The sequence below is a fragment of the Carassius carassius genome, chromosome 20, assembly GCF_963082965.1.
Source record: "Carassius carassius chromosome 20, fCarCar2.1, whole genome shotgun sequence".
NCBI classification, from domain to species: Eukaryota; Metazoa; Chordata; class Actinopteri; order Cypriniformes; family Cyprinidae; genus Carassius; species Carassius carassius.
The window spans coordinates 5,597,736-5,741,290 of NC_081774.1; the positions used below are offsets into that span (position 1 = coordinate 5,597,736).

Below are 143,555 nucleotides of genomic sequence, written 5' to 3' on the forward strand. Positions count from 1 at the left end.
ATTCTTCCTCCTGTCTGGGGTTCAAACTTAGCCAACCTGATCCCATAATCACCTTCAGGTGACAAAAACTATTTATTTGATTGGTCGGATTAAGTCTTTATTCAGTTCGTATTTGCAACATCACAATGACCACCAGTGACCCTGAGGCCACTCTCAAAATTCCCACTACAAGTCAACCAGAAAAAGTTGTGAAGAACCCAAACAACACATCCTCAGTCAGGACTGAAAATGTTATGGTTTATTTAGGTTAAGACTTCAGCAACTTCCTGATGCTTGAAGTGCAGAAGCAACTTTATGGGAAAGGAAAGTCGTTAAAGTAGACGTCAGCCCAACTGGATTTAATCTCTGACTCTCCTGATGTTCTTCTCAGGAAGCTTTGGATGCTTTGAAGTGCTGGCATACACTTGAAGCAGCAGGATATTTACCCACAACTGATGTGCTGTTTTTGGGAGGGACCATGTTGAAAGAAAACATCTCTCAAAAGGCCTGGGCAACACACCTGCATTTCTCAAAGCCACAGGCGTGCTGCTCCGGTGTTTGGATTTGTGGAGCACTGGCTGGCATTTGCACCCACAGTAAGCTAGTGAAAAGCTGATGCTTAGAAAAAGGATGGTGGATTGGGATGAAATTTACAGGAGTTTTGAAAGCCACAAAATGCAGTGGTCAAACTGACCATTTGGGCCATGGCACAAGTGCTGAAGTGCTTCAAGTGTGCATTCACACAGATCACTCCATATCAGTACAAAGTCAATAATTTAGAGCATAAATGCACACACAACATCTCAAACATAAACTGGTTCATAGAATTCTTGGGTTAGGTACTTGGAGTTGTGTCAAATCAGCAGGAATAGCTTTACCTGGCACTCAGTTGTTTAAACATGGCAGATATATTCCCACCTTGACCTGGCTCTTAAAACATACCAGAAATTCTTGAATCAGACTAGAAAAAACTGAGCAACCACAGACACATGGGTGATAATGTCTAAGTATTTTTTTAATATAAACATTTTGTCCACATTTAATATTTTCAGACTCGACTATTTTGATATTTCTTCAGAACTTTAAAATTCAACCATACATGCATTGCAAGTTTTACTAGCCCCATCACAAAACTATTTTTATATTTAGCAAGGTATTTTCATACATGCTTTTTATGGATGAAATATCGATATTTAAAAACATTTAACTGCAATAAATAAAATACTTAAACTCAAAATATCACATATTAACTCGTTCCCCACCATTGATGGATTTTTACATTATTTATGAGACAATGTTTCAGTGTTTTCATTGTTATACGGTAGAGGGTGCTATTACACATCTTCTGAACGAGTACGGAATGTCTAGTTTAAACACAGGCGAAGAAGCAGAAACAAGAAACAATATGTAAGCAGATGCATATATAAAATAATGTGATTGAAGATTAAACTATTTCTAAGCCAAAACTGCTCAACATTACCGAATGAAATGATGACCCAGGAAGTGCAAGCTTTGGAGCGATTTACTCTATATATGTTTTAATCATTGTTCTGAATCCAATCAGGATGTAGTCTTTGAAAAATTTTGATTTTCTTTGGACATACTACATGTTCAGATATTCATACAAGAAAAATTTAATGAAAGTTTTGTGAAAATGCTGATCTTTTTTATCAAAATTGCTGGTGGCTGACAACTTAAATAAAAAATTGTCGAGGAAAAATTTAAATGTTGAGAAATTAGCAAGATGGAAATTCTATAGTCACAAAGTCCTTGCGAGAAAACATATTTATACAAATCAAAACATTACTGAATGATTTGTAGTTTCCAACATACTTTCAAGACTATTACAACTCATTTCAGAAATTACGCAAACCTCATCTATTTTCACCAACTAGAAATCATGACCTGTCATTTCTGGAAACAAGAAAGTAGAACACATAACAGAAAAACATTTAAAACATTTTAGTTTGCGAAAAAAACAAACACGTTCAGTGAATGTAACCTTTCTAGTGGCAAAGCAGTACTGGCCTGAAACAGTTTCAGACTGGCCCTGGGTCATTCTTGTGATTGAGCCTCTCAGTTAAAGGCACATAACAGTAAAACACCCAGAAGAATGTTTCTGAGAACACAGCTTCATCCGTAGTTTAAAATAAATACACTCAAATGAATATAAGCAGCAACATTTGTAAGTAATATCTGGCTCCTGTGGAGAAGTAAGGGGATATATCAAATCTCTAAAGTGGAGCCTAATTTGAGCTCTCCGCCCAAGTGCTCTGCAAAGCTGTAGATGAAAGAGGAATGAAGGAAATACTAACAAGCTGGCACCTACAATCCAATTAAAGTCTGCGATAGCATGTCAGACACATAAGGAGATCAGGGGGAGACTGAGAATGGTTCTTACCGGGTCTCACAGACAGAACTAGACAGATTGAACCGGTACTGTAAATGAGGGACTTTCTGGAGCAAACAACCCTAGTACTGACTGAATGGAGTCTGGCATTGCTACTCCAACAGTACAACCAAAATTATAAAGCTGTGCAAGGTAAGGCTCAGGTATAAGGTGTATCTGAAGCAACTCAGGGACACAATGGTTGTGGCTCAGCTGTCACAGGGCTTCAACCAACAACATTCCGTTACAAGTTCCAATTATTTTTCACTATATTTGCGATGCAAAAAAGAATATGCTTTGGCATTAATGTACAGGGATCTGGTCGCTCTAGAAAGGTGTTTTGCTTGCAAGTGTTAAAGCCTGAAGAAAAGTAAATATGCAAAGACGTCTGGTCTTTCTTCTAATGCCAAAGATTGGAAGCATGAATGCACAGGTTGTTCTACACCTTTCATCACAGAACAGCGTATACCTCAGGAGACACCATCAAAAAAGCATTTGATGTCCCACACTAAAAAGGAGTAGTGGGGATACTTTATAGTGGGGCCAGTTAAAGCTATGTGGCTTTGCCGTTTACATTCTGGTCATATTATTTGGTGAAGATAATGCAAAATGATATAGAAACACAAATCAAGTATAAAATTAAGAATAAAAATAAAAGCATTAAAAATGATCATCTTCACATTTTTATTTAAACATTACTTTATACATTTTATTACATCATTATCATCTATCTTCTAGTTGAAACACTATTGTTCTTCAGCTTAGATACATAGGCTGAGCAATGTCTGGAACCAAAAAAAGAAAAGGCTGTAATATTGTGTAGCTGTTGCAACCAGGCAGAAGACAGTGGTTCTTACTCAGCAAATAATCCATTCAGCTAATAATAAAACAATGCAGGGGACATGAGGCAATTTAGACTGCTTTAAGTGACGATGGCTCACAGAAAGCAGTGCTGCCATGCAAAGGTAAAAGACCGTAAGTTAGATTTTTGTCAAAACTGAGCTATTGATATTTTTGGGACATGTCATCCTTTATCATGTGTATAGGTATCTTCAGTCAATTTTGTTGCTTTTCCGAGAAAATAATGGGTCGTGTCAACCGTAACTTCAAAAAGCCCCAGAGAAACCAAGACAGAACAGCGTATAACAACAGTTATGGCTCTTTCACTTTGTTTGAAACGCTCAAATTGAGTTATGGCGTTCTGACTTTGTTTAGCCGTGAGTCAATATGAAGTTACGGTGCTGGTTTGGAGCTATACAATGTTCTGCCTATGTTTTACTGTCAATCAAAGTCTGCCGCAGTTAAATTACGGTGTAGACAAACTAATTAGATAGATCGCGATCTACCAAACAGCTCTATATAATAAAGCACTATAAAGAGTAGATACCTTGCCAGCAATAAAGAAGCGTGAATAACCTTAAAGGAAACCTTTTTGTGATGCAGATTATTCACCAGGCTGTAAATTCTAGTTGGATGCATGTGGACTCAAATGTCATAGCTAGCATGATCGATCATAAAATCAGTAGCCTACTAACAGTTCGCAATTAAATCCATATCCTACCTTTTCTTGTAACCCGATAAAATCAATCCATGGTGATGGACGTCATCAGAGAGGTTTAATCCACAAGCATTCTGAGCATTATTTACTTTTTGGCATTCACATCTATCCACAAGTCATTCTTTTAGTTTAGGCTATTTCATAAAAGTCAATATAAAAGTAATTCTGCTATGTCTAGCATTCTTTTACGTAATTGAGCATAGCAAGGTATTCACTCAAGGTATTCACTCATGTTTAACTTTTAGTAAGCTTGTTACAGTCAAAAAATATATATATAAAATATAAAAATATATAATTGATACCGCTACATTACTACCTGTATATGCAATAATCTTTATGAAACAGCCCATGATCACATTAACTTCAAAAAAGAGGTAAAAATCAAGTTTGAGCTCACAATTTTTTTATATAGACGATTTTCATTACTAAAACATCTTATTGTTAAATTTCCAGTGTCCTACCTATAATTAATTTGGCTGGACAAGTAAAAAACTTTGAAGTAATTTTTCTCAGTTTCAAACTCTAGCGAGTTAAGGTCTTTTGCCTTTGTAGTGCAGAGTGGTTGTGTGTCTTTATGAGGAAAACAATATTCACTTTGTGCTGTAACTGACCGTAACCTGTCCACCGCTTCAGCACACAAACCTCCATATGGACGGCCTGACTCCCAGACACAGATAGAGGTCTCTGCGACTTAATTAACTAAATGACTTTTTAACCCAACAGAATGGCTGGAAATCCAATACTGATTAACTAGGTCTGTGATTTAATGGTGTGGAGTGTAGGAGATTCGGACTGTCCTTTAAATATCTGATTGCAATGGTTTCTTCATTACAGTAAATGAGTCATAATTAACCGGTCCTCTTTTTAAAGTCTAGAGAGCATCAAGTAGCATCATGCCTGAGGAGAAAGAGTCATTTTGTTTAATTTTATGGAACACATTCTATCTAATATGTGCTTATGTCAGATGGCCATGGGACATGGATTAAACACAAAAACACAAATGCAATGATTTAAAAATCTATTTTTCAGATATCCATGCTGCTCTGGCCTCACAAAGACTCATGGGATTAGTTATCAACACAGCCTTTTTTGAAGGAGAGCCTGGGTTTCAGAGGTGGAGATTCAGAAGGTTGCTTTACTTGGCATCTGATCTGAGAACAGACAGTCTCATGCCCTTGAATCCTGTCAGCACTTCTGAGGAAAGGAAGCGACCCCAGATTTTAACCCCATGCAACATTAAGACCTCCTCACTAAGCAACAAACAGCTCACTACTGTTGTACGATTAGAAAACTAGGAGAGGAGGGATCTATCTAGAGACAGACAATACATGGACGTTAGATAGATATATCTATCATCCAGGTTAGGGCTTAAAGATAGAACAACAGACAGACAGACAGACATGTGGAAATCTATAGAACAGGCAACAATTAATAAGACATTAAAGGAAGAAAGGATGGATGGATGGATGGATGTTTTTTTTTAGGAGTGGCTTGAGTGGTTACTATTATAAGGGGTCTTGAGTTTCTGCCCATCAGTGATAGTGTTTGGAAACATTCCGACATGTCTGAGATTCCAGACCCTTGCTTAAAGCCTCTTGTTGTCTGTGGCTGCTGTTTCGCATGCAAGCTGACTTTGGGGCTTCTGTCTAATTGCTCAATGGCCATGAGCTGTCACCAAAAGAGGTGGAGAGCTATGTCTGCAGCTAAAGAATGTTCATTGCACACAGTTAGTTCTCTGCTGTTCTGGTGCTGGTGCTCCAACAACTTAATGCTCACCTGATTAAACTATTCTAAAATCAATCCAAAAGGGCACATTTTATCAAGAACACACCCCAAGCCTACCATTTTCAGCTGCTTTTATTTTGGCTGCTTTCTCAGCGTTAATTGTGCCAAGTCTCTGTGGCAAATAAACAGACGTTTAATAAATAAAAATTAAGCAAATAAACTGCGTAGTGCTGCACTTAAATGCTGATACAAGAACAGCTCTCAGTTATCAGGTTTGTGGCTGATTATAATGAACTCATCCTGGAGTTGTGTGAGCATTTTTCCTCAGACCTGGCACAGTCTGATATGCTGCATAATTGCAATAAAAATTTGGTCATAATTTAGTCACCCTCAAGCTGTTCCAAACTTCTGACTGACTTTCTTCCTTCTGTGGAACAAAACAGAAGGTTTTTTTTTTTTTTTTTTTTTTAAATGTCTCTGTTTTTTTCAGTACATACAATGAATGTCAATGGGATCCAATGTTGTTTGGACCCCAGCATTCTTGAAAAGATATCTTGTGTTGCACAAAAAAAGAAAGTAATACAGGTTTGGAATGATACCAATATGAAAGTTTGGTCAGGGTGATACGCTCCTTTTAATATAAATATATATATATATATATTAACACAAACAACTCACAAAGTTTCATCTGAGAGTTCCGAGGTCTTTCTGCAACAAAAGTAATTTAGAACTTTTTTTAATCTTTGGCTTTCTTTAAACCTTTTTTATTTTTATTTTATTTTTTTGCAGACCACAAAAAGGAAATAAGGATTTTAATGATCTTAGGAGGAAGGCAAAACCACACTAACCTGAGATGTATTGTAATTATGGTTTTGCTGTGGTATGGTCTTGGTTCCCAGAGGAACCATTTCTATGCTAAGTCTACATATCTGTATTCAGTCAAATTAACAGGAGAAATTGTACCACAGGGTGTCTAGTGAGAGACCAGGCTCATCAAAACTCTTCTGCATGCTCTGAATTATTCTGCACATGTAGACCTTGCCAAAAAGAGGGTTATAGCACAAAACAAAAACCACCAAAACAACTCAGCATTCAACTTCTAGCTAATAAGCAATGAAAAACATTCCATCCCACTAATGCTCTTCAATTAGCCAAGAAGAGGAACTGGTAACTCAACTAGAAATATAGATCTGTCTCAGCCAAAGAACAGGTGTTTCACACACCTTGTCTGAAAGATGGTGGTTTAGTATGACCACTCAACTTTGCCAGTACAGTAGGTGCTTTGTCCGAATTAAAATTAACTGAAATTCTAATAAAATTAAAATAAAAAAATTAAATGATTACCAGAGTGTGTCATGACAAGTCTTGTCATTTGAAAGTTGAGGAAAAAAGTTTAAGAAGTCTCGAAAAGGACAAAGCGATAGAGAAACAGATAGAACAACAGGACTATATGAAACATCTACAAGTTGAGACGAGACGATAAGATGACAGAACAATAGAGATTAATAGATAAAAATTATAGAATGATGAACCGAATGATAGATAAAACAATGGAAAGAACGATAAAATTATACAACAAAACAATAATTGACAAAGATACAATGATGGATATAGGGATAAAACAAAAGAAAGCTATAGAACAATAAAATGATAAACAATGATAGAACAATCAACATAAACTGACAAGTCAGAATGATAGAATGATGAATGGATAAAATTATAGACTAATTGATTGATAGGTAGATAAAAGGACAGATAGAACAATGTATAGATTGTATAGAATGAAAAAATACAGATACAGAGAATGACAAAATGATAGTGACAGACAGATAGAGCATGATAGAATGATAGATAAATCATTATAAATAAATAGAATGATGGATAAGAACAAATGACAGAACTAACGATCAAACGATAGATACAGTACTCCAGAGACCTGTGCAGAATTCCTACATTCTTTCATGGGAAAGATGGTCTATCGTTACAATATGCAGTCATGACCCACTTACTTGCCATGCGTTTTTGAACGGTTTGAACCAATATCTCCGTCTGAGCTTGAGCTATACACACTCACTGGCCACTTTATTAGGTAAACATTGCTAGTATCAGGTTGGACCCCCTTTTGCCTTCATAACTGCCTTAATCCTTCGTGGCATAGATTGATCAAGGTGTTGGAAACATTCCTCAGAGATTTTTGTTGATGTTATCCCCACCCAGCTTGTTATAGAGGTCCTGGGGACTATCAGCCCTAGTGTATTGGCTATTATAGATAGGGATGCATCAATTAATTCTCAGGATCGGTATCGGCTCCAATATGGCCATTTTCTGCAGATCAGGTATCGGTTAGACGAGACTAATCCAAATCCGATATTGTGCGTATACTATTCTGTGTTATTGTTGAGCCCCACGAAAGGCACAAAAACATAAAACACCAAAACGTTTTTGTGCACTATATTTCAAGTGTTCTGAAGCTGTTCCATAGTTCAATGTGAGATGCAGATTAATATTGAAGTCATTAAATTCAAGTTCACCTAAACTCTTCTTTCTCTAACTCACCCTCCATTTAGCAATCAAACTGCGTGTTGCGTTCGGTTATTACAGTCAAAACGATGAAAATCTCTTCAAGAGCGCATAGTAACTGAGGTTTAAAACTGTTAAAAAAAAAGGCTCATTAAACTAACGCACAGATTTAATATACTACGTTTCAATATCTCTTCCCTTTGTACTATTGATGTCCAGTTCGCGAATTAATTTAACCGAAGCATTAATCCACAAATTATTTTAAGTCAAAATAAACCAATATCGCAGAGTAATTCATTTACTCAAACAGTACACTGACTGAACTGCTGTGAAGAGAGAACTGAAGATGAACACAAGTTGAGCAGCATTTTTGTTGTACTAACTGTTCTATCCAGATTTAAAGGGCTGCGCAGTTAAATCACATCCAGACTTGATTATTTCAATGCACTTTATATGGGTCTCAATCATTCATCACTGAATTGTTTGCAATCGGTCCAGAACGCAGCCGCGAAGCTGATGACTGGTCCTAAGAGGACAGAAATCATTTCTCCAGTCTTAGCATCTCTTCATTGGTTATCGGTGCAGCATAGGTTCCATTTTAAGAATGTATAACTTTTGTATAAAGCGTCAAATGTTCTATTCCATCATACTTGTCGGAACTTCTCAGCTATCAGCAATCCTCAGGGTTTTTTTTTCGCTTTTTCTGTATCCAGCCCTAGACCATGGAACAGCATACCTCTGGACATTAGATCTGTGCCTTCCTTTCCTGTTTTAAATCCTGCCTGAAGACTTATCTTTACTCCTTGGCTTTTGGATAAAATGTATGTTTGTGTATTTTAATGTGTTTTTGTATTGATTATGTGTTTTGTGTGTGTGTGTGTGTGTGTGTGTGTGTGTGTGTGTGTGTGTGTGTGTGTGTGTGTGTGTGTGTGTGTGTGTGTGTGTGTGTGTGTGTGTGTGTGTGTGTGTGTTTTCGTTTTACTCTCTGAATCTCTATATTTACTTTATTTGTATATGTACAGCACTTTGGTATACACAATTGTGGTTTTTACATGTGCTATAGAAATAAACCTTGATAGAATGAACAAACGAATGAACAATCGATCGACAGACAGACAGCTAGACAGCTTGACAGCTAGACAGCTAGACAGCTAGACAGATAGATAGATAGATAGATAGATAGATAGATAGATAGATAGATAGATAGATAGATAGATAGATAGATAGATAGATAGATAGATAGAGCAAATGACTGACTATCGTCAAGCTGGCCTGTGTTTTAGACCCAGTAACCTTTCCAAGTGACCCTAAAGACCTCAACGAACTGGTTCAAGTGTGTATGATTAGTATTTGATTACTAAACTATGCAGGTTGATCTCTAGGAGCAGGATGGACAACCCTGTCATAGGAGAACCGGACCTGGGTGTGAGTTCAAGTACTGTGAGAACTCTAGACCCGCGTGAGCTGGAGCAGTGTCATTCCAGCAGGACTCGCTCCTGTTCGCTGAGTCATGCATCAAAGCAGCTGGCTGAATACATCTGTCAACACTGATTCCCTTAACCTGACACGATCCTTGTCTGAAGTTTACCAAGACATATTATTTAGTGCAGAATCCAGAGCCTTACAGCACACATGGGCATTCAAATAAACTTTGTTGGGTAAAAAAATAAATAAATAAACAAACTTCTAAAACCCATTAAATGTAAGATGATTACATTACATTTTCCTGACAGGAATAAATAAATAAAATATTCTTGAATTCCAATGGTAACTTGATGAAAATATTGGTTATATCATATCATATATATTTAAACAACTGAACTCTTCATACTAATTAGGAATCAATCTAATCATGCTTTGCATATTGGTATGCAACCAGAGATTGTTTAGCATGTATCTTCATTTCAGCTTTCAAAAGTACAGTGCCAAACATGCAGAGACATGAAAACATTTCCTGTAAGTAAATATAGTGAGCAGCTGATGGTTTTTAACAGCGCACTGTGGGAATTTTTAGGATGCAAAAGTAACACTGGAATTCCAGTTACACTGGAACGAATCTGACAGGACTAGAAATGGATGAGTCCCTGGGCAGTGCAGCTAAAATAATGATTCAGACACAACCTTTGAGATATAGTTACCTTGAAAGATTTTCTTTGTGGTTTAATAGCACTTGTTTAAGAAATATTTTTGTGCTCAAAAGAAAGAAAGAAAATTTTCATTTCTAGATGGCTCATATTTTAGCCAGAAGTAATGTTTTGAAGTAAAAAACATGATGGAATATAATGGTCTGGAGTAGTGATGAGTAGTATTGTGATGCTTTATCAGCTGTTTTGACTCTCATTCTGACGGCACCCATTCACTGCAGAGGATCAGTTGGTGAGCAAGTGATGTAATGCTCCATTTCTCCAGATCTGCTCAGATGAAAAAAACAAACTCATCTACATCTTGGAAAATCTTTTTTTTCTAAAGCAGATTTTCGTTTTGGGGTTTTCTATTTCTTTAAATATTGCCTTTCATCATTAAAACGTGCTATGAAACAATATAGGCAACGTGCTATGAAACAGGACCCAAAGCAGCTGGTTGTTGCACCACAATATAAATATTTTCCATAGTGACCACAACCATACAGTTATTTCAGCAAAAACACCTAATTAACTATTAAACTTCAATGAGAAATATTTCAGTCAAACAACAATAGCATTTACAAAAACCGCTCTTCACCAGGATTACAAACGGTTGCACGTGGCGTTTTTACTCACCTGTAGCAGGTGTTTCCGGTACCCATTTCAGCTGACCGATCTGACGCACCTGAAACGCCGTTTTCACCTCGTGACAGCTGTGAGCGTGCGCGGCGGACAGTGTCGCGAGCTCCACCGCGAGCACCGTAATAATCCAGCTGACATTCACGCGGGGCATGACGGCATTTCAGTGAAGAAATCAGTGCGGTGGAATTGCTTAATGATCAGAGACTGTCTGCAAAATGTGTAAAAAGAAAAAAGTCGCCTGTGTTGGACTTTCACATGCTGCACCGGCTGTAGTGAGACCTTCCTTCCCAAACCGAGAAGGGAAAAACGTCGCTGCGTCCCGTTCACTTAGAGTGTCACTGACTTCATTCAGCATGTGGAATCATTCAGAAATCTCTCTCTCTCTCTCTCTCTCTCTCTCTCTCTCTCTCTCTCTCTCTCTCTCTCCCATCCCCCACCCCCGTCAGAGTCAACGCTTTACTTATACTACTGTAAGCATTACATTATTTGCAAAGCGTATAAAGTACTTCATTGACAAAGACAACAATGTAGTTTGATTAAATAAAGATATAAATGTGAAAAAGTTTACATATTACATATTATTACTTGCAAAATAATATGAAAAATTCTACAAATAAAACTTTTAATATTTTATTGTGTGTGTGTGTGTGTGTATATATATATATATATGTATGTGTGTGTATGTATATATATGTGTGTGTGTGTGTGTGTGTGTGTGTGTGTGTGTGTGTGTGTGTGTGTGTGTGTGTGTGTGTGTGTGTGCGTGTATATACACATACATATGCCTGATTGTATATTATATTACTGTATATAATTGCCACTGTAATGTTAGACTGCAAGTTTCAAAGCATACTTAAGTCGCAGATCAACTTCAACTATTCAAATTGCATTAGTAAAAATTTCAAAGTATGATCCATAGCAATTCGGTAATTCTGTAATCTGTGTTCACGGTTTAGCAGTCTATGCTTTCGTGACGATTTGCCTCCCTCTGGTGGACTGTTAGTTTGCTCACGCGAACAGAAAGTTGATTTAGCAATCAATAACGTTTTAAGTTAAACTGAATCAATGCACAACAATAATTCCTCTACGGTACAGTATACAGTGTTTGCTAAGAATGAAGTGATGTTTATGCAAACTCGATTTACATATATTTATGAATTTTCCTTATACTCCACGCAGCAAGGTAGGTATATTTGCCCCTGGTTTCACAGACAGGGCTTAAGACTAGTCCTAGACTAAAATGTAAGTCTGAGCTGTTTCCACTGAAATAAACTTGCACTGACTGATCTTAAAAATATATCAGTGCCTTTTAAGTTTTAAGATGCACATCGGTAATGTTTTTTTCTAAGCATGTTTATAAAAATTACTTAAATGTCCTAATTGATCTATGGTCTAATCCTGGCTTAGTCTAAGCCCTGTCTGTGAAACCGGGCCATAATGTTTTAAACTGTATTTGTATTTTGTATTTTTCTTAATAGTTATTTATATCTTGTGTTGTACTTCCTTTTATATGCTGTATATTCTTTATAGGTATGTTTTAATGTTGGTGCAATGAAGAAGTATAAAATAGTCCATAAATTAAAAGGTCCTATAAACGCAAATAAAACTCCAACTTCAACTTTTTCTTAACCGCTATCACGTCATGTGATCAACTATTTAATTTCTTAAAATTGTATTGTCCCATGCCGTGTCACATGAGAATAAAATGTACCTACCTCTATTAATATGAAATTATGTTCCTTTATCTACCTTTACCTTAATATTTTCCTTTTTCCTTCACCTAAAAATTAGGATGAAACAGAGTTATGGAGGCCAATAGAAAAAGATCCTTAATGACAGCAGAATGGTCATGTTACGGCATCGACCAGTAGGAGTCCTCCAAACTCACCTTGTCTCTCTCTCTCTCTCTCTCTCTCTCTCTCTCATTCTCTCTCTCTCTCTCTCTCTCTCTCTCTCTCTCTCTCTCTCTCTCTCTCTCTCTCTCTCTCTGGTCTTTCAAGACTCGCCCACAAAAGCCCTCTTTGGATTGACATATATTAAAAAAAAAAACAATTACAAATGTACACAGAAATATAAATGGGTATTTTTATATTCTAAAATAATTATATCAATCTATGAAATTCTGAAATTATATTGTACACACACACGTGTGCATATATATATATATATATATATATATATATATATATATATATATATATATATATATATATATATATATATAATTATTATGTATTATGTATTATTATTATTATTATTATTATTGAAATAGCATAGGTCTTCTGAATAAAATGTACGTGTTTTCCTCCTCGATCTCCATATTAGCCATAAGATAAATTAAAAATAAATTACTAATAAATTATTTTAGATTCCATTGCTATAAAAACACGTTATTAATTCACTCAAATAAATAATGTTATAAACTCATTCTGTCTAATTGTAAGCATGATATATTTTGGAAGGGCTTTTATTTTAAAATGTCGTCAGTTGTCAGTTCAATTCAGTTCACACAGCAGCGTTTAAAAAACTACCGCCCCGCAGACACACCGACACCACAGAGGCTCGTCTGAGCGTTCGGGTTCTGCTGCTCCTGAAATCCCATTCGTGGAGTATAGCAGCCATTCTGTCGTCCTATACATATTCGATAAATGGCTTTCATCATGATGAGGAAGAAGAGGTTCAAGTTTAAAGTTGATGTGGAGCTGGAGGAGCTGTCGTCTGTCCCTTACGTTAATGGAGTTCTGTTCTGCAAGGTTCGACTGACGGACGGAGGCTTCACAGATGAGTCTTCGAGGTTACAGCAACTCAATTTATCCAGTATATTATATTCTTTTATTATTTTATTCAAGTGAAAGGTGTGTATGTGTGTATATATTTAAATAAATGTCCAGATGTAACCCTATTTAATATTAATATGAAATAATGTTAAATAATACATGTATTTCTGATGCTGAATATATTTTATGAGTGATCAAGAACATCAAGCCTTTTTAATCTTGAAATAATTGACTTATTTTCATTCGGTTGCCTGATTGATGATGAATGAGTTCGAGATGATCAAAGGTTTTTAATGACAGTTGACAAGCAGTGCTTGTTTTATGTTCACGTGGTGCCTTTCTTTTGGCTCAATTAACGTCGTTAACCTAGACGCGCATAAAACTGACATCGAGACATTTTCTGAAACATTGCAGATGATTTTGTTATAGAGGAACGTGTATTTTGGCAGGAGATGAATGAGAGGGGGGTGTTCTGCTCAACAGGTCGGCAGAAGTGGGCTTTGACTGATTAGCTAATGCTTTCCTTCCTCTAACCGTCGAGGCTGGACTTGTTGTGGCAACAGTACCGTTAGTCTGCATTTTACAAAACGGTTACATTCCATATCTGTCGGAATTCCAGACGTTCCTCCGCATAAACACCACAGCCGAAGTTTTACTTGGCATTAGTGTATCTTTGTTTTCAGGAAAAACACGTACAAAGTCAGTGAAAAACAAATATTATTCAGAAATATTACTTACAGAATGCACAGTATTTCACAATCAGAATAAACATGATGTAACAGACATTGTAACAAAGTAATCCTCTCCCTGTAGACATTTTAATGTGGGTTTTTATTCAGATCTGCCTTGATAAATGCTTTGTCTAAACCACTTTCCCTAATAACAGCGGTAATGATAGAGTTTATAGAGATTTCATTGTTTATTGAGGCAAAGATGGTAAACACTGTATTCAGATTTAATCTATCAGTCTGTCTGTCATTTAATCTTTCAGTCTGTTTCAGTCTTTCTGTCTTCACTATCTACATGATCTTTCCTGTGCTTTCTCCTGCAGAGAGCCAGTTCTGGTGAATTGTGTTAAATGGAAGAAAAGATTCTCCTTCTTATGTAAGATGAGTGCTAATGCAGGGACAGGGGTGTTGGATCCACGTGTTTTTCGGGTGTCTGTAAGAAAGGTATGATTTAGCATCCTCAGTGTTGGGGAAGTAACTTTTAAAAGTAATGCATTACAATATTGAGTTACCCCATAAAAAAAAGTTACTTATGTTACTTAACATTTTATGGAAAGTATGCTACTTTTGAATACATTTTTAAGAGTTGCTTGTTTGTTTTTATTATAAAAAAGTAGTTATTTTACAAATATAAAAGCCATCTCACAATAAAAGTGAAATAAAAATGCCTCAGGCAGAAATAAATGTAAATTCATGTCTGATCAGTAGAGAGCGCAGCTCAAACAAACTGCATGAAGAATATGAATATTCAGCAATAACAAAAATGAAACACAAATGTGTCATTTTTGCTTAGTATGGTTGAATTGGATCATCGAAGCTCAGTTGCAAAGAAAAAAAAGTTAACTCAGATATTTCCTTGCAAATTAAAATGTAATTAATTTACTAGTTACTTAAAAAAGTAATCTGATTACGTAACTCATGTTACTTGTAATGCGTTACCCCCCAACATCGAACATCCTTATTGTAAATTGGGCTCTAAGCTGTTTGTTTCTGTTCAAATGTAGTTGGATTGGGTGAGGTTTTTGATTTTTGTTTTTTCTTTTATGAAGGAGCTTAAAGGTGGGAAGACATTTGCAAAGGTAAGCTTAGTTTATCTGTGGATTATGAAGACTTTTTCTGTCAGATCACTGGCACTGATACAGTGTGTGTGTCACACAGCTTGGGTTTGCTGATTTAAACTTGGCTGAGTTTGCCGGTTCAGGAAGCACCACACGGCACTGCCTGTTGGAGGGATACAACACCAAAAACACACGTCAGGACAACTCTATACTGAAGGTACAAACACACATACATAACAGAAAACTTTATAATGAAGAAGCACAGTTGAGGGGTGAGGGGCGTGTCTCCTCAGATCTGTGTGTGGTGTTGTGTTACTTCATGTGTGGCATGCTTCGGCCTGTGTTGCGCTGTTTTTTCCAATCCACTACCCCCACCTCCGCCTGGAGCTGTTCACAGCGCCCCCAGAATTCCACAGGCCTGTATCCTTCCACCTCCGCCTGGAGCTGATCGCAGGGCACCCAAAATTTCACAGGACTGCACATTTATAGCTGTAGTAGAGAGCCACACACATGAACGGACCATTTTAACTTGCATCACTGCAACCCATTAACATATAGACACACACGTGATGCCATATTTGTACGTTTATTATAGAAATAAGTCATGTTTCGCATTAAAGTTATTTTACACTATATATGGGACTTTATATTATATTATATATATTCACACTTTTCTAACTGATACTTTAATACTGGGTTTGCTGATTATTGGGCCCTTAAAATAGTTAAAGTAAAAAAAATAGTAAAATAGTTATTATTTATAAATTGTTAAGAATATTATTATATAATAATATTCTTAAGAATAACAATATAATAAAATATCTTAACCATATAATAATAAGAATAATAGTAAATAAATATTGTGGAAAAAAAGCATTGTTAATGACTGTTATTATTAATATTAATAATAACTAAATGCATATTATGCTGTATTTTTATTTTTAAAACTATATTTTAAGTTGCCATTGAGTTGAAAAGCTGAAGTGACAATAATAAAAAATTGGTTCTTCTTTTTGAGACTATTAAACATAATAGTATAAGTAAACGTTTTAGATTCTTTAATATGGGGTTTGCTGAGAAATGGCACCAAAAACACTCAACAGTGGTACTCACATCATATGTAATATTAATAATATTAATCATCATTATTATTTCACTATATTAATATATTCAGTATTATATGTTAATAATATAAAATATTAATCAAACTTTTTTCAATCATATTTTAAGTTAAAATAATAGTAAACATCAAATAGAAATCAATTCTGCTTTATGAGACACTTAACATAATAAATAAAAAATAAAAAATGTGTATATGTCCTTAAATTTGAGAAAAAAGCATCAACCTCATGCTATATATTTATTAGAATTGATTAATTTATGTGTATATTGTGCATTTATGGGTATCTTAATGTTTTCAGGGCTATTAAGCAAAAATACAGTCTGCTATATCTCATACTGTACGTTTATGTAACCGCTCACCACCTCTCTCTCTTTGTCTAGGTGATAATCAGTATGCAGTTAATGTCAGGTGATCCTTGCTTTAAAACGTAAGTTGTCCCTTAATTTTGAATAGATTTTAAAAAGTTGATTTTCATATTCAAATCTAAAATCTGCTTCCTTTTGAAAAGACCAGCATATGTTTTGGATGCTGGTCTCCAGTCTAGTTTATTTAAGTTTAACAACAAGTGATACAGAAAGACCACGCTGGTCGAGTAACCCAGCAGCTCAGAATGACCTTGAAACTGTGCAACAATAGCCGACGCAGCTGCCGTCAGTGATGCCTTTGTATTTGTTTTGCGTGTCAATGCATCTGTGCCAGAGTGCTTGTGCCAGTGTTTTTCTGACACCAATGTCTAGGACTGCATGAACACAGGAAGTCCTGTTCAACCACTTCCTGGTGATGTTTAGCTTGAAACCTCTAATTATTAGTTAAGGTGGTACTGTATGTTAACTCAACCTTCTAAAGTAAGCAGTAAGATTTATATTCAAAAGAAATTATACTTTCATTCAATTCAGTTGATCAAAAGTGACAGTAAAGACTACAGAATCCTCAATAAGATGTAGGACTGCCCCCTAATAGTCATTTAACCGTTAGTCGACCAGAAAAGGCTCGGTCGACCAATATTTTATTAGTTGCTTAGTCGCACTCACAATAACAACAAAAAGGCTATGTAGGCAATTAAATGTTCATTATAATGATTTAAATAGTTTATTATTAAACGTACAATTAGTCGACTTATGCTTAAAATGAACGACTACTAGTCACCCAGAAAAATTCTTAGTCGAGGTCAGCATCATGGTTTCCACAAAAATAATAGGAAGCACATTTGTTTTTAACATTAAAAATAATAAATGTTTCTTGAGTAGAAAATCAGCATATTGGGTGTGTTTCTTCTGAATGATAAGTATTAGAAGTAGCACAATAAGGAAAAATGTTACATTATTCAACACCGGTAATAGGAAGGTTGTTGATAATAAAAATAGTAATCACATTTCTGAACAATAATTAACATTAAGTATTTATTTTTGTGAAGAAAAACGAATGTGTTTTCTTTTTTCACTGCCCTCTCACTTTAAGCAGGTCTGATTATATTCAGATGCACTAGTATTTCTAGTATATTGAAATAAGTGTGTGGATGCGTTTGCATGCATGTTGAAATAGTTGACATTTATCCTGACATTTAGAGGGGGTAATATTAATCATTTCACACAGCACTTCAGCATTTCACACAGCAGGAAGGTGTGCTTCCTGTTACGTAAGCAAACTAGCACACAATGTCCCATTAAAACAACACATACAGTGTTGTGACAGTGGATTAGCAACTGAAATGAGTGATAAATAAACCTCCATGAAGAGGTGTGTGTGTGAATCGTGCTCTAATGAGAGTTGTATCATTGCTTCACTGTGAATGGTTGTCAAAAATAGCCATGCGCACTCATAAATCAAAGTGTTTGGTGGTGTTTCCCGGTGAGTGTGTGTTTGTGGATCCTGCAGAAGTGTTATCGGGGTGTTTGTGTGTGTGGGAAAGCTCATACTGCACTTCGAGTGCTTTTAGCTCTGGCTGGTGCATTCTAGTTTTATGTCAGTGTTGCTTTAGAGGCACTAAAACCAAGTGAAATGCCAGATTAGTACTTTATGGATTAATATCCTCTGAAATCTGTGTTTTATAGATTATTCCTTCTCTATGATCTGGCTGGGTTCAGTTTATTAAAAGAATGATTCACACAGAAAATACACATTTCTGTCAGCATTTACTCAACCTTATTTTTTCAGACCTGTATGACTGACTTTCTTCTGTTAAACACTGAATTAGAAATATTTCATGTGTTTTTTTCCCCTCTAAATATTAAGCCTCACAAGTAAAGAATTAGGAGCCTGAATTTGTTTAAATATCTAAATACATTTCTTTAAATAAAAAAAATAATATTTAAGTTACTGTTTAAGTTAAGAAAATATATTATGTGATTTTGTATATGGAGCAATGTTTTATTTTGAACATTTGTTATGTTTTTGTATGTTTATATGTTTTTAATGAAGATATTTTGACTCTTCCAGGCCTCCATCCACTGCAATGACCATTGGTTTTCCAGGAGAAATAGATATATGTCTAGATGAGGACAGAAGAGCAGAGACACAGAGTGCAACTCAAATCTGTACAGGTACCTCCACAATCCTCACACAAAATCACTACCTATACACCGGCCAAGTTTGGAATAATATGCTTTTTTTTGGTTTTTGTCTCTTATGCTCATAAGCAATTTAAATACTTTAAAATGTGATTTATTTATTTTAAAAAATTGAATAATTATTCCAAACTTTTGACTGCATTGGTATATTTCATTTTCTTAAAAACCTAGTAAAGTCCCCTTCGCATTTCAACAATTCCAAATTTCACAATGATGGTAACATTCCACTGATTTTTTAATTTATTTATTTTATTCTAGAAAACCTAAGAAAAAGTTGCTTCAGTCATGGTTCTGTTCCAGATGAAATGGGAAAGTGTAGTCACTCAAGAACAGCCAGTTACGCCAGCCAGCAGTCCAAGTTTTCCGGTCTGTTCATTCACACCAGATGTTTTGCTTTCCTGTTTTTTTTTCTTCTATGACTTTTTGCATTTTATATATATATATATATATATATATATATATATATATATATATATAAATAAATTGATCAGTCTGGACATTCTTGTAGGCTACAGCACGGCTAATTCACGCTCCTCCAGCCTGACGGAGCTCTCTCATAGGAGGAACTTGTCTGTGGGGAGTGCCTCCACTGGGATTGGCAGCCTACCAGAACCCAGTGAGGACAGAGAGTCCCGCACACATGCCTGCACACCTTTACCCCAGCACTTAGCCACACCATCCCACAGTGGGATCACAGCCAACAGGTAAACGTGTGTGCATTAGCTCTTCCTGCAAAATCTAGAAAAATCTTTTAGTAAAGTGTACTTCTTTTGTATGTTTGCATTTCAGGCACCCTGTAAAACAGGACTCGGTTGAGTCTCAGCTAAAACGAGTGGATGCTACCAGAGTGGATGCTGATGATATAATCGAGACAATCCTACAGGGCCAAGACTTCAGCCACAGCATACTGGACTCCAGTAATGAAGGTAGTATTTAGAGAGCACATTGATGCATGTAGCATTTACAGTTCAGATGTTTATAAGCCATATCATGTAAAAATGTATTTTATGTGCTCGCTTGAAATAGCACAGCTGGATGCAATATGAAGATATACACAATTGTTCAAAAGTTTGGGGCTGGCCAGATTTTTTTATATTTTTAAAAGAAGTCTCTAAAGCTCACCATGGCTGCATTTATTAGATCAAAGATACAGTAAAAACAGTGAAGTATTTTTACAATTTAAAATAGCTGTTTTCTGTCTGACCATATTTTTAAAATGCAATTTATTCCTGTGATGGCAATGCTGAATTTTTAGCATCCTTACTTCAGTCTTCATGTCATATGATCTTTCAGAAATCATTCTATTATTTTTTCCTTTAAAAATGTACCAAGACTATATTGCGACTTGCCAAAGAAAATGTACACACACACACACACACACACACACACATCTACGGTAATGACATCTGCTTCTACAAGTGTATTTTGAACAGCAACCTCCCTGATAAAAAGTTTAAATTTAAACATCATCTCCACTTCCAAAACACCAGGCTGTGGTCAACAGCCAAGTAGACACAAATGGGAACGTCATATATGACCAGCTCACACAGACCTTCATATCACAGCACACTGTATTCCACTGTCCCATAGTTGGCGCTCAATGCATTCATAAGACGCAAACTCTGGATAAGGAAATTCTGAGTTGTGTTTTACCACAGATGCTCAGTTGCACTTTAATATGCAACACATTGTGGCTTTGTAAGATGAATGTTTACTATGGTTACTACTACTGTCTCAAACAAACAGATACAGTAGTTAAATTTCCCCTCTTCTCTCTCTCTCTGATTCACTGATAGACCTTAGAGACAGCAACTTTAGTTGCCACAACATCTTTTCCAACATCTTATTAGTTCATGTTTGCTAACGCTTTTACTCTTTAAATGATTAGGGAGGTTTTTGCCCTTTTTATCATTCACCAGTTGATATGAGGGTTTATATTAGTGCTGTCAAACGATTAAACACGATTAATCGCATTCAAAATGAAAGTTTTTGTTTATAGAATATATGTGTATGCACTGTGTATATTTAGTTAATATAAATACACACACAAATACATTTATTATGTCAACAAAAACTTTTATTTAGGATGCGATTAAACGCGATTTATCGTTTGACAGCACTAATTTATGTCTATTATTTGTTTATTTTAACCCCCCCCCCCCCCCAAGCCTTTGTACAAACTGAATGATGTCTAAATATGTATGTGTGTTGCAGAGGAGGGTCTGCGACTATTTGTTGGGCCAGGAGGCAGCACTGCACTGGGCTCTCAGCACACCATGTGAGTTATATTATGTAACTTTCCCAGCCCCAAGGTCGCCGCTGGCAACTTGCATTGTGCGCTTATGCCGTCCTTGTGTGATACATGCTCATTGTGTTTTGCATTATAAGAAGCAGATTACAGAGAGATATTATGTTACATGAGCTCTGACAACATCATAAAATTGCAGACTGTGGTAATGTAATTCTGTAATGTAATATAATGTAATATAATGCCTTCTGTCTCTCTCTTTCAATCATTCAGGGTTGGTGCAGGAGCTTTTGAACAGGTTGTTATAAAACGCTAGACTGAATGTCCGTGGGGTAAGGTGATGTAATATCCTGTGTCAAACCAGAGGACAGCAGTTGTCTTCGATCACAAGTAGCAGTTCTATATTGGTCTCCTGACACATGGGCTCTAGGAATTTGTGCAATCATTGCTCCACCTAGTGGTAAAGCCCTGAAGACAGACAGAAGCTTTGCTTAAGCTCAGAGTAACAGGAAATACTTGGGATTGGTATTCTTTTACCAAAAATGGATAGATATAGTTCTCACAGACACTTTAAAAAAGACTTGGAACAACTGGTGGAACCAAAAAGATGTGTTACAGATTCAGGGCCACTGACACGGACTGATGCACTTCAAAAAATATTTAAAAAGTATACTAATTTACTACTGATTTCAAGTGGACAACTTGAAATCATATATCTGTCTTTTTGTGAGACCATGCATAATGATCAAATTAAAATGTACAGTAAACGGATGACTGCTAAGATGGTCTGTACTGTAAGCGACTCTTGGTTCAACACCCAGTCAAAATGACCCACAAATTAGTCAGTTTCTAAGATCCCATTTTAGTGCTGTCAGCATTTTGTCATCATAAACAAGACTCGAGCACAAGTTGCACGGGGATGGACGTTGCAAATAGTGGACTTTTTGTTGAAATGGCATAATCCATGGCATTCCTTTTCAGCTAAGGAGAGACGTAGAAGACGTATTTAGGATCTATTTAATGTTGTTGTGTTTTTTGAAAGGGGTTTGTAAATGTGGGATATTTTATAGTTTATTACTGCAAAAATGTGTTTAAAAGAATATGCCAATTTTAAAGGGTAATACAAAAGGGCGGTTTATCAGATTTCATATTGTAGATTACAAAACTGTAATACATTTAAGAATGTATACAAGGCAAAAACGTTAATTTAATTTATGTGTTCAGGCTTTCTGATAGCGACAACTGTCAAACTATAGAAAAACTGAAGTCAAAGAAATAAAGATTTATGATATCTGATGTTTCATTTCATCATAAAGGTCAAAATACATAAATGCTTTTAAACAAAATTCAACATGCCATACATGTGCTCCACTGTAATAAGTTCCATTTTAAGAAATATATTATATGCTGGGTAGTTGTCTTTGCACATCTAAAATACATTTTGTTATAATTGAACTGGCGATGCACAGTTTACATGTATATTATTTATTATATTAAGTTAAAATACATGTTCCATAATCAAAATAAACACATCTTAAAAACATGCAGCCTTGGCCTTAAATTTGGAGTGTTACTGCCACACAACACCAAGATCATGGAAAAACATAAGCGCCTTCAACAATATTTATATGGACTATGTAAGACATCTGCTGTCAGGTAACAAGCCATTTGAATCTGGAGGTTAAACGCACGCGGTCTCCAGTGTTCTTGACTTCAGGCATTAGACTGACTTTTCGCGTTTTGGACAGGTGGTGGCAACAGCTGGGTTGATAGTGGAGTACGCATGGTAGGAAACGAAGGTGATTCCGGAAGCGATCCGGAAATGGAGGAGGAAGTGTCAGGCGTGGGAAATGGAGGTAATGAATGGAAGGTAGTTGAAAATCGAAAAAGGAAACCAAACTGGGGACAGAATTCGGATTCTGATAGTGACAAGGGAAGACATCAGTTAAGGAGAAGAAAGGAGGACTATAAGGTAATGATACAATTCGTATCTGAATCTGCAATTAATCCGCTGAAATTAACTAAAGCAATTAATGACGAGATAGGGCCGATTGATAATGCAAAAATGATGAGGGGTGGTAAGTTGTTATTATTTTGTAAAGATAACAAGCAACAGAAAAGGGCATTAGGAATGAAAACGTTGCTGGGGAAAAAAGTGAAAAGTTCAATTCCAGAAGAGAAAAATTGGGTAAGAGGAGTAATAACAGGAATCCCGACTGACATGACAACAGAAAGAATATCTCTGGAGCAGAAGTGAAGGAAGTAAGAAGACTTCAGTATGTCAAAGACAAAGAAAAGAAGGACAGTTTATCTGTGATGATACATTTTGATGAGGATAAATTACCTGAAAGGGTATATTTAGGATACATGAGTTATATGGTTAGACCATATGTACCTCCCCCATTAAGATGTTTTAAATGTCAAAGATTTGGCCATGTTGCGGCAGTTTGTAGAGGGAAACAAAGATGTGCAAGATGCGGAGGAGAGCACGATTACGGTAAATGCGAACAAGGAGTAAATCTCAAATGTTGTAACTGTGGGGGAGATCACAGAGCAGGATATGGAGGATGTGAAGCGAGACAAAAAGTCCTGAAAATTCAAAATGTAAGAGTGGAAGAGGGATTAACATATGCTGAGGCCCTGAAGAAAGTGGAACAGGAAACAGAGACCAAAGAAATTAGGAAAGCTGCACCTCAGGTAATGAACAAAGGCATAGAAGAGAACGAGAAGGATCCAATGAAGATTGATAAAGTGTCTTTTGTAGCATTTATAGTTGAAGTGGTAAATTGCTCCGCGCAAACGGAAAGTCGGACAGAGAGAATTAAAATAATAGTGAGAGCAGCAGAAAAGTATTTGGAGATAGAGGGAATCAATGTGAAGATGATCAATGAAAAACTAAAAATACAGGTAGGAAACACCCAGACAGCATGTAGTGGAGGTTTGTAATGGTTTTAATAATATTACAATGGAACGCAAGAAGTTTGATTGCAAACGGACAGGAATTTAAGAACTTTATATCTAAACAAGAAAGATGCCCAGATATAATATGTATTCAGGAGTCTTGGTTAAAACCATGTCTTAATTTTACACTATTCGGATATATCGCAATACGTAGAGACCGACCGGGTGGAAATGGAGGGGGGATAGTAACTTTCATAAAACAAGATATAGGATACAGAATTTTTGAGATTAATGAGGAACACGAGGTAATAGTAGTTGAAATATGGGAAGGATCAGAAAGTATAAAAATAGTGAATCTTTATAATCCATGTAAGAAACTAAATATAGGAGATTTGGAAAAAATAGATGAGAACGGTAAACAAAAGATGGTATGGTGTGGAGATTTTAATTCTCATAATACTTTGTGGGGGAGTGAAAATACAGATCATAATGGATTGGTAGTGGAAGAAATGTTAGATTTAAGAGGATTAGTGTGTATAAATGATGGGTCGGGCACTAGAATAGATATTGGAAGTGGAAAGATGTCCGCTATAGATTTAACTTTGATGTCAGATAATTTAGCACGGCAAAGTACTTGGAAAGTAATTAATTACAACAATATAGGAAGCGACCATTTTCCAATATTATGTCAAATAGGTATAGATATTCAAAAAGAAAAGGTAGAGAGAATTCAAAGTTGGGCATTTAAAAAGGCAAACTGGGAGCAATTTAAGGAGATTAGTGAAGTGTATTTGGAGGGTTTTCTGGGAGAAATAGATGATGTTGATGAGTTGAATAAGAATATTTGTATAGCAATTCGGAAGGCAGCGGTAGAAGCAGTAGGAAAAAAGAAGTCTGGAAATAGGAAAAAGGTGGTTCCTTGGTGGAATGAGGAATGTAGTGAAGCAGTATATATAAGAAATAAAGCTCTTAGAAAAGTAAGAAAAAGTATTAATTTTAATGATTTAAAAAAACTATAAAAGAGCACAAGCAAAAGTGAGACGTGTAATAAGAATAGCTAAGAGAAAATATTGGAGGGAATTCTGTGAAAGTATTGGTGAAGATATTGAAATTAATAAAATATGGGGAATGATTAGAAAGATGAGTGGAATTCAGAGTTATAGTAGCATTCCAGTTTTAATAGATAAAGAAAAATCAGCAGTTTCAGATAAAGAAAAAGTAGAAGTATTACATTTATGAAGGTGCATAGTAATGAGAATATTTCTGAGGAAATGAGAAGACACAGGAGACAACGCATTAGAGAAAATCCAAATATTTTAGAAAAAAAAGGGCATTCAGGTAGTGTAATAGAGGCAGCGTTTACAATGTATGAAATGAAGAGAGCACTCTCAGGGGTAAGGAAAACTTCTCCAGGAAAGGATGACATTTGTGTAGAATTGATACAAAATTTATCAGAAACATCATTAAATACAATTCTAGGATTGTTTAATAGCGTATGGGAAACAGGGAAACTTCCTTCTGAGTGGAAACATGGGGTCATAGTACCAATCGGCAAGCCAGGGAAAGATAAAGCTCAACCAAGCAGCTATAGGCCAATAGCTCTGACATCTAATCTATGTAAGCTAATGGAGAGAATGGTAATGTCAAGGTTAGTATATTTTATTGAGAAAAAGGGGTTATTTTCACAATACCAGAGTGGTTTTAGGAAGGGGCGTAGCACTATGGATTCAGTAGTTAGTCTGGAGGCAGCAATAAGGAAGGCTCATGTAAATAAAGAGGTAGTAGTTGGAGTGTTCTTCGATATTGAGAAGGCATACGATATGTTATGGAAAGAGGGTTTGTTAATGAAACTTGATAAAATGGGAATTACCGGAAGGATGTATGATTGGATAAAGGATTTCTTATTGAATAGGACAATACAAGTTAGAATCGGGACAACATATTCACAAATATATAAAATAGACAATGGAACTCCCCAAGGTAGCGTGTGTAGTCCAATACTTTTTAACATTATGATTAATGATATATATACACAAATTGACACAGGAATAGGGAGGTCACTGTACGCAGATGATGGTGCACTATGGAAAAAGGGAAGAAATGAAATATTTGTAGTAAAAAGTCTGCAGGGAGCAGTAAATAAGGTAGAAAATTGGGCAAATGAGTGGGGTTTCCGGTTTTCAATTGCAAAAACGCAGGTAATTTGTTTTACAAAAAGGAGGAAAAATAGTAGAATAAGTATAAAAATGTATGGTCATGAATTGGAACAAGTTAAAATGTTAAGATTTTTAGGTATGTGGATGGACTCTAAATTAACATTTGGTATTCACATTCAAAAGCTAATAGATAAATGTAAAAAAGGAATAAATGTAATGAGGTGCTTAGTCGGGGTTGAGTGGGGTGCGAGTAGACAGTCTTTAAGAAGAATATATAGCTCATTAATAAGACCAGCAATAGATTATGGTAGTCTGGTATACAGCTCTGCATCAGAAACATGGCTCAAAAAGATTGAGTTAATTCAGACTCAAGCTCTAAGGATTAGCTGTGGTGCATTTAGAACATCTCCAGTACCATCTATTCAAGTAGAGATGGGAGAAATGCCATTGGAAGTTCGGAGAAGAAAGTTAAGGATGAGATACTGGATCAATATAAAAGGACATGATGAAAGGCATCCAGTTAAAAAGGTACTGGAAAACTGTTGGGAGTATGGGAATATAAAGAGTTTTGGCTGGGTAGCAAATGAGGAGGCACTGGAAACAGGTATAACAGAGATAGAGGTAGCTCCGTCTGTTGCAATTTCATCTATACCCCCATGGTTATTCCCAATGCCAGATATAGATCTATTCATACATAACGAGATGCATAAGAATGAACCAAATTTGCCATCAAAAGTAATCGTTCAACAATATATGATTCAAGCTTATAGCAACATGACTCAAATATTTACAGATGGATCAAAAGATCCGAAAACAGGTAGAGCAGCTGCAGCAATATATATTCCTCAGTACAATATTAAAATATCAAAAAGAGCAACAGATAATATATTTGTTTTTACAACAGAACTGATAGCCATGTTATTGGCTTTACAATGGATAGAAGAAAAGCAGCCTAAGAGTAGTGTGATATGTACAGACTCACTATCAGTTTTGCAGAGTTTAGAAAGTGGAAAATCTTTAGCAAGACAAGATATTTTAATTGAAATATTACAGAAGCTATATAACATAAAGCATTTAGGTATAAAGGTGAGTTTTTTGTGGGTTCCAGCCCATGTCGGAGTAAAGGGAAATGAGGTAGCTGATAAATTGGCAAAGGAGTCGTTGAAAGATCCTGAGATCAACATCAGAGTACAGATGAGTAAAGCGGAAATTAAGGGGCTGATCGGGACTAAAGTGAAAAAGAGGTGGCAGAGGATATGGGATAATGAAATAAGAGGAAGACACATGTATAGTATACAAAGAAATGTGGGGGTGGAAAGAACAACTATAAATAATAGGAAAAATGATGTGATAATAACAAGATTACGTATTGGGCATAGGCCTACTTCATTTAACCAAAGTCTACATAAAATAGGTAAACATGAAACTGGTAATTGTGATAAGTGTGGATATCCTGAAACAGTAAAGCACATATTACTAGATTGTATATAGCATACAATAGAGAAAGACTTGAGTTAGTTCAGTCACTTAAGGATATGGGTGTAACCAATTATTCACTCAAGGAAATATTAGGAGAAGGAACAAAGTATGAAATACACGAGAAAGTATTAAAATTTATAAAGGATACAGAACTGGTAAAAAAGATATAGCCAAATAGATTTTTTTTTTTTTAACCAAGTAGTGCTCCATACTCCAACCCAGTAGGTGGCGGAAATGCACCTTTAGTTGGTTTGCCAACCGCCATATAAAATCAACAGAAGAAGAAGTAACAAGCCATTGTAGTAAACCACGCTGGAGGAGGATTGTGTTGCCAAGTCCTGCGTAAAACATATTCCTAAGCAAAGCAGTTAGCGATTAACTTTTTTCCACTTGTAGACGAACCCCATTGTTTTTATTTTCACACAGAAATACATATATATTTTATTAATGGTTTTTAAAAATCATAACATATTATGTGTTACTCACACTTTCTAAAGCATTTCCTCAGTTTCTTCTTTCTAGAGAGAAAATAAGCATCTTACTGTGACAACTTGGCAACCCCAGCCTTGCGTCCCTTTCCGCCACCCCTCTTCCGTGCGCCATCTTGTCCCCATTACTCGGCGTGACGTTAACTGAACGCTTCGCGTGCGTCTTCTAATCGCTGAGAATACGGTCAAACGATCCAAAATCAAATTCGAATGAATTAAGAGACGTCGGACTGTCACTCGCGCACCTCGTTGAACGCGTTGCCGCCATATTCGTTAGGGGCAACGTTCGTTTTTCTTTCGTTTATTAGTTTAATGGCGTTGTGAAGGAACTGCCATGGCGGTTAGTCAGCAGCAACAACAGCAGCAGGCCGTGAGCAAACCGGCTGGCGGGAAACACGGTAACGTCTTGCCGTTATGGGGCAACGAGAAGACTATGAACCTCAACCCCATGATCCTGACAAACGTCCTGTCGTCGCCATACTTCAAGGTCCAGCTGTACGAGCTCAAGACGTACCACGAGGTGGTGGACGAGATTTACTTCAAGGTGGCGAAATGAACCCGGGCCGACGAGCGTGAAGCCCGCGGTTTTCTTATTTGTGTTACATTGGAGTTTCGAGTATTGCTCATTGGTTGTTATTTTTCTTAGTCGGCTTAAAAAGTTTTTAAATACTTGTCTTTTGTTTTAATGTAGTTTTACGTGAGCTGACCTAGGCCGTGTTAGTCTATGGATGCTAATTGTGCTAACTAGTTCAAAATAACCTATGCCTAACGTTATATGAATGGTTAACGTTAGTTACCTCAAAAACTAAATTTGTCATCATTTAACTCATAACCATTATTAACATATAACCCAAACCAGTGAGATTAAGCTACTTTAGTTAAACAGAATGACAGCTTTCGTCACCATAAGCTTTAATTGTATGGAATATCATTCAATGAAAGTGAATAGTGACTAAGTCCCTAAGATGGAGTAGATGACAGAAAATCACCTTAGCACCCGCAGTTTCTACTATTAAGGACCGTTCACATTAAGAGCAATAACTATAAAGATAATTTTTACATATATTTGTGTTTTTACCAGCGGACATGCTAATATTACGACCGCTATGCAGATATGTCGTGGACACAGTTTAAGTGTTCAGTGTCTTTTTGTCGTTCATAAGCTGGAGAAATATGACTGAACCACAAAACCATATTTTGAGATTTATACATCATCTGAAAGCTGATAAATAAGCTTTCCATTAATGTACAGTTAGTTAGGATGGGACAAAATTTGTCCGAGATGCATCTATCTGAAAATCTGGAATTTGAGGTTGAAAAAAAAATATAAATATTGAGAAAATCACCTTTAAAGTTGTCCAAATGAAGTTCTTAGCCGTGCATATTTCTAATAAAACAAATTAAGTTTTGATTTATTTATGGTAAGAAAATATACAAGATGTTTTTATGGAACATAATACCCTCTGGATTTTTGGCATAAAAGAAAAATCGATAATTTTACACATACAATGTATTGTTGCCTATTGCTACAAATATACCCATGCAACTTATGACTGCTTTTGTGGTTCAGGGTCACAATTAATTGTTCTGAGAGTGATTCCTACGATATCATTCCTCTTTGTTGTTACAGTTGTGGTGTGAACTTACCTATTCTCATAGAATTACAAGGACTAAATTAAACTTTACATTTAATCATTTAGCAGATGCTTTTATCCAGAAGTTATCGTCCTTTGTATGAATGGCCCTTTATTGTTACTATGGAAAATATTGTATATTTCTGTTAGCCTGTACTGTTAATGTAAATAAATAAAATTCAAAATATTGTGAACTTTTTTTTTTTCCCCCACTGTTCTTGATTTTAAAGTGTAAGCTTTAAGTAGCATATTAACAGTAAAGTTGTAGAATCTAGGTTTGAAAAAAGGTTAGATTGAGCTGTATTTTTCCTCTATAATCATCTGATTTCCTTGTCAGGTCAATCATATGGAGCCATGGGAAAAAGGCAGCAGGAAGACCGCGGGGCAGACGGGAATGTGCGGAGGGGTAAGTAGAAGTACGTGCCTTGAGACCTCCTCGACTTCATGCTCCCATCCTCTGTCATTTTAATTAAACAAGGGAGAGGTTCACTTAAAAAGGAAATAAGTCTAGCTGTAAGATTTATGATGTTTGTCTTGCAGGTTCGAGGAGTCGGTACGGGTGGGATTGTGTCCACTGCATTTTGTTTGCTGTATAAGCTGTTTACACTGAAACTGACCCGCAAACAAGTGATGGGTCTCATCACTCACACAGATTCGCCCTATATCAGGTCACTGGGCTTCATGTACATCAGGTATGAGTCCGAACACATAACATTATCTAAATAGTTTTTTGTAACCGTTTCAGAAGTCACTTCATGTTTTGTTTTTTAACACTGCTATAGAGGTTCATGTGGGTGAACTACTTAGAATAATCAAATTTTTACATTGAATTTAGCAAAGGAGTATGAATATGTTGAGCAGATGTACCCAAATTCCTGTATATCTGATGGTATTGGTAATTACTTAAATATTTAGGACGAGCTACATTTGTTTGGATGATGCATATTTTCTGGCTTCCATGAATACACAATTATAATGTCAAATCTCTGTATTGTAGGTATACTCAACCTCCTTCTGACTTGGTGGACTGGTATGATGAGTTCCTTGACGACGAGGAGGTATGTCACCACGGGTAATGCCTTAATCTCTCTCTTATTTCTAATGTACCCGATTGTAACCAGTAAGTTTTAGGCCAAATGCTGATTGTGATGCACATTGCTGTCCTTAAACCTTTGACCTCATTTGCCTTAATGTTCTTCTTGAGATACAGTTACAACTGTGTGTGTGGTGGCAAGTTTACCTAAGACTTTAGATGACTGGTTTCTTATCTCACTGGGTATGCCATGTCTGTTCTGAGATCAGCACAAACTCTTAACAAATGGTAAACCAGATGTGAAGTTCCATGGTTATTCCTCTGTGGTTATATGTGTTAAATAGCATGCAATATTCTCTTAGCCCACATAAGTGTGTATATGGCAGCATGCTTCTGTGATTCATAGAGACATTTATGTTTGACATTAAATATCAGATATCCATTACTGGGTGCTGGCTCGTCTCTTGTGCTCCTGCACGCCCACTCTCACCTGTAAACAAGTTGGTAATATATTATCCATTTTTTTTAAACGTCCAGAAAAGATCTAATTTGCTTTGAGTAGAAATTGCTGCCAGGCTTGGTGGTGGTATTGTGTGTCTCTGGCTGACTGCCCTGTTCTCTCTCCCAGATGGCCCTTGTGATGCGGGTGGATTGGATATAGGGTGTGCTCCACACTCTTGGCTGGCATTCGTGAGTGCAGTTAGACAAGCTCACCCACCCACTCCACCCCTTCACACGCACTTGTACAGCATATATATGTCAGCTGACCTACAACCTCCTCTGCATCGCACCTATTTTGAGTCATTGCATAGTAAGAGACGTTGTGGAAGCTAATTATTTTGAAGCTCAGTCATGCAGTGTTTTGATCAATTGAAAATCTATATAATAAACTGTATTTTCTATAAAAAGTCAAGTAGAAAGCCAGGAAAGATTTCCACTTATGTTAAAGGTGCACTAAAGGTCCATTATAAAATGGCACCTTTTTTAGCTAGTTATCAAGGTATTTAAATGATTTAATTCCTTTTCTATATATGCTGATTATTTGTTACTATAAAATCCAATATTATGGTCAGTGGACAAACAAAATTACATTACTTTGTGCACCTGTAAATACTGAATATTAAGTCAGATGAGAGCAGAGGTGAAGACTCAGTATTTGGTCATCACAAATTAAGCATTTAATTCAGGACAGTGTAAAGTGTAATTATTAGTGTTATCCTGTATACCAGAGGTCATGTGATAAGTGCATGTCTGAGTGTATTCTTTATGTTTGTGATTGTAGTTTTAATGGTTTTGCTCCTCTTTGTTTTTTGTGATTAGGAGTTGGATGTGAAGGCTGGAGGAGGGTGCGTAATGACAATCGGAGAGATGCTCCGCTCCTTTCTGACCAAGCTGGAATGGTTCTCAACGTTGTTCCCACGAATACCTGTTCCTGCGCAGAAAGCAATCGACCAGCACATGAAGAGCCGACCACGTAAACCCCCGCAAAAAGATGAGCAGGATGCAGAGGAGGCAGCCGATTCGGGAAGGCATGGTGATAGGCGCCGTTCCAGGTACATTCTTTGTGTGTGACTGGGATGAGATTATTTGGCTAACCAGATCAGCGGTGATCAGTGTTTGTGGTGTTGTTTGAACGGTAGTGGCAATGTAACAAAGCAACTTCTTCAGCTTTTTTTAACTTCAGCTTATTTAAATGATCAGCCATTTTGAACGAACTATTTAAGACCAACCATAATTACTCAGTAATTAAAACCGATTACTGGCGTATGTTTTACAAGAAAATAACATTTCAGTTTTTCTACTTTAATGTTTAATTCAATGTGGCATTTGCAATTTTCTTGTAATTGTTTGTATATAATGGACACTTTTGAATTTAAACTCAACTAATTTCTTGTGTTGTTGAAGGGGTCATGAATTGTCTTTTTTTTGTTAATTGTGTACTGTTTTCTGTTGTCCAAATATGTTATAAAGATTTTTACATAAACATGGTAATTTAGAAGTAATAGGCTGTTTTCTGTCCTGTTTGACTCCCCTCATCGGCATGGACGATTATATACTTGGAAGTAAATGACCACTGGTATAATTGGCAGTTTTTTGTAGATGGACCCTGCAATGTTTTTGGGTAAAAAAAAAACACAAATACCAAACAATAAATATCAAACAATCTGTAACAAGACAAAACAGTAGTGACCACATAATGAAAAGTTACTCAGACTTGTGTATTGCGACATTAATGTCGTATCAAATATAGTCACACAGCATTATATTTTAGACAATCTTTCTGAAATTCCTGTTGAATTGTGCCTTGTTTGTAAACATATCCAGGGTAAAATGAATTGAAATGCTCTTATTTCTGCTCTGAGTTATGCTTGTCTATATCAGATTCTGACTTGCATTTAATCTGAATGCAGTTAATAGTATTGCTGTTTCACAATGACACTCATTCTCTCCTATTTATCAAAGTGTCCTGTGGGTTCTAGCGTAGTTGTATATGCTGTGTTTAATATTTTTATTTGTGTTCATGTTCAGGACACCTAGGAAAAGTCCCAGTCCCAGGAGTTCCCAAAATCGTTCACGGAGTCGCAGCCGTCACAGAGAAAAACAAAGCGCCAGCTTTGACCGTGAACTGGAGCGAGAACGAGATCGGCAGCGCAAAGAACGGGAGGGAAAGGACCGGGATAGAGACAGAGATAGAGACAGGGAGAGAGACCGAGATAGACGACGCTCCAGAACACCAGACCGGACCAGGGAACGACGCCGGAGTCGCAGCGCCAGTCGAGAGAAGCGGAAAGAGAGGGAGGCAGAGAGTGAGAGGGAGCGTAGTCGCAGGAAAGACAGAGAGCACCATAAAGATCGGGAGAGGTCTAAAGACAAGAGGAGTAAAGGAGAGGGGGAAGAGAGGAGGCACAAGGAAGATAAGGAGGATAGAAAACACAGGGAAGAAAAGAGGAGTAAACGGTCAAGGAGCAGAAGCAGAGACAGGAAACACAAAACCGAAAGATCTAGCAAGAAGCGCTCCCGCTCGGGCAGCAGGAGCAGGCAGGAAGCAGGGGAGGAGAAGAACAGGAAATGGGAACGCAGCCATAGTAAGGAACGCTCACACAAACGCAGTCGCAGCAAAGAGCAATCACACCGACAAGAATCAAGCAATGGACGAGAGCATGTAAAACAAGAGCGTCCCAGTCCTGAAAAAGGAGAAAGAACAAACAGTGTTCAAGTGGGGTCTCCCTGATCCAAGTCTGTCTCTATCTCCCCCTCCTCTCCCCTCTCTCAAATTCCCTCTTTGCCTTTATTCCAGTCCCTCTCTTATTACTTAATGTCTTTATCTTTAATCCTCTTGTGCACAACTTATTGAAGTTAGCATATGGAAAAAGCCTGGATTTTTTTTTTCCTGCACTGTTAATTGCCATTTGTGTAGATATCAAAAAATGTCATTTTCTCTCAGTTGCCCATTACAGTTGTCCAGACTGAAAATGGCATTTTAAAACTTTATTATTATTTTTTTAATTCCCTTTCTCTCCCAATTTGTGTTCTGGATTTTCACAAATGGTTTTGTACATAGAACTCAGAGAATGTTTTAAATTTCAACAGAGCTACCACAGAGTTGAGTTTGGGGCACAGGCTGCTGAAAATGTGCTGACATTATGCTGTTTCATTGCTCTGTTGCATCTCGTTTTCTAATAAAATTCTTGTATGGAACACAATTGCTCAGTTCTATATTTTTGATGTCATTAAGCAAAACTGTTGGGTTCTGTAAGTAGAAGTGTCACATTTTCTTCATAGAGGTTGATAGTTTGTAATGACAAACCTTTCAAGGCAAACCTGCCATGAGATTTTAGTTTATTAACTTAAGACGTGCTTCTGCTGGATAATTTCAACTTTATTTTTGCAGGACAACACTATCTATAATTTTAAAAGAGATCAAGAGTTGCTATTACTGAAGGTGAGAAAAGTAGCGGCTACCCATATGAAGCATTGTGACACAATTTAGTCAGTCCTACTCTCAAATTGTGCAAGTATTACTATTTTAAAGTGATGTTTTGCTTTGAATAGGTCACTGTTCTGCCTTTGACAGTTCCTTCTAAGTACATTCATTTTATAAGAACAGCAGGTGTTTTGTGTATGGTCAATTTATTTTACATGTCATAATTTATAAGACTGCTCACATGGAGAAATGCTCTTTGTATTTAATATAACCACTTGTATACAAAAACAGGAATACATATTTATATAAGACCTTTTTAAAAATATTTGTCATTGCATGAAAGTAAATCCTACAGCCAGAAATAACAGATTTTGAATTTTGTTTTAAAAAGAAATAATGTTAATATTTTACCCAGTCAATCTATTTCACCCTTAAATATTGTTTTAAAAAAGTGAACATTTTAACCAGAATATATGTAACATGCAAAAGTTAAATATCACAGTTTCAAGAATTCTTAGATAAGTGCAGGAATTCTCAGAGGGAAGAGTTTTGAGTGCGATGAGATGCAAGCATTTACTCAGGGTTGGTCAGGCCTGGTGTAGAGAGAGTCAAGGGTTAATACTGGAAACTATTTCAAGGCTTGTAAATATAATTTTTAAGATGTTAAGGAAAGGAGCTGTTGTGGATGAATCTTTAAAAGCAAACATTAGTTGGCATAATTTAACTGCATGTGGAATGATGCTAGGGAGACGGAAGTAGGTATTTTTGGTCCACTGGAGAAGATACAGTATTTTGTACATTTCATCAACACCAATGTTGATCTCAGCTTTTTTTGTGTTCAATAAACCATTTAAACTGTTTATTAGTCTGAAAAAAAGAATCTCATGAATTTTCATAACTGTTGAGCATCAACTCACCTTTCTTACTTTGTGCCAGGTCTCACCTCCTTCTGCGACCTGCTGTCACTGCCAAAGGATGGACAAGATCAAAGGTTACCGGACTTTTACCAAAGCAAGATACACATTAACAAACCTGTTTTCGGAAATTATCACTGATCTGATGTTTGATTCTTGTTCTAAAATCACCTTCTTACCTACAACAGGCACCGAGTCTCCACTCTCCCCAGCAGCATTTTGGGCAGTTACGACAATGTGACCACTGCTGAAATTGTTGACAGAGCAGAGAAGCTCTGAGGTCATGCAGAGTTTCATCCTACCAGAGGAAGTAACCCCATACACAGTGTAGTTTTCAGCAAATAGAGACTCATTCCATGCCACTACCACCAATGATGCAGAGAACGTGACATTTAGAGGGGCACAAGGCACTGGGGGAAGGAAACAAATGAACAGATGAGTTTTGGATGTTTTAGCATTTTAAGCATCTTCATGTCACATTTAAGTATGGTAAGAAGATAGTCCTGTGGTGACTGAACATTGTGCACCTGTGGTTCCAGTGACAGCAGCAGACTTGCCACTTGTGGCGGCAGAGTTCCTTGCACTGATGATTGCGCTGTAGGTGGAGGCACATGGTAAAGGCACTTCGAAGAATGTGCGACTTGTCCAATAGGAGGTGAGGTCAAAGAGTGCTTGGACGTTGCCCTGAATGCTGCCCGTGAGTGCCAGGAGGTATTCAGAATTAGGACAATTCACAGTAGACCAAGACGCCCTCAAGATCTGAGTATCATTTACTACTGTACGAGGGATAACCCTAAATCCAGTTGGAGGACATGGAGCTGAGGGAAAGAGGAGAACAAGACTTAAAACCTATTTTTCCAATGGGGATCCCAAAGCAGCAGAACCAAATTGTCACTTATATTGGTCTTCACAATAAATTTGCCAACACCAAATACCAGGGATGGACAAATCTCACTGTCCAGCCTCAACTCTAATCAAATACACCTAAACCAGCTTATCACTGTCTTCAGGATTACTAGAAATCTACAGGCACTTGTTAGGCTTTCACGGCGGATCTGAAGCAAAGTTTGATTCTCTTCTTCTAGAGGTCCTTTTTCATGTTATATTCGATTCGTAGACACATTCTTAATGCAAGTAACAGCTAACCAAATTGATCCTTGCTTGAAGACCTTTATAAGTAGTGATTCGGATCTGCAAATTGGGTCAAATTTCTTACTAACGGACAACCATACAAGACTGGACTTGTTCCATAGACGTTCATTTTCAAGCAAATTGGAGTGTGGTTCTTTTGGTACAGAAATTGTGGCAATAAACTGAACTAAAATTTAAAGTCCACTCCAAAAGCAGTGGTTTGAAACACCCTTGGTTAGCTTGTGAAATACTAGCAGATAAATTCAAAGAAAGCAGATTATTATGACATGAGGATGACTGTACCTGCTCCCTTAGTTTGTGTTTCACTCAAGGAATTGTTGCAGAAGCCATCCATTGCCTGCACTGTAAAGTTGTACATAGTGCCGCACACTAAGCCCTCCAGAATACAAGACGTGTTTGTGGTTTCACAGTAGGTTGTTGTGCCGTTTTCTGACTGAGCAAGTCCCATGTAGGCCATTGACCCTGTACTGCCCACCCAGGACAAGGAGGCACTACTACTGTTCCCGCACTGTAAGGTTACAGTTAAGTTGGCTGGATCACACGACACTGCAGAATAAACACATGGCAATAATTAATTACACAATGTATAAACTACGCTCACAGAATTAAATGGAAAAGAGTTTGTGTCCTCTTACTCGTTTTGATGGTGATGTTAGCACTGGGCAGACTGGTGCAGTTCTCATTACTGGCTAAAATGGACACTTGATAGATGTTGCTGCACTGCAGATCAGTTAGCGTGCAGTTATTGTCTGAGGTATTGCACGTCTTCAAGTCTCCATTTCTGCCAACTGCAGTAAGCAGGTACGACTGCGCCACGTATGATGGGTTCCATGACACAAACACATCATTTGACTGACAGTCTGTATTGGCCTGTACTGATGAGGGCTGACAGGGTGCTGCAGATGAAATAAGAACAGCTTGAATGTTAATGTAATGAAAGCTAATCTAACATGGATAGAGCTGTAGATCAGGGATATCCAATCCTGCTCCTGGAGGTCTACCTCCCTTTAGAGTTTAGCTCCATCTTATCTCATCAAGGTCTTTGTGATTACCAGGACCTTCCGAGCAGACACTAAACTCCACTGGAAGGTTGCCCTCCATGAGATTATACAACTCATGCATGGTGCATATGCACAAATTGGGCATAGAAATGTGCACACGCTGTTTTCCATTCACATATCTGAATTTATACGGAAAAAAAAGAACGTCTGTCCCTGTTTATGGAGGTCCAGAAAGCTCGCGGATTTCCTAAAAAATATCTTGTGTTCTGAAAACTAACAAAGGTCTTGGAGGTTTGGAACGACATGAGGGTGACTAATTCATGAGAGAATTTTTCAATTTTGGGTGAATTAACCCTTTAACTATAAAAGTCCCACAATGCAGATGTTGTAGTGTATGGCACGGTTGTTAGCATTAGTGTTTCTGGGCGGATGCTCAGTGACTAGAAAAAAGTCAAACAAGCCCATCTTCAGGTGTCAGTGATTTCCCTTCTTAAATGCAAGTGTAAGAGTTTTTTCTTCATCTATTGGGTACAAATTTAAAGTCAGATCACCTAAGAAAGTAATAGCGGACCTCTTTAAAGGCTCAATTCCCAACCCCAAGTCGGAGCAATAAAAATAGTAATGGTTGCTTATAAATAGTTTTTGATTTCTTATGGATTGCTTTCTAAAATAAACATCTATTTTGTAATGGCATAATATTAATGATTGTACCAGTTCTGATCTTGTAGGGTGGGGTGCGGAGGCTGCTGCATTTGTTGGCTGAAGCAGCCACAATGATAGTGTACTCCTTGTCGCACTGCACATTGGTTAGGTTGCAGGAAGATGCGGAGCTATTGCAGGAAAGGATGGAAAGGTCTTGATCCTCTGCTGTGGCAAAGTAGAGAGAATTTCCACTCCGAGCTTTCTGCCACTGTACCATGATAACAGAACTGTGGCATTCAGCCACCACCACGATGGATGACAAGGCACAGGGTGCTGTAGAGAGATATTATACATACTTTGAGGTTGAAATACATTTAGTCTTAAACGGGCTAAACCTGTCTACCGCTGGTGTACTTACCTGTCTCCAGCTGAAAGCTGCTGCTGGGTGGGCTCAGACATGCAGCATTTGAGGCCGTGACGTGAAAGGTGTAGCTCCTTCCACAGCCTAGGTCAGGTGCATTACAGGTGGAGTTTGAGCTGCTACAGGTGGAATTGTTACCATCCTCCCCTACAGCCAGCACTGTGTAAGACTCTGCACCATTAGCTACATCCCATGATACCCATGCAGAGTTAGTGACACAGTCCACAGTACCATTGACCCCCTGTGGAATACATGGAGCTGTAAAGAGAAGAGGTCAGACATAAAGTGCAATATGTAAGTATAGCTACTGAAATCTTTTTTAGAATATAAGCTTGTGTTAGTGTCCAACCTGAGGCGATGGAAAGGTTACTGCTTGGTTGACTTTGACAGCCATCTCTCAGTGACACCACACTGAGGTTGAATCTCTCTCCACAGGGCAGATGGGTGATGGAGCACTGCGTGTTTGTGCTGTTACATGAGGAGATCACACCAGTGCTCTCAGACTCAAGTTCAACTATGAACAGGCTGGTGTCCACTGCTGGGTTCCAACTCACCAGCACAGACCCTGAATCACACTGCACAATGGCAGATACGTTCTGGGGGGGACATGGAGCTGAGAAAAGAGAAAGAAGGAACCAGGATGTTATTGTAGGGTGGGGCTGTACTAACTACATCAGCAGGACACTGTATAAGGTAAGCCAATATAGCAACGATGGTGTGCTTCTTGCCGCAATGCTACATCAAGTTAGCATGCCGCTCATGTCACATGCAAAAAGTTAGTCATAGAAGCCTAAACATATAGTCGCTTGTTTATTTCTAAAGAAGACTGAATCTTACAAAACATTTCCTTTTCATATTTTGCCTCAGAAATAAGAATATAAGAATATATTTTATAAAATGGCATTAAATTCAGAATTTTGCATGGAGGCATTTTAACTAAGGAGAATTTCTATTAAAATTCATGTACAAAAATTATTTACAGCTTATTTTGCTTATTTACAGCTTATTTTGTGATTTCCTTACTATATTATTAAACCTTTTTAATCATATTAAATATTTAAAAATAAAATATAAATACCCATTTAAATAATATATTTATTTGTTATTGATTTATTTATTTATTTGCATTTAAGCAATGATAATTTGGAGATAAAATTTTCTTAATTGTCTTAAATTGTCTTAAACATATTAATGCCAAAAGTAGACTTCACTTAAGCAAAATATATTTTCGTATTTTCTTCTTTGATATTGGTGTGAGAAGTGTTTTGGAAATGATCTTTAAATATTTCATTAGATTTACCTTTAAGTCAGAGGATGCATGAAAAATTATCAAATTAAATTTCAACTGCTGTTGGTGACAGAAACCTTCAGTGAAATATATATGACAAAAAAAACAAATAAAAAAACAATATGGTCCTTTTATATTTGATGGGTATTTAAGTTGAACTGAAGTGTTCAGATCTCTCATTATGTAATTATCAAGATTAGACTACTGGTTTTGAATAGGACTAAAGCATTAAATACCAAAACATACAGTTGTCTTTACTTGATAAAGTAAGTAAAATCTTCACACCATACCTGTCTGCACCTGAGACATAGTGCTCTTCACGCCTCCACAGCCATGGGCAAGTGAGTAGACAGAGACATTATAATTCTGGCCACACTGCAGTTCCTGCAGATCACAGGAGGCAGTGGTGGTGTTACAAGAGTAAAATTGACCATCATTAGACACGGCCACAGCCATGTCAGACTCCGCCCCATTTGCGTGCACCCATGACACAGACACAACACCACCCCTGATGTCGCAATGCAAAGACGTCTGTACATTGCTAGGTGCACATGGAGCTGAAAGAGAGCAAGAACAGCAACCATTTTTATAAGAAAATTTGTTATTACTGTTAATAATCATACACCTGCATGCTTCTCTGTGATCAGATGCACAAAAGAATCAGCAGACTCACCTGACTTCAGCATGAGGTGTGTGTTGCTGTTGTTACATACTTCATCCAAGGCAGCGACAGTAATGTTATAGTTCTGGCCGCAGTACATGCCAGCTAATGTACAACTGTGGTCGGAGCTGGTGCAGTCTATGCGCTGTCCCTCAGAACCAATAGCCTGGACTGTGTAATGTGTGACGGAATCACTGAGCTCCCAGCTTACAACAGCAGAGTTGGTGTCACAGTTGAGCTGGGCGCTAGCATTCTGTGGCTTACAGGGCACTGAAGTGAAATGAAATATTAACAGTTATCATAATTAACTAAATAATAAATGTAGTACTTGAAAATTGGGAACCACATTTCTAAATAATGAACAGTAAAACATCCTTGTGTCCTTAAGATAAAAAAATTAGAAGGCTGTAATTTAATTTAATGATGTTATTGATAATGATAATTATATTTATATATGCATTCTGTTAAATTTTATTACACACTTCTAGATGTGTTTTTTACCCTTAAGGACAAAAAAATAATAATAATTAAAGTCATATGTGTCATTGTGATAAAATAACAAATATAAAAGGTTTGGGGTCAGATCATTTTGGACAAAAAATCTAAAGTGAAGGAAACTTACATAATGTTCCAAAAGAAATTATATTTCACATGAATACAATTTTTTTTAACTTTCTGTTCATCAAATAATCATAAAAAAAAATGTGCTAATCCGCATACTAGAATGATTTATAACAGATCATGTAGCACTGAAGGCTGGAGTAATGGCAGCGTTGCCATCACAGGATTAAATTACATTTGTAAATGTATTAAAATAGAACATTTTAAGTTGCTTTAAGTTTTAATAATATTTCACAATGTTATGATTTTAACTGTATTTTTGATCAGATAAATGCAGCCTTAGTGAGCATAAGACTTCTTTTAAAAGCATAAAATAGTACTGACCCCAAACTGTTGAACTGCATTTATAGTGGATGGTATTTTTGGTTTTTCATGTACCTGTACTCAGCACGACTGGTTGACTCGGTGCAGTGTTGCAGGTCCCGTCAGTGGCACTGACAGTTAGACTATAGTTCATTCCACAGAGCAGATCTGAGAAGACACATGCTGTTCCAGTGCTGTTACACACTGAGGCATATCCACCACTAGTCTGAGCAACCGCTGCATAGGAAATGGCCCCTAAGCTTGGGCCCCAGGACACGGATACAGCTCCAGTCGTACAGTTTGCACTGCCCTGCACATGAGTGGGTACACACGGCACTGCAAAGAAACAAGGTTGGAGAAAGACTAAATTCAATAGCTTAAACCTTAACACTAGGTATTCAACTCTGCATATAATTTAGAATTATATATACTAGGGATGTCAACGATTAATCGATGATTGATTCATTGTAGATAAGAGATGCAATTGATAAAAGCTATCGATGGTCGATTAAAATATTTAATTCTGGGCTGCATGCCCTATGCTAAGCTACAGCTTTAGTGCTGCTTACAGACCCAGAGATCGGCTGAATGGATTTGAAAACGGTAAAACACAACTGTTTAACTCTAGGGAATTCGGAAAATGAGCCTATTTTCAAAAATAGTGGAGTGTTCCTTTAATAATATTTGCATAATGAATTGTAATTTGCTTTCTATCTTACATCTATTTGCATGCTCAGTTGTAATGAATCTTTTTTTTTTTTTTTACAGAGATAAAGGCAGCGAGCAGAGGATATGAAACTGGAGACTATACCGGTGTTTATTTGTAAGATGGAGCTTCCTGATGTGTTGCATTGTTGGTTTACTGCAATAACGCTGACATCATACGAGGAGCTGCAGTGCAGTGTTTGCAGTCTGCACACCTGTGCAGTTGTGTTACAGGCAGTCACTGGACCTTCAGGTCCCTTGACGACCACCAGGTAAGACGCCGCCCCGCGGCTGATGTTCCACCTTATATTTATAAAGTTAAACGTACAGTCCAGCTCAGATACGACATTCTGAGGAACACATGGAACTGGAGGAGAACAGAACAGGAAAAGCATTTGAGATCTGCGATATGGGTCATTCTCAACAGACTGAATAAATATTCAAGCTATCAGTGTTTCTGTATTACCTGAAGACAGGTAAGCAGGTGAACTCGGTACACTTCTGCATTGCCTGTTGATTGCTCTGACTGCGACCTGGTACCGTTTACCGCAGAGCAGCTCTGAGAAGAAGCCACTGGTGATGTTGGTACTGAATGCCAGCGTGTTCCCGTCATCATTCACTGCTACCACCTCATATGTCTCAGCTCCAGCACTGGAAGCCCAGCTCAGAGAGCCCACCCCTGTGCCACAGTCCAGGATGGGCGTCAAAGCTTGAGGAACACATGGGGCTAAAGAGGCAGAAAGCACAGCACAGATTTCCCCTTAGGTTTGTTTGCAAACACAATAATGGAATATTTTTAACCAGCTGATCCCCCTAAAGTTCACAGTGTTCAAATACTTTTTATCTTGATTTTAAACAGTACACATATAAATGCAGGTGTCAAGTGATTGCCACTTGGTTTGATCTTATTTTGTTATCTAATGCAATCTTCTATCTAATAAATAGTCCTACGTTTGTTTTAGTTCTTTTAATTTAACTATCATGTACACATAAGTACAGTATGTAATGTTAGTTTTAAACTACTTATATTCATCCCTAGAATAGATGCAGACTGCTGGTACATTCATCATTAGTGTCTGGTCTTACCCATGTGTATGGTGGTGCTGTTGCTGCGTGCACTCGTGCAGCGGCTGTCATTGGCAGTGACTGTAACGTTATAGATTTCACCGCAGTGCAGGTCCTTCCAGGTGCAGCTGGTCCCATTAGTAACACACAGGTGTGTGTGTCCATCCTCACCCACTGCTGTGGCAGTGTACATGTTCGCCCCATCACTTGTGCCCCAGCTGACAGAACCCGACTGATTGTCACACTCAAAATATGTCACGAGATTAAGGGGCGTGCAGGGCGCTGGATCACAACACACATTACAAAGTTAGGTTAACTCATTTCCTACCATTCTCACTCAAATAACAGAATTATTTGCAATGAATTCTCTTTTTTATAACAACAGGAAATTGCATACTGCCTTTGTGTGTTTAAGGATATGGGTTTTTGTTTAGTGCACAGCAGGGTTATGTCTAATTTCAAGGACATACCGAGTCTGAAAAGCACAGGAATGCTCGGTAGGCTGTCGCAGGTATCACTATTTGCTTGGACCGATACATTGTAGCTTTGTCCACAGAGCAGTGACACAGACAGGTTAGTAGAAGAAGTGTTAAAGTCGACAAAATATCCCAGACTCCCTGTTGCCATCACAATGTAGAATGACGCTCCTTTGGCTTTTGACCAGTCGAGCGCCACCGTCTCGCTGTCACATGACACGTGAGCAGTCACGTTCTCTGGTTTGCAAGGATCTGGAGAAGAAATAACAGGGGGATTGTTATTATGTAGCATTGTTTAAAGTTATTTTGTTATCATTTAAATAGATAAAATATTAGTAGTAAAAGATATTAACAATAAACATGTTGTTGTTATATATTATTATACGTTTAATGATAACAATATTTACATAAAATATTAATTATAAAAATAAAAAGTATAAACAATAAAAAATAAAAATTCAAATGTATCATTTATAATAATAATAAATACTGTGTAATAAGGCACAGAAAGTGAAAAGGGGTGTGTCTAAAAATATTAACAATAAAATACAAAACTATAACTAATATAAAATAAATATATCAACTTCATATTATTATTATATCTGTAATATTAATATTGGTAATACTTTATACTATTATTATTAATAACAATAATTTAAATATTAATTATACAAAAATATGAACATAAACTATATATAGCCATTATTTAAATATCTGTTGTAATAATAATTCGTTATTTATATAATAATAGTTTTTTTTGTAAATATTAACAAATTAAATATGCAAATGTATTTTATTATTATTATTAATAGTAATACAATACATGTTAAATAAATAGTTATTAAAATACATTTTTATTATCATTATTAGTAGTAGTATTCATAATAATTATAAGCATCATCATAATTAATAATAATAATTTTATGATTAAAGACCCAAGATGAGATATCTGAGGATTTTTTTACACTGCATAATGCTGTACCTGTAGTGAGGTATACAGGTGCGCTGGTGTCGCTTTGGCAGTGGCCTCTGTGGGCGGTGACAGTGAACGTGAAGGTCTCTCCACAGCCCAGAGTAGAGAAGGAACAAGCAGAGCTTGTGGAGTTACAGAGCTGATACTCTCCTGCTGCACTGAAGGCTTGGGCGATGTAGTAATCAACAACTTCTCTCACATCCCAAGACATCACTGACATTTTGTTACCACACAGTTTACTGACGACTGGTTGCAGGGGTATGCAGGGTCCTGCAAGGTGGTCACAGGAAAGTTGGACCCTAATTAGTGTACTTCATCTTTTAACACTTTCTACACATTATGCTTTGCAAACTCACTGGACAGGAATGTGACATTGGTGGTGGAAGTCGTTTGGCACTGCTGGTTCGTAGAGCTGAAGGTGAGGTTAAATTGCTGTCCACACTGCAGGGAGGAGATGTTACAGTGGTTCTGATTGGTTGAGCAGGAGATTGTTTGACCTTCTGACCCCAAAGCGGTCGCAGAGTAATTCTCCGCCCCAGCAATGGCACTCCAAGACACTAGAACTGAATCTGTAGTGCAGTCCACCATAGCAGACACACTGGTGGACAGACATGGTGCTGAAACATACAGAAGTATAATTAATAACTTATACTTAAGTATATTATAATAGTAGTAGTATATTTTTAAAACATAATACCAGTCAAAAGTTTGGAATATATATATATAAAAAGCATTCCAAACTGTAATCTAGTAGTTTCTTTAGTAGTTTAACACAGTTATGATATATTAACATTAAAGTGAATTTTTCATGAAATATGTGGGGGGTTTTTTAAGCAATGTACACATGCAATAAATCATGCAAAATAAGACCAGAAACATGTTCAGTTCTGTTATAATTTAGTCTTCAGCCTTTGGTACTAGAGAAATCTGTTGTGACAGGAAAACATATTTCTGTTTCATCACAATATTGTTTGTTTTTACAGACCTGATGTCATGTTGACCCCAGTGCTGTCAGAGCTGTTAAACACCTCACCGATGGCACTGACTCTGACATAGTACACTGTTCCACAGGTAAGAAAAGGTATGCTGCAGTATGTATGATTGGTCTGACAGGAAGTGGAATGACCATTTCCACCTTCCAGGAATGCAACATATCCCACTGCCAACTGACTAGGGTCCCAGGAGACAGTAGCACTGAGGGTGGCACAGTTTAGGCTAGCTTTGACATTCTGAGGAGGACACGGTTCTGGAATGAAATGAAGTAAATGACAAGATTCAAGATGCACATCCTGCAGTTTTGGAATGACACGAGGGTGAGTAAATAATGACAAGATTTTCATTTTGGGTGAACATTCCTTTAAAATCAGTGGTCGCATGACTGACCTGTCTTGATAGGATCAGAGGTCTCAGTGTCACTGCAGACACTGTTGTGAGCCGTCACGCTGACGTTGTAGATCTGGTCACAGTCCAGGTTTGGGAAGGTGCAGCTCGTGTTAGAGCTCTCACAGGTCACTGTCAGGCCCTCGAGGGTCACAGCCTCTGCTGTGAAGTTGGAGCCACCTTTAGTGATGTCCCAGGACAGCAGAGCAGTGGAAGGACTGTAGTTCACTGTCAGATGCTGAGGAACACACGGGCCTGTAAAAGAAGATGTACATGTGTCCAAGATACATATTTTATCTAAAAATAAATTATTATGCAAATTGTGTCAAATTTCTGCATAATCTCAATATCCTGTTATAAATTGTCATTTTTAATTGTTTTCGATTTAAATTCATTTACAGGTAAGTAAAATTAATACAAAAAAAATGGATGGGAGATTACCTTGTTTATTCAAAAAGTTAAACTAAAGCTTTATATGCATATTTTTAAATATGATTTTTTTTTTTAGATGTACAGCGATGAATGATATATATGCTACCCATCAATAGTTTTTGAACAGTAAGTTTTTGAATGTTTTTTAAAGAAAATATACCCCAGCGAGGGTTTTGTGGTCCAGGGTCACAAATAACATTTTACTATATATTCAAAAAGAAAACAGTTATTTTAAATAGTAAAACTATTTCACAATATTATTGTTTTTTCTGTACTTTGGGATCAAATTAATTTTGATCTTGGTTTGGTGAGCAGAAGAGAACTCTTTAAAAATCATACGGTTCAAAAACTTTTGACTGGTAGTGAACATTAAATGGTTGAATGGAGCAGTCTATTTCAATCATGCAGAAGTACGTTGGCAGAACCAAATTGTTTACAAAACCGAAACGGTCTCAGCTGAAAACTGAAAACTCAGATTCACTAAACCTCACCTGTGATCAGGGAGCCAGTCATCTGTGCACTGGCATTGCACGTGTATCCCAAACTCTGTACGTTCACCGTATACTCATTGCCACACTGCAGGTCGCTCAGCTCACAGTGCGTGATGGAGCTGTTGGATGTGCAGCTAGCCCTGGTGTTCGCCGATGCCAAGGCAGAGACAGCGTATCCCTGAGCACCTGCACCGTACTGCCATGACACAGTGGCTGTACCCAGCTGACAATCCAACACTGCCCTGATCGAGCTGGCTGCGCAGGGAACTATGGGTAAAAGCAGGAGAAAATCTATTTTACATAATATATATATATATAAATATATATATACACACACATATTTTACAGTGTATATAAAATATAGAGTATTTAGACAAGTATTTGCTTGTACGTGTTTCTATGTACCTGAGTTAGTGTTCACAGTAGCACTGGGAGGGCTGCTGCACAGACTGTCTGACGCCGTCACATTGACACGGTACAGCTGACCACAGCTGAGACCTGTCACGTTACACTGTGAGCCTGTAGACTGGCAGCTGGTGGACTGTCCATTGCTGTCCTGCAAGGTGGCTGTGTAGTACTGTCCTCCTGCACTAGGTGTCCATGATACAACTAAAGCTTTTGCGACACAATCCACGGTGGGCAGGACATTACTTGGGGTGCAGGGCACTAGAAAACAAGAAAAAAAAGGTCATACTTAAGTGTTAATAAATTCAGTGCCCGTTTTTATATAAAAAAAATACATTCTTCAGCTTTAAAAAGAATCATGATATGAAATATGAAACAAACCTGCTTGAACTTGAACAGGCGCACTGTTTCCACTGCTGCAGTTGCTGCCTTTTGCCTTCACTGTGATGATGTAAGATTTTCCGCAGGTCAAAGTTGACAGGTCACATGAAGTGGAGGGTGAGGTGCAGTTAGCTGAAAGGTCATTAGCACTGCTGGCTGTCACGGTGTAAAGCTCCGCCCCTTGGCTGCTTCCCCAGGTCACTGTTGCTATGTTGCTGCTGCAGCTTACACTAGCCGACACATTTTGTGGTACACAAGGACCTGGAGAAATTATAGAAAACAAAATGAGTACATGGTTGACTTGTTATTTTAAAGGAATATTCAGAGTCCTGCTTGATCGCGATTAATCGCATCCAAAATAAAAGTTTTTGTTTACATTATGTATGTGTTCTGTATAAATACACACACATGCATGAAAATCTGTTATTTTAATATATTGCATATATTTATTTATAATATAAATTATATGAATATAAATATAGACATGCAAATACATGTAAATATTTTCAAATATATACTGTATGTGTGTGTATTTATATACAGTATACATAATAAATGAACAGAACACACATATATTATGCAGACTTTTATTTTGGATGTGATTAATCGTTTGACAGCACTATAGCACTATGTGGTTATGGAGCTTAAGTTGTATTTCTCTTGCAATATTGTTTTTAAGCAACATTTTATTTTATTATGTTTTAAAATGTAACTTATTCTTGTGATGATTATTGTTTACTCCCGTCACATGTTCCTTCAGAAATTATTCTAATATGCTGATTTGATGCTCAGTAATAATTTATTTTTATTAATAATGTTGTAAACGTTTATTCTGCCTAATCATTTTGTAGAAATTACATTTATAGTAGCATATATTTAAAATATATATATATTTTTGTAACATTATAAATATCTTTACTGTCACTTCAGTGTCTGTTAGTTGAATGCATCCTTGCTTGATAAAAGTATACATTTTTCTTACCCCAGATTTTTGAATGATTATGTTCAAAATGACAGGAATAAATTTCTCTGACCTGTTATGACAGGTGATCCAGTGCCTTCAGAGCTGTTGCAGGAATGTCCCTCTGCCACTACTTTTCCTGTGCATGTCTGTCCACATGCCATGTTAGTGATGTCACATCCTGTTTCATTGGTACCGCAGATGTACGTCTGTCCATTAGAGCATTCCATTGTCATCATGAAGGACAGAGCTCCATTGCCACCGGACCAAGATACACTCGCTGTGTTGCTGCCACAGTTCATTATAGACTGGATATTTAGTGGAGGGCATGGGGCTGAAGAGAAGAGAATATAATGCAATTTAAAGGTAAATGTTAAGTATTTAATTTCTGCACCAAACACATTTTTAAAAGTAACTAGATTTTTATTTTTTATCTCAGTAGTGCTGTGGTGTTGCTATATGGCTTCTAAGGTGTTTGGAATTGTTTTCACTGGGCTGCTATGCAGTTGTCAGGGCACCAGTAATAATTTTCAGCAAATAACCTGAAGTCATTGATTTTCAATTAAATCTATGCAGGTCTGATGCATGAATGAAACGGTGCCCCCTGTTCAAATAACAAAGCCTAAGCTTGTAATTTTTCTTATGAAATACAAACAATAAATGTAATTTTGACATCATTATGTGGCATGACAGATCGCTGTAGCCGCTGCGTTCATGCGGCAAGTGTGAAAGCAATCATGTCTTCCTCTTTACCTCTAGTTATAAGCATGAAATAAACAAGAATGATAATCGGAGAGTGTGTTGAAAAAATAGTACAGATTACTAAAATATACACCAGTGTTTTAAATTGCAAAAAATAAAACAGCTTGCAAACATATAATGTTACCTTAGCAAAGTCATTCAATCTCTGTAGCTTGATAATTTGCAAGAAAAAAACTCTAGAGAGGAGCATTGTGTGAAATATGTGCACTCTAAATATGATTCGAGATTTTGAAGCCCGTAAAAAAAGTGCATCCATCCATCCATCATAAAAAGAGCCAGACACCAGAGCTTAAGCTACGCCTACTTCATCTGCTGGAACTCCACTCTCTCGATAATATGTGTTTGACAGTTAGCGTAAACTAGAGATTAAGGTTTATAAAGTTTTAAATATGGATATTTTTCTTCTCAACCCCCATTCACTGTCTAAAGCTTGTAAGCTTGTGAGAGCCAGGACATTTTTTAATATGACCCTGATTGTATTCATGCACTCTTCTTTTGTCAAATTTTGCTCTTTTAAATTGAAAATATTGTGATTCATGTAAATCATAATTAAATTTGAGGTTACCAGAAAGATTAATGGAGCTGTTTTTGATATATTAATAATTGTGTGCATATTTATTTTATTCAGTTTGTTCAAATGTCACTTTACCTGCTGTGACCTGACTGATCGCACTGGCGTTGGAGCTACAGCCGTTGGCTTCTGCAACCACAGTGATATTGTACGTCTGTCCACAGCCGAGTGCAGGGATGGTGCAGGACGTGGAGGTGGAGTTACACAACAGAGTCTTGTTAGTGGATTTTGCTTGAGCATAGTAGATCTGCGCCCCTTTACTTGACTGCCAGCTGATCTGAACATCACCTGTTTGACAGTCTAAGAGCTGACTGACCACAGACTGGGGAGCACAGGGTGCTGGGAGACAAAGGAAAACAAAGTATTACTTCAGCATGTTTAAAGGAATTATCCAGGTTAAAAACAAATCTTTCTCAGCAGAATCTGTGCTGTCAAATACATTTTAAAATTTGAAGTATTGTTGTCAAAGCACTTGAATTTGTTCTTCTTTTTTTAGCAACATTCAAAAGTGTTGTATAGAATAATAGTGTGTACTATAGTTTAAACGTTCTGGATTTAAATGCCACAAACTTGCTTTATGCAAAATATGATTTTAGAGAAAATACATACCAGCATTGATGCGACGCACTTCACTACGTTGCCCAGTGCAGTCCATGCTCATAGCTGTGACTGACACGTTGTATGTTTGACCACACGCCAGGCCTCTGATGTCACAGGAAGTGCTGCTGGAGTTACATGTTAGCGTATGTCCAAAATCATCTACTGCTGTTACTGTATAGTATGAAACAAGGCCACTAGATGCTGCCCAGGAAACAGATGCCGTGTCCGACCCACAAGATAATGACACATTGACTTGAGTGGGAACACACGGAGCTGGGAGGGAAAAGATTAATGCACAAAATCAGAACATTTTAGCCCAATGGATCATTTGATGCCAGGAGAATCGCCAAATTAGAGTTTATTCTAAATGTACTATGTGTTGTTATTTTATGGTATACCTGTGTCAAGAGTGACCAAGGATTTAGAAGAGGTTGAACAGGTCTGCCCGTATCCTGTAACACAGATGTTATAGTGCTGACCACACGGCAGTGAACTGATGCTACAGGACGAGCCATTGGTCAAGCAGTTGTGCTTCTGGGGGTCCTGGAAAGACTTCAGTGTTGCATTGAAACTTAGTGAACCATTGCCTGGTGTCCAAGAAATGAGTGCTGAGTTGGTGCTGCAGTCCAGACTGGCTCGAATGCCAGTGTTGGGACATGGAGCTGCAACATGACAAAAATGTTATCACCTCAAACTGCAGTATATGTTTTTACATTTACTGAATGGTGCTTGCCATGCAAAAACTGCTAAGATGTTGCTATATGTTTGCTAGGATGTTCTGGGTGGTTGCTAATAGTTCAGGAAAACAATTATTTTGCTCCAATCTCTAATTATTACTATTGAGCTAGAGTTCAATACCTGAGACAAGTGTGACAGGCTGGCTAGCCGGGCCCACACAGTTACCATTCATGCCCATGACTGTGATGGTATATTCCTGGCCGCACTGCAGGTTTGGGATATCACAGTGTGTGACAGTGTTGTTGCAGGACGTCTTGTACCCTTGGTTGCCTTCTGCCTTAACCAAGTACCAAGTGGCACCAAGGGCACTTTGCCAGGTGACGGAGGCAATATTGGATGAACAGTTTAGAGCAGCAGCGACATTGGTGGGAACGCAGGGAGCTAGGGAAAAGAAGAGAGAGTTATATGAAAAAAAGGCTATATAAAAAAAATATATAAAAATGTATACTCTATATACACTACTGTTCAAAACTTTTAAGGCATAGTAAAATGATTTTGAAAGAAGTTTCTTATGCTCACCAAGGCTGCATTTATTTTATGAAAACCACAATTTAAAAAATGTGATATTGTAAATAATATTATAATTTAAGATAACTGTTTTCCATTGAATATATTTTAAAATGACATTTATTACTGTGATGTCAAAGCAGAGTTTTCAGCAGTCATTATTCTTATCAGTTTTAAAAACAATTGCTCTGTTCAATATATATATATATATATATATATATATATATATATATATATATATATAATGATGTAATGGTTTCTTTCCTTAAAATGTTACTGACCCTAAACGTTTGAATAGTAGTGTATTATTATTATTTTTTTATTATTCATTATTGCAATACATGTGGATCCCACCTATATATATATATTGGATATAATAAACCACCAAATGCAACTTTTTTCCTATCTAAAGCATTGAAATTCATATATCTAATGTATTTAAGGACCACATTTTCTGTACACGTTGTTATGAATCACTGAAATTAGCAAATGTTAATGTGAGCTGACACCTGTTTCCACTACAGCTTTAGGTTGAGAGCTGCTGTTGCAGGTGGCGCCATCAGCTTGGACAGTTACATTTAGTCTCATCCCACACGGCAGAGAGGTCAGCTGACAGGAAGTCCCCATAGAGTGACAAGAAGCTAAGCGTTGCTGCTGCCCGTCTGTTGCCATTGCCGTGTACCCATTAGCTCCTGCACTGGCAGTCCATGTCACGTTGGCTGTGTTGGTGTCACACTGGAGCACAGTTGTTATGTTCTGAGGGTCACAGGGAACTAAAAGAGATATATAGTCAGTTTCAAAAGTCTGTTATTACTGTGCAAACACGTATGCATGCTCACATGAGAGTCACCTGACTGTATTTGAATGGGTGTGGATGGCTGACTTCCACATTGACCATCATTTGTTGTGACTGTGACGTTGTATTTCATTCCGCAGAGCAGGTTTGTGAATGTGCAGTTGTTAGAGCTGGAGCTGCAGTTAACTGTGGGCCCATGTTCATCCTGCAGTACTGCTGTGTATAGACTCCCAGTCTGAAGGGCCTGCCAACTTACGACTGCTTGATTTGCTGCACAGTCTCTAGTGGCCCCCACACTGACCGGAGCACATGGAGCTACAGTGGAGAATGTATCAGATTTACTTTGTATAAGCCAAAAATGCATTTGTTTTACTTTTATATAAATGTATAAAAACAGTAAAACACTCAAGTCGATGTAAAATGTTTAGTGTAAGATTTTTTAAAAAGATTTTTTAAAAATGTTTAAATTATATATATATATATATATATATATATATATATATATTTTTTTTTTTTTTTTTTCATGTGATAATTATATCTTAAATATCTGGGCCCCTTCATTCATCGTCTCTTATTGTTTTATTTTACTTTTTAAAAGTATGCCCCTTTTTTATCCTTTTTTTTACATTTTAAATATCTGGCTGCTTTTTTTTCATCCCATTTTATTTTTAAATTTTATTTTTTTCTTATAATACATTTTACATTTTTAAATTTTAAATATCTATTTTAATTATCCTGTTGTATTTTTTATTTAACATTTTTATCTGAGCCTTTGTATTATTTTACATTTTAAATATTCAACCTTTTATTCATGCCATTTTATTTTTTATATTATAATATTATTTCTTACATTTAAATATCTGGCATCCCATTTTATGTTTAGTTTTACATATTATTTAATTTTACATTTTAGATGTCCAGTGTCATTTAATGCCTACTTTAAATGCCTACTTTTTTTGTATTTTATAAATGAATTATAAACATTTCTAAATGTATTTTTAAATATGTTTCCCTTTTTATTTATTACTTTTTTTTTTGGTCTCTGGTCACTTATTTTTAGTTTTGTCCCCTTTTCATCATCCTCTTTTATTTTTGTTTATTTACATTTTAAACACTGACCCCTTTTATTTATTTATTTATTTATTTATTTATTTATGATTTATTATCTGCCCCCCCGCCCTTATTTTAGATTTCACATTATTTTATAAATAATATTAAATTAAGAAATTAATTTTTAATATCTAGCAATTTCTATTCATCCAAATTTTAGTATTTTACTTGATAATTTATTTAGCATTTTAAAATATCTGGCCCCTTTTATTCATTCTTTTTGATTTTCTGTGCACCTACCTGTCTGCAGGGTGATATGTTGACTCTCAGAACTGTTGCATTTCAGGTTAGTTGACAAGACATACGCATCATACTCCTCGCCGCATTGTAGGTCTGGGAATGTGCATTCTGTCGCCATGGCAGCACAGGTGTGAACTGTGCCAGTCACATGCACTGCCATTCCAATGTAGATGATTGCACCGCTGGCAAAATTCCATGTGAAAGAGGCAGAGTCTGAACTACAGGTGTCCACAGCAGACACGTTCTGAGGAATGCAGGGAACTATAGTGGGAGATAAAGGGACATTGTGTATAGTATCATCATCTTATACCATGCCACAGTACTTTTTTGTAAGTGCATATTCTTATACCACTATATATATTGCATTCACATTTAGTCATTTAGCAGAAGCTTTTATCCAAAGCGACTTACAAATGAGGACAATAGAAGCAATCAAAACTAATAAAAGAGCAACAATATGTAAGTGCAAATGCTATACTGCATTTTAAAGAATACCATTGTATTACCACGATATCCAGAGACACTCACCTGTGTCTGCCACATCTCCCATTACAGGATCAGTAGTGCATTCACCATTTTTGGCAACAATCCACACGCTCATGCTCTCTCCGCAATCCAGATCTGTTAGTGTGCAGCTTGTGTTTGCAGACGTACAGTTGTAGAAATCTTTACGATTACCTCGGGCCTCCACAACATAGGCTTCGGCTCCTGCAGCCTTGTCCCAAGTAATGATGACACTGCTGATGCTATTACAATTTGCAATCGCATAGATGTTCTGCGGCAAACATGGGGCTTCATGGGTAAGGAGACAGAGGGGGCCAAAATTAAGATTTGTATTTAAAACAAGTCAAGACACTTTATATGGTTCAGACAATACAGATAGTTTTAAAATAGCTTCAGATTAATAAATTAATGTTATAGTTTAATCCAGCTTTGAAGTAGCTCATTTTTTCATCTAAAGTCAGTTCAATAACAGTATTGCTATTGCAGAGTTGGTGTCATAATCCATCTTAATTCAATTTAAATGATGTTCCCATCCAATAGTGTGTTAGTGCTGATAATATAATTGTCTTTTAAATGGCTTCTAAACCCGAAAACAAAACACACAGACATAAACAACTGCAAAATGATGTGTTCCATGAAAAACCATGGAAAATTAAATATTTATAGATTTTTTTTTTTTACCAAAATGACCAACTCACCTGTTTTGACGACTAAACCCTCTGTTTTTCCACTGTTGCAGTCTAGTCCTCCGGTGTAGACGGCGCTGACGTAGAAGCTGTATGTTTGACCACAGACAGTGTCGGTGAAATAACAGGAGGTTTCCACAGTGACGCACTCAGTTACCAGGCCGTCCGAGTCCACAGCAATGGCGAAGTAATAAGCTGTGTTGTTGGTGGGCTCCCACGAGAACAAGATGACACTAGTGGAGCACTCGCGGTACACTTTTGGCGCTTTGGGTGGGCATGGTGCTGTTATTTTGAGAGAAGGGGAAAAGAAATGCATTTGCTGGTGAAATATACATTTCCATTTTGGTTTAAAGGGACAGTTCATTCAGAAATGAAAATATCTTCTGCAGAACAAAGAAAGTCGTACACGAGGATGATTAATGATGACAGAGTTTTCATTTTTGGGTGGAGAGTAGATAAAAACAACCTGAGAAAGATAATCTTAGAGAAGGCAGGTAGCTTTACTAACTTTAAGGGCTAAATTAGGACTCTGCCACCTGATACCGCATGAACTTCCAGAAACAATATCTGCCTCAATGGACCGTAAAGCTAATTTAATCTACATGATAGTAATTCTTGGGTGTTTTCCTCTTCAGACTTGCTACACCACGACAGGATTTCCTGCTCACCTCTCAGAGGACTGGATCAGGTGTGAGCGAGACCTTTGAGAAGGGACGTCTTTACCTGTCTCGAAGAAGTAGCTGCCGTCGGAAGTGCTTTCACAGTTAGCGATGGCTGTAATCCATACAGTGTACCGTTCCCCGCAGACCAGATTCGAGATCTGGCAGGAGGTGTCCGTTGAAGAGCAGTTGAGCGACCGGCCTTGGCCATCTGTAATGACGGCACGGTACGACGTGGCACCAAAAACCGCATCCCAGCTAATCGTTTCCGTAGAAGTAAGACAGTTGTACTCCACAGAGATGGAGGAAACTGTTCCAATAGCTGAGATAAACAAGAAGTCATATGTTAGAGATCTGCATATCCAGATGCTGCAAAAACTAGCATTGGTTTCTAGACTTGGTTTATGCTCAGTATTGATTCTGGACTAGAATCTTGGACTAGGCTTTTTTCTTAAATGAAGTCTTGGTTATGCAAGTCTAGAAGCATCCAAAAAACATCAAGGCATAAATCTACTGCTTGATGATTTTAATCAAAGGTTTCGCTTTGAAATGTTCTGCTTCATCTTGACTTACTGGTAGTTGAGTAGGTGACATTATTGGACTCTCCTGGTTCAAGGAACATGTTGATAGATGCAACGCCTATTGTGTATGTTGTACACGGCTCCAGGTTTGAGATATTCACAGCGGTACTAGTGACATTTTTAAGAACCGGGAGAACTCCCGGCTTGTTATTGGCAATAACTGAAAGCTGGTAAAGCAGGACACCTGAGACGATGTTCCATGTTACACGAGCCGTAGTCTGCGTTAACTCACTCACGGCCACATTATCTGGTGGCTGCACCACTGTGGAACAAAAAAATACTTTTTAATTGTCAATTATAGAAAGGCAAGATTTCATTCACAGGGTAGCAAAAATCTGCTGTAATGACAATAGCACAAAACTGGAAAGAACTGAGTAGACTTACATGTTCTGATGGTTCTGACAAGGCTCTTGGTGCTGAGTCCTGCAGAATTGGCAGAATAAATGTAACAGCTGTACGAAGTGGCTCGCTGGAGGTTGTCTATCTGTCCACTTAGCGAGTTAAATGTGAAGTTCTGAGTCTCAGGATGGAAAGTGCCATTCACCACCAAAATATATTTATCGGCTCCTTGTGCACTGGACCACTCAAACCTGATCGAGGTGCTTGATATTGCCTTTGAATATGTTATTTGTGAGGTGGAAGGAACTGCATGCACAAATGACATTAATTTAATAAAAATTTAACAATCCAGAAATTTAATAAGATATGTGTGGGTCAATAGCTTACTTGTCTGTACTGTCTGGGAGTCGATGCATGTAATATAATCGAGCAAAAACACTTTAAAAGTCACTAGATAAATTTGTCCCGGTCTCAAGCCTTGGACCAGTCGCTCCACTGTGGACTTAGAGAGTGTAATAGAGATAGGTGCTGTGTTGGTTGCATTCACAGCCCTGACATCCAGAATATAGTTTGTCGCTCCTGTAAAATAGTTCCATTTTACAAGGAGAGATGATGCAGTGGGTGATGATATTGATGTTATGTTGCAGCCTGGAGGAGACAAAAAAAAAGTAAGTATTTTATAATACTTTAGTGATTTTAAATTCTAATAGTGTGTGTTAATACTTAATACTTAAGTAAATACATTTCTAAAGATTTTAATTGGTTAATTTTGCTATTTAATAAAAAAAACCTTGGTAAATTAAGACCTTTTAATGAACTGTGGTACATAATTTTACATTGTATTAATATTCTTAACACCACTACTAATTACTAAAATAAATATTAAATACTTACTTGCAGCAGCTTCTTTTACCTTAGAACAAAGACAAATATTATAGACAAATTAATCATAAGGACTTCAAGAATAAAACAACAATAAATCATGAATAATAGCAAATCTTCTTTTTTTGACCGATTAATAAATACCTGCGTCACTGAAAATAGCGTTACAAAGATGCACAGTGTCCCTGGAAGATGCATCTCTGGTTTGATGTGTAAGGTGCTAATAAGTTACAGGTAAGTTATGATACATACACTTGCTAATATTGAGAGAAATCTGAAATCTTTTGTGGCATGTTGCTAGTATACCTGCTCTGGGAGAACCAATCAGTGCATTCAAAATGAGGACAGGTGGATGCCTCTGGGCTGAAGACATCATCTGAGTATCTGTGTGTATTTGTTTGTGCGAGTGTGTGTGTGTGTGTGTGTGTGTGTGTGTGTGTGTGTGTGTGTGTGTGTGTGGTTTAATAGGTAAAGGGTAGGCTGGGGGTCTAGTGGCTATGTTTGACAAATTAAAACTTTGACACTATTGTTCTTTCTAGTTATGCCCCGTATTTTTAATAATTATTTAAAAATTATAATTTGTTTAAATAAAGAGCATACTGGTATATTTGGATTATATTTGAGTGGAAAGTGATATAGGATAGGTTGTTAGTCATTAGGTTTCAGGGAAACTGGCTCAGGATAATGGAAAGAGTGAAATTCCCATCCTTGTACTGGCTTGCCTCAAGCTGTCTGGTGTAATGTTAAAAGATTAAATTACTGGATGAACATATTTCCCCTATTATTTCACTTTAATGCTGGTTTAATATTGTATTCTGTAATAATGATGGTGCACTTATGAATAAGTTGGTCTTTTGAATACTGATTGAAACCAATTAGTAAATTTGACTCATGTAAGGTTGCAACTGAATTGAATCCGTTCAGCTGGATTGATGGCTGTTGCTAACACGTAAGTATTTGTACGTTTTACTGCTATAAATACGTCAAAGTTGTACGTTTTTATGTTCATGAAAACGTAAGGAAATGTACGTATGGTAGAACCACATTTAACGTAAAAATACACACGTATTCTCATGAGATCACGTTGTGTTTTCAGTAAAGCATTTATTATAAAGTTAATAATATACCTTTCACTGAATTCACAATGGTACATTAACTGAAAAGCAGTCAAAACAGTAAATGGAGATTTTTTTTTATGTAATAGAGGGTAGTTTTTTTGCATTTTTGAAAAATTGAAAACTTTTTTTAGATTTCTTAATTCTTAAATCTGCATCTTAAGTTGGATATTGGCTAATATAATGATTAACTTTGAGAAACTTGAGAAACTTTGAAAGAATTTCAGCTCTATTCTGTAAATCATTGTGTGTGTATTTTAATGTATACTTCTTTATTGTTTATTTTATTCACTGTGTCTTTCACTCAACTTATGTAATCTTGTTTCGGAAGCAGTTCATTTTTTCTCTGAATTCTTTTCCCCTTCTCTTCCATCAGGAATATTTAGCTTGCAATTTCCTGTAAGGAAGTAGCCGTAGGTCACACCTGTCTAATACGTAACTGCTAATGCTATATCTTATTTCTTATTGTATAGAGTCCAGAGTCTCATCACTTCAAAATATGAGAGATATTCCTTTCTGAGCCGCACTGGGAATGCAGAAACTACTAGAATGTTACTCTATAAAAATTGATCATTGTGCCTAAAGCAGTGTGTGCTGGTTCTTTAAAGAGGAATATTATGAAGGAATAGAGTGTCTTTGTCTCGGTCTCACTGATCCCAGAAAGAAGAAGCTATAAGGGAAAGCAGATCTGCCTCTTCGATTAAGAGCCTGAAACATACACCCAACTCTGTGTCCAGCCAGCTCAAATGGTTTTGTATGGTGTTAAGATCAGTGTCTTTAACGATATACCGTATTTTCCGGACTATAAGTCACACTTTTTTTCATAGTTTGGCTGGTCCTGCGACTTATAGTCAGGTGCGACTTATTTATCAAAATTAATTTGACATGAACCAAGAGAAATGAACTAAGAGAAATTAACAGAGAGAAAACATTACCGTCTACAGCCGCGAGAGGGCGCTCTATGCTGCTGAGTGCTCCTGTAGTCTACACTGAAGACAGCGCCCTCTCGCGGCTGTAGACGGTAATGTTTTCTCTTGGTTCTTGGTTCTAAATAAATGCGACTTATAGTCCAGTGCGACTTATATATGTTTTTTTCCTCATCATGACGTATTTTTGGACAGATGCGATTTATACTCAGGTGTGACTTATAGTCCGAAAAATACGGTAGTTTATTTTACTTTAACACAGGTGGAGTCCAGGCCTGATCCAGCAGTAAATGCGAATCACTTGTTTCATTCATTCTTCTGTGAAAGCACCAATCATAGTTTCTGTGGAGCCTGATTCAGACTTCATCACCGAAGATACTTTATTACTCAGATGTGGCCCTTTTTTTCTTCAGGAAAGTCAGAATATGTTCAAGTATGATGCACTGAAATATTGACTGAACAATGACTGATGTTTCTCATCACATTCATTGAAAAAAAATAAACAATGAGACAGAGTAAAGGGCTATTATATTAATGTGCTAATACACTACACAGCTTTTACTCCCACTTCATATTTGGTGTTTATAAATACTATCTAATTAATAATGAATAGATAATAATGAATTGTTGTGTGCCTATTGTGTTCATGTTTAATTGATAAACACTTGAGGTGGGATACAGGTAAGTTTAGGGACAGGTTTGGTGGTATGATTAGGTTTAAAGGGTAGAGGTATAGGGTCAACAGTATGATGTAACTACAGAAAAAAATTACAGGCGTAAATAAAGAATGGTATTTTCAAATACAAATAATTTAGATTGTAAGAACATATTAGTTAACGACACCTATAGTGTGTCCCAACTTATTAAATCTGAACACATAATAAAACACTAGGCTTCACACATTTGGCTTTACACAACTTTATAAGACTTGCAGAGTAAGACATGCAAATGTCTTAAGTACACAGTAGTTCTCACGATTGTGACCTTTTTATCTTAAAGTTGCAGGTTATTTCTCTCAGCTGTTACTTTTCTTGCCAATTTGTTTTTCACAATTCTGAGAAAAGCCCGTGCTGTGAGATATAAACCCGCAGTTCTCACAATTCTAATATTCTTTTTGCACAATTTTGAGTTTATATGTCACAAGCCAGAGACACTTTTTTTCTCAGAATTGCGTTTTTCCTCACAATAATAACTTATAACTCAAAATTCAGATTTTTTTTTTCTGTCTCGCAATTGCATGGTTACATCTACTCAAACTCTCAATTGTGAGAAGAAAAGCCAGAAAGTGTGAGATGTAACCATGCTATTGCGAGAGAGAAGAAAATCTGACTTTCGAGATAAAAAGCCAGTCAAAATAGCAGACGTTTCATATCCTCCAAATGGATGGATTCATATTCTGAAGTTAAAATAAATCGATTCTGTTTTCATCATTCATCACATGATATTCTGTAAAAACTAGCACTAGCTTTCAGAAACTCATGCACTATATTAGCGCAAAAAATATTGGCAAGTATATTCCAGAGACGAATGTGAGATTATGTTGCTTAGAAGAAAAATTCTTCTGCAATCTGGTTAAACAGCTATCATTTTCCACTGATTTTAGGAATAAATTATGGGTAGGCTTAGGGGTAGGGATTGGGCTAAGTCTATATTTTTGGACAATAATGTTGATCCAGGAACATGTCTTGGTAAAATCACGGTGACCTGTCTTTGTATGGCACGTGTTTTTGAGGCTCATCTTATGTTCGTGCAACACAATGACGGGTCTGTCTCACGTTTTACCTGCATGCTGTAGGCACGGTATCTCTCGGTCATATCAGTGCATCTGTCAGTAATATTGTTATTTTATGCATTTTGCTGACACTTACACTGACATTTGGCTAGTTTACTATTATAGTTAATTATTAAACTTTAATGTTTGTGCTCCATGTGGACATGAATGATGCTTTAATACGTGACTTTTAGAGTAGTTGTGGTTAGTGGTTAGACTTATAATTGTAAAAAATAAAAAAAACCTTGATGGACAAGAGCAATGGCCACAACAGCATGTTCCTGGTGGTTTTATGTTATGTGGTATCTTTGTTTTTTAGGTTGGTTGCTAGTTGGCTTGAGGTTCTCATCTGATTTGAGGTATTGCTCACACCCATAGCACAAACGGTGCAAGATAAGTTACTGAAGTTTAATATTTATGGTTCAGGGTGTGTTGAAATCCAGTATTGATAACAGTGATGCTTATCTTAGCAAGTGCCACTAAATATGGTGTCATGTAAGAGAACATAATATCTTCTGGTGTGTTGGTTTTCATGATGATAACACAGCTCAGGAAATCTTTTGTGTGTCATGCCATGTCTTTGAGGTATTTTGCAGCTTGAAATTATGTTTCCCATCTGGGTTTCATTTATCAATACAGGTGCCATTAGTTGGATAAAAAAAATTGCATATGAGACGTGAGTTGTGTGCAGATCTTCATGAAAAGGTAGAGAAAGAGAACGTTTCTATTGTCAACTGATACATGTGACATTTTTGATCATGCTTTTGTGACATTATTGCATTTGAGATGGAAAACTCTTGCAAAGTTCTGACTGTTTACACCAGTTATTAGAAATGGAACAGTACTGTATTATAAATTTAATTAATAGAGTTAAACATTTAGTCAATCTAAAGAATTAATGTGTAAACTTTAGCAGCCCTAAAACGTGTACATAAAATAAATATATAAATAGCAAATAGTGTGAAAAATATGTTCCAAAATATTTAAGAAATCTGAAAAGTTCATTAAAAAATACATTCTCCGTATGTAATGCTTCATGCTGTTTATTAAGACTACTAAAGGCTGCTATTGTATTGAAGTTCTCAGGCTGTTGGTCATTAGTAAACAAACATATTTTGCAAATTCAATGTAATATATCATCCAAAGGACACGTATGACCTGGGGCGGATACTGAACATAACACTTGTGCTGCATGTTCAAATTTCCCATCCTAGTTCAGAAGAGGTCCACCCAGTATAAAGCACACTGGTCCACTCCTTTTGGAGGCTTGCTGCTTAGGGGAAATCGTACCAACGCTTCTAGTGTTGTTTGAATCATTACACTACATTAACAGAGTCATTCTTCATGATTACTTAATCTTTTTTGGACATGTAAATAAACATTTGGGCTTCGTAACATGCTTTGAATATCAGAAAATTACAGTATAAATGCAAACTTCATAATACAAATGACATGCATTTATAAAATAGCATATATTCAGAAATGGATAACAATTTGATTGAAAAATACACGTTTAAAAGATCTTAATGATACACATACATTTTCATTGAGCCAATTGTTATAGGTATTGCTGGCAAACAGTATATAAATGTGGTGAGAAGAGAATGCTCAGTTGGTGATATCAGAGCTCCATCTTCTTTCATCTGTGCCCTGCAACAGAAGACAAAGACATTAGTGGGCGGTCCAACTTTGATCATATACACACTGAAATGTATATGGCCTATACATGATTTATGTCATGTCAAAGACAAGATCCTGCAACATTCTCTTTATATTTTTGTCTTTTTTACCCCCACACCATCTCATCACACACACACACTCACACACACACACACACACACGTTTGGGGACCCCACTTTTCACAAAAACAAACATGTGTGTGTGTGTGTGTGTGTGTGTGTGTGTGTGTGTGTGTGTGATGAGATTCTCTTTCATATTCTATGGCCCTTCACCAACCCTACCCCTAACCCTCACAGGAAACTTGGTGCATTTTTACTTTCTCAAAAAACCTCATTCTGTATGTTTTATAAGCGTTTTGAAAAATGGGGACATGGGTTATGTCCTCATAAGTCACCCTCTCCTTGTAATACCTGTGTCATACCCATGTCATTATACAGAGTTGTGTCCTGATACGTCACAAAAACAAGAGCACACACACACACAGGTGTATAATTTTGCATAGGGGAAGTGTTTAATTGTAATGAAATAATGTCTTAAGTAGGATTTCTTTTAAAATATATATACAACCCGAATTCCGGAAAAGTTGGGACGTTTTTTAAATTTTAATAAAATGAAAACTAAAGGAATTTCAAATCACATGAGCCAATATTTTATTCACAATAGAACATAGATAACGTAGCAAATGTTTAAACTGAGAAATTTTACACTTTTATCCACTTAATTAGCTCATTTAAAATTTAATGCCTGCTACAGGTCTCAAAAAAGTTGGCACAGGGGCAACAAATGGCTAAAAAAGCAAGCAGTTTTGAAAAGATTCAGCTGGGAGAACATCTAGTGATTAATTAAGTTAATTGATATCAGGTCTGTAACATGATTAGCTATAAAAGCTTTGTCTTAGAGAAGCAGAGTCTCTCAGAAGTAAAGATGGGCAGAGGCTCTCCAATCTGTGAAAGACTGCGTAAAAAAATTGTGGAAAACTTTAAAAACAATGCTCCTCAATGTCAAATTGCAAAGGCTTTGCAAATCTCATCATCTACAGTGCATAACATCATCAAAAGATTCAGAGAAACTGGAGAAATCTCTGTGCGTAAGGGACAAGGCCGGAGACCTTTATTGGATGCCCGTGGTCTTCGGCTCTCAGACGACACTGCATCACTCATCGGCATGATTGTGTCAATGACATTACTAAATGGGCCCAGGAATACTTTCAGAAACCACTGTCGGTAAACACAATCCGCCGTGCCATCAGCAGATGCCAACTAAAGCTCTATCATGCAAAAAGGAAGCCATATGTGAACATGGTCCAGAAGCGCCGTCGTGTCCTGTGGGCCAAGGCTCATTTAAAATGGACTATTTCAAAGTGGAATAGTGTTTTATGGTCAGACGAGTCCAAATTTGACATTCTTGTTGGAAATCACGGACGCCGTGTCCTCCGGGCTAAAGAGGAGGGAGACCTTCCAGCATGTTATCAGCGTTCAGTTCAAAAGCCAGCATCTCTGATGGTATGGGGGTGCATAAGTGCATACGGTATGGGCAGCTTGCATGTTTTGGAAGGCTCTGTGAATGCTGAAAGGTATATAAAGGTTTTAGAGCAACATATGCTTCCCTCCAAACAACGTCTATTTCAGGGAAGGCCTTGTTTATTTCAGCAGGACAATGCAAAACCACATACTGCAGCTATAACAACAGCATGGCTTCGTCGTAGAAGAGTCCGGGTGCTAACCTGGCCTGCCTGCAGTCCAGATCTTTCACCTATAGAGAACATTTGGCGCATCATTAAACGAAAAATACGTCAAAGACGACCACGAACTCTTCAGCAGCTGGAAATCTATATAAGGCAAGAATGGGACCAAATTCCAACAGCAAAACTCCAGCAACTCATAGCCTCAATGCCCAGACGTCTTCAAACTGTTTTGAAAAGAAAAGGAGATGCTACACCATGGTAAACATGCCCCGTCCCAACTATTTTGAGACCTGTAGCAGAAATCAAAATTGAAATGAGATCATTTTGTGCATAAAATTGTAAACTTTCTCAGTTTAAACATTTGCTATGTTATCTATGTTCTATTGTGAATAAAATATTGGCTCATGTGATTTGAAAGTCTTTTAGTTTTCATTTTATTAAAATTTAAAAAACGTCCCAACTTTTCTGGAATTCGGGTTGTATATTTAGACAGGTTTTATAAGATGTTTTTTATTATTCCTAAACGTTTTAAGACAAGTAACATGACACTTAATCATTTATCATATCTGAATAGATTTTGACTGAGATGCACATCTGGAGTCCAAAGAGCACAAGTGTCATATTTTATTGTCACAGGCTGTATAGCAATTAAGATGTGCACATGTTGACATGATACATTTTATCTTATGGTGGACACAAATAATAATAATAATAATAATAAACTTTATTGTATAAAGTGCCTTTAAAAGAAGCTTCTCAAAGCGATGAACACAATATTATCAATACAATAAAAAAACTATTCAAATTCAACAAGCAAATGCAAATAAATAAATCTGTCCCATGAGACTCCGTGTCTGTGAGTGATGACAGTAAATGTAAACATTCAGTCATAATTTATGTGAAATCACTCACAAAATGGTTTTTAGTCCACACTCCTCCGGCCTCGATAGATTACTGCAGACACACAGAAAAGCAGTTATATAGCAGTCATAGGGAATGAACTTGGAAGAGCTTGTCATTTCTAAATGTCTATTTTTTGACGTGTATATTTTTTTAAAATAATACTATATAATATAAAATAATATATATATTTTAAATATTTAAAAGTGTATGATTGAAGATGAGTTTCAATGAGAATACACACCCATTCCCACAGTGTTTCCAGAACAGGAGACTGAAAAAATAAAGAAACGTCATTTTACAAGATTAAAATGTGATGTTTTATCCATATTTTGTTCTTGTTTTATTTATAATTATAACATCATTTTGTACCTGAGTAGATTCTTCTGGGGCAGTATGTGACCTTTGAACCCTCTTGTGTTAAGGGAGCGACCACGACGGTGTACACTTCCCCACACAGGATCTCAGAGATGTCACATCCATGAGCCCCATTTGTGGCACTGCAGGTGTAGTTAGATCTGGTACCGTGCAGGTCAGCTGTGTAGTTGTACAGGCCGGGAGAAGAGCGCCAGTACACCCGAAGAGTGTTGTTATCCATCCGGTAGAGTCTGACGCTGGACGGACAACATGCACCTGAAAGAGGTTAGAGATGAAGAAAATCAGATAGAATGGTAAAAGAGTCAATTTTTCATTGATTTATTCAAATCTTTGCATAAATCATTCTTATAACCTTTGCTAAGTATGGTTATATTGAATATGTGCAAAAACTGGTTTTACAACTGATTTACACAGACATTTTGCTTGTTTCTTTATTTCAAACTCATTTATTTTCATTCATTTTAAATATATTTTTAGAGTCACAGATGTCACACTGTCATATGCATTCATTTTTTATTTCTCAATCATATGATGTTGTTTTAATGAAAACCTTTACTTGACTGTTTTGATTTTGTTTTGTTTTATTATTAATCATTTCACTTTTTTATTTGTAATGTTATTCTTCATTCTTTTTACTCTCTAATATTGTTTTTGTCTTTGTTTTCTTAAGTACATTGAGAAGCTACCTTTAAAGCTACAAGTATTAATAATATTCCTATAAATGAGAATAATAAATGTAATAATACTAATAACAATTATTATTACTATATTAAAGAAAGAACACAAGCTTAAAATATAAATCACTAAAAGAACACCGGGTTGAATAAAAAGCATCTACTAGAATAAATGACTATTTACCAGTCAAAAGTTTGCAAATGTTGAATCTGTAGTGAATAATTTTGTGTTTTTTTATTTTTTATAATTACATTTTTTTATTTTTTATTCCTTATTATTATTTTCGTATTAGTTTTCTTATGTGAATTTAAAAGTATTTTTAAGTGTAATATATATAAAAAATATATATTTTTAATTAGTCATATAGATAGAAGCACATAACTCGTGTAAATGACTGGTAACCAGTTATGTGGTTAAATATGTAAAAAAAAAAAAAAAAAAGCTACTTTACTCACTTGCAGAGAAACCATGGTAACTGCACTCTGATTTATGTCCAGTAATACTGAAGGCCTCCAGCGACACATTGTAGCTGGTGCCACATGTGATGCATCCCAGCAGGCAGTGGGTGTCCATGGTGTGACATCTGGCATGACCTCTGGGGGATGTCAAAGAGGTGATATAAGAACGCGCACCTGTGGCAACCGACCAAGTGATGTTTGTCATAGACTGGGTCACCTGGTCAACACTCAGAGTTTCTGGACAACAGGGCCCTGGAGAGAGAAAGGGGACATTTATATATCGCTTGACCTTTGTCAACCATTAATGATCTATTTCCGGATGTTTTCTATCTTCATTACTGCACCTGTTTCCAGGGGTATGGAGTAGCTGGGGAGACTCTGTCCTGCTGTGGTTGTGGCATAGGCGCTGACATCATATGTTGATCCACAGGACACACTGATGTAGCAGGAAGTGCTGCTGGATGAGCAGGTGAGCAATTGAGAGAGACCCATAGCGATTACAGTGTAGTTAGCATCTGTGTTTGTAACCATCCAGAACACCTCCACCGTGGAAGAGTTCACCTGAGTCACGTTGAGGATCACAGGGGCACATGGAGCTAAGAGAAAGAGAAATAAGCTAAATTTCATAAAAACTGAAACCATGTTGCAGTTATCAGATCATATCTGACCCTTGACCACAAAACCAGTCTTAGTAGCATGGATATATTTGTAGCAATAGCTACAAATACACCGTGTGGGTCAAAATTATTGTAATTATACAAAAAAAACCATCATGGTACTTTTTGGCCAGCAGTATTTTGTGGATTCACACGCAAATGAGCATTTCTGTGTGTACCTGTCCGGCGTGTATGTGCACTACAGGTTTTATTGCATCCTTGTGTCTCACTGCAGGGCCGCACCACCACGCTATACAGACTGTCACAGGTGAGATCAGAGAGCGCACACACAGGAGCTGTGTCGTTGCAGTGGATCCATTCGCTACCATCTGCAGCGATCGTCTCATATAACTCAGCTCCTCGAACTGAAGACCATGAGATCTCTAAAGTCTCGGTTGAAATCAAAGACACTGACAAATCGTTTGGACAGCAGGGGACTGAGGACAGATAGAGATGCATATCAGATTTCCTACCAAATATTTTTGTGCAAAATTGCATCTGTTAAACAAATAAATGTCAATCTATGTGCATGGAATACAGACTTGTAGTATAGTTGACTATTTGACCCGGTGGACTGGTTCCAGCCAGGTTGTAAGCGAACACAGTTGAGAGGTACGTGTATCCACATATGCACTGGAAGTAGCAAGTCGTGCCAGTGGTGTTGCAGTTTTCCTCTAAGCCGTCATCTCTCTTTACATAGGCGATATAGTAATCCACCCAATGAACCTCAGACCATGTGACGGAACAGTTCCCTGTGGTCGGCTCCTCAATCCACACCAGCTCAGGAGGACATGGGACTGAAAATGATTCAAAGAAGACAACAAAGAACTGCACAACTCTCTATTTATGCGAATGTTTGGTTTTGTATGTGTGTGTGTGAGTAAAATATACAGGTGAGAAGGTCCTGTGGAGATGAAGGTTCACTGGGGCCGGCCTCGTTCTGTGCTGTGACGGTGATGGAGTGGTTCTGGCTGCAGCTGAGGGGACTGATTATGCAGTAGGTGCCTAGGTTGGAGCTGCAGTTTTGGCCAGTTGAGCTCACAGCAGTGTACACATCGGCACCACGGACTATCTGCCAATACACCGCCAGATCAATAGAGCGACCCAGCGACAACTGAACCTGCACATCTCCCGGGACAGGAGGACCTGTAGAGGACAGTGGGACAGAAAGAGATAGGAATTTAAATTCTGTCATCATATACCCCACCTCGTTCCAAACCTGTATTCAGGGCCTAAAATGAACACTCAGCAAGCTGCAAATGTGAGTAACAATCTGAGTATATGAAACAGTGCTACTCGGCAGTTGGCTTGGAACTTTTTTTTACTAATTCTAACAATGCCTGAGAATCCAATATGGTTTATCACGATTTTACATTTTACTAAATTATAAACAGATTATCTAGTACATACTGTAGAGTCAGGCAAAACACTTCACAGAATGAATGAGAGAATGTTTGAACATGTTGGACACTGGGTCCCACCTCTTTCAATAAAAAGAGCCAAGCAGTTTAGTGCGAAATGTATTGTGTGAACACATTCAAAGTACTAGAAACAAGTAAGCCCATACGTGTGATTTGGTAGATGGCGATTTCATCTCCTTGGTTACCATCTGGATCCCAGGCATTGGCCTTGATTGTGTAGGTGGTGCCAGGCTGAAGTTCAGTGAAGGTCAGATTGGTCTCAGACGTGTTGAGTCTGACCCGCATGTCTAAGCCCTCCATGGTCATGACCAGGCTGTACAGCACAGCGTGGTCCAGTGGATTCCACTCTATCACAATGATGTCACTGCTGGGGGAGCTGGAAAACAGGTCTGGGGCTACCAACACTGGGAAAAAACAGGGAAAAAATTTACGTAAAAACTTAGTTTTTTTAGCATAATGAAAGACAGAGGGAATAAAACATGTTGACAAAACAGCACGTGCATTATCACAGGCAAAGTTACTGTCCCTAGTGGTGAGTTTTGATCATTACAACTGAAAAAAAGATTCCTGTCTAAATTAAGTGGATATTCCACCCAAATATGAAAATTCTTTTATCATGTGCTCACCCTAATTTCATTCCAAACCTGTATGAGTTTCTTACTTCTGTGGAACACAAAAGAAGATATTTTGAAGAATGTTGGTAACCAAACAATTTTGGGTCCCATTGACCCCCATAAAGTATCTATATATGTAGTTTTATATTTTACTTACTATTACATTTACATATTACATTTTTATATGTTGTCTATAGAAGTAAATTTGGGAACTATTTGGTTACAAGCATTCTTGAAAATGTCTTCTTTTGTGTTCCACAGAAGAAATAACAACATCATGCATCTTTAGAATGACATGACAATGAGTAAATAAATATTGATAGCACTTTTATTTTAGGGTGGACTTTCCCTATTAACCTATTAAAAATATCATCATACTAGTATAAATGTCTGATAGGGACAGATATAGGATCTTGAGATGGAATCAACAACCTGCAGCGTGTCGGTTGGGTTGAATGAGAGATAGAGTGTAAGTTCTGTTCTTATAAATGAAACTTTATGAAACCCAGCCCTCTTTTGTTACGTCAAAGTCATTCCTTGGGGAGAAGCAACAGCCTAGTTCTCATGGTTTTATCTTTTCATTCAGTTTTGGGTATAAAGTCCAGCTCAAGGTGCAGTTACCATCAACAGTCAGTAGAGCCAGAGGTACCAACTCTACACAATAGCTGGAGTAAACAATACTGTGTTATTGTTACAGGTAACAAATACCAACTCATTTTCAACCAAACAGGGAACAGTGCTCAAGTTTCCTTCCATTCTATGTTGTGTTATCTTTATAAAATGAGCTTTTTATGAAAATGTCTGTATTGGTTGGAAGACTAAGGTACACTTTTATTTGATCTTTAAAGTGTTATGCCATGGATTTGAGGACTATGCTTTCCATAATCCATAGTAAAGTATGGTAGTAAACTGTTTTTGGACTGAAACTGATTAATAACCACAGATTAATTGTTTAGAATGATATGTATTGAGCTAAAGTAAAATTTTACAAATGTATGAATTTGAATAGGCCACCATGCTAATCTTATCTAGTTTGATGGGTTTATAGAGGTTTATATGTTTGTCATTTCCATTGCTTAGGCTGGCAGACCAGCTAGTTGGGCAGGTAACCAGTTGAAGACCACCTAAACCATGGTAAAGCATTTTTTTCTGTCACAAACAGCAGGGATTTTACCCTTTAAAAAAAGAAGAAGAAAGAAATGCAAAATAGCTAAAGTCTTAAGCAAAAGGCATGTTTAAATCAAGCAGAAGTTTTTTTTTTTTTTTAATGAAAGTCATTTTACCTGTCCTAGCATTCACAGGTAGAGAAGGCTGACTCCTTCCCCCAGTGTTGACGGACATCACGCTGAGGGTGTATTGGGTGTAAGGCAGCAGACCGACCACTGTCCAAGGGGAAGTGTTCACCAGGCTTTCAGAGAAGAACCCATCGTCATTCTCTGCCCGGATGATGTAGCTGGTGGCACCAGACACCACACCGAACTCAACTGTGATGCTGTCACTGTGTTTGGAGTAGGCCTGGTGTATGAAGGGCACCTCGGGAGCTGATGGCACACAATACAATAACATGATAATAATAAATGAAATTACAGTGAATAAAAAACCAATAGCTATACTTTTTTAGAAACATATGAATCAATTATTAATTTGGAATGATGGTAGATAAAAGCAGTGATTTTAAATATTAATAATTATAATAATTCATAATGTATTATGTAGAGTGGCCTTCATAATGTCTGTTGCTAAAAAGTGTTTTATATATATATATATATATATATATATATATATGTGTGTGTGTGTGTGTGTGTGTGTGTGTGTGTGTGTGTGTGTGTGTGTGTGTGTGTGTGTGTGAATTAATCATATTTATTACATATTATCGTTACCATTTAACCATTAAGTGAAATACATAATGTTTCTAATAAATTCATACCTAAATTATTACTTTCAAATTCAAAATAAATAAAGTACATTTTCAATTTACTTTAAATGATTGGATTTGAACTTTTCTTAACGTTACCTGTCGTCTCCTCCGTCTCGGCGCTGCTGAGCACGTTGACCGCGTTGTCCATGGCTTCGACCCGCATCTTGTACACAGTGTTCGGGGATAACGAGTTAACGGAGCCCATCACCGTGCTGCCGCTAAACTGCGCGAAAACAGACGGTTCCGGGGAGTTTTTCGGCGTGGCGGTGATTTTATACGAGCTCGCGCCGGTATGTCCGCTCCAACGGACCGTCATACTTTTGGAAGTGACGGTGAACACGGATAACGTGATGCCTGCTGACGGAGAAGCGGTTAGGAAAGCATAATAATCATAATACCTGTTACAATGAATCAATACTACAAGATGAAAACAACCGGGTCATTCCTCAAAATGGTCGCCGTTTTCAGTTTTGAAAATGATGAGTTTTAGCCTGTTGAAAGATTTGACTAAACGTTTTAACTTAAAATTTGTCAAGTCTTTAAACTTTAAAGGATGCCCTTAAAGGATGATAACAGGGTTGTTTTTATTTAGGCCCTATATATATGTATATATATATATATATATATATATATATATATATAGCCTATATAAAACAACAGATTTGTTATATCAGATTTAACACCACAATATTACCAATTATGCTTTTATTTCATATTTAATTTTAACTAAAACAACTTGTAAACAGACCTTTACAGGGACAGAAATCAAACAAACAAACAAACAAAAACATTTGGGGGGATGTGATAAGAACAATATCCATCCATAACATATAGTACAATTTTGTCTCAAGTATTTGTTTAAGGTATCTTTTAAATAAAAATAAATAAATAAACGTATACAGTTTACATGAAAGACAAAATGCACCAATTTCATGGAATGACCCAAATATGACAAATATTATAGATCTCCTACCATTTGCTTTGCATATCTGTAAATTAAGAACAGAAATACAACAAATTACTTTTAATATATATAAAACATGCTAGAAAGCATCCATTCTTTGCTTATTTCAGGGACTATTACTCTGTCATATGGTATTATGTGCCATTAGTGGCCAAGGAAGCTTATTTGAGCATCACTCAGCACAGATTTTAGATCCAGAGCTATTTTTCCTTGACTTGAAAGTGTGTACAAGAGCAAAACATGACAGTAGTATAATAAAAAGGACTATTGGTTTATGTATTACAAATAATCTTTTTTTTTTTTTTTTTTTTTTTACAATAGGCCTACTGTTTATTAAGAATTCCAGTACACTTTAAACACTCTTTCAGCAAGTGTCCCCATAATGGTAAAATACCACATGCATAAGAAGAACCTTACCTGTGGCACAGTAATAATCAATAAGATGATATTAGAAAGATGCAAATATTTTGACTCCATGCCTCAAATTTGGTGCTGATCAGCTGCCTTTAGGGCACACTTCCTTCTTCTGATTTGACTCTCTATTTCTGCAGGGTAATGGCTGAGGCTTAAGTTCTGTTTTTTTCTCTCTCTCTATTACCGTCCAACAGGTATTGTATTGTTCTGGGAGTACTGAGCGTTAACATGCGCCCCCTCCCTCTGTCACAGAGGAAGACTGGACCTATCAGCGCTGAAGGATGGCACAGGTAGCCATCAATACACTTGAGGATAGACTAAAAGATCCACTCTGCCAGAGAATGGCAAATACACAAGATATTGAATGTTAAAATTTAAAATATAAACTTAGAGAATACTTCAGAATTAAAAAGTATCAGTGGGATTAATTCATGTTATGAATTGAAAAATTGTACTACAAATCTGAAGAGGCATTTATCGTATTACATACTTGTATGACAACTCATTGTTATTGCTGAACGGTTGCTATTTCATACACCAGAAACAATTTTCACTCAGATATTTACATTTTAAAGTAGACTAAAATAGTATTTTGTAAAGCACACACTAGTCATCTTTGTTGTATTAACAACTTCAAAAAAAAGTTGTTAAAATGTTTCAGTACTTTTTCTCAGATGTTTCACCTAAAATTGTTGTAGTATATTGGAGAAATAGAACTTAATTAGTTCACAATGAGAATTCAGATTTATGATTCCTGGTTTGATGTCTTAGCGAGTCTGAAAACAGCTGGTGATATTATTCTGAAATGCTAGACATGCGTGAGATTATTGGGGTCATTTTTGTAAGGAGGAACATGAGAGAAGCAGGGAATCTAATCAGAGGTTTTGCTTAAAGAACATAGATTATTGTGAGGGATGCAGATGAAATCTGTATGTGTAATAATAGTGTCAAAATATCCATGTAGCTGAATGACCAGAGGAAATGTAAAAGCCATAAATCTGTGGTCAAGTCCTGTCAGTGTAACATGACATGCTTTAGTATATATTTTACAGAGCTTATTTTTCATTTCCAGGGGACATTTAAGAATTTCAAAACCATAGCAGGAATGGTTTCAATTCAAGTTGTATAGCACAACAAGTTAGTGACATACATTAGTCATGTATGTTATGTATACAGCCATCAACATGCCTGATTTATTATGAAAAATTACCAAAACTGGTTATGTTATACAGCCAGTGCTTATAGGGAATTCAAGTTGAATCCCTCAGTTGAAAGGACTTTTGTAGTATATATACCTTCAAAAGTTTTGAGTCAGTAAGTTAGTTTTTATTTTTGGAAGATAATACTTTTATTCCCCATATATTCATTAAATTGATTCAAAGTGCCAGGAAATACAATTATAATGTCACAAAGTATAAATGCTGTTATTTTGAACTTTTTTTTAAATGAAAAAATCCAAAAAAAAAAAAAAAAAAAAAAAAGATCAGTTTCCATTATAACATTAAGCTGCACAAAATATTGATAATAAGAAGGACAATGTGATACTGAAGACTGGTGTAAATAAATTCACAGAAATAAATTACTTTTTTTTTAATCCAAGAGACAACTGTTTTCGCAATATTCCTGTTTTTTACTGTTTTTTTTTTCTATTAAAAAAAACTTTTTTCTTTTATTTAAATAATTGAAAAGGCATCACTTTGGGAAAGAACAGACGCTAGATAAAACCTCAGTATGAATGAAACAGACATGTTGGCACAGGCTGGTACTTATAAGCCAGATCTGATAATGAGATTCAGATTTAGCATTTACTTTATCATGGTGCCACATGAATATTTTTGTGAAAGCAGAATGAAACAGGTCAGAGCAAACAGAAGTGTGTAATTATGGTGTACTTTAGTTCAGAATTGTTTAAAAACACCAGAATGCTTTTTGAATTTGCATTCACCTTGTTATAGCATATCTATTTCATTTTGTTTAGGAGAGGGGGCTGGGGGCAGACAATTCAAAATCCCACCCTGTAAATCCCACTTATCTGGGTCACTGATGGGTTGCGTTTGCCTCAGCATTGTTGGGTTTTCAATAGAGAACGGAGCATCAGAGTTGTAGCATATTCATAGGAGTCATGAGAGAAGGACATCTGATATGTTCATTTGAACTTTGTCTCTAAAGTTACCGTATTTTACACTGAAGTCGCTACAGGAGATTGTTTACAGCGTAACTCTCCCAGTGATGTGATGAAAGTGGCATTATACAAGAATCACACCTGTGATGCTTTCTCCATTGTGGAGATGTGTAATATAATGTATTTATTAAAAGTAGTATGCTTACAACAATTAAAACAAATTTGAAACTTAAACACATACTGTACAGTATATAGTCAATTTTCTTTCATATTTTTAAAAGTTGATATTTTTGTACTTTATTTTAATGACTAATGTTTTTCCATACTGATGGCACATACTGTATGTTAATTTTGAATGCTATATGTTTTAGGTAAGATACTACAGGCAAAACCATTTTTAGAACCATTCTGCTATTTTGCTTCGCAACATCCACAATATACATTATTACATTATAAGTATATCATTTTTATTTTATTGCATATTATCTATTTGCTTGTATAGATTTCAATTACAGTCAAGTCAAGCCACCTTAATTTATATAACGCTGTTAACAATACAGATTGTGTCAAAGCAGCTTCACTGTATGCAAAAGGACAAAAGTAAACACTCAGTTTGCAGTTAAAGGCAGTTGAATTCAGTGACAGTACATATCTGTAAAGGCTGTTATTTTTCCTGCAGAAAGTCAGAAATCTCCACTTCAGTAGAACTTACATAGACCAAACATTTCAGTTTTAACCCAGGGTGTGAAATCTGATTACTTTTCAAGTAACTAGTAACATAATGCAATACTTATCAATTTACAAGAAAATATGTGAGTTACTTTTTCTGTGATATATTCACTGACAGCTCTCCTGTCCCCATGCTGAGAGTAATTGGTAGTGAGGTACAGAGGCATGCACTTCAGGCTGATTCATTTCACTTTTTGTGTAAAAAGGGCCTTTACAGTTGCCAAAAATAAAACTTTTGGGTTTTAGTTATTTAAAATAAATAAGAAAGCCCAACTCAGGTGACAAAAAAGTAATGCAAAAGTAATTGCAATTAGTTACGGTTTAACTTTAATGTATTGCTTTTAAAAGTAACTTTCCCTAACACTGCCATATCTGTATTCTAAATGTTCATTTATTATTTAATTTTTTTAATTAAAAATATTGTGATTTTTTTTTTCTGTTGACAGATTAATGGAGTGATAAAAAGAGATACACAAAACCCATTCTATAAATGGATTTAACTTTAATTTTTAAATTTAGCTTTATCCAGTGTTAATTACTCAAGCAAAAATGTTCCCCTATTCCCCTGTGGTGCGGTGTCTCAATAGCTAGAGCGATATCTAGACCATTTATAGGGTTTGAGCAAGCCTTACTGTGTTGCTGGGACTGACAAGTTTAATCATCTCTTCCGTCTTTTCTTAAAGATTTCTCTTTCTCTCACTCGGTCACAGTGAGAATCACCCTGCAGACAGATTACTGTAACAAATGTGTAATGTATCCTCAGGTTTAGATTAGTCTGAGGATTTCTTTCTTTCTTTCTTTCTTTCTTTTCTTTCTAATTCAGACAAATATGTGTGTTTGTATAATATTTTTATGGACAGACTAAATTTTTTTATTATTGTGACCATTTGTGACAGTTGAGAGTAATTGTTAACAATAAATTATTTTCTGAATTTTATTTAACACAAATGACTTGTTAATGGTTATAAACAGAAATAAAATATTACTCCTGAATCTTTAAACACTGCAATTTAGATGTTTAATATATGTTTTATAATATGTATATTTAATATAATTTTAATATTTAATCATTTATAATTAGTATATAATTGTCCATGAAGGTCGGAAGTGAGAAAAAAAACATAATTATTAAGAATGTCTTCTTTTACAGATAAAATTAGCTGAAAAGAGATTTAACTCTAAAATTATTAAATGCCCAGCCATGAGAAGGATGTAATACTAATGCAATACTAGAATTTACAAAGTCAAGGAATTAGAAAGGGCAATGAAATGCTCAATAGGTCAGCAGGGTCAGAAAAAAACAGGTGGAGAAGAAAAGAGACACATTAACTGCAAATTAATGTGAAGAATTAGGTGTGAAACCATTAGGAGGAACCATTTTGTCTCCAGTGTTACCATTTTTAAATCATATTAAGTCATAGGTTTTTTTTTTATGATTTTTTACCTAAGTTAAGTTTCTGAGAACTTGACAATTTGCACTTCTGGAGACTCCAGGTAGGTTGCAGTTCTGGAAAATAGTGGCACTGGAGACAAAAGGGTTGCAGCTGTCGCCTAATGGTAAGAGAGTTGGACTTATAACCTGAAGGTTGCAGGTTCAAGTCTCTGTGCTGGCCCTCAATACCCATGGCTGAAGTGCACTTGAGCAAGGCCCTGAACCCCCAACTGCTGTGTGTGTGCACTTGGATGGGTTAAATGCAGAGCACCAAGTCCGAGTATGGGTTACAATACAGGGCAAATGTCGCGATTTTCCCAAATAATACAAATTATGCACACACCGTAATACACTATTGTTCATGAGTTTAGGGTTGATGAGAGTTTGTAATGCTTGAAAGCCAAGGCTGCTTTTATTTTGAGTAAAACAGTAATTCTGTAAAATTAATTTAAACTTAACTGTTTTTATATTATTATTTTTTAATGTAATTTATTCCTATGATGGTAATTACATCTTAACATATAAATGTAAAAATATAACCTTTTTCCAATAAATTCATATCAAACTTATGATCTAGTGTCTATTAATGTAAACAAACCTTAATAGTTACTGTATATTACTAGTCATTAATATTTACTGTAATAGTAAACTGTTACTTTCAGTGGTTTATGAGTTGGAGGAAAAGTTATAAAAATTCACATGTTGCCTCCAGTCTCCCCGAGCCTCGTCCTTACACAGACATTACTTCTACATTACATAGTGATGGGTGTTTTGGGTCAACAGATCTGAATATTTATTCTACACCAACAAAAGAGTGTATTAACAAAAGCAATGACCACAGGCTTACTACACACGCACAAGATAGACAGAAACTTGAGCGGCGTTGTTTGTGATTGTCAGTGAATGATGCCGCTGGAGGTTCAAGTGAGACATTCAGTTAAAAGGAAAAATGTGATTGTCCTGTGAAGCTGAGGGAATTTGTGAAAGAAAAGCCCTAGTTTCACTAAAACTCACATTCTCCTTAATAACATGATGGTATGTGATGACAGAAGTCGGATCCAGGAAGGAAATCCTTAGGTGTTTTATGATACATTATACTGGTATTCTGGTATTGTGAAAATCTGGTATTATAATTGCATCACACTTGCAGTATTGTGTCATTTTGGCTACATTAAGAAGATATATTTTGCCCCCTATTGGTCATGATCATTATTAAAAAATATTACAAGAGACGAGCTTTCAGGTCAGTTTTTTTATTTGCCAAGAATGCACAACCCCAAACACTATTAAACAGATGTGTAAAAGCAGATGCACTGATTTATACTCCACAGTAATGTCCTGAAGAGGGTGAATAACAGCAGCACAGCTATCTGTCTGCTCTGCTGCTGAGAGGATGTAGGCCCAGTAACTTCCTCTGGAGCTGAGCTTTGGCCAGGTCAGCAGAGAGAGCGTCTGCCATCCTGTCTGTGGTCTGCTTCATTAAAAAAGCTGCATGCAAGGCCTTGTCCAATGTCTTATGTATTGATTCCTCCTGAAAAGCATTAAACAAAAATGAATACATATCTATGTTGTATGTGAAAAATATAATACACTAGTAAAACTACTGTTAAAAAGTCTGGGGTCAGTAACATTTTGCAATGTTTGTAAAGTCTCGTGTGCTCACCAAGGCTCACCAAAAGCACAGTATTATTGTGAAATATTATTATAAAAAAAAAAAAAAAGATGTAATTTAAAATGTCATTTATTCCTGTTATGGCAAAGCTGAATTTTCAGCGTCTGTTACTCCAAATCATTCTCATATTCTGATTTGCCGCTCAAGAAACATTTATTTTTATTATCAATCTTGAAAATATTTGTCTTTTTGAAAATACTGATAACTTTTTCCTGATGAATAAAAAGTTTAAAAGAACAAAATTTATTTCAAATAAAAACCTTTTGTACCATAATAAGTGTCTTTGCTGTCACTTTTGATCTGTTTAATACATCCTTACTGAATAAACATTTTCTTAAAAAAATATTTATGTTAATGTTATGCAGGAATCACATTCTAAATAATCAATGTTGTAAAGGTAAACCACATTTCCCCTTACATCTAAAACATTAGCATTACTAAATGATGTTTTGTTCTGTTGTGTGGATGTTAGCTGTAAACTGACTCTGCTGGTGCGCTGTGGTCTTCCACTGGTCTTCGGTGAGGTCCGTTGAAAGAAGACATTACTGGGAAGCAGTGCTGAGTCAGATTGTGTTGAGCGCCTTCTAGAGGACACTGGTTCTGATGCTTGATCTCGCACTTTGAATCTGGGAAAACAGCCAGTGTAAATATGCTTTTGTCAAATTGCAGTTAATGGTTAGTGACTCATTTTAAACTGCATGTAATGATTCATTGTTTGGTGCATATTTCATAGTTTGTTTGCAATTTAACTGATTAATAATTATTTACCCAGCTGGTAAACAGCAGGAGGAGCCGTAGTTGACCTGCAGCAGAGGCTTATGGGAAGGATGAGCAGATATAGGAGGGGCAAGTTTTGTGCTGTTTAAGAAGATGTTCTCCAAGTTTCCCACTAAAACAACAAGGAACATCATTTCCGAACTTGCCATTCCACTCTACATGACATACAGGGGTTTTAGTATATTTAGTTGTTCCTCACTTGCAGGTCTATAGCTGGCACTTTTGTTGGTTTTCTTAGTGTCAGTGCTGGGGTTTGTTGGCCCAATGCTGGCTCTCCAATGACTACCAGACTGGCTAAACTGAGATGTGTCCAAAGGAAAGCTCTCCAATGAGGCTGTGACCATTGAGAGCAGAACATTGACTACCTTTATCTCACTACATCCTGAACAGCAAAAAGGCACAGTCATACCTTTAGATGAGGTTCTGGAGTCATGTGACCTCTTGTCAGCACTGAATCGGGTGCGTATTAGTCCGTGAGATGGACTGAAGTCTCTCTGTAAACTCATGGTGTGATCTGAATCCTCTCCGTCAGTGACTAACAATACACAAATAACCTATACTTCGGTTTCTGCTTTAAACCACATTACATATAACAAGTGTGAACCAAATTGACATGCTGTCACCTTTGCTCTTGCTGAGCTCCATATCTGAAGAGATCCAGTCCTCAATCGTCTGAAGGTTCGAGTCTGTCTTCAAACGTCTGATGGTATAGTGAGAATGCATATTATGTTTGCAAACCTTTGAAAAACCAACACTCTTATTAGCATCTATGGTCCAATGAAAAACCTTTAACATCCTTGGAACCTTTTTGATGCAAAAAAATATCTTTAAACTGGATGAGATGCTCTTCAGATATTAAAATGTTCATTGCACCAAGAAAATAATGGTTCTTTTAAGAATTGTTATTTGGTGAACCATATTATACATTATAATCATTATAACTATATTATACTGGAAAATGTTTGTCAGATTATTTAAATGACCTTCAAAAATCGGTTTTCTTTAGGATTGGACCCGTTCCTCAACCCCAACCTGAAGTACCTGCTGGAGGCGCATCTGTTCTGGCTTCGGGTCTGTCCCTTGTGCTTCCTCTCCACTGGATACCTGCCATTCATGCTCTCATGAGGCAGGTGACCAAGGCTTTCCTCTAGCACCCTCTTGAGGCGTGAAACCTCATACTGCAGTGCGAGGATAACCTCACTACTATGAAGACCACAATGTAAATGATGGTTAATCTACCAGTTTGCAGGTAACAATAAACAACTTCCTTTAACACTTACTTGTGGCATGAGCAGTGTGATGCTGAGTGTGTCAAATTTACAGAACCGCTCTTTCCTAGCTGATCTTCCCCTGTGCCCTCAGTCACCTGGGTATGCATGGCAGTGGCGCCACCTACTGATGTGTCATCTTCTTTCGGAGCTCTAAAAGGTGCATTCTGGGTAATGCTTCTTGCTTCCATGACATGTGTTACCGTCTGTTCATATTCCAGGTGGTTCACTGTGAGCTGCACAGGTTGTGGTGCCACTGATATAGTTGTTCGTACGTTGGAATGGGAGGCTTCACTGTCTGAACCACTAGTATTCGTTATGATTTTGACATCGTCAGGGAGTGCAGAACTGAAGAGAACATCAGATAAAATGTTATATTTTTTATCAAATGTCAGTTCTGCTATAGAATATCTTTAATTGAAAAGGTATTATTTATAATATGAATTTAATATCACATTTAGTTTAGCATTTATAAAATTATCTTTTGGCCTTCCCATTTGTGATTATAACAAATATTGTTTGTTTTTCCTAGACTAGTAACTTATTAGACACCAAAATGATGATTTGATTATTGACATATGTGCTTCCGTCTTTTAAAGCACTAGCTGCCATTGTGTGTGCGCATTTACCTCACAGCACTAGAAGGTGTTTGGGACATTCCTGTGCTTGGCCGGCTTAGGTCAAAACTGGCAAAGCCACTGTCAGTTTCTGGACTGAAAAAGCTCTGAAAGAATAAAAAGAGTCTCCATGTCATTCTGTCTTTTGAAGAAACGACCCATACCTGCTGCAAGTGGCATGCGGTAGCAACAAATACCTTAACAGTAACAGCACTTACGAAAAATCCTCCAATATCTAAATAAAATGATTTGGGGGACTGAAGTTTTTGTACTGTAATGGACTGCATTTTTATATAGCGCTTTCAACAGACCCATGGCCATCCAAAGTGCAAATCTAACATACAACACTTACTCTGTTTGTCTCACAAAATGTAATGCTGATCTCGGGTAATTATATAGTCCATGAGGAAATGTGATAATTTTTATTGACATTCTTGCATGAAAGATTGCATGATTTTTCTCACAGATAAATATAATTTCTTTCTCTCTATGTCATCTTGTTGCAGTGTGTGTGTTACCTGTGTTTTATCTGCGGTTGGCTGAGGAGACGGTCCTACAGGAGTGAAGTAGGATTCACTATGTCTGATCTTCTTTTCATACCTGAGAGAGGAATGGCGATCACAGCAGCCATCAAAAATCAAGGTTCTTTTGTGTTTACAATAGTTTTAGATTTTTTAAACTCTGATAATGTTTGCACCATTGTACTTGAGAAAGTTCATTGCTGATGCAAGGAAATTACACATACAGAAAGTACTGTGGCAGTGCTATAGTCTAATGATTCTTTACACAGTACTCCACTGTACTTCAAAATACAATAGTATTAACATTGTACCATGTTCAGAACTTTTTAGTTCTTTATTTGTTAATTTCCAATAACAAACATGGTCATGCCATGCAGCATAAATCACAAAAAATATCACATTTTCTGGGCTAACACAACAAACGTTTGACCTCCCTTAAAAGTTGTAGAAATTGGTTATTATTTTTTTTATAGTATTTGTAAATGTGACAGTGTTACTTTAGTGTAACTGAGATGCTTTTATATTTTTTATTAATTATTATTATTTTCAATTAGTTTTTATTTTATATTTTCTGTTTAATTGTAGTAAGTTTTTGTAATTTTATTGTGTTTTTGACATTTTTATTGCATGTAATTTGACATTTAAGTTTTTTTATGTTTCTATAGTTAGTTCATTTTTATTTTAGTAATTTTAGTACATCTACCGTAGTTAAATGAAATGAGAAATGCTGCTTTGAAAAATAGCTGAAATAAAAAAACAAAACGTTTTATATGTATCTTATTCCAGTCAGTGTAAACAAAGTAAACAAAATATACTTTAGTTTTTTTTTTTTTTTTTACAATATCCCTAAATCATGCACCTTTGATTTACCATCTATTCTTGGAAAAATTTTAAGTTTTAAAATTACAACACACTTTCCCAGTTAAGACTGCACCAGACTGCAAAGCATGCACAGCAAAGAATACAAATCTGTCAGTAAATACTGACCTATCGTGTGTCAGCTGCTTTAATAAAGCTGAGGAGGATGCTTGTGCCAGGATGTCCTGATAGTGTTGGTTCTCTCCTGTTGTCAGTCTGTTCTCCTGTTCCTCATTGGCAGTGCCAGCCGTTTCAGTGGAAAAGGTGGAATACCTCAGAGGAAGATACAGAAAAAGAACAGAGGGAACTAAGTGTTTCCATAATGAAACTGATATTCCCTCGTCCCTCCTCTCGACCTGTAACCCGATCAGCCTTGAGTGAGCGGTGCTAAATATCACGATACGCTCTCTCCTCTTACAACCCACATCAGCTCTTTCTGAGATTAACTAAATAAGGTACTGGATCACAACATTTCTAATTAACGTAACAAAAAGATTTTTCAAATTTTTTGGGTGAATTCTGTTTTAAGGTATTAATGTTAATAGTATTTTGGAGAATGAACATGCAACATTTTGTTTACCAACCCAGAGACATTTCTTTAAAAGTAGCTAGATGCTAAAAAATCTAAGTAGAATTGTGCGTTTTTAATTTAGCAATGTTGATTCATTTTAAATAATGAATTTGGTTCAGGATTGAGTGACTATTTTATTGTGTCAACACACAAAATGAGAATATAGATAATTTAGTTCTACACTCAGATGTATTTGTTGCACATAACAATATAGTGTAAAGAATAAAACATGGCTATACTGTAGATAGAAGCTGTTTTCTGTTCCCCTGGAGAAAAGCCCATCAGCTGTGTGATCTTCATTGGACTCTTCATCATCGTTGTCCTCAATGTTGTGTCTAACAGGGGAGATGTTGAAGACTGACTCCTGCAACATGACACATGCTTTTCATTCAGCCACAGCATCCACAAAACCTACCACGGCCCAGTCATTGAGTTCTCTTGTTGCATAGCAAAACAAGCCATGCAAACGGATATGGGGCACACAAGAATATCAGCTTCACTGCCTGTGTACACACGGACATGAATAATTTCAGGAGAAGTTGTTTAAAAGAACAGTTAATCTGTTAATAATTTTTCCACCCTTATGCCATCCAAGATAAACAAGAGTGCTTCTTTTTTTGAACAGATTTTGAGAAATTTAGATCATTACATCACTTGCTCAACAATGGATCCTCTGCTGTGAATGGGTGCCGTCAGAATGAAAGTCCAAACAGCTGATAAAAACATCACAATAATCCACGCAACTCCAGTTAATCAATTAACATTTTGTGAAAAGTTTTTTCCACCATTAAAACATTTTCAACTTGCTTCTGGCTAAAACATGATTCCTCTATGCATAATATTGCATTCCCCAGTGAAAGAGTATGCATTATGTAGATTATGGACTTGGGCTATGAAAGCAATGATTTAAAGTTAAAATGCCTTAATGATGGATTTATCACAAACACATAGCTTTTCACTTCACTGGATTACTTGGATTATTGTGATGTTTTTTATCAGCTGTTAAATTGCTAGATTTTAAATTTTTCAAAGTCTGTTCGTCTACATCTCAGAGGGTGAGTAAATTTAAAGCAAATTAAAAACTTTTGGGGTGAACTGTTCCTTTAAACAGAAATGACATAAGATAAAAATTGTGTGTACAGTAGATGAATGATTGAATAAATGAATGAGGGAAAGTCACCTGAAATGTAGATGAATGTGTGTTACCTCATGCAGTGATGGATGGGGTGATGAGAGAGGGATATCTTCACAAGGTGGAGGAGAGGGAGTGGAAGATGGAGGATAGAAAACATGGCACACATTTCTGTCAATCTGCTCTTTAATGTCCTCCAGGTGCATGCCTATCCTGAAAATCTGGCCCTCGACCTCCCTTAAACAGAAAGGTGAAGACACGACACCTGCAAGTTGACCTTGTGACAGTTTCATTCTCTTCTTTTGACAGACTCAAAGGAATAATCAAATTACAGTTACACCGTCTGTCAAATGTTAAGACTTTCTTTTCATTTAAAGATATATGCATACAATATATGACTGAAATTTTGTTCTAGTATATAAACATTGTATATTAAGTATAAATTGTGTCCATGTAGGAATTTTGGTTCACAAAACAAAAACTTTAAATTAAAAACATTTTAATGGCTTTTTGGAGCCAATAGAGAAGTTGGAATATACAATCAAATACTTTTTATTTACATAGTTTTGTTGATTATAACGAGCTTTCTAGCTTTTTGACATCAGTATGTAAAACACAGTTTGGCCAGAGGAGACGTCTACCTGTCAGGATCAAACTCTCCTGTGTTTCTGGTTAAACCCCTGTAGTTCTGCATCTCCAGAGCGCGATGCTCCTCTCTCTTTGTGAGGTAATTCCTCTCCAGCTGATCCTGGGCCTCCATCATGCTCTTTAGCATCTGCAGAGAGATCCAACAAACTGTCACGGCCAGGATCCAATGAGGCACGGAGATAGAACCAATTGCAAGTAAGTCTTTTATTAAGGGGTAATCCAAAAAGCATAAACAGTCCAGGCAGGGATCAATAGGAAACATCTATCCAAAACATAAACTAAACAAGAAGACAAGGCAAGGGCACGAACTGACGGACATGAATAAACAACGACTCCGTGACACATACTAAGACAGACCGGGTTATATACACAAGGAGAGACAAGCGCTAATGGGAAATTGACAGGGTGTGATGATAGGTAATTAGTGACAGCTGGGTGCAATAATTAAGCAGGGACGTGAGGAATGTGATTAATGAAGTGAAAGACACCGTGGGAAAAGAGGACATCTAGTGGACACCCAGGGAACACAACCCAGACACTGTGACAATACCCCCCCTCTACGGAGCGGCTCCCAGACGCTCCACGACAAGACACAACACAGATGACAAGGAGGGAGGCAGACAGGTGGAGGTTCAGGGGGAGGGACGGAGGGCCAGAAAAAAAATCATGGGGAACAGATACCAGAAGTGTAGACACAAAACAGAGAGACCAGGAGGGAGGAGGACCGGAGGAGGTTCAGGGGGAGGGACGGAGGGCCAGGCTCACAGAGGGGAACAGGCAGAAAACATAACAGAAAACAAGAAACACAAAACATAAGTCCATAAGGACATCACGTGGTGCCCACCAGGGCGGAACAGAAGACCACCACAAACGTGTGATCAGGGCGGAAGCCCCCCCAGGGCGGAGCAGAAGACCACCACAACCGTGTGGTCAGGGCGGAAGCCCCCCAGGGCGGACCAGAAGACCACCACATCCTTGTGGTCGAGGCCGGAGTTCCCCAGGGCGGAGCGGAAAACCACCACAACCGTGTGGTCAGGGCGGAAGCCCCCCAGGGCAGGGCAGAAGACCACCACAACCGTGTGGTCGAGGCCGGAGTTCCCCAGGGCGGAGCAGACGTCCATGCGGCCGGACCAACGGGACGACGAAACTCTAGTAATCCCCTGATGTTTCTACCTGACTCCAGAGGATCGGTGCTGGCCTGACTCTGCTCACGAAGATCTATGGTGACTTGACTCTGTCCCTGAAGATCACCGGTGACTTGACTCTTTCCCGGACGATCACCGGTGACTGGCCCTGACTCTGGACGGACAATCGGTGACTGGCCCTGACTCTGGACGGACAATCGGTGACTGGCCCTGACTCTGGACGGACAATCGGTGACTGGCCCTGACTCTGGACGGACAATCGGTGACTGGCCCTGACTCTGGACGGACAATCGGTGACTGGCCCTGACTCTGGACGGACAATCGGTGACTGGCCCTGACTCTGGACGGACAATCGGTGACTGGCCCTGACTCTGGAGGGTCATCGGTGACTGGCCCTGACTCTGGAGGGTCATCGGTGACTGGCCCTGACTCTGGAGGGTCGACGGTGACTAACCCTGACTCTGGAGGGTCAACGGGCACCTGACTCGGCTCTGGGGGGTCAACAGGAACCTGACTCAAACCTGGAGAGTCCACTGGAACCTGACTCGACTCTGGAGGGTCAACAGGAACCTGACTCGACTCCGGAGGGTCAGCTGAGACTGTAATCCCGTGCAGTGGCGCTGGGCAAGCAGCCACCTTGGGCCATGACTCTGGACAGACGGCCATCTTGTGCTGTGGTGCTGGGCTGGCGACCCTCTTGTGCTGTGGAGCTGGACCGGTGGCCAACTTGGGCATTGGCGCTGGGTTAGCGGCCATCTTGTGCTGTGGCGCTGGGCTGGCAGCCATCTTGTGCTGTGGCGCTGGATTGGCGGCCATCTTGGGCCATGGCTCTGGACCGGTGGCCAACTTGGGCATCGGCGCTGGGTTAGCGGCCATCTTGTGCGGTGGCACTGGGCTGGCAGCCATCTGGTGCTGTGGCGCTGGATTGGCGGCCATCTTGGGCCATGACTCTGGACGGGTGGCCATCTTGGGCCGTGGCTCTGGACCGGTGGCCATCTTGGGCCGTGGCTCTGGACCGGTGGCCATCTTGGGCATCGGCGCTGGGTTAGCGGCCATTTTGTGCTGTAGTGCTGGGCTGGAGGCCATCTTGTGTGGTGGGGCTGGATTGGCGGCCATCTTGGGCCAGGACTCTGGACGAGCAACCATCTTTGGCATTGGCGCTGGGTTAGCGGCCATCTTGTGTTGTGCTGCTGGGCTGGCGACCACCTGGTGCTGGGCTGGCGGCCATCTTGGGTTGTGGCGCTGGCTCAGCAGCTGTGACGTGAACAGTCTTAGGAATCTCTAGGATCTTTGACAGCGTGGAGAAATAATCCAAGAATGAGTCCGCGGCCATCTTCGGCGTTGGCGCTGAGCTGGCGGCCATCTTGCACCGTGGCGCTGGACTGGTAACCACCTTGTGCTGTGGCGCTGTGCTGGCGTCCATCCTGCCTCTTGGCGCTGATCTAGCGGCCATCATGGGCAGTGGCGCCACCATGGCGGGCGTGCGCTTCTTTTCTCCTCTCTGTCCGCCATGGTGAGATGGTGGCTCTGACTCATTCCACACGAGCCCCGGGTCGAAGGGAGGCCATGGTTGATAGCGATGCCGAGTCTTCTCTCGACCACTCCCTCCTCGGCGACCTCCCCTGGTCCCCCGGAAAACCACCAGGCGAGTTCCCTCAAAACCGTCTCTGTCCCGCTCTGTGGTTGGGGATGAGACATAGGCAGACATACCGCTGGTTCTTACTGTGACGGAGTCGTTCTGTCACGGCCGGGATCCAATGAAGCACGGAGATAGAACCAATTGCAAGTAAGTCTTTTATTAAGGGGTAATCCAAAAAGCATAAACAGTCCAGGCAGGGGTCAATAGGAAACATCCATCCAAAACATAAACTAAACAAGAAGACAAGGCAAGGGCACGAACTGACGGACATGAATAAACAACGACTCCGTGACACATACTAAGACAGACCGGGTTATATACACAAGGAGAGACAAGCGCTAATGGGAAACTGACAGGGTGTGATGATAGGTAATTAGTGACAGCTGGGTGCAATAATTAAGCAGGGACGTGAGGAATGTGATTAATGAAGTGAAAGACACCGTGGGAAAAGAGGACATCTAGTGGACACCCAGAGGACACAACCCAGACACTGTGACACAAACAAGATGAGAAGTTTACATTTGTTCCTAATTTTGTAATGCATGGTTGAATTTTGATCTTGCCTGAACAGTGTATGATTATAAATATGGTTTCACGCAATTTATGATAAATCTATACAGTTACCATCTGTTGCTCCTCTACATCCATTGACATAGTGGTGACACATGTTTTGAATTCATCCACCTGAAAATGAAGGGGGAAAAATCATGCAGCCCAATGCATCAGGACGTTAAGAGGTTCCGCTAAAGCGAAATGTATGAGAGAGAACTAACTTTTTTAGACTTTCCAAAAGGATTTTTAGAGAACTAAAAATACAACATTAGGCAGAGGGCAAAATCTCTTAACTTATTTGTCTGTACCTTCTGCATAAATGATCTGATGATGTCTCTGAGCTCAGAGGTCAGTCTCTCTCCGTCTGTCAGGCTATGTGATTCAGTCTCCACAGGTTGAGAGTTCTGCAGGCTAAACTGCTTCTCGCTTATACCTGCTGAATAGACATCAGACACGAGGACACAAATTGCATCTAAACATGCAGTATCGCTTGTTCATTAATTCATATTCTATCATTTTGTAACTATAAACCATATAATATCTGATGTTTCTTGTTTCCCTCTCTTAGAAGGTCTGTTTAACTGCTGAAGAAACCAGCTCATATTTCCTTGGCAGGGTATCTATGCTGTCAGGGTTACAGTGTAGTACAATACTTCAGCTGGAGAAAGACAAACAATGGCTTCTTGCCTGCGGCTGGTGCTTGTGGGTGAGCTGCTGTCAGTTTGGTGTTTTCATTGTTGCTAGTTGCATCATTCCAGTCGATGGTCACAGAAGGCTCACTGGAAGCATGAATCTGCTGCTTAAAAGAAATCAACAATATAACTGACACAAACTGGACTGAAAATCAGATGAGATTGAGGGTATGTTGAAATGCAGATCATATGTGTGTACTGAGAGCATATATTATAAAGGCATTATATTTGTAATGTTAATATTTAGTTATATTCCCTTATCAAGATATACATATAAACATCTATACACAGAAGACATGTATCAACATTAATGGAAGATCCTTAAAAAAACTTGTCTAACCTGACCAATTAGGTTTTCAGCTTCTGTATATTTAGCAAGCAATCTGTCATATTCAACCTGAAAACAAACAACAACAAAAAAATGGTAGGTTATTAAAATTTTAACACTTTTTTTTAATGCTTTTGTTCATGCAATAAAAGTCATTAGGGTCCAAAACAACATTAGACCCCACTGACTTTTATTTTATGAACAAAACAAAAAAAAAACAGAGACTGAAGACTCTTCTTTTGTGTTCCACAGAAAAAAGTTAGTTCTCAGGTCAAAGGTCAGACATTAAGGTCAAAGCAGCTTGATGCGTTTTAAATCTATCTTTATATATCTATTAAACTCCAAGCTTTTCAAATTTTAAACTGAAAACCTTTTAAAAATATTTTTCTTACCTGACACTGCTATTTTTGCCCCAGTATATCGAAATCATGCATTTACCCCCTCTCTATCAGATGCAACATTCAACATATGGAGGCTGAATGGTATTGTTACTTTGGAGGATTTATATATTAACAAACATTTTGCTTCTTTTTCGCAATTAAAAGATAAATTTTCACTACCCACAACACACTTTTTTCGACACTTACAGATTAGGAATTATGTACGCCATGCAGTGCCTAATTTTGAATCTCTGCCTGAGGAAAGGAGGATTTATAGACTGCTGTTGGGCTCCCCTGATTCCAAACATTTGATTTCAGATTTTGTTTCTGTGTTTTCTGAAGAAATGAGTTATTCTACACGCTCTTTAAAAAATGCTTGGGAGGAGGAATTGGGTATACAGATTGGAGCTGAAGAGTGGGAGGAGAGCCTTAGCAGGGTCCGGTCTTGTTCTATTAATTCCAGACATCAGTTAATTCAATTTAAGGTGATGCATAGATTGCACTATTCAAAATCGAAATTACATAGAATTTTTCCCACTGTTTCTCCTACATGTGACCGGTGTAAATCTGCAGAGGGCACTCTTACCCATCTCTTTTGGACATGCCCGAAGCTTTACGAGTTTTGGTGTAGCATTTTTAAGTGGTTCTCTGACATGTATGGTTTTGTGTTTAACCCTGATCCAGAGATTGCATTATTTGGATATTCTGTTTCTTTGTCAGTCCATACTGTCTCCGTACAAAGCACTATTATTTATGGAATGATTATTGCTAAAAGCATCATTCTAAGACTCTGGAAATTGGATACTGTTCCTCAGTTTAAGACCTGGTTGGCTTGCCTCACTGGAGTGCTCCACATGGAGAGAGTGCGGTATGGTGTTATTGGTAACCTTGATAAATTTTACAATATATGGCAACCATTTCTGGATCATCTTGCCCAACTTAACGCTAAATCTGACCAGTAATGTAGGACATTGTATGCTGTCTGTTCTGCCCTCTACTGAATTCTTGCTTGTTTTCTTACTGAAACGATATACGCCCTGATTGCCTTATTATTATTTTATTATTTTTTTATTATTTTTTTTTTTTTTATTTATCATTATATATATTGTCATTATTAATAGTGGATGATATTAATAATTATACATGTTGTTTCTGCTAATATCATCATTCATTGAGTTGTATACATCTTAATGTATTTTGTTTTCTTTTTTGTAAAATGTAAAATCTTAATAAAAATACTTTAAAAAAATATATATATATATTTTTCTTTTTTTTTCTTAAATTCTTCAAACTTTCAGACTAGGCTTTCTTACACAGCATCAATGCTTATCTACAACCTTTTCCAACTAGTTTACATATTACATACAAATATAGATTCACCTGTAACTGATGTGCTACTTCCTTGTCTGTGAACACATTCTCTGGTGGCATGATGGAGTCCTCTAAAACCCTGCTAATGATATCTGCTGTAGGTTTACAAGAGGAGGCTGATTTACCCAGAATGCCTGGGGACGACTGGGCTCGGGCTATAGCTGGTGACTGGCTGATGGGTTTAACGCCCGCATTAGCTTTAGGTATTCTGACTTTAGGTGCCACTTTAGAGAAGTCAGGTAGTGGGTAATGCACCTTTCCCTGCCCGTATTTCAGCTCACTATAGGACCTGGTCCTGTTGAAGGAGCACTTAGGCTTTTGTGCATCTGCTTTAGACAGATCTAAAGAGTTGGCACTGCAATTCTGTTTAGGACAGTCTTTATTATCATCGACGTCATCCCCAGCATATGCAGCATCACTGATGCAAGTCGACCCAGTTTCCTTAGATGAGCTTGACTCATTTGAAACATTTAGTTCAGCCAATCTATGGCTTTCAGCAATGCTTGGATCAGGCTTCTCCCTCACATCCTGAATCGTCTCCCTCTCTGCTATGAAGATCACTTTACTCCGCAAGGTTTCATCAGTGCTGTCCATCAAAGATGTCTCTGGTAGGGTCTCGGCTTCAATGATCCTGCTTGAGTTAAGCAGCTCCTCCTTGGAGAAGTGTCTGAGCAGGAAGTCATTGATGTGGTCTGCAGGTTGAATAGGTGTGGCTACAGGCTGAGCCACATCCTTTATTACTTTATGATTGGATAGAAGACCGTGAGTAAGATTAGACTGCCAATCCTCTGTTTGTTCTGCATTACCAATTGGCATATTTAACTTATCAAGCGTAGAGTAATTCTGACTAGGCATCTCAGTAACTGTTTCACATGGAGGTGTTTTTAAATTCATCTCTGTTTTGTAGTTGCTGTGTGCACCATCATATGGAAGCTCTTCGTGTTCTTCATCACTGGTGTTGACTGCATCATTCTCATGTGTTCCAATTACTGGCTTCACCACAGGGGTGGTTTTCTTTACTGATGCCTTGGGTATGTTTCCCTTCCTGTTTCTGGTTTTTGAATTTTCTGTGCATTCACTACTAACCGAGTCAACACTCTCTGAAGAGCCCTCTTCAGTCTCACATGACTCTGACAGCTCTGCATTATCTGTACACAAAATAGCAGTGGGTTGGTTAAAGTGGAGGGACAGTGGGTTTGAAATATGTTAAATCAATGTCAGTGGGACTTTAATCATACATTCTGAATGATTACCAGTCATTTACATATTCAAAAGGGAGGGGTCAGTTATATATATTTTTTAAATTATAACCTTCAGAAGGATGCATTCAAAAGTGACAGTAAATATATTAATTACAAAAATGTTCTTTTGAACTTTCTTTTCATCAAAGTGTCCTGAAAAACTTGCTCACCCCCAACCCAACAATTTTGAAGTTCTTAAAACCTGAATGCGTTTTCTTAAATACAGGCGTAGTGTCTCGGTATTTCATAGCATTTACTTTTTCAAGACGTTGAAAACTGCTTGTTGGTGCTTTTTATCAGTGGCGACCAAAAACATGGAATTGCATAGTACTTATAAACCATAGTATTACTATTGAAGTTTTACAATAATAGGGATTTCATAGTATCTCTTACCAGTGAGTTGTGGGCTCTCAGGTTCACCAGAGACCTGTGAGAGGTGAACAGTGAAGGAGCCCTGCATGTCACTGAAATGCAGACTGTCATCGTCGCTGATATCCACAAATATACTGTGCTCGATGTGTCTTTCCCACAGTACTGATGAAGGTCTGCTGTGAGCGTCATCTTCACCGTCCATATCCTCTGCGTCTCCCGATGGCGCTCCATCTAACGCGCTACTGCGCGTCTTCCGCGCCTCTCTATTCATTTCTTAGCAACAAGAATACACAAAATGAACATGTTACATCTGCAAGTGAATTTTTTCTGTTTTTCCAATCACATAATATTATAGATCTGCTAATTATATATATATATATATATATATATATATATATATATATATATATATATATATATATATATATATATATACATATGTATATGCCTATAATAAATTATAATTAGATTAAAATTATAATTATTTCCGAATATTCATGACGTAGCCTATCTGGCTGGATAAATTATTAAATAATTAAGAAAATTAAATTGTAAAAAATAAATAAGTAAAACAAGAAACAAATTAACACACTAAGTAGCTCTAATAATATGACATTGCACTTACATTTGATGCTTGTTCCAAGGGTTTCTAGTTTCTAAGGCACTACAAGAGTTTGCGACGTTTTCATGAAAGAATGACATAACAGCCTATTTGAAAGGTACAATGAAGTCTCTGTCTAGTTTCTCAAGCCTGTGGTCTAGGATCTTCTTAGGCAATTTAAATAATAAATGTGGTATCTGATGCTGATGCTTTGGGCAGGTGCTACACGCGCACGGGGGTGGGGTGAAACAGGTGGTTGCTATGGGAACGAGAAGCCTTAAAATCAGATGTCAGTCAGCCCTGCTCCAAAACGGTTTCGTTCTTTCGAAGATATAAAATAGCGAATTATTAACTGTTTTATTTGAATGGTCTCCGTTGATTTACTTGACAATTAAAGCTGCATAAACATAGTGAAGTGTTTTGGAAGTTATGTAAAACAAAGTGTTTCCCTCGCAGAGTAGAAACGATAAAACATTCAAATTTCATTGGTGATTCATAGGGGGTGGAGTTATTTTTGAATACTGTGCTCTGATTGGCCAGCGGAGTCACGAACACGCCCCTTCTGTCCGTGTTTGTGTAGTTTTCTCTACACCGCTTCGCTGGGACCAAGAGAATTAATTAAAGGAAACTATTTGAATTCCTTTTTTTTAACAATATGATTGGATTTAATTGATTTTTGTTGTCGATTCTCTTGTAAGAGACTGAACCGAGAGAAGGATCGGTGGCGAACCGGAGGAGTTGAGTGAGTATGACTGAAGTTTGGCCAGTAACGTTAACGGCTGTTGAGACAGCTGCTTGCGCTAACACACACAAAAAACGTCAACTTAAAAGCCAAAGTTTAAGCTGCGGGTTCCATATAATGATTACGTTAAAAGAAGTCAGTGTTACGCATATTTAAGGTCCGCGTTTCATGTGCTTTTTTTCACCTTCAATATGGATTGTATAAATATTTTTTTCTGGCTTCATCCTGGTCTTTCTTTAACTGTTTGCTTTGGGAGTGGGACATGGGTGAGTCTGTATACAGCTTTATAAATAAGCACTGACACTGTGATGACATTGGTGTTTTTTTGCTGTTGCTTTTCCAGAATTATGGGTTTTACGTTGGCATACAGTAGTTTTTATTTATTTTTTTGCTTTATTCAGACAATATTCTTATTCACTATGCTATATGACTAACATACCTATCCTCCTTGCACAATATACTGGAAAAGTGATTTTGGCAAATGTTTATTCGTAGCTACACACTGTGTGTGTGTGTGTGTGTGTGTGTGTGTGCACACGCAAAAGAGTGCAAAAGCACCTCAGTAACAGCTTGTCTTCTTGCTAGCCTCTCTTCATGTCTTATCTTGTCAAGCTAACCTGCCTCTGAGGTACTCTGAGAACCACACTGTTGTTTTTCTGTTAGAATTAGACACACAAACCAGTTTTGTAACTGTCTCTGTGTTTTGAAGTTCTCTTTGTTCTTTGGAATGAATAATAAAAGTACAATGAATTTGAAGGTCTTTGGCATGAATGTTATAACATGTTTTAGCAGGCAGTGTATCTCCACTCTTGGTTGAGAGTGAGTGTGGTTCACTTTTTGGTGTCAAGGAAAAAAAAGGACTGTGTGTTTAAAGGGTTAGTTCACCCAGATAGCAAAATTATGTAATTAATAACTTACCCTCATGTTGTTTCAAACCCGTAAGACTTCCGTTTATCTTTGGAACACAGTTTAAGATATTTTAGATTTAGTCAGAGAGCTCTCAGTCCCTCCATTGAAGCTGTGTGTACGGTATACTGTCCATGTCCAGAAAGGTAAGAAAAACATCATCAAAGTAGTCCATGTGACATCAGAGGGTCAGTTAGTTCAAAACAAAGCAGTCTGGATATCCGGTTCGCGAACGAATCATTCAGTTCACCAAATTGAACTGAATCATTTTAAATGGTTCGCATCTCTAATACGCATTAATCCACAAATGACTTAAGCTGTTAACTTTTTTAATGTGGCTGACACTCCCTCTGAGTTCAAACAAATCAATATCATGCACTCAAACAGTGCACTGACTGAACTGCTGTGAAGAGAGGACTGAAGATGAACACCGAGCCGAGCCAGATAACGAACAAAAGACTGACTCGTTCACGAGTCAAGAACCGGATGCATCGGTTTTCAGATCACCAGTAGTTCTTTCGGACAGTTCGATTCAATAAACCGGTTGAAGAAAACGGTTCACCGGTTCTTTTGCGCTCGACGTAATGGCGTCATTTGCGATGATTGCCCTTGATTCAAGCCTTCGGTTTACCTGCGCTAATAACACTAGCACAGAATCAGTTCAGAATCAATCACCAAAAGAATCAGTTCGGTTCAGGCGCTCTGTGTGTCAGTCTGCTTCACGCTGAATCACACATGCGCAGTATCATCAGCTCCTCGTATCTTCTTATCTGGCTCGGCTCGGTGTTCATCTTCAGTCCTCTCTTCACAGCAGTTCAGTCAGTGTACTGTTTGAATGCATGCATTACTCCGGGATATTGGTTTGTTTGAACTCAGAGTTCAGAGTCAAAAGTTAACAGCTTAAGTCATTTGTGGATTAATGCGTATTAGAGAAGCGAACTGTTTAAAACGATTCAGTTCGATTTGGTGAACTGACTGATTCGTTCAGGAACCGGATATCCAGACTGCTTTGTTTTGAACTCTCTCACACAACAGACACGGAAGAGAAGACAATGCTGAATAAAGTCGTCGTTTTTGCTATTTTTGGACCAAAATGTATTTTCGATGCTTCAACTTTCGACCCTCTGATATCACATGGACTACTTTGATGATGTTTTTTAGGGCTGCAACTAACGATTATTTTGATAATCGATTAATCTGTCGATTATTTTTACGATTAATCGGTTTATGTACTTATATTTTAGTTTTTCCCATTTTTTCCCCAAGTAAATTATTAGTAAATGGTCTTTATCCTTCAGCATAGATTTTTAAGAGATTTTAACCATTTTGCACTGTCATATCCTAATCAAAAATATACCTGGAGTTGTTTTATTGTGTTAGTAATCCTTTGTCGAACTCTTCTGCAATCAGAACACTGACCCATACTCTAGCAAATTTCACAAGGAGATTTAAAATAATGTTTTCACCATGGCAGTCCTTAGAGCTCCTAAAGTAGTTTAACATCCCGAACGAAGCTTATTAAGGAATCTTTCAGAACATATTTTCACGAAGAATAAGGATAAAACAGAATAAAATTGCAGTGCATTGTATTTTATTATTTACTGGGAAACAGCTTTATAGCTTATGCTGTGAAATTGTAAACAATCCTTCGAATAAAGTGCCAGTGACATGAAACCTGAATGGAACTCACAATTTAAAGTAAAATCCATCAGAAGGTTGTCCAGAAAAAAAAAAAAATTGGACAGTCACACAAAAAACCTGCTGTGTGAAAAAGAGCAGTGAATACTTAGAAAAAAAGTGCATTTCAAATATCTTTAAACATTTACCTCTCTCATTCAGTCATAATTAGGCTGCACGACTGAATTTTGAACTGGTAAACGACAAACTGACCACAGAACATGTTTGTAAAGCTTTAAATGTTAACTGTTAAAAAGTAATGTTATCAGCTTTTACGACTAAACATTTGCAAACAACATTGTACTGGAGAATCTGCACAAATAAAAGTCTTAGGGGCCGTTCACATATCGTGCCTAAAAACGCGTGGAAAACGCTAGGCGCGCCGCTTTCTCCTTTTTTCCAAAGCGCTCGGGCAGAAGCGCCCCTGAGGCGTCTGCCTTTGATAAGCAACCATGACGTGCTCTCTCCTTGAAGACGCGGAAATTTCAGCAAAGGATAAATGGATTTGCAGCTCAAAAAATCACTTGCAGTAGCTCTGCTACTAAATTTATTTCAAAATGGAAATCCATATACAACTATGATCAGCTGTTCCTTTCATCTTGACTGAGCTTTTAACGTTGTTACGGGAAAGGATGAAGCTGATTGGTTAGTTCTTGTCACATGACCCGCGATGCGCTTGCAGCATTCTGAAAAGTTGAGATGTTTTTAACTCGATGCGGTGCGGTGTTGGAAATAACGAACTTGAGCGCGCAAAAGACGCGATATGTGAACGTCCCCTTAAACAGTTCAGTAGTGCAGAGTTTACAGGTTACTCTTCTTTTTTGAAGGCTCAAAGTAAAGTACTCCCAGTCTTCCACATCCCGCTAAATGCTGCAGAGACGCTGTTCGGGAAGCACGTGACATAAAACGAGGCCAGCTATTGGCTATTCGCTACTTCTCCGTATGTACTGGCTGAGTAAAACCTCCGATGGCTCATTACTGCCACACTTTGGTCACCGCAGATTTGAAATATGCACGAAATGAGCCGCTTACGGCAAATAAAAGTTATTTAGCAACGAATCGATGACTAAATTAGTTGACAACTATTTTAATAATCGATTTTTATCGATTAAATCGATTCGTTGTTTCAGCTCTAATGTTTTTCTTATCTTTCTGGACATGGACAGTATACCGTACACACAGCTTCAATGGAGGGACTGAGAGCTCTCTGACTAAATCTAAAATATCTTAAACTGTGTTCCAAAGATAAACGGAGGTCTTATGGGTTTGAAAAAACATGAGGGTAAGTTATTAATTACATAATTTTGCTATCTGGGTGAATTAACCCTTTAATGTCTTTTAATGAGGAAAGAACTATACAAGAACTGTAGTGTAGTGGAATCACGATGTCAGCTTAACATTGACAGTCATCGGCGATGGACGATGGCATTGTCTATAGGCCCATCCCTATTCCTCAAGCTGATTATCTTATTTCTGGATTAGTTTGGCAATGACAAATCAGCTTTCCAAATGTCACAGAGGTGTAATATGTTTAAAAAGTGACCAACAGTTACCATTAGAGTTGAAAATAGTCTCCTCTTTTTCCTGCTGTGATTCTTTTTACATCTGTGGGGCTTTGTAAGAGAAGGGTGAACAAAACTCTTCTCTTGCCACAAACCTGAATGCGTTTTCTTTCATGATTTGGTACCGGCCTGCTTGCATGGCAGATAATGAACTGTGTTCATGGGCCAGTCGCTCTTGCTTTCTCTCTTGTTGTTGGGTCCCTTGATTTAGCTTTCAAATACACAAAGCTGAAACACACACACACTCTTAATATCTGCCTCCACTGCATGTGTCCACCGCTTAGTGGGTGTTGCTATGGCATACGCACAGAATGAGGCTTCACACTCGACATCTTGTGTTCTTTTCACAGAGAGCTCTGGCAGAGAGCATCCTGTACAAAACACACTCACAAACACTCACTTCCCAGACCCATGTGGTGAATATTAGTCTGGATACGCTCATCTGTAGTGCACTGGACTCCACCACTGCTAAACATCAGAGAGACTTTGGAAGAGTTTACAATTTATTCAAACTTTTTTTCTGGGATTCAGTTCATTAGTCTTCCCTGTTGGATTACTTTCTGGACTTGACTCGGATCAGTACTTCATAATGCTCTTCAGTGGCTGCGAGCAGTGCAGTGGTTAGCATGCAGAATGAGAACCGGACCGTTGTCCATTACAGGTAAGCATGCAACACTTGAATTACGTTTTCTTTTCAGTTGTAATGCATCCTTTAAGATATTTAGAGCTAGTTCAGTGTTAACTCATTCATAAGGAATTCAATTCAAAGAACTTAAATTTTGTTCACATGCCATGTTATCATAGATTGTACCATAAATGTGTCATTTGTCTCCTGATCTAGTACCTATAATTTATTTTAAGGATACAAGTAGGCTTATAATCAAAACTTTTCAATAATTAAATAAATAATTGCTAATTGCTTGTCATCATCTTATGCATCTCCCTTTATGTCTTAAAAATACATTTTATGGGGGAAGGTGTTTGACTGAAATTCAAAGTCATAATTTTGAGAAAAATCTAGAATCCAAACAATTTTGCAAAAACATTTTTTAAGGCAGTGATATTGTAGAGCTTTAGTGTGTGTGTGTGTGTGTGTGTGTGTGTGTGTGTGTGCGGGAGAGAGAGAAAGAGCAGGTGTGCCCCAGTTTAATCAATGTTGAATATCACTGTGAATCATTTATGACGATTGCCCATATTATGTTCTGCAGTCCATGAGTTGGGTTAGTTTTTATCTTTTAGTCAGTTGTTCCAATTTTTTATATTCTAGATGTAAGCTCTCTGAATTGTGTTGTCTGTTGATCAGTTGTATGAGGAAATGAGTTTCATCCCATCAGAAGCAAACACAGCGGGTCTAATCTCTGTAATGTCCCTCTCTGTGTGTGCACTAATCACACACGACAGTGGAAAGCAGAAACACAATCAGATTAGCTGTTCATGTGCTGACCATGACAGTTTTTGCCTAAGCCATTTTCAACCTCTGCCCTCAAAGACGTCCGATGTGACATTGTATGATAGACAACTGCTGTGTAGAATATTCTTTTAAAAATCATTTGATATTGTAGTGGTGTAATTCCTGGTGAAGAATTGGGTTGATTGGCAGCCTCATCGTGATGTATGTGCGTTTGGGACGGCTGGTTTTAGAGATTACAGCCCTGTCGGAGGACTTTTTAAGGAGCCAACGAAGCCTTTTAGATGCCTTTTCCATGTCCAGCTTTCTTTGATTGTGTGAGGCGTGAAGGCACCAGGTAGGGCTCTACAAACTCTGACGGACTGGTTTTTATGTTTAGAGGTTCATCTATTATGGAAAACTAGTAAAAATATTTCCAAGGCCTGATTGATTTGCCACATATTATGCAGTGTCAGATTGATTGGTAATGAATTTTTGTGTTGGGTCCAGTATTGTTTAATTAATTTGTAAGGAGTTTTAAGGGCTTTACATTGGGTAGTATTCATTTACTAACATGATAATAATCCACACAGCTAATGTGTGACACATTGTTGTATATACCCTAACATACAATTAAATAAAAAAAAAAAAAAATATATATATAAAATTATTTCCCGGATATTGTGTATTCCTTGGATAGAAATTATGCCATATAAGCCCCCCAAAACTAGGACTTGTAACCAATTTTTATTTTTTATTTTATTTTTTTAGTTTCACAAGTCAAACTGCCACTTTTTTAACTTTCCCTGCACAAACAAATCAGTGGTCTGTTATGGCAGCACCTTATTCTCATAGAATTGTCCCAGTGTTTGAGTTAGATCCTTAAAATTTTAAACATTAAAGATAATATTTGTATGTTTTTGTAATGAAGACATGCTGCCTTCTCAATTTATTTCTACTAATGTTAATACAGAGATAACAGCTCAACCATTCATAAAATATCTTTGCTGCCCCCTGCAGGATGGAGGCATCCTGTTTGGACCTGGCTCTGGAGGGGGAGCGTCTCTGTAAGGTGGGGGATTACAGCGCCGGCGTTTCTTTCTTCGAGGCCGCCATACAGGTTGGCACAGAAGACCTACAGGTTCTGAGTGCCATCTACAGTCAGTTGGGCAATGCATACTTCCACTTGCATGACTACAGCAAAGCTCTGGAGTTCCACCACCATGATCTTACACTAACTAGGTATACTTACACAACTTTACAGGAGATGTAGCTTTCCCAACTGCTCAACAGTTAGGGCTCAGTAAGGTTCCAATAAATGCTGTCATCAAATAATCCTGGGTTTAATAAATCCAGGAATAAAAAACATTTATGAATATATTACCGTAGAAAATACTGTAATATAATAATAGAAAAATAATAGAAAATTACAATAGAAAATACTGAAAGTAATGTTTCTCAATGTTTTTACTTTATTTTTTTTTTATCATAAATATGCAGCCTTGTGTGAGCATAAGAAAGCAACAACAACAACAAAAATGTGTAATGGTAGTGCAAATTCTCGGTGTTTCAGTTGTATTACCTATAATTAATGTTCTTTAGGATTGTATAATATTTGTATTTAATGTTAATGACAGCACTGATTTGTTCTCTCAGGACCACCGGGGATCGGCTCGGTCAAGCCAAAGCCAGCGGTAACCTGGGGAACACATTAAAGGTTTTGGGACGCTTTGATGAAGCACTGGTCTGCTGCCAGAGACATTTAGATATTGCCAGGGAACAGGGCGACAAGGTGAGGGATTTGTTTAAGGTACACAATAAACATTACCATAATGGAACATATTTCATACAAGACATACACATGGATATTTATTAAAAGGTGAAGAACCACCATCGTACATTATTTGCCCCATGAAAATGACAGTGAAGCATATTTTATTATATTGTATTATTTTTATTCAGTTTTTTTTTTTTTTTTTTTTTTTTTTACTGATTTATTTAAAAATGTATTACCTGAATGTATTTTATAATTTTTTTCAAGTGAAGATTTGAAACATCTTTTATGTCTTTTTGTTAATTGTATACCTTGTGTAATTTATTCTGAGATCACCATGAAAATAGCCTTGATGCTGGCATGGTGTTAAAATGAATGAATAAATAGTGTAACATATTATGTTTAAATTTATTTTATTTTATTATTATTATTCATTGACACTTTTATTCAGAGCCACTTGCAAATGAAAAATTCTATAGCATTTGCGATTAGGGCTTAGCAAAAAAATAGATTTTTCGATTAGTCCTTTCATTAAATCACGTCATTTCGATATCGATTCTCAAAAGGCGTGAATCGATCTTCTCCGATATTTATTTCAGCAAACATTTAAAAGAAGACTTGATTAATGTGAATCTTTAGTCTTCTTCACTAGATGTCACCCTCTTATTTACCTCGTGCAATGTCACAACAGAAAGCCTGTCACTCATTCAGTGCTTATCATGGCGGATATACTGTTGACAAGAACAAAGTGTGATTTGCAATGCTCAGGTATTATTCTATAGTAATACTACAAATCTGTGGAAGCATTTGATATCATGCGTAAAGGTGCCATAATTTCCACAATGAATGAACGGAAGATGGTGCAACGCTGTGTTTTGTTTACACAAGCGCAGACGATGCTCACGGTGTTCTAGGCCTCTGTCGTCTCACTATGATGATAGGAATACACAAATTTCATCCCCAGCTGCTCTGAGAGTCACTTCATTAGCATTTTATTGTTAAATTTGACAAAACTACCATCATATCACATACACAGCGGCTGCAAGTTCCTCATGTCAAAATAAGTTTATTTAAACATGAAGAAACTGTCAAAAATATATTACTATTTAGCAGTCTTAAGACTCAATGTGGCAACAATACTACTACTACTAATAAATTCAAAAAAAATATGTATTTTTAAAGAAATAATCACATTTGTTTTCTTTTTCATTTTAACTGTAAACCTCTGTTGTGCAGCACTTTGTTTTTTTTTTCACTTGATTAGGATAAATTAAATTGTTTTATTCCTTTATTTGATTACCAGGAAAAAGTAAGAAGAACATTTTATATGTCCCTTAATTGTTTAAAAAAGGACCCTATACAAAACAAAAAGGGTTTAAAATACAGGCCTGTGGCTCTTAGTTTATCTTTATAAATTCACCATTTGTAAACTGATGAAAAATGAGCTTGCAAACTGACAAACAAATCAAATTTATAGATTATAAATTAATGCTGTAATTGTAAAAAACTATTTGTAAATGTGATTTCATCATTGCTGACTATTTCAATCATACATTTGTGTGAATCTGATGAATAAATCAACAGGTCTTTATTTACCCAAAAATCAAAGTTGTGAATTGTCAAAGTGAAAAAGATCTTGAGAGCTTGTTTTAAAAAACACAGACACACACACAAAAAAAAAAGTTAGCGAAACTAAGATAAAAACAAAAAACAAATGCAACTTCCTTCTTTGTTTTTTATTTTATGCTGGAAGGTTCCATAAGATGCACCCAGGTATATAATTAACATCTGAGGGTTTTTTTTCTTTCAATTTATTTAATTTGTTTTTTACCTAAAGGTGGGGCAGGCCAGAGCACTTTATAATTTTGGAAATGTGTACCATGCCAAAGGGAAGAGCATCTGCTGGAGCGGAGCAGAACCTGGAGACTTTCCTGAGGAGGTCATTACAGCACTTAGAAAAGCCGCAGAGTACTACGAGTGAGTACCACCAACACCCACGTGAATGAACATTTCAACATACATTTGTGTGTATGTTACAGTTTTTTTACATCCTCCTCCTTTTCTCCGATTGCTTAGGGCGAACCTGTGTATCGTGAAGGAGCTCGGAGACAGAGCAGCACAGGGCAGAACGTATGGAAACCTGGGAAACACATACTACCTGCTAGGAAACTTCAGGGATGCAGTGGCCTCTCATGAACAGGTGAGTGTTTGGTTTCATCATTTGATTATGAAAATTCTAATAACTGTAAGGCTGTGCAAAAGCACTCACTGCACTGTACGTGAACTATTTGTCTTCCAGCGTTTGCTTATAGCTAAAGAGTTTGGTGACCGCTCTGCAGAAAGGAGAGCCTACTGCAACCTGGGAAACGCTTGTATACTCCTTGGGGAGTTTGAGAGGGCTGCAGAACATTACAGGTGAGTGTAATATAAATATCTTTTTTTTTTTTTTTTTTATTATTTATTTACTTATTTATTTTCTGAGCGAGAGAGAGAGAGCATTACACATTATAGCCCTGTTAATGTGGGGTTTGATATAAATATTGTTCCAGGGTTTCCAGGGGTCTTTAAGTCCTCTTTTTCAGTTAATTAAATTAAAGGTCATTTGAAGTCATAATTATCATTTTATTAGGTCTTTGAGAATGGAAAAAAGTTTTCTGTTATAGGTTTGTTTTGTTTTTTTGTTTTTTTTGAGGATGGAAAAGGGAATTGTGGTACATGCTAACGAGATAATTAAACTTAAAAAGTTAATATAATTATATATTATATAATTATTATAATTAGTAAATTAGTGCATGATGCCAAATTCAAAGACAAAAATGGTGTTACACATTCCACAGTCTCACGCAATAGGTGTATACTACACTTTTATGACAGTTAATTGCTTATGATCTACTGTTGATGAATTACTACTTTATGGTTTTTATCGGTGGTCAACCGATATTGGAAATTTTTTTTTTTTTTTTGTTTGTTTTTTTGGAAATTTTTTTTTTTTGACTGCCGATATCTTGGAAAGCAAGGGGGCCGATAGCTGATATAAAACTATATATATATATATATATATATATATATATATATATATATATATATGAGAGAGAGTGAGAGAGAGAGAGATAGATATATATATAATATTATTATTATTTATTAAAATTGTATTAATATTTAAATTAATATTTACACAATTTAAATCATTTAACAATGGATTAAAAAATTATTGTGTAAAATAAACATACTTTAGATGACACAAATAAATATTTAATAAAAATATATTTAAAAAGGAAGTAAACACTGTAACCAAAAAACAGGGCACTCAGTATTCTGGGAAGTTTGTGTGCATTGGCAATAATAATTTTCAAATAAAGCCATGGTAACACTCATTTAACATACAGCACACAATGAAAATTACATGAATATGATAATGGGCAAATGCATAAAGCGCAGCAAAATTTGAAATCACGAGTTTAAAGTTTAAAGCATTCAATTCACACAGACCGACAGTCACACAGAGAACACACGATCATGCAGGATAAAAATGCACACTTCACAGGATCTCACAGTTGGATTGGACTAAGTTTGCAACGTTTGTGAAATTAAATGTTCATTAGCCATTCAAAGATTTGTTTAAATGATTTAAATCCATATTTGCTTAATGCTGATTCCAAACGGAGAAAGTATTATAATGTTTACCTTATTACTAATAATATAAAAGTTATGAGTCTTTTTTGTATACATTAATTCCTTTGTTTAACCGTTCTTTCCGATTATTAGACAGACTTCTATCCGTATTAGACAGAACTGTTAACGACGACAGTAAACAAGAGGGAGAATGTGAGCACTGTGTGCGCTCAAGGCCCATTTCACCTTGCATAGATTTAATGATGGTTAATAACTGTAGTGTTGTATAGGTGTGTGCATTGAGAATGTCATTTTATTATCCCTTCTGTAAAAATACTACTTACCATTTTCAGTCTGAAGTCTTGCCTTTTGAGCTCCTAGATCACTGATTTGGCGTACATGTTCGTCATGCTTTGTCTTAAACTCGCTCAAATGATCTTCCTGTGTACGGCACATCTTTTCAAGATTTGTCTGCAAAACACAAATGTTTTTTGATGGATTTTTTTATTTTTTATTTTTACACAATACAGTGCTGTTTTACGTCCAATACTCCATGAATATGTTAATACTTGCCTCAGTCTGGCACGCCATCAAAACAAAAGTCCCGCCTCAAACTCATGGCCAAGCAGAAAACTTATCGGCCGATGCCGATATTTGAAAAATGCCAAATATCGGCCGATATATCGGTCATGTCGATTCATCGGTCAACCACTAGTTTTTATTTTGTAATATTTTGTAGATTGTTGTAAATGTGCATATTTTATCTCCCCCATCTTTTTGAATTAGCAGCTGTAAGTAATAAAGCACACAGATTTCCAAATAAGATTCCCTTTGTGTTTTGGTCTTATTTATTATTAAAAGTCCCAGATTATGCATAAAATCTTTATATATTATTATACTCTATATATATTATTATCTGACATTTAAGTCAATAGCTGGATTTTCATCTAAATGTTAACTGAATTAGGCGTGTTTCCATAAAGTTGAGTGACTGACCTAGTAAACAACAGTAAAAAAAAAAAAAAAAACCTCTGTTGTGGTTCTATCTGAGCTCTGACAGTGATTGTGTTCTGGGTGCAGGAAAGCTTTACAGTTGGCACGGCAGCTAAAGGATCTGGCAGTGGAGGCTCAGGCCTGCTACAGTCTGGGCAACACATACACACTGCTGCAGGACTATGAAAGAGCTATCGACTACCATCTCAAACATCTCATAATCGCTCAGGACCTCAATGATAGGTGCTCTCACACACTAGGAATCATGTTTTTGTTGTGGCCAACTGATATCTAAAGAACAGGGTGGCAAACAGTCAAATAAATGCATATATATAAATACCCCAATGTTCCCTGATAAAACAAAAACAATTATAAAGCATAGTAATAATTTACATACTCATTATGGAAGGTATGTTTTCTGCAGGATCGGTGAAGGCAGGGCCTGCTGGAGTTTGGGAAACGCACATACAGCACTAGGGAATCATGACCAGGCCATGCACTTTGCAGAAAAGCACTTAGAAATCTCAAAAGAGGTGCGTGCAGTTATAGACCCATCAGTAGGTGCATATTTGGAAGTACCATTGATGTTTGTTCTGATTGATTTCTTGCTATAAACTGCATCAGGGTTATATGCATATTGAATAAATAAATAATTATCGCTTAGGATGTATTTGAAATAAATGGCCGAATTGTCTTGTTTACAGACTGGTGATCGTAGCGGGGAACTGACTGCTCGCATGAATGTCTCAGATCTCCAGATGGTCCTCGGCCTCAGTTACAGCACAGACAATTCAGTACTTTCTGAGAACAAAGAGATCGACTACAACCTGCATGGTACACAAAAACAGCACTAGGTCTCCCTTCAGCCATAGTATCCCAAGTTCCTCTGTATGATTAATCACTTGAATAAAGTGAGGGAGCGCTGCAGGTTTTAAACTGATTGACTTGGCTGGTTGTTTTTCCAGGAGCCAGACCTAGGATGAGCCGACGGCACAGTATGGAGAACCTAGAGCTGATGAAACTCACACCTGACAAGATCAACGCGAATGTAAATGTATTTATCTGATTCATAACTCTTTTAATAGTCATCAGTTCATAAGACAATGAAGCAGAAATGTATGTTTTTAAATCTCAGCATCAGGGATTCATAGAGCAATTTAATATCTGTCCTGCAGGGTCAGAAGTGGACCAGTGAAATCCTCTTCAAGCAGTCCAGATCTTCACTGGCCAAGTCATCCTCAAAGCTATCCTTTGTCAATCGTTTCCGAGGAAAGAAGCACAAACTGCAGAGCAGCTCCAGTAAAATCCTGCAGGATACCAGCAACACACGGGAAGCTCCTCAGAACAAAGTACTAAAACCACATGCAAACATGTTTATTAGGGATGCACGATTTTATCGGACCAATATCGGAATTGGCCGATAATAGCTTTAAATGTAAATATCGACCCGATATGAAAAATTATGAAAAAAAGGGTTCTTGTTAAAAAAAAAATATATATATATATATATTTATAATACATCCCTAATACTTAATAAAACCTATAGAAATCCAAGTAAAAAAAGATTATATTTATTAGTTGAGATTTCTGATCTGAGAAAGATTCATGAGTCCATATTATTTTAAAGAAAAAAAGTTTTTGTAACATTTTCATCAAAACTTGCTTCACATCTGAAATGTCTGAACAATTCATAAATGGAAAATACTGGTTGCCAAATTGTGTATGTGTTCTCAGTTCTTCAGAGGGAATTAGTTTTAACCTTTGACCTCTTTGCTCCCAGCATGGGAGTACTGATGTGTTAGGAGACGAGGGCTTCTTTGACTTGCTGAGTCGTTTCCAGAGCAACAGGATGGATGACCAGCGCTGTGCCATACAGGATGGGAGGAGCCACCTGAGTGTCAATTCTAGCTCTGCCTCCCCACCCACCACCCCGCCCAGAACCATCAGGAAATGTTAGTCTTCTTTCATGTTATTTATTGAATTTGTCTTTGAATATTCAAACAAATAGCATTAAAATGACGTGAATATCATAAATGTAGCTGAACATGTTTCTGTATATCCAGCATTCTCAGAGTCGGCTGCATCTCCAGGTCAGGAGCCGTTCCTCAGACTGCTGGTCAGCGCTCAGGGCAGGAGGCTGGATGAGCAGAGGGCAGGAACAGGGAACAGTCTACCCGGCCTGCGCACCCTGTCTGAACACAGCAGCACTAGCAGCAGACAGATGATCCTCAGCCAGGTCATGGCCAGCACAGATGCCACTGAACCTGATGACCAGTTCTTTGACATGCTCGTCAAGTGTCAGGTGAGTACATGCTTGAATTAACCGGAGTAGAAAATGAGTGCAAAATAGCAGCTGTAGGAAAGGAATTGCATTCATTTCATTTTACTATCTCTCTCAGGGGTCCCGTCTGGATGATCAGAGGTGCGCCCCTCCTCCACCCTCCTCCCGTGGCCCCACCGTCCCGGATGAAGACTTCTTCAGCCTCATCATGCGCTCACAGGCCAAGAGGATGGACGAGCAGAGAGTCACACTGCCCTCCTGCCGCTGAACAAACCATAAGTCTTCTGAACTCCATAATCAGAATTGAGCAAATTTTTATGCACATGAGTGTTACAAACTTCACGCTGGCAATACACACATGATCTACACAATAAGAATCGAGTAACAGTATGAACGGTGTCCTGTCTACTACATGATTATGAATGGCTTTTTGTGTACAGCTGTTCTTAGCGACTCTGGGGAAAATGTCTTTGTAAATAACACATTTAAATTTTTTACTGGATTTAAGCTCTTGTACATTTGCATTTGTAAGGATGTCAAAGGTTGTTTTAGTTTAGGATGTATTGTTTTGATTATGATCGTCAGTGACTCACACAAATGTATCATTTGATTCAAAACTCCAGGTTTATTTGTATTTATTTAAATAACATTGTTACTAACACTACTAGTTACCTTCTAGTTAGTATATGTATCTGTGACAAAAATATCTTTTTTTGTAATGTCACATTTAGATGATAAAAGTTAAACTATGTCAAAGTGGTTGATACAGTAACATTTACAACACAGCTGTGTAGAAATAAAACCTGTACAGAAAAACTTAACCTTGTTCAGTGTCTTTATAAGACAAGAAAATGTTTTGCAACAGTCTGTTGTTTAAATCTAATTTTTACAGGCAAGCAGAGCATTTAAATGTTCTTTAATTCCAGAAGTAACTTAAATACTGTTCTTCAAAAGTACAGTAGGGTGAGCTCTCCAGTGCATTGGTCACTTGTAGTTAACATTATTACCCAAATCATGCAAAATACAATGTATAATCATCGAGCACAAAAGTTTAAGAGTCGGGTAAAGGTAGATGATTTAAAAGGTTGGGATCTTCCTCCAGAAGAATGCAGATGAACATTTCTTTCACAGTGTCACTACCTTTACGCACTATGCTGCAGATCTTCCTCATGCTGGCTTCACTGGTTGAAGTTGGATGTGTGATTTCAGAATATAATTCTTCATGAATGATTTGCTTCTGAAGCAGGTTGTCTGCAATGTTATTCACATTTTTAACACTTTTAATAAAAGTATGCCAGTTTCTATCAAAAAAATTAACTTTATCAAAGTTGACAGCCACTTTTGGAAACAAATTAAATTCCGAATTAAGCAGCATGGATCCAAACAAAGCTTTGTAAATTTTTGAGGTCCATACTGATTTCTGATCATCCACTCGGCTAAGAGTCATATCAATGTCATCGACAGGATTTATGACCTCAAAGAAGTTTGGCTTGATGTCTCCTCTTAGTTTGATTGCTTTGGGTTGGACAGAAGCACCAGGGACATCAAGACTGTGTTGTTTATTCATCTGTAATGGGGTTTCAGGTCTTGAAAGACTGATTTGATGACTCGACTTTTCCACTATTTTAATTTTTTCTTCAAAAAGTGAATCTACTGGTAAAAAATACACATGGAGAATGATGGGATCTTTGTGTGTCATGAAGATAAATAGATCACAGTGCACTTTCACTGCTATGCCTAGTTTCATAAGCACCGTTTTAGGAGAAAAAGATGGTTGGAGTACTTTAGCATGAAAACGAGTCAGCTCCACTGATTCCAAGGATATTCCTTCATCTTCAATATTGAGGACCTTTACACTTTGTGTGAGAGAGGGGTCTGACTCTGCTAAACAGGTGTAATGAGGTAGATGGGCCTCCTCCAGTTTCCCTGAGATCACTGTCACATCAATCACAGGACCAATTCTCTCACACTGAAGCCTCTCCAGCTCTTCACTGAGGAAACCTCCATCCACTGCACGATACTGGAGAGTGATGTCACCAGCACAGACCCATCGCATTCTGGTCCTGCTGCACTCGAATCGACCCGCCGGAGTGCTGATCCTGAACTCTGACCCTCCTTCATCTGTACAGACTGACGGCTCCACCTGAACCCACTGATCAGAGTCAACAATGTGAACACAAGACTGACACACTGGGAGCGGCTGAAGATTCAGTCCAGACGGTTCTGAGTTGTTCAGCCTAGAACAGAGATAGTAATGATGAATTAAATTACTAATGTATAAAAGATAAACTTAATACTATAAAATTATCTCACTCTTCCAGCTCTTTCAATATATTTGGTTTGAAGTGAATCTCTACTTTCTCATTACAGCTGTGACTCCAGTCCTGTTCTTTGCACTGGTCTGTGAGTTTACTGCATTTCCTCCTTTAAAAAAGAAAGGAAAGGAGAAAAGGAAAGGATGTGACGTGTGGCCAAGTATGGTATCCCATACTTGGAATTTGTGCTCTGCATTTAACCCATCCAAGTGCACACACAAAATAAAAAAAGTCACAATTAGCTATAATGTAAACACCATTTTGTAGATATGCACAACACATTAATTTAATTCCACAATGTAAATAGACCCAGTGTTTGAAGTTTTGTAGTTAAGTTGTTAAATACAACTATTATTTGTCATTAGATTAAAAAAAGTCAAAAGCACATTAAGCACACAAACCCTTCAATGAGCACAGTGCAGTGTGGCTCTGTCAGTGATTTCTTCAGTAACATGAGCCCCTCCTCCAAAAGCAATCCAGTGACACTGACACTACAAAATAACATTTATAACATTCAACTGTTATAATGACAAAACAGCACCAAATATTTTTTTATTTTTCTGTTAATTATCTCTATTAACTTTTGCTTATAATAAAAAAAACACAACAATGTAGTTAGCAGTAAGAATAACATTGTGAAGTGTCAAAGTGAAGTGTCAAAACCGAGTATTCTATTCTTTTATTCACATTAAAATAAAGAATAAGTCGTACCATATTTCTTGCAGACTGCTACAGGCCTGAACGAGAGCGAGAATCCTGAGAGCCCAGCTCTGATTCAGACTGAAGACGATCAGCTCCACACTCTTCAGATCACGCACAGAGTGCAGGAAAGAAAACAGAGCATCCGCTTGTTCATTACACTCTGGAGAACTGCAAGCAGCACAATGGTACAAAAGTAAGGACAGAATACCATCAGAACAAACTGTAAATGCTAGTTTGATGTTAGAGGTTATATTTACTCAGGTTTGTGTGTACTCTGTTTGTGGAATCTCTGGAAGAAGATTTTCCAGTCAGAGTTGCTTATCGCTGAGCGAGGACAAGTGAGAGTGATATGTGAGAGAGACTCAAACATCTGTCTGTGCCTCACATCCAGCCTATAAAAACATCCAGCCAGACTTCATTAATTCAGCCAATTAATTATATTAATACAATTTTTTTTGTGTACTGTAGTCTAAAAACTGACATGTAAAGATTGAAATGTGTGTGCAATGTACCTGATGTCCTTATCACAAAGCAAAACACTGAGAGATGAGAAGAGACTCTCATCATTGTAAATTTCTTCCTCAACACTTGCAAAAAAATTAAATAAGACGACAAGTGAAGTAAGTAAAAGATCTTGGATAATTATTTTTTTATTTGTATTTGTTTCCAGATGCCACTTGCAGTAATATTCTATATATAACCCAATGAAATTAAATGTTGGCTTAAGTGTCCAAAATGTATATGGGGCCACTGTAAAATTACGAATTCTGAATTTATTATGCTAATCCTTTAACCTGAGCTGCTGTAGACTGGTGCAGGTTTGGACGAGAGAAATTATCCCAGAAAGCCAGCTCTCATTCAGAACGACCAGCTTCAGCTCCAACGTCTTCAAACCCACAGAGTGAAATGAAGACAGCAGCAAACTGACATGCTCATCAAGAGCTGAAGAACTGCAAAAAAAATATTTGACCACAATACATTTGAAAAAACAGTTAATCTACTGATGAGATAAACAGTTAATGACAAAATCATTATTTTTCTTACTCTTCTGCTACTTTTTCTGTCTTGCTGAGTCTCTGTAAGAAGAGTGACCAGTCAGTGCTGGATATCTCTGATTGTGGACATGTAAGTGTGATGTTTAAGACTCCTGGAAATGACGGATTCTTCTCAGAGGAGCTCAAAGACAACCTGAAACAGAGACACAAAGACACTTTTTCTTGTGTTCTGAAAAATAAATTATACCATCTTGGTAAGACAGATTATATTGTAGGTCTAGTAGTTTCTTACAAGACATCTTCATGTGTGACTGACAGGTCAAGTGACCATATGAGACTCTCAGCACTGTATTCATCCTCTTGAACTCTATCAGTCGGAACAAAGACACAAAATAACACACATGGCTTATTTTGAAACTTTAAAATAAAAAGATAACTTATTAAACAACTAATAAATCATTGGATTGTGACATTTATGTTAAAATAGAAAAACTAATGTTACATTCAGAGTGAATATTATTGTCATTTCCTTTGACCCTATCGGAAGTAAGAAATTTTATATTAAAATTACTTCAGTTTTCTCAAGATTTTTGATTCACCAAGAATCTGGATCAACTCCCCAACATCGTAGAGGTAGTCCACTGTCAACCTGAGGTCATGAACATGAAATATAGTTCAATGACAAATCAAAATGTGTTCATACAGAAAAGAAAAAAAAATTGCAAAATGTACACATAAATAGTTATTTTTTATTTAAAAAAAACATTTTAAAAAACATTTTAATATCCAAAAATAAAGAATGTAATGTTACTGACATACATGACAAAATAACTTAGGCAGAAATACACAATGGGTCTCATTCATGAAACACGATCAGAACGAATTTTTGTGTAAATCGTGTGTAAAGTTTCTGGCGTAAATTCTCGGATTCATTAAAATGTTCGTATTTTCCAAATATTATTTGGTAGGTACGAAATAAATCACCTGCTCCCAGCCACGCGTAAATAGTGCGTTTAACATCCGAACGTTTTTCTCATTAATAAGGCTGCATTTTAATTCACCTTAATCGGGTAGTACACAGCATTTTGAAAAAAATATTATTACATAGCCTACGGTTTTTCTTTTTACTTTTAATATGAGAGCCAGTAATAGCATCTGCAAACGGAACACTTTAATCAAATAATTAATTGCTTTCAGGGCTGGGCAAAATAATGGCCACTTAATTGTTACGGAAATTCGTTTTTTGCACTCAAGCTTCATGTCGTACCACTTTCTTTTCACTTCTGGGACTGTTCGATTAACAGATAAAACTCCATTAACAGCATCTGTAATGCTGCCTTTTTTTTAGGACCTGATACGCTATGTTCGCTTGAAAATAAAATGTGGCCTTTTGAATGAACTTCTGATAATAAAACTTATGATATTTTTTTTTATTTTTCATTCGCTTTTGAGAAGATAACTGTATAAAAAAAATCCTTCGTTTGGTGTCATAATATGATACCCATATATAGTTGTCAGTCGAATTTAATGGGGGGGGGGGATTTATGGTAATTGAGAATGAGCGTGCATGCGTGTCCCATTTAGGAATGATTGGAATTCATTAAACGTACAATTTGTAAGATATTTGCAGTAAAATATCCAAAAACCAAACAAACAAATTCCGATCATTCCATGCTTCTTCTTAGCGTCATCAAACCACTCGTTTGTTATTGTTTTGGTAGTGCGCCCTCTCGTGGCAGGTCTTTAACACACACACACACACACACATTTCACTATCACATCTTACGTTTACAAAGTATTTGTGAATCAGGAGAAGAGTTTTCCAAGTGGGAAGGTCTCTATACGCGCAAATCACTCACATATTTACTAGTAGCCTATATTTACTAATGTTTCATGAATGAGACAGAATAATTGTATTTTGAGAAGAGTTAAATTTCATGCTCTTCCTTTCTCCATGCGAACACACTAACCTCAGATTCTCACACATACAGAACGCTGGCTGAAGAATCTTGAGTTTCTCAGCTGTTAAATCACAGTACATGAGGTACAGGTCTCTGATGTTTGGACAGCACTGAAGACAGTACAGCAGCACCCAACAGTCTGTGCTCTTCAGGGAAACGTTACAGAGATCCATGGACTTGTAAACTTTAAATATTTTCCTCACAAACCTCTTATCCTGAAGCTCATGCAGACAGTGGAGAGCAAACAACTCAATTCCATACCGCTGTATCATCAAAGCAACAGCTCTCTTGAGGGTTTTCCTCATTTCTTTTTTCTTTAGTTTAATGGTGTGAGGAACAGTCCACTCAATATTTTCAAGGAATGAGCTGCTCACCTCTTCATTTAAAAGACCATAGAGGAACAGTATAACCGGAGGTATGGGAATTGATCTTCTTTCTCTCAAATCTGGAGATGGCTTGTCAATTATAGCCTCCCATTCCATCAAGTTAAACAGCTCACTAACTTTTAAGCTGTGCTCTTTTTCATCCAGTAAGACATAATAAAGAGCAGCGAAGATCTCCTGAAAGCTGAAATGGATAAACTTGAACACTGAAACTTGTTTTTCTTTTCTTTTCAAACTTCCTTTATACAAAAACAGACAAATGGAGGCATCTAAGCCAGTCTCAGCAACAGGCTTTTCATCAAAAAAGACTTGTTGATTTTGTATTCCTCTCTCTGCCAGCTGACCCAGACTCCTCAGCATGGTGAGGACAGACTGACTCTGGTCATGCTGCTCCAGTAGAGTGGACACAAAGTGCACATATATGGAGGTGTTTGTCTTTAGTTCTCTCATCACACAATCATCACCTGTTAAGTGTTTCTTCAGACAAAAACAGATCATCCAACACTGCAAAGGCACAGAGCAGGCAGTCAGGAGGCTTTCATTTATCTTCACTCTCTCATACATTTTCCTGAAGAGCTGTTCATCCTGAAAGAACTTCTGGAAGTACTCCTGCACCCCTCTCTCAGAGAAGCCCATAATCTCAGTGAAACGCTGAGGACCCTTGAGGAGGTTCATCACTGCATCAGCATGTGATCTGGTGGTAACCAGCAGGAAAGACTCAGGCAGCAAGATTCCCCTCAACAAGTTCCTAAGAATGACCATAGGTGGCGCTCTTTTGAATGGATTAGTGTGTAGTAACATTAAATGAAGGGGTGGATGAGATACATACTCATCAGTTCCATCAATGAGGAAGAGGACTTTCTCTGGTGTTAAATCTAGTATCTGTGAGATCTGTTCCATTGCTAAACTGCAACTCCGGCTCAAAAGCTGAAACAAGCTCATCTCCTCAGAAATACACTTCAGCTCTTCACTCTTCAAAAGAAAAACTACATCAAATTTTTCAGAGTAAAGTACTCCAGATGCCCAGTCCAACATGATCTTCTGTAACATGAAGGATTTCCCTCTCCCAGAATCTCCACTGAGAATGACAGTTTTCTGTGTGTTTCCATCACTGTCAGGACTGAACAGCTGGTCTATTCTGATGCTTTGATTCTTGTGATTTGATAACAGCTGAGATGGTGGTTTTGATCCAGAAGTGTGCACAGACCTCACATGTTGACGACAGATTTTCTCAGTTTGCTCTTTGCTCTTCTGAATGATCAATGGTTCAGTGTAATAACCAGCCAGGTCCACACATTCATTAGATAGACGATTATACTCTGTCACAAACTTACAGCTTTCAATAATGGAAGTCTTGTACTGAAGAATCTCAGGGCTCTGACCTACAGAGACATAAAACAGTCATTAAATAACAAGATCCTTAATTAAATAGAGTAACAGTGAAGCTCACATGGAGAGAGTAGGTTTTTCAGTAGTAGAATTGTATTTACAAAAATGGAGAACTAAACATCATAGGTTTACAAAGAACACTAAAAACCGGAAGAGATGGCAGGTGAAGCCAGAGGGATGACTAGGGGTGTCAAGGTGAAGACAGGAAACTTTACGGAGACAGTAGAGAAACCAGAGCTAGCAGACTGGGCAGAACCAGCAGAGGAGGAAAGATCAGGGAACTGTTTGGACTAGAGGCTCCATTAAATTGGAGGGTGGGGACTGAATCTCTGCAAACAGGTCAATCAGTAATTCCTCCAATGCCAGTTCCAGCTTGGGGCTCATGCATGGCAAATGACATTGACTAGGGCAGGAATGAGCACAGAAGTGGTGAAGAAGGCATCCTCCTGAACCTCCTCCTCTGTTAGAGAGAAACTGCTCAGCCATAACACATACTGTATTGTACATGTATTGGGGTATTGTACAACTGGAATATTCTGTAGGCATTGATTGGAGGAGGCAATTGTCTAGCCTGCTCAAGAAGCAAATCTTTAATGTGCCCTCAATCCAGGGAACCATTTCTAAATAGTCCTCTGAAAAATTAATGTCCTCTGTGTCCCCTTGACATAGAGACAGGAGTTAGTCTTCCTGTGGTTGGTTCCTCAAACAGTGACAATAACCAACCAACTCAAGATACAAACACAGAGCAATATGGGAAAACTAACAACAAACCATGACACAGGTGAATAACATAGTAAACATGGAAACTAACTAGGAGATGTAAATATTATCCTAAAGCCTCTGCTAAGATGTACAGCCATGGCCAAAAGGTTTGAGAATGACACAAATATTAATTTTCACAATGTCTGCTCCCTCTGTTTTTGTGATGGCAATTTGCATAGACACCAGAATGTTAAGAACAGTGTTTAGATGAATTGAAATTAATTGCAAAGGCCCTCTTTTCCATGAAAATTAACTTAATCCCAAAAAAATTTCCACTTCAGCCTTGCCACAAAAGGAACATCAGGTCAGTGATTCAGGTGAGAGTGTTGATGAGGACAAGGCTAAAGATCACTCTGTCACGCTGATTGGGATAGAATAACAGACTGGAAGCTTTAAAAGGCAGGTGGTGCTTGAAATCATTGTTCTTCCTCTGTTAACTGTAGTTACCTGCAAGGAAACGTCCAGTTATCATTGCTTTGCACAAAAAGGGATTTACAGGCAAGGATAATGCTGCTAGTAAGATTACAACTAAATCAATCATTTATCGGATCATCTAGAACTTCAAAGGGAGAGGTTCAATTGCTGTGAAGACTGCTTCAGGGCACCCAATAAAATCTATCAAGTGCCAGGACTGTCTCCTAAGGTATATTCAGCTGCGGGATTGGTGCACCACCAGTGCAGAGCTTGCTCAGGAATGGCAGCAGCCAGGTGTGAGTGCAAATGCACGCACAGTGATGCCAAGACTTTTGGAGGATGGCCTAGTTTTAAGAAGGGCAGCAAAGAACCCACAGAACCCCAGAAAAACATCATGGGCAGACTATAATTCTCCAGAAGGTACAGTCATTGGACTGTTGAGGACTGGGGTAAAGACTTTTTCTCTGATGCATCCCCTTTTTGATTGTTTGGGGCATCCACAATAAAGCTTGTCTGGAGAAGAAAAGGTGAGCACTTCCATCAGTCCTGTGTCATGCCAACAGGAAAGTATCCTGAGACTATTCATGTGTGGGGTTGCTTCTCAGCCAAGGGAGTGGGCTTACTCATAATTTTGCGTAAGAACAAAGCCATGAATAAAGAATGGTTCAAAAACATTCCAGAGAGCGACTTCTCCCAACCATCCAACAGTATGGAAATGAACTATGCCTTTTCTAGCATGATGGAGAAACTTGCCATAAGGCAAAAGTGATAACCTAGTGGCTCAAGGAACAAAACATAAGAATTTTGGGTCCATGGCTCCAAGCATTTATTATGCAAGAATGGGCTGCCATCAGTCAGGATGTAGCCCAGAAGTTGATTGACAGCATGCCAGGGTGATTTGAGTCTTTGCATAAATTTATTATAATAGTCAATAAAACCTTTGACATTTATGAAATTCATGTAATTATACTTCAGAATAACATATTAACTGACAAAAAGATCTAAAAACACTGTAGCAGCAGACTTTGTGAAAATTAATAGGCCTATTTGTGTCATTCTCAAAAATTTTGGCCACAGCTGTAGAAAAAGGCCTAGCAACACAGCAATCACTAAAACAATATTATATTAATTATTGATATTAATAGAAAAAAAGCTGTGGAGTTTTAATACGGAGATGGTCGTTATACTGATTTTAGTTTCAACTGGTTGCCTTTTTAAAAAGGAAGTAGGTACTCTATGCTGGTGCCAGGTCTGTGTGTGAATTTTCCATTCAAACCAAGTTCTTGTACCAAATCATACTGAAATAAAATCTACTAAGTTTATAGTATCCAATGTATAATCAAAAGCTATGGTCAAAAAAGCAACCTCAATAAATGAAAGTGACATGACATACAGCCAAGTATGGTGACCCATACTCAGAAATCAAGCTCTGCATTTAATCCATCCAAAGTGCACACACAGCAGTGAACACACACCCGGAGCAGTAGGCAGCCATTTATGCTGTGGGGTCCAGAGAGCAGTTGGGGGTTTGGTGCCTTGCTCAAGGGCATCTAAGTCATGGTATTGCCTGCCCAAGATTCAAACCCACAACCTCAGGGTTAGGAGTGAAACTCTCTAACCACTAGGCCACGACTTCCCCTAAAATGCACAAAGAATCCAAAGAAGAAGGGACACGTTGTCTAAATCATACACACAGGGAAAACACTTTATGTCCCCTTTTTTTTGGCATGTGTGAGTTGATAATTTTGAATTTATATTAAACAAATATTAAGAATTCGACCATTTCAAGTATGTATTTAGCAGCAGTGCAACTCTGAAATATAAACTTACCATTATCTGACATAATTCTTCTTATGATCATCCAGCCTCAAAATCAAAAAGAATAAAAATATTGCATTATAAAATATTTATTTTACACGTAGAGAAACGTCTGCCTTCATGAGAGAGTACAGAGCATTGAAATATGACAAAATACAGAAGAGAAAAAAGGAAGTACACTGAGAACACAACTGAATGTTAAAGGGATAGTTCACCCAAAAATGAACATTTTGTCATTGCTAACTCACCCTCAAGCTGTTCCAAACACGTAACAATTTAAACCAGAAGAAAGAAGCTCACACAGGTTTGAAAAGTTGACAATGACAAGTTTTCTTATTTCTCTTTGACAGCTGACTTTTGGGAAAATAAAAATAATTGAAAAAAAAAAAAAAAACTTTGATTAATCTCTACCCATATATTTTACATGGCTTTATGCATTGGTGTCCACCATTTGTAGAAATCACATTCTGGGGGCACCAAGATGGGACCAGGTCACTTTAGCTTTAGTTTAGTTTTCCCTCTGTTCTTCATATTGTCTGTCTGCATCAGGGGTCTGAACCAGTTGAAGGAACGAAAACTGAAAACAGAAACAATAGAAATTTTGACAGGGACATAACCATAAACAGAAATCAACAGGTCTGAACAGATAGTTCTGAATGAAATATTTTTTAATGGCCATTAACCAGTTAATAACGTTATTTTAGCAGTCCATCTACCAGTCACAAATTCAAATAAAAGGGCCTATATACTGGAAATTATGACGCTGACGCAACCAACATGAGTGAAATGTCCATTCTCAGCCGTAATTCATCATAGGTAAGTTGCAATGGCATATGCGGAGTTCTTCTCAGGATATGTCACGCAAATGCCACCCTTAAAGAAAGCCTTGCCACTTGCCACCCCTGCTGCCACCCCAGTTGGCAGCAACAAATTAAAAGTTATGGCCAATTTGAAAATTTAATGCCCGACTGCAGTGAATGCAGCCAGCACGAGAGGCATACTTGCCAACCTCTGGATGTGTGTCGTCATATATATCACATACACAAACGATGTGTCGCCATATATAATATCACATACACAAACGCAAAGAAAAATGTAATTCATTTATTTGACAAATTCAATTCCTTAAGGCATCTCCTCAGGAGGTTAGACCCTAATTTGTTAGCTACTGTAAATGAAGAGATATGAAATAGGTAGATCTTATCAATAAACATTTATTAATTCATAGCCTAATGCAACAATTACATAAGTAACTCTCAAAACATTATAATTATGACATTTCATTTTTAAATTTTCATGTAACAGTCTAAAGCTAAATAAATAGCTGTTCTTGCCTTTCATTTCAGACGTCTGCTTCTAGGGGCCGTTCACATATCGCATCTTGTTCGCGCTCAAGGTCGTTATTTCAACCGTAGGTGCGCGGCCGCGGTGAGCACGCTCATAATGGAAGCAACGTGGTGCGCTACTTTTTCCAGGCGGGTTTTTCCTTCTCATCTCCAGAAATATATCTAGTAGTAAAGCTAATGCGAGCCGAGGTGAGGCTAGAAATCAATTAATCCTTTGCTGATACTTCTTCGTCGTCATCATGGAGAGCGCAGTTTGGTTGCATAGCAACGACAGACGCCATGGGAGCGCAAGCGTTTGGTCTAAAACGGCGCCCAGTGACGGATGGTGTAGCAATATTGTTGTCCGGGTGGAAATCGGGAGAAATTCGGGAGAAAGGTCGGTCCGGGAGATTTTCGGGAGGGGCTTTGAAATTCGGGAGTCTCCCGGAAAATTAGGGAGGGTTGGCATGTATGCGAGAGGATGCCAGAGCAGAGAGAGACTGATTTGTTTGGAAAACTTTCGCGCGCGAACGAGGGAACCAGGAGTTGCGAGGAGACACAGGAAGAAAGAGGTAAAAATGTATTATCTATCTATCAAGAAATGAAGCTATAATGAAAGCACAGTGCTAGCATAGTTGTAATGTTAATTTTTTAGATGATAAATATCAGGTTGAAGAACGTCATTTCGCTAACTAACGTTACAGTGGTGTAGTCTGCTATGAGATACGTTACCCACTTTTAAAAAGCGTGAAGATACGTAACAACTTAGTTTTGTGTCAGAACTTTCACACTTTCATTCATAAATTCACCCCGTCTGTGTTCGCAAAGCGACAGGGATTAAATCGCGGATTTCAGTAACAAATGGAACTTGCTGTATAAAGCAGAACGTCATGGAATTCGGCCATTTTTGAACGAATAAATAAAACGTAGGGCTGTACATTTATTCAAATCTCAATATGGACTAGTGTCTGTGAATATTAAAGGTCAAAGAGACTGCAATTGTTGTTATACACGTCTCTGGGAATGAGCGCTCAATGTGTGCTCTACTACACGCACACACACTCACACTAAAGCATGCGTGGTGTTTTCAGCTTTTCACTTTATTGACACATGATGTAAGCTACACATGTGCACGCCAGCGCGCTATGAGAGGATTTCACCATTTTTGATTTGATAAAACTTTTGTCATTCATTTATATCGTATAATGTTATACAGACAGAAATGGCAATGTCTTTACGACAACCTGTCAAAATAAAATTTCGGTATAACTTGAAGAAATTTAAACAAAAATATAATACTATTGCACAGTAGAGTATGCTATACATCAAGTAGGCCTAATAGCTAATAACAATAATAGTTTATTAAAAAACACAGAAACTCTGTCAACAACCCACCTCTATAAATTATGTTTTAGTAACAAAATTCGGGAGGAGCGTGTCAGATACTTAGCCTAATCAACCTCTATCCATTGACGGTTTATCAACATCCCTCCTCCACTCCATCTCCTCACTTAAAGTTCACTTTATAAATAGACGGGGAGGTGGGGGGGGGGGGGGGGTACTCTAGGTTCAGGCCATTCCTGAGCTCGGAGCCCTTCCCCGGACAGCATGCCAAATATGCATACCATACCTCAGCTAATTATATGTAAGCGTGAACTCGTGAAATGTCTACAACCCACCAAAATAAAAGTTCGGTGTAACTCAAAGAAATTATGTAAGAAATTGCACAGTAAAATATAATAATAAAAAAAGATCTACTAAAACGTTATTTTAAAGGAATATCACACAAGTTTTCATAATGTTTTAATTTAAACTTGCCAAAACAATAACACCATATTTTTCAAAAACAATTTCTAAAAGTACATTTGTATTTGTGCCTATAATGTAGTGTGTACATATACTATTTATCATCAAACTGTGATAACTATGACTAAATTCAGTATATATACGTCTGCCATATGTTGCCACCCCTCAAAAATTCCTGCCCCCTTCCCACCACCCCATCAATATTTTTTTAGATCTGCCCCTGCCTGTAGCTTACATGTCATTTCCCAATTCATGTAAAATAAAGTAGAATCATTAAACAAAAAAGTTTAAGAGTCAGGTAAAGGCAAATGATTTGGTCGGGATCTTCTTCCAGAAGAATGCAGATGAACATTTCTTTCACAGTGTCACTACCTTTACGCACTATGCTGCAGATCTTCCTCATGCTGGCTTCACTGGTTGAAGTTGGATGTGTGATTTCAGAATATAATTCTTCATGAATGATTTGCTTCTGCAGCAGGTTGTCTGCAATGTTATTCACATTCTCAACACTTTTAATAAGAGCACACCAATTTCTATCAAAAAACTGAACTTTATCAAAGGTGACAGCCAATTGTGGTGTATTTTGGTTTTGTCCAGTTTGAAACAAATTCTCAGCCCTGTTTGGATGCATGTTGATTAATTCTTTCCAAACTGTTGCAGTCCAAACTGATTTCTGATCATTAACTTGGCTGAGTGACATTTTGATGTCATTGACCACAGGATGTTTGACCTGAAAGAAGTTTGGCTCGATGTCACCTCTTAATTTGATTGCTTCAGGTTGGACAGAAGCTCCAGGAACATCAAGACTGTGTTGTTTCATCATCCGCAGTGGAGTTTCAGGTCTTGAACACTTTATTGGATGACTCAGTTTTTCCTCTGTTTTAATTTTTTCTTTAAAAAGTGAATCTGATGGGAAAAAATACACATGGAGAATGATGGGGTTCTTTTGTGTCATGAAGATCAGTAGATCACAGTGCACTTTTACTGATATCCCTAGTTTCATAAGCATCGTTTTAGGAGAAAAAGATGGTTTAAGTATTTTGGCATGAAAACGAGTCAGCTCCACTGATTCCAAGGATATTCCTTCATCTTCAACATTGAGGACCTTTACACTTTGTGTGAGAGAGGGGTCTGACTCTGCTAAACAGGTGTAATGAGGTAGATGGGCCTCCTCCAGTTTCCCTGAGATCACTGTCACATCAATCACAGGACCAATTCTCTCACACTGAAGCCTCTCCAGCTCTTCACTGAGGAAACCTCCATCCACTGCACGATACTGGAGAGTGATGTCACCAGCACAGACCCATCGCATTCTGGTCCTGCTGCACTCGAATCGACCCGCCGGAGTGCTGATCCTGAACTCTGACCCTCCTTCATCTGTACAGACTGACGGCTCCACCTGAACCCACTGATCAGAGTCAACAATGTGAACACAAGACTGACACACTGGGAGCGGCTGAAGGTTCAGTCCAGACGGTTCTGAGTCAGAGATGATCGGCCTAGAGAACAGGAATTACAATGATAAATGAAATGATAAATGTGTGAAAGAAAAACAGACTTTAAAAAATATAAGATGAGCTAACCCTTCCAGCTTTTTCAAAACTTTTGGTTTGAAGTGAATCTCTACTTTCTCATTACAGCTATGACTCCAGTCCTGTTCTTTGCACTGGTCAGTGGGTTTACTGCATTTCCTCCTTGATAAACATGGAGGAAACCAGGATTTAAAAAAAAAAAATCAAAATATTACCACCATTATGCTTTTCAATCTTTTTTAGGAAACAAGAAACCATGTTTTTGATACATCTATACCTCTATCATGACTGTATTTTAAAAAAAATTCAGCAATGGGTGTTTTGTAGATTTTTAGTTTCTATACTAATTAAACTAATTTGTCATGTGTTTTGTTTTAATCTAGTTGCATTTAAACTATGCATTAAAAAGCACACTGAGCACACAAACCCTTCAATGATCACAGTGCAGTGTGGCTCTGTCAGTGATTTCTTCAGTAACATGAGCCCCTCCTCCAAAAGCAATCCAGTGACACTGACACTGAAATATTAATGTTACACAAACATCAATAAGCAAAGAATCATGATAATAACTTTAATTATAACATAATAATTTTGCACTGCTTTTTGAAACAAATTATATTTGTACCCACTTTGTCTTACATTTCTTAACATTTAAGTCAGTAATTTGATACAGTTTCTGGACCTTGAAAGTGTAATTTACTTGGCAGTCTATTCAAGTACACATAGTAAAGGCACCTTATATAATGTGGGATTTTTTTGTTATATTAAAATTATTTTTACTTGCAGCATATTGATTTTCAGAGATCACCCAAGTAAATGTCCTCTTGATGAGAATTTTGTCATTATTTACTCAATGTTGTAGTTTTAGATGTGTTCTCGAAAGGACATACAACAAAAGGGCATGTTCTAAATAAAATAGCCATTGGTTATATAACAATAGATGGCATCTGGAGCTTCTGAAATATTATTAAAACCACCATAAAATCATCAAAAATCAATTACATTAATTACCCCCTATATTGTGTCTCATCTGAAGCCATACAATAGCTTTGTGTGAAGAACCAATCAAAACTATACCCTAACATGAAAGTTTATGGCACTAAAGTGTGACCTAAGCATCCAGTAACTTTATGGGGCCATTGTATGGTATCAGAAGACATGACAGAAATCAGTTTCATGAATAAAAGCAAATTATTTTACCTGAGCTCCTGTAGACTGGTGCAGGTCTGGGCAAGGAAAATAATCCCAGAAGCCCAGCTCTTATTCAGATTGACCAGCTTCAGATTCAACGTCTTCAAACCCACAGAGTGAAATGAAGACAGCAACAAACTGACATGCTCATCAAGAGCTGAAGAACTGCAAAAGATTTAAATGGCTGTTGCATGTATAGAGAACAGTTAAGCTACTTAATGAGAAAAATAGAGCAATGGCAAAATGAGTATTTTTCTTACTCTTCTGCTACTTTTTCAGTCTTGCTGAGTCTCTGTAAGAAGAGTGACCAGTCAATGCTGGATATCTCTGATTGTGGACATGTAAGTGTGATGTTTAAGACTCCTGGAAATGATAGATTCTTTTCTGAGGAGCTCAAAGACAACCTGAAACAGAAAGAAACTCAGAGAAACATTTGATAACAGCATCGTACACTCACTATAGCAGCAGTGTTCTTGCTTTTGATAAGCGATTACAAACTATGTGTTATAGTTTCTTACAGAACATCTCCATGAGTGACTGACAGCTCAAGTGACCATCTGGGATTCTCAGCACTGTTCTCACTTTCCTGAATCCTATCAGGAACAAAAAAAGGTATCATAAAATAATTTAAATACAATACAGGAGAGGATTAGGGCCAAGCAATATTTAAAAAATAAAACCATCTCAAGATTAAAGTCATTATAATACAAGATTAAATTTGTTCAATTTCAAGAGCATTTTTTAATAAAATGTTGAGATTAAATGAATGACACGATTGTGTTTATTCCAGATTTTATTTCTCAAAATTTTAGGTTTTTTCTCAAAACTTTTTTTCTCATTAATACATTTAATTATAATTTCTAAATGTATTCTCAACATTTTATTTTTTACTTTTTTCTCTATATTTAATGAGGTTTATTTTCTCGATATTTAACAAAAAATGTTTGTGTAATTTTATGAGTTTATTAACAACATTTTAACTAAACTTTTTCCTCTCGAAATTTAACGAGTTTTATTTTGAAAAATAACAGCTTCATTCTCGAAATGTAATGAGTATAATCTGAACATTTTAAGTTTAAGATCATATTTTAATGACTTTAATATCAATATGTTTTTTATTATTATTATTGTTGCTTGGCCCTAATCCTTTTCCATGAAATACAATAATTTATTAGTTGTAATATAATTTATTATTTATCAGATGCAGAATGTTTGTTAAAATTACCTAATTTTTTTCAAGAACTTAGATTTACCAAGAACCTGGATCAAATCTCCAAATTCTGACAGGTGCTTTACTGACAACCTTGAGTCAAACACAAGAAGTTTACATGTATTTATTTAAAAAATTAGTAAATGTATTTTAGAATGAGTTTTAATACAGAATTAAGTTTGAATTTACAAGTGTTTCTCCATGCGAACACACTGACCTCAGATTCTCACACATGCAGAGCGCTGGCTGAAGAATCTTGAGTTTCTCAGCTGTTAAATCACAGTACATGAGGTTCAGGTATCTGATGTTTGAACAGCACTGAAGACAGTACAGCAGCACACAGCAGTCTGTGCTCTTCAGGGGAACGCTATACAGATTCATCGATACCCAGTCTCCTAAAGCTCTCCTCACAACTTTCTCATCCTGGAGCTCATACAGACAGCGCAGAGCAAACAGTTCACATCCATGCTGTCTTATAACTGTAAGAAGACTTTCCTGCAGGTTTGTCTTTAGTCTTATGATTTGAGGTACAGTCCACTTGATCATTTCAAAGAGTGAGCTGCTCGCCTTCTCATTTAAGAGACCACAGAGAAACATCATGACTGAAGGGATGGGATTTGATCTTCTTTCTGGAGAAGGCCTATTGATTATACCCTTCATTTTCAGGGAGTTCAACAGATCTGTGACCTTCCCCCAGGACTCGTTTTTATCAAGTAAAACATAATAAAGAGCAGTGAAAAACTCCTGAAAGCTGAGATGCATAAACTTGAACACTGACACCTGTCTGTTATTTCTTTTCAAACTATCTTTATACAAGAACACATTAGTAGCAGGATCTAAGCCAGTCGCAGTCACACTCTTCTCTACAAAAAGACCTTCTCGCTTCTTCACCCCTTCCTCTGCCCGCTGACCCAGACTCCTCAGCATGGTGAGGACAGACTGACTCTGGTCATGCTGCTCCAGTAGAGTGGACACAAAGTGCACATATATGGAGGTGTTTGTCTTTAGTTCTCTCATCACACGATCATCATCTGTTACGTGTTTCTTCAGACAAAAACAGACCATCCAACACAGCAAAGGCACAGAGCAGGCAGTCAGGAGGCTTTCATTTATCTTCACTCTCTCATACATTTTCCTGAAGAGCTGTTCATCCTGAAAGAACATCTGGAAGTACTCCTGCACGCCTCTCTCAGAGAAGCCCATAATCTCAGTGAAACGCTGAGGTCCCTTGAGGAGGTTCATCACTGCATCAGCAGCTAGAGATCTTGTGGTAACAAGAATGAATGACTCAGGCAGCAAGATTCCCTTTAACACGCTCCTAAGAATGTCCATGGGTCGGGCTCTATCAGATGGACTAGTGAGTACTAACATCGAATGACTGGGTGGATGAGATACATATTCATCAATTCCATCAATGAGGAAGAGGACTTTCTCTGGTGTTGTTAACTCCAGTATTTGTGAGATCTGATCCAATGTTAAACTGCAACTCCAGCTCAAAAGCTCAAACAAGCTCATCTCCTCAGAAATACACTTCAGCTCTTCACACTTAAACAAAAAAACTACATCAAAGCTTTTAGAGTAAAGTTCTCCAGAAGCCCAGTCCAACATGATCTTCTGTAGCATGAAAGATTTCCCTCTTCCAGAATCTCCACAGAGAATCACAGTTTTTGGCGTGTTTCCATCAGTGTCAGGACTGAACAGCTGGTCTATTCTGATGCTGTGATTCTTGTCATTTGAAAACAGATGAGTAGATGTATTCAGTCCAGAAGCATGTGCAGACCTCACATGTTCACGATAGTATTTCTCATTCTGCTCTTTGCTCTTCTGAATGATCACTTGTTCAGTGTAACGGGCAGCCAGCTCCACACATTCATCAGTTGGAAGATTACACTCGGTCACACACTTACATTTATCAATGACTGATGCTTTATAGTGAAGAATTATGTCACTCCTACCTAGAGAAAAACAGTAGAGTACAATAGTTACTGACACAAAAACAGACAAGAAGGACATAAACAATAATTTAATGGCTTACAGTGTTACAAAAGATTTATTATTCAAACAAATTCTGTTATTTTGTACTTTCTATTCGCCCTGAAAAGACTTCCACAATAAAAAAAAACACATTTATTAATAACAAAACATTTGTTATGTTCATTTACATACGTTAGTTTATCTTAATAGCTTAAATTTACTGTGTGGTATCCAAACTCAAAATCCGAGTGTTTTCAAGGCAAGTGAAAATAATTAATGTATTCCTGATACAAGTAAAAAAAAAAACATTTAACAAAATTATGATGTACACAATTAAATTAAATAGTGACAAAATGCAACAAAGAGCTAAATATTTTTTAAAGCATTAATTATAGTATAATTTGTACGTTTCCGTGGCTTCTGCTTCTGTCCTTCAGGGATGTGCTTTGTCATTTCTGTGGACAACCTGCCGAACCTACAAATTAATTTAACAAAGATTAATATATACACTGTTACCATAATTTGGAGTGAAAAAAATAAAACTGAAATAGCACTGTATTATTCCATTTGTAATTCCAAAATTCACTTATCAAAGTTCCTAAACAATAGCCATGTACCTAAGCCAAGTCAGATTAGATGATACAATAAAATGTATTTATCACATGAGAATATACAAATAAATCCTGTACATATTTTCTTACATTCACCTTCAATCATCTTATCTGACCAAATATATTGCAGGAGTCTGTGTTTTATGAGATTTTGAAGGTTAGGAGGTTACCATTTGAGTGCAGTCTAACTTTATGAATTTAGTTATAAAATACTTCATATTACATATTTTTCAATTAACTTCAGTTCAGTTTACACATTGTTTTTTCTTTAAACAGTATCCATTAAACAGCAGCTGTTTACATCATTTTATTAGTTACATATCAGTGTATCTTGGCTTCCTTGATATAAGAGATTATTAACCCTCTGTTATTGTTCATTTATGACAAGAGAACAGTCTTTTTTTAGACATTAGTACTTCAGGTTTTGCATTTGGATATATATTTAGGAATTGTCAAAACTAGTTTTTGGAATAATTTAGATTTTTAAATATTAAAGTGTCAGTTAATGCATCATGGTTAGCTGTAATTTTTAATCATTCGAAATTTATTTCATCCAAAATGGCATAACAAAACAACAGAGGGTTAAGAATCAGAACAGTTCTACAAAGAGTTAAAGCACCTGAAATCATATAACTTGAATGCATTTTCTAACAGATCTTTCTGGAGGGCCACTGCTCTGCACAGTTTAACTCAAATCCTGATCAAACTCACTTACAATCTTAAAAATAAAGGTGCTTCAAAAGGTTCTTCAAGCGGTGCCATAGAAGAACCATTTTTGGTTCCACTAGGAATAAATTAAGTAAAAAGGTTCTTTAAAGAACAATCTCTTTCTTACCTTTTTATAATCTGAAGAACCTTCTTTTGCCACAAAGAACCTTTTGTGAAACATACATTTTCTTCAGATGTTAAAGGTTCTTTATGGAACACTTAAGACAAAAAGGTTATTCTATGGCATTGTGAAGCACCTTTATTTTTAAGACTGTACCTGTGACTTTCTAAGGATGCTGAAGACCTTGATGGGCTTGCTCAGGGGTTGTTTGATTAGGGTCAGAGTTCAACTTTGCAGGGCATTTGCCCTCCAAGGTAAGATTTGGGGAACCCTGGTATATGTGATTTCAGAATCAAATATATTAGGTTTAACATACCTGGCCATTAAATCTCTCATTTCTTTTTTTTTCTGATTAAGTTTGTCTTTCCAAATGACTGTCTTCCACACAAACATTTCATGCTGCTGTTTGATGAGAGTCATCTGAATGTCCCCATCTATGTCTTGTTTGATTTTGAAGATGACTGGGTGAATACTGCTTAAAAATGTAATCCCTTCTTCGGAATCTACACTGGCACCGGATACTTTAAGAACATGTGGTGTGTCCATTTGAATTTTCATGCTAGGGCTAGGGTGCTCAATTTCAAGGACATGAGGATTATTAGCTGTTTCTTCATGCTTAATTTTTTCCTTTGAAAATGTATCAAACAGTGGAAGAATGTAGACACTGAGAATAAGAGGATCTTCGCTTGTCATGAAGATAAGAAGATCTAAATGTTGTTCAACAGGGATGTCTTTTTGTTTAATAACTGTGGTAGGCCAAAAGGATGGCTGGATTATTTTGGCATGAAAACAAGTCAGCTCCACCGATTCCAAGATTCCAAGGACTTTTACAGCATATTTGAGAGAGGAGTATGACTCTGCCAAACAGGTGTAATGAGGTAGATGGACCTCCTCCAGTTTCCCTGAGATCACTGTCACATCAATCACAGGACCAATTCTCTCACACTGAAGCCTCTCCAGCTCTTCACTGAGGAAACCTCCATCCACTGCACGATACTGGAGAGTGATGTCACCAGCACAGACCCATCGCATTCTGGTCCTGCTGCACTCGAATCGACCCGCCGGAGTGCTGATCCTGAACTCTGACCCTCCTTCATCTGTACAGACTGACGGCTTCACCTGAACCCACTGATCAGAGTCAACAATGTGAACACAAGACTGACACACTGGGAGCGGCTGAAGATTCAGTCCAGACGGTTCTGAGTCAGAGATGTCCAACCTAGGGAGCAGAGATTATGATAAATGAGATGATAAACTTATAAAAAGAAAACATAAAAAATGATAAGATAACCTCACTTCTTCAGCTGTTCCAAAACTTTCGGTTTGAAATGAATTTTCACTTTGTCGTAACAGCTGTGACTGCAGTCCAGTTCTTTGCACTGGTCAGTGGGTTTAGTGCACTTCCTCCTTGAAAAAGACGGAGGAAACCAGGATAAATAAAAATATACAAAATATATCAACATTTTCCTTTAAGCTTTAGTAGGTTTTGTCCATACTCTCACCCAGCAAAAATAAAAAATAAATAAATAAAGATAAATATTATAAAAAAGAAACAATGTTTTTGTTAATTTCCATAATGGTGGCTGTATTTTAAACCCACCTCTTTAAAGCACTGTAAAGTGAAACTCTACATTCATACTATTAAATATCCAGAATTTGGAACCTAATGTTTAACCCAAAATATGAGGGTAATTCTGATTTATTTTGAAAAACAAATAAAGACAAAGACTAAATGTCAGCTAAATATCACCTTGATAAACAGTTAAAAAATATATTTTCAGTCGACCTAATAGGTTTAATTTGTAGAATAACACATCCTAATATATATGCACACTGTATCATAAGTAACTTATTTGTTTTGTGGTTTTAATTTACTTATAATAAAAAGAGCATCCTCAAAGTATATCAAATGGACATCTGTTGAGTTCATACACACCCTTCAATGATCACAGTGCAGTGTGGATCTGTCAGTGATTTGTTCAGCAACATGATTCCCTCTTCTAACAGCAAATCAGCACAGACACTGCAATATTGTTGTTGATACACAAACACCAATATAAGCAAAACACTTAACATCGCAATAACATACTTACAAAAAGTGTTGAGTTCAGTTATGTTCAGTTAGCCTGCAGCACATTTAAACTATTATAAATAAACTATTATTTATCATTATTAAATCTATAATGTACCTGTAGAACTGCAGCCAATTGTTTTAAAGAGTTGACCCCTGGCTCACTGAAGATTCAAACCTCCACTTTGTGTGAGGAACAGACCAAAACTAAAGCCCAAATTTGCTTCACTCTGATTCTTAGCCCCTTCTCTAACCCTCTTGCCATGTTCATGATAGTTTGCTGCAAATGTTTTGTGTAGACAATGCTGTTTTTTTTTTCAAATGTGATGAAATTCAGATGTTTTTGATTTAAGCATTCAGTAACTTCATGGGGCCACACAGTACTATCGCTACAGGGAGGAAAAAAGGGGGACAGAGTGCATAGGGCCCCCACTGAAAGTGATTTTGAGAGGGCCTTATAGCAAAATCATTTCAATGGGCCGAGAATCCTTAGCAACATCACTGGTGCCACAGTAAATGGTCTTACCTGAGCTGCTGCAGACTTGTGCAGGTCCGGACGAGCCAAATGATCCCAGAAGCCCAGCTTTCATTCAGACTGACCAGCTTTAGATCCAATGTCTTCAAACCCACAGAGTGAAATGAAGACAGTAGCAAACTGACATGCTCATCAAGAGCCGAAGAACTACAAAAGTTTTAAAAAGCTGTTGCATGTATTTTTGTAGAACAGTGAAGCTTCTGATGAGATAAATAGAGCAATGGCAAAATTAGTATTTTTCTTACTCTTCAGCTACTTTTGCTGTCTTGCTGAGTCTATGTAAGAAGAGTGTCCAATAAGTGCTGGATAACTCTGATTGTGGACATGTAAGACTGATGTTCAAGACTGCTGGAAATGACGGATTCTTCTCCGAGGAGTTCAAAGACAACCTGAAACAGACAGAAACACAGAGAAACATTTGATAACAGCACTGTACACCCCCTAGGAATGTTTTATTTTGTGTTCTGGAACCTATTGTTTTCTTTACAAGACTATATCATTATTCTATGAATGATTCTTTATTAGAAAGATTACAATGTATGTGCAAAAGTTCTTACAAGACATCTCCACGAGTGACTGATAGGTTAAGTGACCATCTGGGACTCTCAGCACTTTTCTCATCCTCCTGAACTCTACCAAGTACAAAGAAAAGACAGCTTATTATGTTCAAATGACTGGTTTGATACTCATATTGCTGTATTGGAGGTAGGATGTTGTGTCTTAACATTACTTCAGTTCTCTCAGGATTTTTGATTCACCAAGAACCTGGATCAAATCTTCAACTTCTGACAGGTGCTCCACTGACAGCCTAAACATGATATGACAAATATAAGTGTGAAATATATATATAAAAAATGTAGTATAAAATGCATTTGCACAAAGTGCCACCTTTCCATATTATACTTAAGTTGACTTCATATTGTTTTGAAATAAAACTGAAAAGATTTTTAATCATTAATGATTATCACCATATCATATCACCAGCAAACATACACTCATTTGCATCCTTCTCTTCACTCTGAGGCAGAAGTCTCCAAACTCATCCTTTGTAATCATCCTACTACTTGACCACTTGATCCTATTCCATCTCATCGCCTTCAAGCCATTTCTCCTGCAGTTGTACCTGCACTCACTCACATCATTAACACATCCCTCCACACTGGTGTTTTTCCCTCATCATTTAGACAGGCACGTATAACTCCACTACTTAAGAAACCCACCCTTGACCCATCTCTTTTAAAGAACTACAGACCAGTTTCCCTTCTTCCTTTCAATGCAAAAACACTTGAATGAGCTGTGTTCAACTAAGTCTTTGCATTTCTCACACAGAACAACCTCCTTGACAGCAACAAATCTGGCTTCAGAAGTGGACATTCAACTGAGACTGCCTTGCTCTCAGTTGTTGAAGCCCTAAGACTGGCATGAGCGAAATCCAAATCCTCATACTTATCCTGCTTGATGTGTCCGCTGCTCTTACGTCTTATATTAAACAAAAAATAAGTAACTGTATTTTCATAAGTGTGTAAATCAAGAATTAAGTTTTAAATGTTTCTCCATACAAAACACTGACCTCATAGTCTTAGAGATACAGAGCGCTGGCTGAAGAATCTTGAGTTTCTCAGCTGTTAAATCACAGTACATGAGGTTCAGGTATCTGATGTTTGGACAGCACTGAAGACAGTACAGCAGCACACAACAGTCTGTGCTCCGCAGAGAAATGTTAGAGAGATTGATGGATACCCAGTCTCCTAAAGCTCTCCTCACAACTTTCTCATCCTGGAGCTCATACAGACAGCGCATAGCAAACAGTTCACATCCATGCTGTCTCCTCACTGTAAGAAGACTTTCCTGCAGGCTTGTCTTTAGTCTTATGATTTGAGGTACAGTCCACTTGATCATTTCAAAGAGTGAGCTGCTCGCCTTCTCATTTAAGAGACCACAGAGAAACATCATGACTGAAGGGATGGGATTTGATCTTCTTTCTGGAGAAGGCCTATTGATTATACCCTTCATTTTCAGGGAGTCCAACAGATCTGTGACTTTCCCCCAGGACTCTTTTTTATCAAGTAAAACATAATAAAGAGCAGTGAAAAACTCCTGAAAGCTGAGATGCATAAACTTGAACACTGACACCTGTCTGTTATTTCTTTTCAAACTATCTTTATACAAGAACACATTAGTAGCAGGATCTAAGCCAGTCGCAGTCACACTCTTCTCTACAAAAAGACCTTCTCGCTTCTTCACCCCTTCCTCTGCCCGCTGACCCAGACTCCTCAGCATGGTGAGGACAGACTGACTCTGGTCATGCTGCTCCAGTAGAGTGGACACAAAGTGCACATATATGGAGGTGTTTGTCTTTAGTTCTCTCATCACACGATCATCATCTGTTACGTGTTTCTTCAGACAAAAACAGATCATCCAACACAGCAAAGGCACAGAGCAGGCAGTCAGGAGGCTTTCATTTATCTTCACTCTCTCATACATTTTCCTGAAGAGCTGTTCATCCTGAAAGAACTTCTGGAAGTACTCCTGCACGCCTCTCTCAGAGAAGCCCATAATCTCAGTGAAACGCTGAGGACCCTTGAGGAGGTTCATCACTGCATCAGCAGCTAGAGATCTTGTGGTAACAAGAATGAATGACTCAGGCAGCAAGATTCCCTTTAACACGCTCCTAAGAATGTCCATGGGTCGGGCTCTATCAGATGGATTAGTGAGTACTAACATCGAATGACTGGGTGGATGAGATACATATTCATCAATTCCATCAATGAGGAAGAGGACTTTCTCTGGTGTTGTTAACTCCAGTATTTGTGAGATCTGATCCAATGTTAAACTGAAACTCCAGCTCAAAAGCTCAAATAAGCTCATCTCCTCAAAAATACACTTCATCTCTTCACAATTAAAAAGAAACATTACATCAAAGTTTTCAGAGTAAAGTTCTCCAGAAGCCCAGTCCAACATGATCTTCTGTAGTGTGAAGGATTTCCCTCTTCCAGAATCTCCACTGAGAATCACAGTTTTTGATGTGTTTTCATCACTGTCAGGACTGAACAGCTGGTATATTTTGATGCTGTGATTCTTGTCATTTGATAACAGATGAAATGAAGCGTCCACAGACCTCACATGTTCAAGATAGTATTTCTCAGTCTGCTCTTTGCTCCTCTGAATGATCACTGGTTCAGTGTAATGGGTGGCCAGATCCACACATGGAAGATTATGCTCTGTTGCAACCTTACATTTATCAATGACTGATGCTTTATATTGAAGAATCATGTCACTCCGATCTACAAAAAGACACAACAGTTATTACTTTAGTGGTTAAAAATGGCCAAAGAACAGTAACAAGTTAAATTACTAATAGTCAGAATTCAGGTGTGGGCAGATTAGAAAATTTCAATTAAAATAAATGATACTGTCAATTCCACAGTGATGTGTAAAGCACAGCTCACACAACAAGCAGCTTTCTGTTCTTTTAGCACAGTGAATTCTCTTGATCAACCTGAAAATTAACAAAATCTGCAATGGAAACTTTTTCACCCTTCACTCTAAATTAAAAATGATTGATACCATAGAGACAGAGTGCGTTTAGGCCACGCCAACACCAGGATGGTGGGAAACAATCCAACGCTCTATAATGACTTTGTATTGAGGGAAGCTGACTCCATGTCATTTCTAACTTATAACAAAAAATAAATAAATACCGGAAAATTCATAAAAGCTGCTGTGTGACAAGGTGTAAAGTAAACAATCTAAAACAACCTCCCAGAACTATGTTTATATAAACTGTCGAATCCCCCACAAAAAAAAAAAAAAGCGTTTAAGGACAAGAATTATGTCACTATATATCACATTGGGCCATTCAGTTGGATCATTTCTCCAACAAAAGGACAGTAAGGAAAAGAAGAACTGACAAAGACCAATAAAATGTAGTTTCTCAATATATCTCCTCCTCTCAGGGTCACATAGGGTGGTGAAATAATCCTTTGATATGGTTAAAAAGAATTAATATTTCCTGACGCCGATTACATTTCTCTCCAGTAGATGTAATTTTCAGAGTAATATGACACATTGCACTCTACTTTTGTGTCCTTAAATGCTCGTTTTGGGGGTCAACAGCTTATCAAAACCTAGTTCTGTTTTTCTGTTGTTTTTTTTTTTTTACTTGTTTTTTTTTGTTTGTTTGTTTGTTTTACATCTTGTCACAAAGCAGTGGTGGTGATTGATTGGCTTTCCATTGTTGTGCCCAGTTCTGGATCCCTATCAGATTATTACCCCTCTTGCTATACCTGATTGATCCACTGATACATGGTCCCATTGATACTTTTCCTTTTTTCTGCTGCCTGTTTGACCATTTTACTCTTTTGTTTGTTCAGTCCCCAATAAAAGTTTCTGCTCATGAATCGAGGTGGCTCTGCTTCATTCCCATCTTTGCAGATCTACTAGCACCAGAGTGATCAATCCACCACCAATGCTTCAAAATCTAATCCACAAAGAGCTCTGGTAATACTCAAACCAGACAGCACAAAGTAAATAATGATCTCTCGAACTGTAAATCTAAAAGTGACTTATATTAATAATAACAAGGTAAACTTTCACTCACCTTTATGTCTGGTTGCTACTTTGGAATCAGGATCGGGAGGTTTGTGCTTCCATCTGTAACCTCCTGTTTATCAAAAACCACAGGATAGGTCACATTAGACTACCCATATCGATAGGTTCGAACATAATAATTCATTTTTCACTCTCCAGATAATACTCATTTTGCCCTGGTTGATTTGTTCTGCCCTGATCTCTATTGCCATCACTGAGCTAAGTAACCCTCTGAAGAAGAGCTGAACAGATCTTATCCACAGACATATCCCAATAGTTTACGATGATATGAATGCATAGAAACAATGTGGACTATATTTAAAAAAAAACATATCGTTATAAATATAAATTGGATAATTGTTTAATTGTACAAATAAAAATGTAGAGTTTGAAACGACTGAAGTTTGGCAATTATTTAAATCGCGCCGTTTCTCTCACTTACCAAATCTGCTCATCGTGTTGGATAACAGACCTCGATCCGTGAACAAAAAATATATATGTGCCTATCAGCCAGGTACTTTTGACTCAAACGTGTCTAACACACAAGCGCAAAATTCACTCTGTGTAACGGAATTAGATACACAAAGAGGTGCAGGATTTCCGCCTTCGAAAACGAAAGCATGCTGCCGAGGTTTGACAGGGATTGTCTGTCTCTGATTGTACTGTGTCACTAAATACTAAATGCTTAAGGATGTTTTTTTTTTTTTTCCTTGGGGCCGGGAGCTCCCAAATGCTCGTGAAAGCATGCATTCTGCATAATGAATAAACACAAGATATTTTGAAGAAACAAAGTAACAGTTTTCGCTTAGCCTATACCGCTGACCACTTTATTTCACTTTTTTAAACATCTTGACACTTATTTTAATATTGCTTATTTGACGGAGGATCAGCTAAATAGTCTATGTGCTGTTCTGTTGTCGGTTCGGTTTCTATGTTGCTGCCTTGATAGTGTTACCACAATTTGTAGCATGGATGAATACACAACAAAATATATTATTATTATTTATTATATTATTATATTATATATACTTGTAATGTCACAAATCAGTTTACAAACGAAGTATGTAAACTATACAGTAAATGTACCTAAACCATGTGTAACCAAAGAAAAGGGGCGTCCCAGCATTTTGGTGGGTGCAGAGGAAAAAGAAGAAGCGGAGACGGATGTGAGTTGGGCATGACTCAGGGCCGGCCCTGACCAATTTGCTGCCCTATGGCAAGATTTTACCTGGCGCCCCATGCATCACAGCCCATTTCACCCTGTCATTGTGTTCATAATTTAGCATATATATATATATATAGACACACACACACACATTACAGCAGAACTGTTTCCAACACTCATAATAAATCATCATATTAGAATGATTTCTAAAGGATCATGTGATAGACCGGATGTCACATGTGACACTGAAGAATGGAGTAATGATGCTGAAAATTCAGCTTTGCATCACAGAAATAAATGATAATTTAAAGTATAATAAATTGAAAACAAATTATTTTAAATTGTAATAATATATCACAATATTACATTTTTTTCTGTATTTTTGATCAAATAAATGCAGGCTTGATGAGCAGAAGAAACTTCTTTCAAAAACATTAAAAATAGTAATGTTTCCAAACTTTTGGCCTGTACTGTATCCCCCAAAACTGCACAACAGTAGTGTAAAACATTAATAAATAAATGATAATAAAAAATGCTTCTTAAAACTGACATGATTGTACAAAATCACAGTCTGGGGACTCAGAACTCAGAACAACTGCTAACATTAAGTTTAAGATAAAAATAACTGCCATGAAATTATAGTTTCTTACTCCTTTGCAATAAATTGTTCTTTCACTACATCTCTTTACCTCTGTCTTTATCCTCTTCTCTTCTTTTTGGCACTGTATCTATCGCAGACTATTCTCATTTATAATGTGTCATGTAAATTCGGCCTTCCGTCACAATCAGGAAACTTTCACCGTGTCTAGAACTGGCGCGAGCTGCCAGGCCCGTTTCTACTAGCTGTGTGTTAACAAAAGCAGTGCTGTCTACACAACAAATTACCAACAACTGATCGTGCGCGCGCTCTGTTTCTGACGCACTTCAAGCACTCGATGGGCGGGGGAAGATTGAAGAGCCGGACTTTTTTTTTTTTTGCTTTATTTGGTAGTATTTCGAATTAATGGTTTTTAAAAAGTAGCCTATTATAAAAAAAAAAGTAAAAAAAAAAAAAAAAATCACTCGTTCACTCATTCTGGCGCCCCTATGGATGAGTGGCGCCCTTAAGGCCAATTTATACTTCTGCGTCGAGGGTACGCCGTAGTGTACGTCGTAGGCTACGCACGTAGGTGACGCCGTCGTGAGCATTTATACTTCTGCGTTATGTCTGCGTTGCTCTGCAGTTGCACCGCCGAAACGCTAGTTGGCGGGGGCGGGTTTTAATGTTCCACTGTGTTTAGATTCCTCGCGGGATACATTGCTTTAATAAGATCTAAATTAGACTATGGGAGTATTGCGTATGGGTCAGCAGCAAAGACAACATTAGCCGAATTGGATATTGTGCAAGCGTGTGCCTTAAGAATATGTTTAGGGGCAATTAAAACTTCTCCAGTATGTGCACTTCAGGTGGAGGGAGGTGAAATGCCATTGTGGCTTCGACGGAAACAACTGAATGCAAACTATTGGATAAATCTTCGAGGGCATGAGGATAGTCATCCAACAAAAAAGGTATTACAAAAGTGTTGGGAAAAGGAGAGAAGAAAGAAAGAAAGTTTTGGCTGGACAGCTGATTTAATTGCAAAAGAAATGGAAGTGTATAATAAAAGATTTGCTAATACTGTGTTATGGCCTGTTAAGCCATTTTGGACATTGGAAATTCCGAAGGTTGATCTAGAGCTTTCAGTAATTAAAGGTTGTAACAGAAATATAGATATAATCAATGAATATTTTAAATATAAGAACAAGTATAAGGACAATACGGAGATTTATACAGGTGGGTCAAAGGACCTACAAACAGATGCGACAGGGTCTGCGGTATACATCCCTAAATATGAGATAGGAATTAGCAAAAGAACATCTGACAGCATAAATGTTTATGCAGTTGAATTATGTGCTATACTTGTTGCATTAGAATGGATTGAACAATGCAGGGATATTAACATTCTAGTATGCAGTGACTCAGTATCAGCTCTTATGAGTATGAAGACTGGAAAAGCTAGTAGTCATCAAGAAATATTATATGAAATCTTGTTTTTAAATTCAAGGGTATGTAGACAAGGGAAAAATATAACATATATGTGGATACCAGCACATGTGGGCATACAGGGAAATGAGAAAGTTGATAAATTGGCAAAAAAGGCAACAAAAAAAGAACATGTTGACATGGAAATTAAATTGTCAAAATCAGAAGGGAAGAGTCTAGTGTGGAAAAAGATAATGGAAATATGGCAACATCAATGGGATCATGAAAGTAAAGGAAGACAACTATACATGATTCAAAATAAAGTAGGCAGTATAAGAGAGATGTCAAATAGAAGGACTGAACAAGTGGTAATAACAAGACTTAGGATTGGGCATTGTAAGTTAAGTGGAACTCTTCATATGTTAGGAAAACATCCCACAGGCCAATGCGATGAATGCCAAGAGGAAGAAACAGTTAGTCACATTTTTATGTCATGCAGGAAATTTATAAAAGAAAGACAAGAGTTGAAATATAGCTTACAAGAAATTGGTATAGGACAGTACAATTTAAAAAGTATATTAGGATGTGGAAAGAGTGAGCAAGGAAAGAAATATTTGTTTTATTTTTTAAAGAGGACTGGACTGGAAAAAAGAATATAATAAAAAAGTGACATGATAATAGACAACAGATGGCAGTAATGTAACATATTGGATACCAACTGCCTTAAAAACCCAAGGAAGAAGAAGAAGAAGAAGATTCCTCGCGGGTGTTTTGAGTTTAGGCTACTACAACAAGCAATGGCGACTGAAAGAGAGCGGATCATGTTGGAGTTGGAGCTGGAGCTTATTGAGGTTGAAAAACAGTTAATTTTAGTGAAATTACTCAAATTAAAAGGCAGAAACGAGAGAAGGCGTCGGAGGAGATGGTACGTGCGACCCGTGAACCTGATGAGGCAGAAGGAGGGTGAATTTTCTGTGCTTGTCCGGCCACTGAGAGACATGGACGAGGAAAATGCACTTCAGATATTTCCGAATGTCTGCAGGTAGATTCGACGATTTAGTTCGTCGTGTGCAGCCATTTATCGTACATCAGTGTACGCACAGTATGCCTGTAGACATTACGCAGAGACTGGCAATCACCCTTCGAGTTTTAGCTTCAGGTGGAAGCCAACAGGCTGTAGCAGCTAGCTACAAACTGTCGTCCAGCACAGTGTCTTCCATAGTCGCCGAGGTATGTAAAGCTTTGTGGAAAGCACTGCAGTCAGAGTTTCTTCCCTGCCCTTCAGTCGCCCAATGGGAAACTATTGCTGCCGATTTTTGGCGACTGTGGAACTTTCCGAACTGTGTTGGCAGCGTAGACGGAAAGCATGTCAACATAAAAGCACCACCGCACGCAGGTAGCGACTACTACAACTACAAGGGTGCACACTCCATTGTTCTGATGGCTACCTGTGACGCCAGATATCGCTTCACCATGGTGGATGTGGGGGGATACGGACGGGAAAGTGACGGTGGTGTCTTCAAGGAGAGCCGATTTGGTTCTAGGCTTCTTGAACACAAACTGAACCTGCCCCCACCAGCCAATCTGCCTGGAACAGGAGTCAAAATTCCACATGTGATCATTGGTGATGCTGCATTTCCCCTACACAACAACCTCATGCGTCCCTTTCCAGGTATGTCACAGACAAGATTTATTTAATGTAATAGTACTTCATGTATGTGTATATATGGTGGTGAATTCAGGTTGAGTGGGACACTTTTTGCCATTGAGATAACTTGGAAAAAGTGTCCCAATCAACCTGAATTTTATATATATATATATATATATATATATATATATATATATATATATATATATATATATATATATATATATATATATATATATATATATATATATATATATATATATATATATATATATATATATATATATATTCATTCCTGATCACAGCTACATTGACACTCAATGATTGCCTATCAATTAATACTGTTTTATTTTTCTACATAGGGATGAACCTACCAATGGATAAGCAGACCTACAATTACCGTCACTCCAGAGCCAGACGCGTGATTGAGAATGCATTTGGCATTTTGGTTGCAAGGTGGCGAATCCTTGGACGACCTCTAGAATGTCTGCCAGACAAAGCAGTTGATATTGTGAAAGCTTGTTCTGTTTTACACAACTTCCTGGCCTACACAGATGAGGTCAGCACACCTGTTAGCAGATACATCCCTGCTAATTTCACAGACACTGACACTACAGGGTCACCTCAGCTCGGGGAGTGGCGCAGAGTGGTGTCAGGGGACACAAATCTTTTGGAACCACTAGATCCACGTCACCTATCAAGGGCCCGCTCAACCAGAGCTGAAGTTGGTGTACGGAATGACCTGACGGCCTTCTTTCAGTCACCCCACGGAATTGTGCCATGGCAGAACAACATAGTGTGTCGTGGTCAACTTGGTCAGTAAATTGTACTGGTGTAAAATATATACACCA

The 143,555-nt window shown here is 37.4% G+C and overlaps 10 protein-coding genes across 17 annotated transcripts in view; 3 read left to right on the top strand and 7 right to left on the bottom strand.

The window, feature by feature from the left end:
• gpc5c (glypican 5c) overlaps positions 1-11,378 on the bottom strand; it is a 114,742-nt gene extending 103,364 nt beyond the window's left edge. For both annotated transcript variants that reach the window (XM_059501305.1, XM_059501304.1), the window contains exon 1: positions 10,931-11,378. In XM_059501305.1, the coding sequence (XP_059357288.1) occupies positions 10,931-11,087 (157 nt within the window). In that variant the 5' untranslated portion in view covers positions 11,088-11,378. The remainder of the gene's footprint in view (positions 1-10,930) is intronic.
• Positions 11,379-13,529: 2,151 nt separating this feature from the next.
• On the top strand, positions 13,530-22,052 carry LOC132096121 (EEIG family member 2-like). The gene is made up of 11 exons (XM_059501306.1): positions 13,530-13,730; positions 14,765-14,885; positions 15,491-15,520; positions 15,600-15,716; positions 17,003-17,049; positions 19,059-19,162; positions 19,448-19,555; positions 19,698-19,893; positions 19,979-20,115; positions 21,404-21,467; positions 21,711-22,052. The coding sequence occupies exons 1-11, from the start codon at positions 13,585-13,587 to the stop codon at positions 21,751-21,753; spliced, it is 1,113 nt and encodes a 370-aa protein (XP_059357289.1). The 5' UTR covers positions 13,530-13,584; the 3' UTR covers positions 21,754-22,052.
• Positions 22,053-28,565: 6,513 nt separating this feature from the next.
• LOC132096122 (pre-mRNA-splicing factor 38B-like) lies at positions 28,566-34,832 on the top strand. Its single transcript, XM_059501307.1, has 6 exons — positions 28,566-29,005; positions 30,433-30,501; positions 30,636-30,787; positions 31,093-31,153; positions 32,449-32,681; positions 33,658-34,832. The coding sequence occupies exons 1-6, from the start codon at positions 28,796-28,798 to the stop codon at positions 34,358-34,360; spliced, it is 1,428 nt and encodes a 475-aa protein (XP_059357290.1). The 5' UTR covers positions 28,566-28,795; the 3' UTR covers positions 34,361-34,832.
• A 1,213-nt stretch (positions 34,833-36,045) lies between these two features.
• Positions 36,046-49,678, bottom strand: fndc7rs1 (fibronectin type III domain containing 7, related sequence 1). Its single transcript, XM_059502642.1, has 23 exons — positions 49,399-49,678; positions 48,365-48,625; positions 47,984-48,244; positions 47,579-47,845; positions 46,659-46,910; positions 46,261-46,521; positions 45,632-45,892; positions 45,285-45,545; positions 44,297-44,554; positions 43,848-44,108; positions 43,228-43,488; positions 42,868-43,128; positions 42,132-42,392; positions 41,145-41,402; positions 40,762-41,028; positions 39,533-39,796; positions 39,181-39,441; positions 38,832-39,095; positions 37,755-38,015; positions 37,402-37,665; positions 36,495-36,785; positions 36,147-36,377; positions 36,046-36,053 (listed from the first exon to the last, which is right to left on the bottom strand). The coding sequence occupies exons 1-23, from the start codon at positions 49,625-49,627 to the stop codon at positions 36,046-36,048; spliced, it is 5,724 nt and encodes a 1,907-aa protein (XP_059358625.1). The 5' UTR covers positions 49,628-49,678.
• A 1,029-nt stretch (positions 49,679-50,707) lies between these two features.
• Positions 50,708-58,077, bottom strand: LOC132096960 (fibronectin type III domain-containing protein 7-like). The gene is made up of 13 exons (XM_059502643.1): positions 57,806-58,077; positions 57,464-57,724; positions 57,072-57,341; positions 56,563-56,820; positions 55,852-56,121; positions 55,178-55,441; positions 54,650-54,910; positions 53,354-53,614; positions 53,013-53,276; positions 52,117-52,377; positions 51,657-51,920; positions 51,268-51,531; positions 50,708-50,997 (listed from the first exon to the last, which is right to left on the bottom strand). The coding sequence occupies exons 3-13, from the start codon at positions 57,118-57,120 to the stop codon at positions 50,708-50,710; spliced, it is 2,706 nt and encodes a 901-aa protein (XP_059358626.1). The 5' UTR covers positions 57,121-57,341; positions 57,464-57,724; positions 57,806-58,077.
• Positions 58,078-63,139: 5,062 nt separating this feature from the next.
• Positions 63,140-74,038, bottom strand: fndc7a (fibronectin type III domain containing 7a). The gene is made up of 14 exons (XM_059501308.1): positions 73,878-74,038; positions 73,470-73,485; positions 72,593-72,850; positions 71,862-72,119; positions 70,111-70,368; positions 69,435-69,689; positions 69,086-69,340; positions 68,723-68,980; positions 68,232-68,483; positions 67,885-68,139; positions 66,749-67,009; positions 66,621-66,650; positions 66,389-66,430; positions 63,140-63,762 (listed from the first exon to the last, which is right to left on the bottom strand). Exons 1-13 carry the CDS (start codon positions 73,935-73,937, stop codon positions 66,399-66,401), a joined length of 2,448 nt encoding a protein of 815 aa, XP_059357291.1. The 5' UTR covers positions 73,938-74,038; the 3' UTR covers positions 63,140-63,762; positions 66,389-66,398.
• Positions 74,039-79,396: 5,358 nt separating this feature from the next.
• On the bottom strand, positions 79,397-95,014 carry LOC132096961 (uncharacterized). Its single transcript, XM_059502644.1, has 21 exons — positions 94,567-95,014; positions 93,963-94,214; positions 92,338-93,476; positions 90,590-90,646; positions 90,196-90,353; positions 89,866-90,046; positions 89,630-89,689; positions 86,215-86,348; positions 85,648-85,810; positions 84,681-84,805; positions 84,000-84,143; positions 83,010-83,091; positions 82,504-82,598; positions 81,887-82,222; positions 81,648-81,809; positions 81,230-81,306; positions 81,016-81,141; positions 80,806-80,940; positions 80,598-80,718; positions 80,314-80,455; positions 79,397-79,688 (listed from the first exon to the last, which is right to left on the bottom strand). Exons 2-21 carry the CDS (start codon positions 94,210-94,212, stop codon positions 79,524-79,526), a joined length of 3,852 nt encoding a protein of 1,283 aa, XP_059358627.1. The 5' UTR covers positions 94,213-94,214; positions 94,567-95,014; the 3' UTR covers positions 79,397-79,523.
• Positions 95,015-95,121: 107 nt separating this feature from the next.
• On the top strand, positions 95,122-110,061 carry gpsm2 (G protein signaling modulator 2). 7 transcript variants are annotated; one of them, XM_059501312.1, is made up of 15 exons: positions 95,122-95,284; positions 99,780-100,090; positions 101,837-102,058; positions 102,473-102,608; positions 104,428-104,567; positions 104,667-104,790; positions 104,890-105,005; positions 107,283-107,438; positions 107,620-107,728; positions 107,900-108,029; positions 108,161-108,249; positions 108,371-108,544; positions 108,976-109,147; positions 109,259-109,497; positions 109,595-110,061. In XM_059501312.1, exons 2-15 carry the CDS (start codon positions 100,056-100,058, stop codon positions 109,742-109,744), a joined length of 1,992 nt encoding a protein of 663 aa, XP_059357295.1. In that variant the 5' UTR covers positions 95,122-95,284; positions 99,780-100,055; the 3' UTR covers positions 109,745-110,061. The 7 variants fall into 7 exon arrangements, with proteins under 7 accessions (XP_059357295.1, XP_059357297.1, XP_059357298.1 ...); XM_059501314.1 differs by having other exon boundaries at positions 95,130-95,284; positions 99,961-100,090; XM_059501315.1 differs by lacking the exon at positions 99,780-100,090 and having other exon boundaries at positions 95,142-95,284.
• A 45-nt stretch (positions 110,062-110,106) lies between these two features.
• On the bottom strand, positions 110,107-118,790 carry nlrp1 (NLR family pyrin domain containing 1). Its single transcript, XM_059502645.1, has 9 exons — positions 118,616-118,790; positions 115,459-117,214; positions 114,060-114,137; positions 113,781-113,855; positions 113,538-113,681; positions 113,288-113,443; positions 112,193-112,282; positions 111,790-111,900; positions 110,107-111,713 (listed from the first exon to the last, which is right to left on the bottom strand). The coding sequence occupies exons 1-9, from the start codon at positions 118,788-118,790 to the stop codon at positions 110,528-110,530; spliced, it is 3,771 nt and encodes a 1,256-aa protein (XP_059358628.1). The 3' UTR covers positions 110,107-110,527.
• A 4,843-nt stretch (positions 118,791-123,633) lies between these two features.
• On the bottom strand, positions 123,634-138,467 carry LOC132096131 (uncharacterized). Its single transcript, XM_059501325.1, is given in 20 exon segments — positions 123,634-123,662; positions 123,665-124,845; positions 124,930-125,040; positions 125,306-125,395; positions 126,079-126,234; positions 126,330-126,473; positions 126,588-126,662; positions 127,295-127,372; positions 127,497-129,234; positions 129,661-129,728; positions 131,010-131,912; positions 131,990-132,100; positions 132,630-132,716; positions 133,291-133,446; positions 133,545-133,688; positions 133,857-133,931; positions 134,030-134,107; positions 134,870-136,583; positions 137,900-137,962; positions 138,332-138,467. Coding segments are annotated over 20 exon segments (7,014 nt in total). The 5' UTR covers positions 138,345-138,467.
• Positions 138,468-143,555: the final 5,088 nt, after the last annotated feature.

What these genes read in the sequence shown, in the direction of transcription:
- LOC132096121 (XM_059501306.1), top strand. Translation starts at nt 13,585, where the DNA reads ATGGCTTTCATCATGATGAGGAAGAAGAGGTTCAAGTTTAAAGTTGAT. An exon ending in GGTGATCCTTGCTTTAAAAC is followed by an intron (nt 17,050 to 19,058) that starts GTAAGTTGTCCC and finishes TGACTCTTCCAG; the next exon opens with GCCTCCATCCACTGCAATGA. An exon ending in CTGGGCTCTCAGCACACCAT is followed by an intron (nt 21,468 to 21,710) that starts GTGAGTTATATT and finishes TCAATCATTCAG; the next exon opens with GGTTGGTGCAGGAGCTTTTG.
- LOC132096122 (XM_059501307.1), top strand. Translation starts at nt 28,796, where the DNA reads ATGGCGGTTAGTCAGCAGCAACAACAGCAGCAGGCCGTGAGCAAACCG. An exon ending in AGACGGGAATGTGCGGAGGG is followed by an intron (nt 30,502 to 30,635) that starts GTAAGTAGAAGT and finishes TTTGTCTTGCAG; the next exon opens with GTTCGAGGAGTCGGTACGGG. An exon ending in GGTGATAGGCGCCGTTCCAG is followed by an intron (nt 32,682 to 33,657) that starts GTACATTCTTTG and finishes GTTCATGTTCAG; the next exon opens with GACACCTAGGAAAAGTCCCA.
- fndc7rs1 (XM_059502642.1), bottom strand. Translation starts at nt 49,627, where the DNA reads ATGAACTGTGGCAGCAACACAGCGAGTGTATCTTGGTCCGGTGGCAAT. An exon ending in GACTGGCTCCCTGATCACAG is followed by an intron (nt 46,911 to 47,578) that starts GTGAGGTTTAGT and finishes CTTCTTTTACAG; the next exon opens with GCCCGTGTGTTCCTCAGCAT. An exon ending in TAACATCACCATCAAAACGA is followed by an intron (nt 37,666 to 37,754) that starts GTAAGAGGACAC and finishes TTTATTCTGCAG; the next exon opens with TGTCGTGTGATCCAGCCAAC.
- LOC132096960 (XM_059502643.1), bottom strand. Translation starts at nt 57,120, where the DNA reads ATGTTCCTTGAACCAGGAGAGTCCAATAATGTCACCTACTCAACTACC. An exon ending in CAGCTACTTCTTCGAGACAG is followed by an intron (nt 56,122 to 56,562) that starts GTAAAGACGTCC and finishes TCAAAATAACAG; the next exon opens with CACCATGCCCACCCAAAGCG. An exon ending in ACCCATTCAAATACAGTCAG is followed by an intron (nt 53,277 to 53,353) that starts GTGACTCTCATG and finishes TATCTCTTTTAG; the next exon opens with TTCCCTGTGACCCTCAGAAC.
- fndc7a (XM_059501308.1), bottom strand. Translation starts at nt 73,937, where the DNA reads ATGGAGTCAAAATATTTGCATCTTTCTAATATCATCTTATTGATTATT. An exon ending in ACCTGTGAATGCTAGGACAG is followed by an intron (nt 70,369 to 71,861) that starts GTAAAATGACTT and finishes GTTTTTTCCCAG; the next exon opens with TGTTGGTAGCCCCAGACCTG. An exon ending in CTCCATACCCCTGGAAACAG is followed by an intron (nt 68,140 to 68,231) that starts GTGCAGTAATGA and finishes TTCTCTCTCCAG; the next exon opens with GGCCCTGTTGTCCAGAAACT.
- LOC132096961 (XM_059502644.1), bottom strand. Translation starts at nt 94,212, where the DNA reads ATGAATAGAGAGGCGCGGAAGACGCGCAGTAGCGCGTTAGATGGAGCG. An exon ending in CAACCGCAGATAAAACACAG is followed by an intron (nt 82,599 to 83,009) that starts GTAACACACACA and finishes TTATTCTTTCAG; the next exon opens with AGCTTTTTCAGTCCAGAAAC. An exon ending in ACACCTTCTAGTGCTGTGAG is followed by an intron (nt 82,223 to 82,503) that starts GTAAATGCGCAC and finishes TGTTCTCTTCAG; the next exon opens with TTCTGCACTCCCTGACGATG.
- gpsm2 (XM_059501309.1), top strand. Translation starts at nt 101,122, where the DNA reads ATGCCTTTTCCATGTCCAGCTTTCTTTGATTGTGTGAGGCGTGAAGGC. An exon ending in GTGAGGCGTGAAGGCACCAG is followed by an intron (nt 101,175 to 101,836) that starts GTAGGGCTCTAC and finishes TGCCCCCTGCAG; the next exon opens with GATGGAGGCATCCTGTTTGG. An exon ending in AGGGCTGCAGAACATTACAG is followed by an intron (nt 105,006 to 107,282) that starts GTGAGTGTAATA and finishes TTCTGGGTGCAG; the next exon opens with GAAAGCTTTACAGTTGGCAC.
- nlrp1 (XM_059502645.1), bottom strand. Translation starts at nt 118,790, where the DNA reads ATGTTTTTCTGGGGTTCTGTGGGTTCTTTGCTGCCCTTCTTAAAACTA. An exon ending in TGTATGTGTGAGAATCTGAG is followed by an intron (nt 114,138 to 115,458) that starts GTTAGTGTGTTC and finishes TCATGACCTCAG; the next exon opens with GTTGACAGTGGACTACCTCT. An exon ending in ACAGAAAAAGTAGCAGAAGA is followed by an intron (nt 113,444 to 113,537) that starts GTAAGAAAAATA and finishes TTTTTTTTGCAG; the next exon opens with TTCTTCAGCTCTTGATGAGC.